Below are 144179 nucleotides of genomic sequence, written 5' to 3'. Positions count from 1 at the left end.
GGTCTCGCCGGCCGCCTTCATAATCTGCACCACCTTCATCTCTGGCGATGTGCTTGCTCTGGCGATCTCCAATTACTAGGTCGCCTGAGTCTACATCTGGCGACTTCATCTTTAACCCGGTGATCGCCAGAGTCTACACGCCAACTTAATAATTGGCGACTTCACGAGCCCCCCGACTTCCTTCCCTTCTGCCAACCTGGCGCCTTGTCAACACGCCTATACTGTAGCTTGATGCCACGTCATCACTTCCGACTACCAGGGCGGTACACAAGTCCCCCAGTCTTAAGCGAAGACTTGTCCAGCGAAAAGACTGAAAGAGTCACGCCAACACCGATCTACGTGGCACTGACGCAGAATTCCAAGCGGTTGTACCTTCTGCTGCTCTGACGCTCCACCAAACCCCTCGTCCATCGCTCGACACGTGGCTTCATCAACAGTTACCTTCAGTTACCGTTTGCGCTTCCCAAACCCATTTCGAAAAAACCCTTAAAACCATTTTCACTCCACACTGTTCCATCACTTTTCTTCGTATCTTCAAACGCTCTGACCTTCTCCTGCAAAAACTCTCTCAGCGCTCTTCAACATTCCAAATCATCATCAACCTTCATCGTCTTCCTGATCATCAAAAGGTACCTACTTTCCTTCTTCTGCTGGTTTTTCTTGCATTTTAACCGATTCACATCATCCTGTAACTGCCTGGTGCATACGCTGTGGGTTGCTTTTTCCATTTCTCCTTCTACGTAACTTAGGGCTTCGTCAAACATCGCAACGAACCTACGTTCGTTCGTTTTTCACCTTCCTTCCATGATCGAGTCAGCCTCTGTAACCCTGATCATTTTTCCTTTTCTTCTTCCTTTGCAGCTGCAACAATAACTCGCACAAAGATCACCCCGAATCCTCCTCCTTCATCACGAAACCCCCCTTCACAAGCACACGACCCACCACGAGTTCGTGGCGCTTCATCCTCCCAGGCTGAGAGGACCGCGTCTTCCTGCCCTAACCTGGCCCAGGCGACTCCACCTATCGCCGGCGGAGCCTCCGTTCCCTTGCCAGACTTCAAAACCCTGTATCCCTGGGCCAACTCGACCCTTCTGAGGGAGACATCGTCTGTGAACACTGCTGGAGCAGTTTTGCGGCTGACAAAGGGGGATGAGCCCAACCAAACGTTTCATAAGGAGCACGATGAGAAAATGATACTGCTGCCTTGCTCCCCCGATCTGCTCGTTTGCGCTGATGACAAGGTGAGTGCTGACGGGCCCTTCTGCTTCGTCTACACAACACTATTCAAGAAGGTGAAACTGAAGTTTCCCTTCACCCGATTCGAGAGGGAACTCCTTACCGAGCTCAACATTGCCGCCGCCCAGCTTCACCCCAACAGCTGGGCGTTTGTTCGAGCATTCCAAGTGACGTGCAACCACCTGGGGTTGCCCGCATCCGTAGACGTGTTTTTATTTCTCTTCGAAGCCAAGCACCCGGGAGACCGCCTGTGGGTTAGCTTGAACGCGATTGCTGGGAGGTCCATCTTTGCTATCTTCCAGCAATCCTATAAAGATTGGAAAGGGAAATTCGTCCAAGTGCGCCCTAACGACAAGGACGCCTCCCTACTCGACGGCTTCCCCTTGTACTGGGTGGACAAGGGGAAGAAAGAGTCCAAGAGCTGCTTCAGGAGACCTAGAAGTCCTGACAGCATGGGAGCGTTGGACCGAGATCTCTGCCTTTTCTGGAAAAGGGTCGCGGATGCCAACATTACTTTCCTTACCACCACCCTGATCTGCTTCGAATTCTACGAGGACCAACTCGAAATTCGAATAGGTTAGAACATTTAAACTGTTGTTTTAATACTGCTTCTGTTTAGCTATTCCTGGGCGTCTTGTGCGTTATGCGCAAGACTTTGGTTTTATTTTTCTGCATCACTCATCTGCTTTGCTGCATACTGCTTTATGCACTTTTTTCCTCTCTGAGTTAACCCATGCATTTTCATTCCATGCAGATAACATGTTGGGCAAAGGCATGCTCGCTGAACTGAGGGCGCTCGCCCGAAACCACGGGCTGGCGACGGGCTCTCAAACAGTGCCAAATTCGGTGGTGGAAATCGCCGTAGCCCAGGGTCGATCGCCGCCTAAGGGCCCAGCTCCTTCCAACATCCAGCCCACCGCCCACCGTAAGAAACTGGTTCTCAAAAGGCCTAAGAGGAAAGCTCCTCAAGTCATCCACGAGGAGGAAGAAGAAGATGACGAGGTCACCGAGGATGGCCTCGTTACAAAGAGGAAGAGGGTGGCACCTTCTTCTCCACCTGCACCACCCCCTCTCCCCACGTCGACGCCACCATCCACACCTGCTCCTCCTCCATCATCGCCACCCCCACAAGCTCCTGTTTCACCAGTCCAAGCGATCCCACTGGCCACTGCGCCACCTGCAGTGGAGACCCAAGAGCCAAACTTCATGGAGGACCCCCCGAGCGCCTCCACGCCATACGTATCAGCTGGAGGGGGTCCTCCTTCAAACGCCTCAGCTGCAGAGGTTACCCCAATCGGGAATGAGGTTGCCCCCACCTCTCCGATTCTAATCACTGAATCCCCGATGTCGTCACCACGCCGAGAAGTGCCCACTGAAGAACCAGCTAAGGAAGGTGGCAACGAAAACCCACAACAGGCCCCCACAGCGCCTCTAGTGCCTCTACAAGCAGCAAACCTCCCCCTTGAGGTCACGAGGATGTGGGAGCCTCTATCTGCTAAGCTAAAGACGATAGCAGAAGACATCCCTGCCATCATCACCAGAGCTGTGGAGAGCTCCACCAGGAGGCTCCAAGACGAAACCTCAAAACCGAAAATAGCACCATGAGGGTCGAGGTGGAGAAGTTGTCCTTCAACCTGACGCTCGCGGAAATTGAACACTCCCGAGTGGAGGATGCAATGAGCACCGAGCTCAGGCTGGCGCGCAAGGAGGCCACTGACCTTCGCCACAAGGTGCAACTACTTGCTCAAGAAAAGATTGAACTGGAGAGCAAGATTGTGCCCTATCGCGTCAAGGTGGCTGACCTGGAGGCTCTTATAAAAACTGACGCCGTCAAGGTGAAGAAACTAGAGCAAAGGTCAGCCGACCGGGAGAAACTCCTTGGGCAGGTGGAAAAGGCGAGGGACGACGCCATAGCTGATCTTGCCGAGGCCAACAAAGAGAAGGGAAAGGTAGCTGCTGAATTGGCCCAAGTGCAAGCGGAATCCAAGAAGGTTACTGAAGACCTTCTCCAGGCTCAAGAGACCAATGAACAACTCAAGAAGCAGGTTGAAGAGCTGGAGCAACAGAATAAGGAGCTGAAAGAGCAAACTGAAGATCTCAAGAAGCGGATTGAGGAACTTCAGAAGCATATTGACGAACTCAAGCTGAACTCTGCTCAAATTCTGGCTGCTGGATTCGAAGCTGCGCGGGAACAGTTCGCCTGCTTGTTCCCTGATTTGGATCTCAGCATGGTGTCTCTGGATAATGAGGTAGTGGATGGAAAAGTCGTTCCTGCTGAAGACTAATCAACTCTTCTTCATCTGCTACCTTCGTGCTTTCCCTTGTATACCATTTTGTAATAAACTCATGTATATGTACCTTTGACTGATACTTATCTTAATGACAAAGTCTGGGTATTCCCTCTCATGGCTTCTTTCACCGCTTTAACCTTCTTTGCGTGTTTAACTTCAACGGATTTAACTTAACGCTTTGTAAACACGACTTTTGACTTAACTGATCCGAACCACTTCAACCTTAAGCAACAATCACTTTATCAATTCGTGAACTTAAGGCAATTAACCTTATCGCAAAAGCATTCCTTAAGCAACAATCTTTGATTCAGCTACTGGTTTAAACACTGCTTCACCCGATCTGCTCCATCAAAACGGGTCCTTTAACTTTCTCGCCACTGTTTGAACCTTTCCTGGTCGCCAGAGACTCTTGGCGATCAGCTTCTTTCTGGCTTCACGCCTTGGCCATCGTTCTTTGATCTGGGGGTGGAGGCGCCTTTCGGATCCTACTCTACCTTCCTGAACTTCAGGACCACAGGCCGGGTGGCTAGGCGCTCTCTTCGAGCCTGCCTTAGCCACCTTCCAAACTTCGTCCACCCTTAACACCATACCTGAACTCATTCGAGACGAGAAGGATTTTATCTTGCCTGAACTCGCGCATAGGCGAGAAGGTCTTTAACTCGCCTGAACTCGCTCATAGGCGAGAAGGTCTTTAACTCGCCTGAACTCGCTCATAGGCGAGAAGGTCTTTGAATCATGCCTCTACATTGCCCCAGGGGTTACATCTTCTCGCCCCCAGAAACACGGAGGACTTTCACTTGCCTCTACATTGCCCAGGGGTTACATCTTCTCGCCCCCAGAAACACTGAGGACTTTCACTTGCCTCTACATTGCCCCAGGGGTTACATCTTCTCGCCCCCAGAAACACAGAGGACTTTCACTTGCCTCTACATTGCCCCAGGGGTTACATCTTCTCGCCCCCAGAAACACTGAGGACATTCACTCTTTCTCGCCTGCACTCGCTCGACGGCGAGGAGGTCTTTAACCTGCCTCAGGACGCGTGAGGGCGTTGAGGTCTTTTAACTGGTGCCTCCGATCGCCGAAAGACGATGAGGACTTAAAAACTTTAACTGATGCCTCCAATCGCCGAAAAACGATGAGGACTTAAAACTTTTTAGAAAGCATGCGATATATCTTTACTTGCCTTAAATCACGTACAAGTGACAAGGTCTTTCTTCAAAACTTTTGGAAAATAGCAAACATGCAATCTGAAAACGCCTTATACTTCGAAAACTCTTCTTTTATTGGGTGGCCTCATTAAAAACCCTCCTTAGGGAAAAAAGAGTGCCCCCTTCAAACTGTTTCATCAGAGACATTGTAATATGACTTTTGTGTTTGTCTTTACTTACAAAGCTCTTAACTATAGTATAACTTCAGGTGCGTGGCGTTCCAGGTGCGAGGAATCGCCCCTCCTTCCAGCGTCTCTAAGCGGTAGGCGCCGTTCCCGAGCGCCTCGGTTATTCTGAACGGTCCCGTCCACTTGGGCGACAGTTTATTCTCCATCTCGTACTGGTGGGCCTTCCTCATCACCAGGTCGCCTTCTCTAAACTGCCTTGGCATCACCTTCGAGTTATATCTTCGTTCAATCCTCCTCTTCACCGCCTCAGCCTTCAATCTCGCTTCCTCTCTGACCTCATCCAGTAGATCCAGGTTCAGCCTTCTCTCTTCATTCGAGTCTTCCTCTACGAAGTTCTGGAATCTCGGCGAGCTCTCCTGAATCTCTACTGGAATCATTGCGTCACACCCATAGACCAAGCTGAACGGGGTCTCATGGGTTCCTGACTGCTCGGTGGTATGGTATGCCCAGACTATACGGGGCACCTCCTCAGCCCAGCTTCCCTTGGCTTTTTCTAGCCTTCTCTTCAAACCTCTCAACAACACCCGATTGGCTGACTCCACCTGGCCATTCGTCTGAGGGTGCTCGACGGATGCGAACACTTGTTGAATTCCCACCCTTTCGCAAAGCTTCTTCAACAGGTGACTTGCAAACTGAGTCCCGTTGTCTGACACCAGGCGCTTGGGCACACCAAACCGGCACACAATATTCTTCCACACGAAACCTTCGATCTTGTGTGCGGTGATCTGGGCCACTGGTTCTGCTTCAATCCACTTGGTGAAATACTCAATCGCCACCACCAAGTACTTCACCTGCCTGATCGCCAGCGGGAAAGGTCCCAGGATGTCGATTCCCCAGGTATGGAACGGCCAAGGGCTATAGATCGACTTCAACTCCTCGGGAGGTGCCTTGTGCCAATCGGCGTGCTGTTGGCATTGTTTGCAACATTGGGCATACTTCTTGCAATCTTCTCTCATCGATGGCCAGTAGTATCCCGCACGGAGAGTCCTCGCGGCCAGAGCTCGACCCCCGACGTGGCTTCCGCATATACCTTCGTGGAGCTCCGCCATGATTCTCGTGCACTTCTCGCCGTGTATACATTCCAGGAGCGGGTGAGTGAACCCAAACCTGTACAGATCGCCATCAATCAGGGTGTACTTGCTAGAATTCTTCTTTACCTTCCTAGCCTCAGTCGGATCCAGCGGGAGAAGGCCATCCGCCAGGCACCGCTTGTACTGTGTTATCCAAGTGTCTGGCTCATGGGTAGCGCAGACCTGCATCACGTTCACCTTCTCTCCCCGACATGCTCTAATTCTCGGCGATCTCAGAGTTTCTTGCGTCAGGGACTTATGGCTTCTCGCTGCTTTCTCCGTCGACTTGCTTATCTGAAGGACCAGGTGATCTGCCACAAATGCTCTCGGCGTCTTCAGAGTTTCTTGAATCACCGTCCTCTGCCTACCCCCCTTGCCTGAACTGGCGAGCTTAGCTAGCAAGTCAGCTCGGGCATTCTGCTCTCTGGGCACATGCACCACTTCAAAGGAGGCAAAAGAACTCTTCAACTCCTGCACATATTCCAGATAGGCCGCCATTTGTGGATCTTTGGCCTGGAACTCGCCTGTTACTTGCCCTGTGACTAGCAGCGAGTCACTCTTAGCCATCAGCACCCTAGCTCTCATCTCCTTGGCCAGCAAAATTACGGCGATCAGCGCCTCATACTCTGCTTGATTGTTACTGGCTTTGAAGGCAAACCTCAGAGATTGTTCGATCAGCACGCCGTTGGGTCCTTCCAATATGACTCCAGCACCGCTGCCCTGCTGGTTCGACGATCCATCCACCGAAAGTACCCAACGGAAATCGTCCCCTTCAACTCGCGTCGCCTCTGATGAAAGCTCAACCACGAAATCTGCGAAGATTTGCCCCTTGATCGGGCCTCGGGGCTCATACTTGATATCAAACTCCGACAACTCTACTGCCCACTTCACCATCCTTCCCGCAACGTCGGGCTTCTTCAAAACCTTCTGGATGGGCAGGTCAGTCATCACCAGTATTGTGAAGCTATGGAAGTAGTGGCGCAACCTCCTCGGCGAAAATACCACAGCCAGCGCAGCCTTCTCCAGGGCCTGATATCTCGTTTCTGGGCCCTGCAACACCTTGCTCACAAAATAAATAGGCTTCTGTGCCTGATCTTGGTCTTGGGCGAGCACCGCACTCACTGCCCTCTCAGTTACAGCAAAATACAACCTGAGAGGGGCTCCCACCAGCGGTTTGCACAGAACTGGCGGGCTCGCCAGATACTCCTTCAGCTTGACGAAAGCTTCCTCGCACTCTTTCGTCCAAACAAACTTATTGTTGCGCCTCAGGCACTGAAAATAGGGATGTCCCTTCTCTCCGCTAGCTGACACGAAGCGAGACAGGGCTGCCATCCGACCTGTTAGCTGCTGGACTTCTTTCACCGTAGCTGGGCTCCTCATCGCCAAGATGGAGGCACACTTGTCTGGGTTGGCTTCTATTCCTCTTTCAGTCAAGAGGAAACCCAAAAACTTTCCAGCCTCCACGCCGAAAATGCATTTCTCTGGATTCAGCTTCAATCTGAACTTGGCGATCGTCGTGAACAATTCCTCCAAGTCGACAACGTGCTTGCTCTTTTCCGGCGAGGTCACGACCATGTCATCGACGTACGCTTGCACGTTCCTTCCCAGCATCGGTGCAAGTACTCGATCCATCAGCCTCTGGTACGTGGCCCTCGCGTTCTTCAACCCAAACGGCATCACCTTATAGCAATAGCATGATCTCTCTGTCATGAAGGCTGTCTTCTCTTCATCCATGGGATGCATCTTGATCTGATTATACCCCGAGAAGGCATCCAGGAAACTCAGCAACTTACACCCTGCAGCACTGTCCCCACTAGGGCGTCTATGCTTGGTAAAGGATATGAATCCTTCGGGCAAGCTTTGTTCAAGTCAGTGAAATCGACGCACATGCGCCATTTCCCATTGCTCTTCTTCACCAGCACGACATTCGCCAACCATTCAGGGTACTGGACTTCCCTGATGTGGCCTGCAGCGAGGAGTTTCTGTGTTTCGTCCCTGATCGCCTGCCTCCTCTCCTTGTTGAACTTTCTTCTTCTTTGTCACACCGGTCTCACCAAGTTGTCCATCGCCAGATGATGGCACAAGAAGTCGGGATCAAACCCGGGCATGTCCGAAGCGGACCATGCAAACGCGTCCAGATGCCGCTCAATCACCTTGGCGATCTGGTCCTGGAGCTCGACCTCCAGAGATCTTCCCAACTTGAAGATCTTTCCCCCAATCTCTTTCTCGAGCCACTGCTCGACAGGTTTTGGCCTGGATTCTCGGGCGATCACCGCCCTGGCGATTCCCTGCTCTCTCGCTTCCTCAGGGCGATTCCGTGCCTCCTCCTCCTCCAGGCCAACGTTCCCCTCCCCCAGCTCAGCGTCCACCATCTCCACGTCCCTTCCGACGGTCTCTTCCGCTACCGTCGATCTGGGCTTCACACCGGGAGGTGGGGTGGTTGTTACATAACTCACTGATCTCTTGTTTTTCAGGCTATTCTCATAGCACCTTTTCGCTTCTTTCTGATCAGACTTGATCGCGATCACCACCCCTTCCATAGACGGCAACTTTACCTTCATGTGCCGGGTCGACGGAATGGCGCCTATCCTGTTAAGCGTGGGCCTTCCCAACAGGATGTTGTAGGCTGAAGGAGCGTTTACGATGAGGTACTTGATTTTCTCCGTCCTCGAACCAGCCTCATCTGTAAACGTGGTTCTCAACTCAATATACCCCCTGACCTCCACCTGGTCACCAGCGAACCCATACAGGCACCCTCCATAGGGCCTTAGCTGGTCAAGGGGCAACTCCAGCTGCGTGAAAGTCAGCCAGAACATCACGTCTGCCGAGCTTCCCTGGTCCACCAGAACCCTGTGGACCTTCCTTCCCGCCGTAATCAACGAAATGACTATGGGATCGTTGTCATGGGGCACAACGTCCCGAAGATCCTGCTTGGTGAACGTAATGTCCACCTCCGGCGAGTGATCTTCGAACATATCCACCGTCATCACCGAGCGCGCGTACTTCTTCCTCTGCGATGCGGTGCATCCACCACCTGAGAAGCCTCCTGCAATGGTGTGGATTTCCCCGTGGATAGGCATCTCGTGTTGCTGGGCTTCTCCACCTGCCGGCTGGGAACTCGACGCTCCCCCCGTCCTCCTATCCAGTAGATAGTCGTTTAGGAACCCGCTCTTAACCAGATCATCGAGCTGATACCCTAAGGACAAACACGAGTCCAAAGTGTGGCCAAAGCCCTGGTGAAACTCGCACCAGGCGTCTGGCTTTGGTCCCAGCACCTTGTCGCCCACCTTCTCAGGCGCTTTCAACCTAGCAGATATATTGGGAATGGCGATCAGGTCCGCCAATCCCATAACAAACTTGTGCTTAGGCGGGCGATTGTATTCCCGGCGTGCTGGCTGCTGGCGTCCCTGGCCCCTCCCCTTGTTCCTCCTATCATAAGGATGGCGAGCCCTCTGGTCCTTCCTGGCCGCCGCAGCTGTCTCCAGCACCCTTTGCGGCTGGATCCTGGTCTGGGCGCGTGGCCTAGCGGGAGCCACGCTCCCTCTCTTCCTCTCTTCTCGGCGACCTCACTCTCGTCGGCGATGTGAGCCACCGCAAGTCGCCTGACCTCAGCAAACGTGGCAGGGTGAGCCCTGATCAAGGCCTCGCAGAATGGTCCTGGCAGCACGCCCTTCTTGAATGCATAGACCAGCATTTCTTCATCCTTGGCCGGCGATCTGACCATCTGCGCTCCAAAGCGATTCAGGTAATCTCTGAGGGACTCTCCCTGGTACTGCCTTATATCAAACAGATCATAAGACACCCTGGGCGGTGCCTTGTTCACGATGTACTGCTCGACGAAAACCTTCGAGAACTGCTGAAAATTGGTTATGTGACCGTTAGGTAGGCTCACAAACCACTCCAACGCCGTTCCCTGGAGCGTGCTCACAAACATCTTGCAATACACGGCGTCTGACCCTCCCGACAGCATCATCTGCGTATGGAACGTGGTTAGATGTGCCTCCGGATCCTCCACGCCGGTAAAGACAGCCTTAACCGGAACCACGCTCGTAGGAATAGGCGTGTCAGTAATCGCCTGAACAAAAGGCATAGGGAAAACACGAGGTGGCGATGACGGCGCCACCTCTTCAGCAGAAGAACGCCCTTGCTGCCCCTGAAGAGCTTGACGCAGCTCCTCAGTCACCTTGCTGAGCTCCTCATTCCTGGCGCGAGAAGCGACCAGGTCCTCATGCATTCTCGCCTGCTCTATGCGTGAGGCTTCCACAGTTGCCTGCAACGAACGCATCATCTCTGCCATTTGCGCCATGGTCATGGCAGCAGCGCCTTCAGCAGCGACGGGCGCAACTGGACTTGAGCGATTGCTTCTCATTTTTCTCATGAAACTCAGCGAATCACAGAATGCAGCGAACGACACTTCAACCACGATCGATTCAACGATCAATCGGAGAAAACTGTGCGAAACTGCGCAAGAAAACTCAAGAACACCGTAAACCTTCAAAGAAAACCACAACTTCACCAGAAACCACCGCTTCCCCACGGACAACCAGACGAGCGAAAGGACTCAAACTCCACCGAACAAATTACGCGTAAACAGCAGGAAAACCTCACTTCACCGATCGAAAACCCAGACGAACGGTGTAAAACGCGAATTCACCGAACGAATCTCAAGCAAACAGCGAGCGATGGTTGCACCAGCACACAACCACGCAGAAAACTTCGAAAACCTCCAAGAACTCACGCTGTGGATGGGAGCAAGTTTTACACGGCCCCACGGTGGGCGCCTGATGATCCTGCCTGTTGACCGGAACGCTGGAAACTGCCTCGTCAAAGGATCGACGTGCGCACCGCTTCGAACCTCCGTTCCTCTTCGAGATCCACCTCAAGAACCTGCAAAGAAACAGAGCGGCGCCGCTGCGGCTGATCGCACTCCAACGCCCAAGTCAGTGACTGAATCACCAAATACTAAGAGAACAAGAACCGTGCAAATCCTCTCTCACAGTAAGCTCTATAACTCGCAAGCGTAAAGAATGTACTCTGAACGTGCGTACCTCAGAAGGTTCGTTAAGAACTCTTATATACCTGGTTACTTTCTCTCTCCTGGCAGTTACAGACTTGGACACGTGGCTCGCATCCAACTGTACACGTGCATCATCTGGAGCCTCCTTGACTTGGGCGCTGCTTCTGACTCTCCTTTTGGCTAAGTTATTTATGCATGGTGCTGCCCAGTACATAGCTAACTTGGGAGTGCGATCTCTACTGGAATTGGCGAGTTAGGGTGCCTTCATACACCTTCCCTGTGGTCTCGCCGGCCGCTTTCATAATCTGCACCACCTTCATCTCTGGCGATGAGCTTGCTCTGGCGATCTCCAATTACTAGGTCGTCTGAGTCTACATCTGGCGACTTCATCTTTAACCCGGTGATCGCCAGAGTCTACACGCCAACTTAATAATTGGCGACTTCACGAGCCCCCCTACTTCCTTCCCTTCTGCCAACCTGGCGCCTTGTCAACACGCCTATACTGTAGCTTGATGCCACGTCATCACTTCCGACTACCAGGGCGGTACAATCCATGTGAAAAAGCTCAAGGGGTTTTAAAGAAAAAACAACATTTTTTATTTGAAAAGAACTTTTCACTTGTTTCCCTTTTTGACAAGCTTTGGTAGCCCAATCACAAGATCCCTTGAAATTAACTTGTTCAAGTGATTCATGTAAATATGAGCAATTCTTTTATGCCAAAGCCAAGACTCATCTTGCTTGGATAGAAGACAACCAATTGAACATGGTGAAGAGATATCTAGAAGATACACATTATTGACTCTCTTACCTACCAACATTACCTCTTTGGTGTTGGGTAGACAGATTTCACATGTGTTTGTCTTGAACATCACTTGATATCCCTTGTCACATAGTTGGCTAATGCTCAACAGATTGTGCTTTAGACCTTCTACATAGAGCACATCATGGATGACCAAGATGTCTTTGTCACCTATGGATCCTCTCCCAAGAATCCTTCCTTTGTTGTTGTCCCCATAGGTGACATGCCCTTCTTGCTTAAAGGAGATGCTCAGTAACTTTGATTTGTCCCCTGTCATGTGCTTGGAACATCCACTGTCCAAGTACCATTGTTGCTTGCTCTCCTCCAAGATTTCCTACAAAGAAGATTTTCAAGTACAAAGATTTGGTCCCCTTATGAATGTGGGTCCATTTGGTTTACGTTCATCAATTGAATCTTTATTGCACTTAGGAATCCACTTCATAAAGCCCTTAGGAACAACATATTTTCTGATTTTATAGAACCTCACAGAATGGCCTCTTTTCATCCAATAGAAGCATGTAACAATCAGTTGTTTCGATGGTCCAATCGGTTGTTTTTCTGGCATTTTCGAAAATGATTTTGAAAATCTATCTTGTTTGTTTTGTGGGTTAAAACCCAATCCGGCTTTTTCAAAAACACAGTTTTGAGATGCCAAGACATTCTCAAAGTTGGATTGACCTTTAGAAAGCTTATCCACAGTTTTAACAAGATAGTGGACCTTCTTTTCACGATTTTCACAATTTTCACAAACAAGAGTATCACACTTGCAAGAGGAGTTTTTGTAAACAATTTCAAGGTTTTCAAAATCTGTTTTTGAATTTTCTAATTCCTCTTCCAGTGATTTTACTCAGTTTTCAAGCCAGCTATTCATTCCCTTTAACCGATTATTCAAGAGGGCCAATCGGTTGGCTTCTTCATGCATTTCTTGAAAGGCTTGAAGTAATTGACTATAATTTTCAGAGTTTGAGGAGTTGGATGAACTTGCACTACTTGAGTCATCCTCATTTCTGGCCATGAAGCAGAGGTTGAGGCTTTTCATGTTTTGCCTTCTTTTCCTTCTTGCTTGACTCTTTGACCTTGCCTCCTTTGGATCATTGTTTCCATGAGCAACCTTGAGTGTGTCCAACATCTCTTTGGCAGTTTTGCATTTTGATACCATGAAAAACTCATTAGTATCTAGTGCAGAAGCTATTATGTTTTGAGCAGTACAATCAAGCTTGGCCATTTTACATTCATCATTGGTCCATTGAGACCAAGTTTTTGCAATGAAAGAACCATTCTTTTTAATTTTTGGAATGTAAGGACCATTCTCAAATGAATCCCAAATTCCTTGATCAATAAATTCCACAGAGATTTTCATTTTGGCTTCCCAATACTTGTAATTCAATCCACAGAATAAAGGTGGTTTCTAGATTGAAGCACCTTCCTCAAAAGATTGCTTTCCAGCCATAGAACTAAGCTCTTGATGCCAATTGTTAGAATGTATGGCTTTAAACTAGAGGGGGGGGGGGGGGTGAGTGGTTTAAAGATGTTTTTCGAAAACTTTTAAGCCTTGAATGAAATTTCTTCGAGAATATCTTGATAAAAATTTCAGTTTTTCAAAACATAAAGCAAAAAGCACAGCACCAGAAAAACAATCGGTTGTTTCGCAGAAACAATCAGTTGTTTATACCAGAAGCAAATAATAAAACTGAATTTAAAAAGTTAAGGAATAGAGAAAATGCACACAGAGATTTATACTGGTTCACTTTAAACCCAAAGCTACATCCAGTCTTCTCAGAAACCACTGAGGAATTCCACTAAGCAATCAACTCTAGATCACTTACAACACAACCAAGAAAGTGACCTTGATCCCCTCAAGACACACACTTCTCTTGGCCAACACACCAACACTAAGAATGCTGATCTTGATCCCCTTAAGAACACACAACACTTCTCAGCAAACACACAAAAGATTCTTTCAACAGATACAAGGATTACACTTGTTACATAAGCAAATCTTAAATCAATACAAGAGAAAATCCTGGCTCACACTCTTTGATCAATCTCAATCTCTAAACAATCTCAACTTTTTCAAAAACTCAAAATCAGTGAAAAACTCAAATCTGTTTTTCTGTATATATCAAAGTTTGTTGTTTGTTATCAAATCTTAACAAACCATTAATTGCCTTTAAAGATTGGTCAAAACATTAAAAACTGGAGCATAAACAGTTAGAAAATCATTTAATGCTTAGTCAAAGCACAAAACAGTTTTTCTGTTATGGTATCAAAACAAACAATCGGTTGTTTCCTCGAATCAATCGGTTGTTTTGGTTTTGACAGCCCAACCATTTGAAAAACAATTTTTCAACCTTTTCTAAAAACACCTAAGTATAAAACAATCGGTTGTTTCGACAAAACAATCGGTTGTTTTTCACTTAGTTTGAAAAACACTTTTCTTTTAAAAAGATTGAGAATGCCTTTGCTTGGATTCAATCAAGAGTGGATTACAAAATTCAATCTACCCCAGATCCTATCTAAGACAACTCAGCAACAACAAGCACAGCCTTCAACATCCTTCAAAGGGTTTGGATTCTTCAAAGCTTGAACACCACTTGGTTCAACACTTTGTTTAGAATCTGTTGAATCCTGCAAGCACTGAGCAATCACCGAATAATCTTGGCCAAATAGATATACACTTTATATCAGTTATCAAAATAAGCAGAACCATACAAGAACAATCGGTTATAACACAGAGATAACCTGTTGAAATTCTGCTAAAAACCAGAAAACACAGTTTAAACAATAAACCAGATACATCAGTTTATAAGGGCAAGTAATAAAGCAATGTTCAAAAGCAATAAAGCAATATTAAGAACATTACAAATCCCAATACTTCTCCCCCTATTTGTCTCATCAAATAGATAAAAAGGTAGGATTAAAAACACAATAAAAGAAAAACTTTTGAACTAATAAAAAGGCTATCCTCCCTTTGAAACTGTAGTTCCAGAATCTGCCTTTGGACTTCTTCAATCTCTTCATCCAGAGTAGAGAACCTGGTGTCCATGCTTGTAAACCTTGATTCGCACATCTCATAGAGATTCCTTTGGTTATTAGCAAAGGTGTCCATCCTATTCAGCATTTGACTTTCAAAGGATGACATGCTTGGCATCCTTTCCTCCATGTTGATATCATGATGAATTCCTTCTTGAGGTCCAACAGCAAGATCATCTTGTATGGCTGCCTCTTTAGCTTCATTTCCTTCATTGGTTCCACTTGGGCCAGCATAATCACCATCTTTGCTTACCCCTCTTCAACCAATCTTAGTAAACCCCATCTTGCTTAGGGATCCACTATTGATTTCACTAGAGGGCTTGATAACTTCTGCTAGCTCTCCTCTATATCCACTTCAAAATAGTGAAGGAACTTAGAAATCAAAATAGCATAAGAATAATGAAAATCAAATCACCTCATGGCTTTTTTCATATGCTCCTTGATAGTGTGAATCCAATTGATCTTCACTTTATTCATGAGGCAGTAGATCATGAGGAGATCTTCTTCAGAAAGAGTTGAGTGGTTGCTCCCCCTAGGTGTGAGAATCCATGAAACTATGAAGGCCACAAGCCTTTCATGAAGCTTCAATCCTCCAACAGAAAAAATTCCTCACTTTGGAGTGGGGATTTTTGAGACAACTCTTGTAAAACTGGATTTTGTTGAAATCTTCCACAATTCCAAGGTTTCCCCTATTGATTCTTATACCAGAAGACTTCAGCCCGGTCACAGCAGAACATACCTCATTTGTAACAACCATATCTACACCTTTGACATGAGAAACAAGTGAGTCACCATCAAAAGTAAGGTTAGTGTAGAACTCCTTTACAAGATCAAGATAAATGTTCCCTGTGATTTCCATAAATCTCTTCAACTTTTGTTCTTTGAGAACACTCCTTATAGAATCTAACTTTTGTTGCTTCATCCAAGAGAAGGAAACAACGTTTGGAGTGTTCACATTTTTTTCTACTAGTCTCTAGTAGGTATTTGTTGATGGGATTGGTATCCCCTGAAAACCAACCTTCAAGCTTTCCAGAACTTTTGACACCCCTGGACTTCATTCTCTTTGCAGATGGAGGAGTTCCAGTCATTGCTAGAATCAGAAAAAGTTTCTGCAAGGAAAACTGTTTTAGAAAGAAATAATAGTTCTAGTTTAACCAGTTATTTGTGAGTGAAAATTGCAGCTAGATGCATTGGGTTTTATAGCAAAGAACCCCTGATCAAAGCAGATAGTATTCAACACAAAAACGAATCAAATATGAACAATAAAGCTGACATGGTCAGTCAAATCAGAAAGTAAAGATTCACATGTGATATTTGACCAAGCATTTAACAGAAATTTGATTTTCAAGATAGGTAGAGATTTGATCTATTAAAAGCTAATGTACAAGAGTTAAATTGTATTCAAACATCAATTAAAGCAAGTTTGACCATACACGTCATTAGGTTTAACAGAATCATAAAACTCAAAATTAAAAATAAAAAATAGATTCATCCAAGGCTTGCCTGACAGAAATAATCGGTTGTTTCGAGGAAACAATCGGTTAAATTTCTGTTCTGAAAAAAAAAACATTGTTTTAAACCAGAAACACATGTTGCATCAGGTTTTCACATAATTGCAAGCTATAAAACATATGCAGAGAAGATGGAGCACATAGAAATCATTCATAGAAATACAAAGAAGTATATTGAATTGAACTTTGTACGTGAAAGTTCTTTAACAAAGAATAAGAGATTAAAATCCCTAGATTACTGATTTTCTAATTACAGAGGCTCAAGGAAATCAGCACAAGATCCTGATATGTTGACAAGTACAAAACATCCAGTCCTTGCTGAACCTTTCAAGAAATCAGAAATCTGCAAAATAGAACTTTGTTAAATCTTAAGATTTGATCCTTTGAAGAATTTGGGACCTTTAGCGTTAGATTTATCTTTTGTATTTACAATACATCTTGGAATCCACTTATAGATGCCTTTAGGTACAAGAGATTTACGAAACCTACAATACCTGACAGAATGGCCTTTCTTCATGCAACAGAAGCATGTAACAACCGGTTGAAACGATTTTTTAACTGATTGTTTTTTTGGAAAAATTGAAAAAGGTTTTCCAATTCTTTTCTCTTTGCTTTGGGGATAAAATCCCAAACCTACGTTTCCAAAGACACATCTTTGTGATGCTAAAACATTTTCAAAGTTGGACCTTCCAGTTGTAAATTTGTCCAAGGTTTTCAAAAGATAACAAATCTTCTTTTCAAGCATTTCACAATTTTCACAATTCATTTTTTCACAACTACAAGAAGAATTCTTGTAGATTAAATCCAGATGTTCTAAATCTTCTTTGGTGTTGTACAACTCTTTCTCAAGATCTTTAACCTTATTTCCTAACTAGTTGTTTAATCCTTTCAACCGGTTGAGAGAAAGGGCCAATCGGTTGGCTTCATCATGAGTTTCATAAAAAGGATTAAGCAATTGATCATAGGTGGTACCTTTACTTGTTGAAGTACAATCCACACTACTTGTTACTGATGCTAGAAGACACAGATTTGCTTCCTCATTATCTAAAGAGCTTGAGGATGAATAATCATTGTCATCCCATGCTATATAAGCTTTCTTTGCTTTTCCCTTCTTCTCCCTTTTGAATCTCGCTTTTCTTTGACTTCATTATTTGGGCATTCAGACTTAATATGTCCTTGCTCACCACAGTCATAACATGTATACTTGTTGGAATTGAGTTCACTGGGTTTCTTTGTGTCATACCTTTTAGAAGCTTGTTTCTTTCTCAAGAACTTGCTGAATTTTCTTGAAAGCAAGCTGATGTTTTCCTCTTCACTTTCACTGGAAACATGTTGCTGTTTGCTAGCTTTGAGTGTTATGCTTTTGTTATGCTTGTCTTCACTCTCTTGAACAGCAAGCCTTTGAATCTCCATCTCATGCTCTCTTAGTTTGCCAAAAAAAGATGCCATAGTTAATGAGGTGAGATCCTTTGATTCTGAAATGGCAGTCACCTTTGGTTGCCATGTTCTATCAAGACACTTTAGCACCTTGATGTTGAGTTCCTCTTCATCAAACTTCTTGCCAAGACTTATGAGGTGATTCACAGTATGAGAGAACCTCTTTTGCACATCACATATTGATTCTCCTTTTTGCATTCTGAAGAGTTCATACTCTTGGATTAGAGCATGCTTGCTAACTCTCTTTACATCATTTGTGCCTTCATGTGTGACCTCCAAGATGTCCCACATTTCTTTGGCCGAGCTACATTGCGAAACCCTAAAAAGTTCATCACTACTCAAAGCAGATGTTATAATGTTCTTAGCCATCCAATCAAATTTAGCTTTCTTAGATTCTGCCTCTGTCCAGTCAAATGAAGGTTTATCAATTAAAACATCATATTTCTTAACTTAAGGTACAAAATGACCATTTTCAATTGATTCCCAAATGCCTTTGTCAGTTGAAGGTATAAAAATCTTCATTCTAACTTTCCAGAATTGGTAATTAACTCCACAAAACAAGGGTGGCCTGTTTATTGAGGCTCCTTCCCCTAAGGGCATTTTATCAGCCATCAAAAAGATTTTCAAAAACCAAAAATCAGAAAACTTGTATAACTTTCAAGAACCAGCTCTGATACCAATTGTTAGGTTTGATGGCTACAACAAGAGGGGGGGTGAATTGTTTTCAAACTATTTTCGCAAATACTTTGCTTAGAATGAAGCTTTAACAAACAACACACAGAAGCAGTTCAGAAACCAATTCAAAAGCCAAACAAAATTTGTAATCAGAATTTTAATCGGTTAAAGTTACGATTTAACCGGTTGTTTATGACAGCGGAAAATACACACAGTTTAATGAGAGATGAGATAGAGAGAATTACACACAGAGATTATCCTGGTTCACTTGATCACAGAGCTACATCCAGTCCTTAGTCAAACCACTGAGTTTTTACTATGCAATCAATCACAGATTACACAAACACCACACACAAGAAGGTGACTTTGAATCCCACAAAGCCTACTCACCCTTCTTGCACACAACAACCACCTCAAGCCAAAATCCCACTGACTTTACAGGATTTTACACAGTTATACAGAAATGTTACATGAACAATTACAAGAACTTGAACAGGTTTAGAAAACACCTGGTCAGACACAATACACTAGCACCATATTGATCAGTTCTTTCAAAGACAGCAAAGCACAAGGCAATCTTGCTAAAAACTTGGTTGAAACCTTTTAACAAACAGTTTTGGTAATCACTCAAATCAGTCTCAACTCAGAGTATTAAAAGGTTTTTATTTCCTCAAACTTGATCACTCTCATCATATTTTAAATGTTTGAAACAAACACATATTTATAAAACTTGAAATGCTAACGTTGGAGCAAATAAGTTAAAAACAGCTTTTCAAAAAACTGTTACAAGCACACACATTTAATCGGTTAAAACCACGATTTAACCGGTTGAATGCTCTTGTCAGTTATAAAACAGTTTTAAAACTTTCTTTGCCAACTAAGTTACAAACAACCGATTATCTCGACATTTTAATCGGTTGTTTTTCCCTTTGCATGGAAAAACACTTTAATCTTTAAAACTGATTGAAATGAGCTTTGCCTAAGATTCAAAACTGATCTTTCAAAGATTCTAAACCCCAAACCAAAAACTAAACCTAAAGCAACACACAGCTTCAGGCTTCACTTGGATTTGGCACATAAAAGCTTCCCATCTTCAACATCAAGGTTAGGTATGAAGTGTGAGTGGTGATGCCATCTCACTTTGGTAGAATAAAAGTTTGAAGATCAATTGTCTATCCTAGAGGTAGGAGACAAGTAGTGAGATTGACACAAAATTGGCAACAATTCACTATTAGATTAATCTTGAAATTACATGAGTTAAGCTCTCTTTATTTATAGTGTTTAGAGGGCTGAAAATTTAAATGAAAGTGGAGGGAAATTCAAGTGAGAAGCATTTGAATTTGGAGCCAATTCCTAGTCACAAGGGAAGTGTGACTTGGTTTCTTTCTTTGACACCTCCTAAATCTACACATACACCTTCTTTTTATGTCACATGGAAGGTGTGACTTATCTTTATACAGTTGCACCTCTTATATATCTACAGCTCCCTTGATGTTCTACTAAAAAACTACTCAAAAGTAATTACAAAAAGAGATATCCAATGATGCTTAGTTGGCCCAGATCTTCTATTTGTTGGGCTTGAGCTTAAGCTTGAACTTGTATTTGGGGTTGGGCTTGGCTTCTTCTATCATGGGCTTGGGCCTCTTCCATCATCTCCTCCCTCTTGAAAATGATTTGTCCTCAAATCCAATGCTTCTCATTCTTCATCATTATGTGAATGTATGTGGCTGGATGGTTTCCATCATCTCCCCTCTCAAGCACGTTTTTTCCATCCACAAGACTTAAATCCATATCTAGCTCAAAAGGAACAAGTCACCAGCAACTCGTTGGTCCAACATATCTCAAATCTCAGATAGTACAAAAAATGAGACATTGACAAGTTATAAGAGAGGAGTCAGTCTATGCACAATTGAAATCTTTTCTTAAAAAAAGGGTTTCTACGAAAATAGCCATAAACCATCAAAGTCCTTCCAAATGGAGTCTATAATTGGTAAAATAGAGCCTGAGTGAGGATGATATGGTTATGTAACCATCCCAGCTGAGATTGGCAAAATAGAATGAATTATATAAATGAGGAAAATTGGAGGTGAAAGGAATTGGTACCAAGTCGTGTGCAGGCAAAGCCACCTTCAACCTGCACAAATTTGTCCTGGCCATGTGGCGGTCACCTTGAAAAGCAAGCACAATCTGGAGGCCATTGGACTTAATGGTGTGGAGAGCGTGGTTTATCTTCTCAACAGGCATGTTGGTGCAGGTGAGGTGCATAATGGTATCGACACAGACAATGTTCTGCCTCTTGTTGGCAATTTCCAAAGTTAGATCAGCGGTGGTTCCACCAACATCCCAAGTGATATCAGAAAACAAGGGATTGTGCACCACCATGCGGTCCATCCTCTCAAACAAATTGTCCACCCCATCCTCAGTCTTGGGCGGGAAGAACTCAAACGAGAACACCACCCTGTTTGGATCAGTTGTGGCTTCATGTATTTTTTCTATGATCTTCATTTTCTATAGTTTTTATCCTTAAGACCATGCCAACCAAAACACTAAGTAGATCAGATCAATTAGATCCAACAACGTTAGCGTAAAGCAAACAATCAGAGATTGGTATTCATAAAAATAACATTATACATCATTTCACATTTTATAGTGTTCCCACCGGTTGACCTGGGTTGTCTTTATGCGAGGCTTGTCCTCACGAGCTAGGGCACCTTCGTTCTGCTTCGTCTGTGAGTACCTGAAAAGAAGTGAACAAAGGGGCGCCCTCGCGGCCGTTTGCACTCCGACGATCAAGTCAGCTAGCGAGAAACATCAAAGGTGACGCACCTCCGTATCGGAACACCGTAAAAAATGCTCTGAAGGTGGTCCAAAAATAACTAAATGATTGAAACTGTGTTACCCTAATCATCTTGTGCACACAGTGGGTGCGCCACGAAAACAACTAGGGTTTGTGCTCTGTGTAAAGCTACGAGAATTAGGTCAAAACTCGGATCCCCTTTCAAATGTCCCAAGGCCCCTTTTTATACACCTTCTGCATTTAAAGCGCGTTAAAGCGCATTGAAAGCGTATAAAAATATTCCTTGGAACGTTCGAATCTTAACTGAATTAACGCGTACCTTAGCGAACTTTTAGGAAAGCCTTGATATTTTCAGTGCTTATTGCCACGTGTTCTTCTGACTTGATCGCGACTCTTCGTGGAGGGCCCTACAGCGCCGTAACCCAACTTAAGGTTAACCCATCGTGCAAACCCTCCTTTCTCGAAGTGCATTTGGCGCAAGGGGGTGACTTTCTGGGTGCCAACTCATGCGCCCCAACTTTTAGTCACTCACCTTGGGAGTGTATCTACCTTCCTCTCGTACCATGCACGTGGTTCTCCCCTGGGCGTGGCCCCCTCATGGGTCGTATCTGTCCCAGGGTCTCCTAGCGGTGGTGTGGGTATTTCACGAGTCAGGTTACCCCCTACTGGTACTAGAACTTATGGCCTTGAAGCCACCTTTCTCTTTTCTTCATTGCTGTTCTGAGCCATCGGGGCCCGAGACTTCCTCACAGTGTTGCTCCCTCCATGGTCTTTCCTACCCATGGGTATCGGGGGGGTAACACCGTCGATGTCTTAACTTGACTATTTCTTAACCTAGCGACGCCTTTCTTGGGCGACGCCTTTGCGAGGCGACGCCCTAACCTGGCGATGCCCCAAGCGGTCAACCTATTTACTTTCTTTCCCTTCTTTGGGGCCCTCGAGCTGTCCCAACATGTGTTGACTTTGACTTTGACTTTTGGTCAACGCCCCGGGACGGTACATATAGCATTAAGAAAGAAAAGTTGAAAGGAACAAGAACCATAGTCGTTCGTACCTTGTGGTGTAAGGTGAGGTAGGGAGAGATAGAGCAAGCGCACATTGTGAGCAATGTGAGGAGTGGAAGTGCAGTTATATATAGACTAAAACAACATCAGAAGCACTTAGAGCTATCCGAAAAGAAAATAGTAGAAAATAATAAAAAATAAATAAATAAACATTCTCGAAACTTGAAATTAGCTTATTTACAAGTTAAAATATGTGTTTTAGAAAAGTTAAAATCAGTTTCTACACAAATTAAAATCAGCTTGTAAGTTAATTGTAGAAACTTTACGAGTAAAAGATGATTTTTAAGTTATGCACAAACTTAATTCATTTTATCTTCTTACTTGTTGGTCTAGTGTTTCAAGAAAAATTTATTCAAACATGCAAAAGAGAAACAATAACTACCAAGCCATATTATAACAGATTATCATAGAAATTAACAGTAGTAATTCTAAATACATTGCTTGAAATGCTCCAATCATAGTCTCAGCCAAGAAACCAAATTAAAGGAAACCCAGCTCCAGAGGAAAGTCAGACCAGTTAAAATCCAATCATGCTTTTCTAATGTAGGCTCCATAATTATGCACATCTATTCATTTGGAAAATTATCTCCTTCAGATGCACATGAGAGTGCCAGCATCCATCCTTGCAAACCATGATGAGCATCCCTTTTCACCATTACTTCTAGCCTGCCAACAGCCCGCTTTGAAACTCCACAATTCAGCAAAATGTTAGCAAGAGCTCTAAATGTGAAATCGTCTGGTTGAATGCCAGATTTTATCATTTCGTTGAAAGTCTTTGTAGCTTCCCTTATCCTCCTATCCATAGAATACAAACCAAGCACTTTATTATAACTCAATACATCAGTCAAAAGAGCTAGTCTTCTCATTTGTGTTGCAATTTGAATGGCTTCATCCAATCTTCCAATTTTCTTATACATACATAGCATCATTGCATATGAAAACTCATTTGCAACTTCATTCTTCTTCAAGCTCTCAAATATCTCTTTTGCTTGTTCAACCATAAGTAGTTTAGTATAAAGATCAATCATACAATTAGAGGAAAATATAGAAGGACCCTCATCTGACGATTGAAGCAATTTGTATGTTTCTTCTGCTTCTTTCAGGTAGCCTACTTTAGTATACAACTTAATTAAAGAGTTATATATAGCTAAATTCCCTTGCAATCCTGCCTTTCGCATTTCATTAACATAATTGATGGCTTCTTTAACACTTCCTGCATCAGCACAAGCATTGATAAAAACACCATAAATAATGACATCAGGCTGAACGGCATATCTAAGCATCTCCTCGTATAATTCTTCAGCCATTTTTAATTGACCTAACTTCACGAAGCTTTTTATCACAACACAATATGGAACAGTCACTCACAAGTCCTACATCTTGCATTCTTAACAGGTAAGATTTTGCATCGTGCGGCTTGTCAGCACTGGCCAAAATATGTATGAGAGAACTGTAGCTGCATTTGTCTGCAACAACACCAAATTTCTTCATACAATCAAACAATTGACATGCTTTATCATAACATTTTCCTATCCCATAAGCTTTAATCATCACATTAAACTCGAGGACAGTGAGCTTTTTCTTTTCTTTGCAGCAAAAAAAATACTTTTTCTGCTTCTAAAGTGTACCCTCTCTTTCCATAAGCATCAATATTGGCATAATAACAGCCAGAACTAATATTCCCAACTATGTGAAACCTCGTGAACCACAACCATGACTGCTCAAGCATACCTGATTCTACATACATTCTAGTCAAAGCAGATTGGGTAAATTCATCAATTGTTAGATTCCTTGCATCCATCTCCCGTACAAGTTCTTCCGCTTCTTGGACCATTTTCCTTGTCGAGTATGCATGCAAGAGGATACGGTAACTCAACATTTGGCTCAAGGCATGCCTGTTTCATCCTTGCAAGATATTTAGCTGCAATGTTGACATTATTATTCTTAATATGAGCCGAAATGAGGATGTTATATGTCCAAGTGTCGGGTAGGCACCGAAACTCTCCCATTTTCTGGAACAACAAACAAGCTTGTTGTACCCTTCCACAGTTTCCATACAAGTGAATCATTAAATTGAGTGTCACTGTATTTAAGGTTATGCCTTGTCTGATCATCCTAGCAAAAGTTTCACATACTGCGCGAAATTGACCACCCTTCCCATATGTGTTAATCAAGGTATTATATGTATTGGAGCTTAAACAAACATTGGCATGTGATCCTTTATCATCCACACTAAAATTATGATTAACCTCTAATCTAAAAGATGCACCTCTTATCCATCTTCTAAAAAACTCTTCAGCTATTCGAAACTCTCCCGCCCTCTTGTACAGGAGAACAATAATGCCCATGGTGACCTCATCAGGCTCCATTCCTTGACTCTGCATCCTCTGAAACCAAGCAAGAGCTTCTTCTTTGAGTCCACCTTTGTTGTAGGCATCAATCAAGGTCCCATAAGTGGAATTCACAGGTGCAACTCCTTTTGCATTCATTTCGCCCCACAAACTCTCAACTAGCCCCCACTTGCACGCTCTGCCAAGGGTCCAGAGCATTATGTTGTAGTGAATGACGTTCAAGTCATAACAACCTTTTTTGTTGAACCACTCGAAAATTTGCAAAGCCCTCTGCCAAGAGACCTGAGCCTTCAGAATTGCACTGATTTCCCTGCTGGAGAGAGTCTTCTCCCACTGTTTGAGAGCGTTATCCAAATCGTGAATGGTGTTGAGAGCATGGAGAAGGGAAGGAATGCGTCCATCGTAAGAGACCCATTTGGTCGAACACGTGGAGTGCAGCTTCTTATTGAGTCTCTTCTTTGAGGGGCTGGAATCAGCATTTTTACCCAAACTCAGTTTCTTGCAAAGATATTGTACCGTCCCGTATCAGGGCGTTGACTAAGTCAAGGTCAAAGTCAACTCAAGGTGTCGCCCAGGTGTAGAGACGCCAAGAGGAAGCGTCGCCAAGGCAGGACAAGGCGTCGCCAAGGCAAGGCGTCGCCTGGGTGGAGGCGTCGCCAAGGCAAGGCGTCGCCCGGGTGGAGGCGTCGCCCAACCAGGGCGTAGCCAGATCAAACAGTGTAAAAACAAGGCAATCACGGTGTGGTTCCCCGATACCCATGGGTAGGAAAGACCATGGAGGGAGCGACGCCGTGGGAAAGCCTCAGGTCCCGATATCTCGGGAAAGTGATAAAGAGAAAGAAAAGGTGGCTTCAAGGCCATAGTGATAACATCAAGGTAGGGCAGCCTGACTCGTGAAGTACCCCTGCCACCCCAGAGACGCTTTCGGGACAGATACGACCCAAGAGGAAGGTCACGCCCCGGGGTAAGCGGGTGCAGGGTACGAAAGGAAGGCAGATACGCTCTCAAAGTAAGTGGCTAGATACTTGGGGGCATGAGTTCGCACCCAAAAAGTCACCCCTAGCGCAGTAGCACTCCCAAGCAGGAGGACTCACACGTAGAGACGTCCCCAGATGGGCAGAAACGCCCCCAGATGGGGTCATGGCGTCGTGAGGCCCTCCACGTGTACGACAGCCATGCCAGAATAGAAACACCCTCTAGTCAGGTGCCAGGTAATTAAAGATATTCAATACAGTTTCCCTTTCGAGCATTCAGGTACTATTATGGCTCCCGAGCGTTTCAACGTCTTAAATGTGCTACGTTTCGTAATTAAGCGCTTTAATGAGTGCGTTACGTTTGAGATTAAAAGCGCTTTAAGGCGCTTTAAATGCTGGGGCAGTTTAAATAGCGCTGAGAATGTCGGAGAAAGGGTTGGGACCTTTGGCAAATTTACGAGAAACTCTCTGGTTGCTTGCCCGTGCTTTAAGGTTACGTACAAGTGACTGGGGAATATTTTTGCCGGAAGGAGATGACACACACACATATACACAGTTCTTTTACCACCTTCAGAGTGCCACACGCGGTGCTCAGAGACGGGGGTGGACAGTTTTTTGGTGTTTCTTGCTGGCTGACTTGAGCGTCGGAGTGCACACGGCCGCTAGGGCGCCTCTTTGTCCTCTTTTTTGCAGGAATCCACGGGCAACCAGCGGGAAGGAGTCCCTAGCTGACGGTTGAGGTCGCGCATGAAGACGTCCCGGTCAACCGGACGGAACATTTGGCGCCCACCGTGGGGCCGATATAAAACATCAGTCCCATCACAAGTTCGAGAAAAATTTACCAAGTTACAGTAACGTTGAAGGAGGTTGGAGTGACAATGGCCCCCACCAGACGAAGAGCAGCGCGCGCGGCCCCAGCAGACCTATCCATGCAATAGGTCCTGGAGATAATGAGGGGGCTGCAGCAAGACATGGCGGATTCGAAACTGGAACAAGAGCGCATGCAGGCAGACCTCGATGCCTCGCACGAGCGGAACGAAGAGCTCCACCGTGTGAATGAGGAGTTGCGCCAGGGCCTGAGAAACGATCGGAGGCGGCCTGGACAGGACGAGACGGAGAACCATTCCCCACCAAGGGAGTTTTCCACTCCTTTCTCGCAGGAGATCCTAGACGCAGCGATCCCGAACACGTTCGCGGGACCCAAGGTAATCTTCACTGGGATGGAGGACCCAGAGACGCACCTTGCTGCATTTCACACACAGATGGTCCTGATAGGCGGTTCTGATGCTGCCAAGTGCAAGCTCTTCATGAGCACCCTGACCGGGATGGCTATGGACTGGTTCATTAGCCTCCCCGAGGGCCATATCACATCTTTCCGCCAATTGTCGCGGTTATTCAGAGAACAGTACTTAGCCAACAAGGCCCCGCCGCCGGTCTCGTACGATCTGTTTGATGTGAAGCAGTATCAGGGGGAGACCCTGAAGGTGTATATCAATCGCTTCGGGGCCCAGGTCGTGAAGGTTGGTACAACAGAGGAGCCTATGATCGTGTACGCATTTGTGAAAGGCGTATGCCCCGGCCCCTTTGGAGAATCCATTATCCGCAATCGCCCTAGGACCTTCGCTGAATTACGGCGTAGGGCGGTAGAGCACATTGCTTCGGAGGGGGAGGTATGTGTGAAGCGCACCAGTGCCGTACCCTCACGCCCGAGGGGACCAACGCGAGTTCAACCCGTCAGAGTCAATGAGACCACGACGGGAAGAAAGAAGCCAGAGGCGAGACGCCCCTACGAGGCCAGAAAGCCCCAGCCCCGGGGTCCAGCAGGAGGCGAACGCCCCGCCAGAGAAAGAGCGAGACCGGCGAGGTACAACTTCGTGGTTGAGTTAAAGGATTTGATCGCCGTGCCCAACATAGCTGAGAGGCTGAGGCGACCGGCGAAGACCGACAAGGTGTTAGGGCCCCGAAAAGACTCTTGGTGCGAATTCCACGAGGCTTTCGGGCACCAAATTGATAATTGCCTGTCGTTGGGCTACCAGCTAGATGAGCTGGTGAGGACTGGGTTTCTGAAAGATTATGTCACAGATTCCGCAACGACCGCCACTTTGCCGCCGCCGGCAGATGAACCGGCACACGAGATGCCAGTGCTTGGCGAGGTCCACACCATTGCTGGAGGTTTCTCTGGCGGAGGGCCCACCGCCTCCCAGCGGAAGAAATACGCGAGGGGGGTAAATTCAGTCGAAGAGAGGCTCTCGGGGGAGCCTTGGGAGTCAGATATTGTGTTCACAAGAAGAGACATCCGAGATGTGGTGCCCCATGACAACGATCCAGTTGTCATCTCAGTCGTCACAGCTGGAAGGAAGGTCCACAGAGTGCTTGTTGATCAAGGAAGTTTGGCCGACGTCATGTTTCTGTCGACCTTTAATAAGTTACGGTTGTCCCCCGATCTGCTGAGTCCCTATACGGGATGTTTGTATGGGTTCGGGGATAACCAGGTAGAAGTTCGTGGGTACCTGGAGTTGAGGACTACGTTCACAGACAGAGAGGCCTCCCGTACCGAGAGCATCCGGTACCTCGTCGTGAACGCTAATTCTGCCTACAATATTTTGCTGGGCAGACCGGCGTTAAATCGTCTGAGCGCGGTGTCCTCCACTCGTCACATGAAGATGAAGCTGCCAGACCTCAGTGGCCGGGTGATAGTCATCAGGTCAGATCAGGAGGAGGCAAGGAAATGCTATGAAAACAACCTGAAAACGAAGAGCGTATTCATGGTGTATGAACGTCCACCAAGCGCGGACGCGACGATGATTGAGGCGACGCCCGCTGGGCTGACGCCTGAAGCGGCAATAGCAGAGAGGGCGATGCCCGAAGCAGATGTGCCAATGGAGGAAGGCCCTGACGACGCGGCGCCCGTGGAAGAGGCGGCGCCGGTCGAAGAGGCGGCGCCCGTCGAAGAAGATAGCAAGGAGCAGCCTGCAACTAACGCCATAGAAAGGGAGATTGGCGGCAAAACTTTCAAGTTAGGAAGTTCGCTAAGCCCAGAAGAACAGGAAGGGGTAGCAGAAGTGATCTCACGCCACCTGGATGCCTTTGCATGGTCCGCTTCGGATATGCCAGGCATCGACCCTGATTTCCTGTGTCACCACCTCAGCATGGACACCACGGTCCGCCCTGTGCGTCAGAGAAGGAGAAAGTTCAATGAGGAACGACAACAGGTGGTGAAAGACGAAACGCAGAAGCTGCTGAGTGCTGGCCACATTAGGGAGATTCAGTACCCTGAGTGGCTCACCAACGTCGTCTTGGTGAAAAAGGCGAACGGAAAGTGGAGAATGTGCGTTGACTTCACGGACCTGAACAAGGCGTGCCCAAAGGATTCCTATCCGTTGCCCAGCATCGACGCCTTGGTAGACAGTGCGTCAGGCAGCAAGGTGTTAAGTTTCCTGGACGCCTTCTCAGGGTACAACCAAATCAAGATGCACCCAAGAGACGAGAGCAAGACTGCGTTCATGACTGAAACATGCAGTTATTGCTATAAGGTGATGCCCTTCGGGCTCAAAAATGCGGGCGCCACGTACCAGAGGTTAATGGACAAGGTCCTAGCGCCAATGCTTGGGAGGAACGTATACGCATATGTAGACGACATGGTGGTGGCGTCGCAGAACAGGGTGCAGCACATGGCAGACTTGGAGGAGTTGTTCAACACAATATCCAAATATCGCCTCAAGTTGAACCCCGAGAAGTGTGTTTTCGGGGTGGAGGCCGGTAAGTTCTTGGGTTTTTTGCTCACCGAGAGGGGGATAGAGGCGAACCCCGACAAATGCGCGGCTATTATCGCCATGCGGAGTCCGACATCGGTGAAAGAGGTGCAACAGTTGACAGGGCGGATGGCGGCGCTCTCGAGGTTTGTTTCCGCCGGAGGAGAAAAGGGGCACCCGTACTTCCAGTGCCTCAAGAGAAACAGTCGCTTTGCATGGACTGATGAATACGAAGCGGCTTTCGTTAAGCTGAAGGAGTACCTGGCGACGCCTCCGGTTCTCTGCAAGCCGGTAACGGGCGTGCCCCTCCGGTTGTATTTTACTGTAACGGAGCGGGCCATCAGTTCTGTGTTGGTCCAAGAGCAGGATCGGAGTCAGAAGCCCATCTACTTTGTAAGCAAGGCCTTACAGGGGGCTGAGACAAGGTACCAAGCACTGGAGAAGGCGGCGCTGGCGGTAGTGTTCTCGGCCAGGAGGCTCCTTACGGTGGTGGTGATGACCAACCTCCCTATACAGAAGGTGCTGCAGAAACCCGATGTGGCAGGAAGAATGGTACGCTGGGCAGTGGAACTGTCAGAATTCGACATACAGTACGAGCCTAGAGGATCCATCAAAGGGCAGGTGTACGCGGATTTTGTAGCAGAACTTTCGCCCGGAGGTGAGCAAGAGGTGGAAGCGAGTTCACAGTGGCTGCTCTCGGTTGATGGCTCCTCAAACCAACAAGGGAGTGGTGCGGGAATAGTGCTGGAAAGACCCGACGGCATACTGATCGAGCAGGCCTTGCGTTTTGCCTTCAAGGCAAGTAACAATCAAGCAGAATATGAAGCCCTGATAGCAGGAATGCTCTTGGCCAAGGAGATGGGCGCACAGAACCTCCTCGTGAAGAGCGACTCCCAGTTGATTACGGGGCAGGTGTCGGGTGAGTTCCAGGCGAAGGACCCACAGATGGCGGCGTATCTAAAATACGTCCAGTTGTTGAGAGGGGCGTTCAACGCTCTTGAGTTGATACACGTCCCGAGGGAGCAGAATGCCAGAGCTGACCTGCTCGCAAAGCTGGCCAGCTCAGGCAAGGGGGGTAGACAGAGGACAGTGATCCAGGAGACTCTCAAAGCTCCGCGTCGATTCGTGGAAGACAACAGGGTGGATGTCCTCCAGATTTATGCATTAAGGGGAAGGCCGAGGAGTCACTCCTCTTTGACCCAAGATACGCAGAGGGCGCCCCGCATCAGTATATACGCGGGTGGGTCTGAGGAAGAGCGGATGCAGGTCTGTGTCTTGTCCAAGGGAGACACCTGGATGACGCCCTATAAACGATACTTGGCGGATGGGGCTCTTCCAGTGGACCCTGAAGAGGGTAAGAAAATCAAAAGAAATGCCGCAAGATATACTTTGGTGGATGGGGTGCTGTTCAGGCACGGTTTCACTCACCCTATCCTAACATGCGTCAGTGGCGATGAGTGCACCAGGATAATGGCGGAGCTACACGAAGGCATCTGCGGAAGCCATGTAGGAGGAAGGTCCTTAGCCTCCAAGGTAATACGCGCAGGTTTCTTCTGGCCAACAGTGAAAGAGGATTGCGCACGGCACGCCCAGCGGTGTAAGCAATGCCAAAAGCACGCCGACTGGCACAAGGCGCCGCCAGAAGAGTTGCGGTCCATATACAGCCCGTGGCCTTTCCACACATGGGGAATTGACATCCTGGGCCCTTTCCCACTGGCAATCAGGCAAATGAAGTATCTGATCGTCGCCATCGAATACTTCACTAAGTGGATAGAGGCAGAGCCCGTGGCACAAATCACTGCGCATAAGGTACAACATTTTGTGTGGAGAAACATCGTGTGTCGTTTTGGCGTACCCAGGCGCCTGATATCTGACAACGGGACCCAGTTTGCCAGTCAGCAGTTGAGAAATCTGTGCGCTGAAGTGGGAATCAAGCAAGTGTTCGCGTCGGTTGAACACACCCAGACCAATGGACAAGTAGAGTCAGCAAACAGAGTTCTGCTGAGGGGGTTAAAAAGAAGGATAGAGAAGGCCAAAGGGGCGTGGGCGGAAGAGGTGCCAAGGATTGTATGGGCATACCACACCACGCCCCAATCCTCTACTATGGAGACGCCTTTCAGTTTGGTGTACGGGTCGGACGCGATGATTCCAGTAGAAATACACGAAAGCTCACCGCGTTTTCAAAACTTTGTGGTGGAGGAATCTAATGAGGAGAGGCGGGTAAACCTGGATCTGCTAGATGAGGCCAGGGAAGAAGCTAGAATAAAAGCTGAAGCGATGAAGAGAAGAGTGGAGCGGCAATATAGCTCTAAAGTAAAGCCGCGACAGTTTCAGGTGGGCGACCTAGTGATGAGGAAAGCTCACCCATACGAGTTGGAGAATAAGCTGTCTCCCAAGTGGACCGGGCCCTTCAGAGTTACTGAGGCTAAGGGCAACGGTTCGTACAACCTGGAGACTTTAGATGGAGGCCCTATCCCGCGCAGTTGGAATGCAGCCAACTTAAAATTTTATTTCAGTTGACTTATGTAAGCAGCATGTAACAATTTAGTTGATGGGGACGCTCTTTTTCCCTTTCGGGGGTTTTTTAATGAGGTCACCCTAATAAACGGAAAAACCAGTTGAGAAAAAGAAGTGCCTTGGTTTTCAGCCTTTATCTTTCCTTGTTAGAAGTAATCTGATGCGCCGCCTAGGCCATGGTGTCGCCAAGGAGGAAGGCGTCGCCTAGGTCTTGGCGTCGCCCAGAAAGAAGGCGTCGCCCAAGTGAAAGCATGCATCGTTGGCAGAACGAGACGAAAGGAAAGCGCGCGGTATATGAAGCATATGCAAAGTAAAGTGGCGTTGCAAAGAATTATGATATTGAAAAGTTGTTGTTACAAGCAATGTTCAGTACAAACGGAGCAAACGCTACAAAACATGCAAAAACACAAACAAGCCACTTCTCAGCGCTCATCAGAGTCATCACTGGAGGAAGGCGAAGCCCCTTTCCCAGCCCGCAGCGCTCGAGTAAGTCGTGTCCTCTTTTCTTGGCTTATTTTCGAACCTGTACGGAGGGAAAAGATGTATTAGAGACACCGTGAAGAAAGACAGGCACAGTTAGAAAGTAACGAAGGCCGAAGTCGCCTAAGGCAGTGGTTCTTACATATGTACTTCTCAAGAGTCCTAGCGTTGGACTCCAAGCTGATCACCGTAGCAGAGTCAAAACCTCCCGCCTCAGCAAGAATCCGGCAAGCTATTTGATCACTTGGAGCCAGATTCTTGAGGGGTTTGGCTTTGAGGACCTTTTCCTCTCTCACCCAGTACAACGGAAACCCATCAAGGGCGTCAGGAACAAAATCAGTACAGCAGATCTTGAAGAACCGGCCTTTCCACCCCGTGAACGAGCTTTGGAAGGGCGTGAAGAGAACTCTTCCGGGTACATTGCTGAGAGTTACCCAGAGGTTGTGTCTCTGTCTCTTCACCTCAAAAAAGTGAAGAAAGAGGTCAACCGAGGGTGCACAACCCAGAAACCCGAAGAGGACATCGAAGGCCTTGACAAAGGCCCAGCTGTTGGGGTATAACTGGGCCGGAGCCACGTTGATCTCCGTCAGCAGTTCCTTCTCGAACCAGGAGAAGGGTAAGCGCACCCCGATGGTCTTGAACACCACCTGGTAAAAGTAAAAGAAAGGGACCCCGTCGTTGGCCCGTTCGTCTCCACACACTGGCTCCCCCAGAGTGCAAGGGAGCACAGCGATGTCGTCATCGTGCCTCCTTGCGAAGGCCCGGTGGTCATAAGAACATAACTCCCCTTTGTGTTCCCGTACGGCCCTGGTGGAGAGCAAGCAGGAACACTCATCAAGAAGTTCACTCGAGGCCCAAGGGTACAAGTCTTTGGGACGGACCCTGGAGGAAGCATCGTGAGAAGACATTCTTTAACAAGATCAGGATGGCCAGAAATGCAAGAGTTGAGCGAGGGGAGCGAAGGTTAGAACAACCCTTCGACAGAGAAGAAAGGGTGCAAGAAGGAAGGGTGCAAGAAGAAAGAACGCAAGTAGGTTGTGGAGAGTGAGAAAATGATGAAGATAATTCCAGAGTTTGAAGAGTTAAATAAAGCGGTTAGAGCGCCAAACGACGCGAACGGATGCACCGCGCGATTGATACACATGGCAGAAGATGAAAGGATGACACTGGCATCACTGGTTTGAATCAGAAAATGTCCCATCAACAGAATATCCAGTGGTACGATCCGCCGTCGAAAATGAGTCAAGGGCATAGCAGGAGTCAGGACTTAATGAAATGACCGAATGTCCCATAAACCATACAAGCAGCGCCACGTGTATCAAGTTGAATGACAGAACGTCGCATCAGCCATACAGGAGGTGCTACGCGGATGGCGCAGACAAAACCTTGAGCTCTTCGCTGTTATCAGGCGTTGACTAAGGCAAGAATTAAAGTCAATGTCGAAGTAAAGGTAACGCCCGAGGCGTCGCCCGGAACGACGTAAAGGGCGACGACAGCACGAGATGTCGCGGGCGTCGCCAACCCAAATACCGACTGGCGTCGCCTCCCCGATACCCACAGGTAGGAAAGACTGTGGAGGGAGACGAAAGCAAAGAAAAGCAAAGTTAGTCACAGGCGTCGCCTCCCCGATACCCACAGGTAGGAAAGACTGTGGAGGGAGACGAGACCGCCAAGCGCCAGCGAGTCACTGGCAGGGTGTTCCCCGATACCTATGGGAAGGAAAGACCATGGAGGGAACAGACCCCCCACAACACTCAGCGTTTTAGACACCCGGGGACGATACGGTGCTGCTTTAGCAGGCCTCTCCTTAGGCGTGGGCGCCGAGCGTTAAAGATCAAAGAAAAGACCTTTCGGTATCAGAGACGTCTCGTGGACGATACGGCGTCACTAAGTGAGCCTCTCCATGGGCGTGAGGGTTGGCGCGCAACCTTTCCCGATCATACCAAACCGCCCAACGAAGTGAAAGAAATGGGCAGAACACAGATAAAATAATTGAAGCGTGTGGAGGGAAAGGAGAATGAGATCGCATAGGCAGAATCGTATGTGGCAAAGAAATAAAGGCAACCATACGGACATCCCAAATCAGTAACGAGAGTACGGATAGTTCAAAGAATTACAAGTTTTGACAGATAAAATCAAAAAACGAAGGTAAAGAATAAAGAGTTAAGCTCGAAGAGGAAGGTGGCGGATGAGAGGCAGCGGTTCAGTCATCCAAGTCCATGGGCACGACCTTCCCGTCAATAACGTGGTGTGTGGGGTCGCAGTTCGAAAGGTTGACGCCAGGATTCTCGCAGGACGCCTGGGTCAGGGCCTCTTGGAACCCCTCCTCGAAGGTACCCGCCATCTCCTGGATAAGGGACTTCTTCTCCTTCTCCAGTTCCTCAATGGCAGCGTCTCCAGAGGCCACTTGTTTCTCCAGAGCCTCCTTCTCCACGCGAAGCCGGCTAACCTCGACCCGTAGTTTGTCGTAGTCAACTCGGAGAAGGTCCATAGCTTTGGTCTGGGTGGCCATTTCCTCCTCCATCCGCTCCACCTTGGCAGCCTGTTTGCAGCAACGGTCCTTCAGGTCCTTTTGAGTTTCTGCATCCGCTTTTACCACTTCCTGAAGACCCGCTACCTGCACTTGAAGAGCAACTTCCCGAGAGTAGAAGCCTGCCTGGAGCCCCAATGCCTCCGCCAGTTGCCTCTCTGTTTCTGCCTTGGACTCTTGTACTTGTTTCAGAGAAGTTTGATAGGATTCGTTCTGGCGTTCCAGGGTCCTCATTTCCTCTTCCAGGGTAGTTGCCTTTGTTTCCAAGGCTTGGAGGGTTTGAGCTTGCAAGACCGCGTTTCTGGCCTGGGAGCGCCATTCGAGAGCCACCGCCAAGAAGGCCCCCAAATAGAAAGGCATACCTTCCCTCCTGTCGGTACCTTCTGGCATAGTCCCGCCACTGAAACCCCTCATCAGATGCATGATTGGAGGAGGGATGGCGATGAAGTCGGGGGCGACAGCGTTGGGAGCCGAGGAAGCAGTAGTTTCTGGCGGCGGCAGAGGAGAGGCAGATTCGGCGCCTTCGCCCCTTTCCTCTTGGAGAATCATAGGAGGGAGTGAGGTTGCGCTTGGAGGGTTGTCCATAAAGGGGTTCCCTCCCTGCGGCGACGTCTCTACCAGAAGAGGAACCCGCGCGGATTTTCTCCTTCTGAAGGGTGCCACGCCTTCTGATTCCTCATCATCTGACAAAATCTCCAAAACCCTTTTCCCTTTGTCAAGAGGGGTTGGAGCCGGTGACGAGGCCGCAGCTAGGGGAACGGCGGCGATAGGCGGAGGAGAATTGGGAATTGGAAGCACTTTGGAGCCAGGTGGAGATGTCGGAGATGGGCTAGAAGGAGCTTCAGCGGTGACTGGAGGTGGCGGTGACAGAGCCGGTGGGAGAACCGGATTGGCAGCAGGGCTGGAGGAGGCGCCTGCCTTGGCGGCACGAGCCTCCTTCAGTGCTTTCGCCAACATCATTCTTTTGGAAGCGCCCATCACCGATCCTACATCAAGACAGGCCAAACAGCAAGGATTAGTACTAGAGCAGTTATGCGAATTCACAATACATGAAGAGACGTGAAATGCAAGTAACATTGTACAGCGAAAAATGGTAGCATCAGTTTGATTCAGATGAATCAGAAGGAAGATTCTATAGCCAAACAACAACTAATGCATCATAAATCACCAAGGGCAGATACCGAAGTAGGTAGAAAGCCCATGGGCATTGAATTCGTTTGCGATGAGTTTGGCGGTATCGAAGACTATTCCCAGTCCCGCCAAGGCTTTGCATACATCCCGGTCAGGCGGGGCAAGCTCATCCAGAGCCAGGGGCTTCATGGTTATGGGTTTGTCTGTCCAGTACAGGGGAAAGCCCTCTAGGATGGTAGGATCGCGCTTGGTCGCGCGTACCTTGAAGAATTTCCCCTTCCATCCTTTGAACGAATTCTGGAAGAGCGTAAGGATGATGCGCCCGGCGATGCCAGAAGAGCTCATCCAAAGGCTCTTCCCTTGCTTCTTTACCTCGAAGAAGTGAAGAAAAACGTCCACAGAGGAGGGAACACCTAGATAGCCGCAGAGAATTTGGAACCCCCTCACGAAAGCCCAACTGTTGGGATGGAGTTGGGCGGGAGCAGTGTTTATCTCTGTCAGTAGCTCTTTTTCGAAGGGAGTGAGGGGCAGACGCAGGCCTACCCTCTTGAGCACCATTTGATAGAGGAAGAAGAAAGGGCATCCCCAGTGTCCCGTGAGTCCGCGCAAACGGGCATCCCAGGTCGCACCCGGCTTACCAGGACTTGGGAGTCATGATTTTTGTGGAAAGCATTGAAGTTATAGAGAGCAGGGTCCCCCCTGTGAGCCTCCACGTCCTCAACAAAGTTCAGGAGGGAACATTCGTCCAGAAGTTCGTCGGGGGCCCAGTCATATTCGCCCTTATAATAAGACTTAGGGAGCGGGGGAGGCGCGGTGGTCTTGGTTTTCGCCATCAATGCCAATGCTGAAGATCAAAAGAGAAAGAAAGGGTTCAGAGAAAAGGGGTTGGGGAGAAGAAAAGGGGAAAATGGAAGAACCCTAGGAGCGCCCTACCCACAAGAGAACGAAGGGAAGCGAGAGGAACAACGAAGCATACAAACAATATCCAGAGAAATACGAGAATAACAACAGTCCCAGGCAGTTTCCTATAATGCGACGAAAGTGAAGAGTTGTGAGTGCTCGAAACCATACCTTTGTTGTTGAAATGGAGGCAGTAGGAGAGCGCAGGAAGGGGAGAATCGCAATTGTAGAGAAAAAGGGTTTTGGAGGCGATGAACAGTGCGAAGTAGCAGAGTGAATGAATGTAACAGTAGGGTGAGCGCGGGGTTTGGAGTAACTTAAACGTTACATTTCGTAACCCAAGAGGCGCTAACTAAGGGCCGCAGGATCGGGCCACGCGTCAGAGGGTCGATTGCCCAGGGGAAACGCAAAGGTCTCTAAAGGAGAACCACACGATGGGCCACGTGGCGCGCGATCAAGGGTAGCCCAAAAGGTGTTATCATCCCCATTTCAGGGAATGTCCAATCGGTCATTAAGAATACCCCTGTGGTTCAGAAGATGTCGCGTCAGCAATTCGAAAAATTGCTGAGTCAGCAGAGAATGACACGTCATCAGGAAGGCACGTGGATGGCGGGGGCAAGGCTTTAGTCTTTGCACTGAAGACAAGTCTTCGGCTTAAGACTGGGGGGCTTGTGTACCGTCCCGTATCAGGGCGTTGACTAAGTCAAGGTCAAAGTCAACGACTGGAAAGTCAAAGTCAACTCAAGGTGTCGCCCAGGTGTAGAGACGCCAAGAGGAAGCGTCGCCAAGGCAGGACAAGGCGTCGCCAAGGCAAGGCGTCGCCTGGGTGGAGGCGTTGCCAAGGCAAGGCGTCGCCCGGGTGGAGGCGTCGCCCAACCAGGGCGTAGCCAGATCAAACAGTGTAAAAACAAGGCAATCACGGTGTGGTTCCCCGATACCCATGGGTAGGAAAGACCATGGAGGGAGCGACGCCGTGGGAAAGCCTCAGGTCCCGATATCTCGGGAAAGTGATAAAGAGAAAGAAAAGGTGGCTTCAAGGCCATAGTGATAACATCAAGGTAGGGCAGCCTGACTCGTGAAGTACCCCTGCCACCCCAGAGACGCTTTCGGGACAGATACGACCCAAGAGGAAGGTCACGCCCCGGGGTAAGCGGGTGCAGGGTACGAGAGGAAGGCAGATACGCTCTCAAAGTAAGTGGCTAGATACTTGGGGGCATGAGTTCGCACCCAAAAAGTCACCCCTAGCGCAGTAGCACTCCCAAGCAGGAGGACTCACACGTAGAGACATCCCCAGATGGGCAGAAACGCCCCCAGATGGGGTCATGGCGTCGTGAGGCCCTCCACGTGTACGACAGCCATGCCGAAATAGAAACACCCTCTAGTCAGGTGCCAGGTAATTAAAGATATTCAATACAGTTTCCCTTTCAAGCATTCAGGTACTATTATGGCTCCCGAGCGTTTCAACGTCTTAAATGCGCTACGTTTCGTAATTAAGCGCTTTAATGAGTGCGTTACGTTTGAGATTAAAAGCGCTTTAAGGCGCTTTAAATGCTGGGGCAGTTTAAATAGCGCTGAGAATGTCGGAAAAAGGGTTGGGACCTTTGGCAAATTTACGAGAAACTCTCTGGTTGCTTGCCCGTGCTTTAAGGTTACGTACAAGTGACTGGGGAATATTTTTGCCGGAAGGAGATGACACACACACATATACACAGTTCTTTTACCACCTTCAGAGTGCCACACGCGGTGCTCAGAGACGGGGGTGGACAGTTTTTTGGTGTTTCTTGCTGGCTGACTTGAGCGTCGGAGTGCAGACGGCCGCTAGGGCGCCTCTTTGTCCTCTTTTTTGCAGGAATCCACGGGCAACCAGCGGGAAGGAGTCCCTAGCTGACGGTTGAGGTCGTGCACGAAGACGTCCCGGTCAACTGGACGGAACAGATATTTATTGGGAGAGTGAATAGTTTTAGTGGGAATGTGATGGAGATCAAGCCCAAGAGAACATGGAGGCCACTCATCAAGCTCAAGAAGAGGTGGAGGCACAAATGGAGGACGCCCATGGAGGTCAAAGTCCACCTCAAAGGATTACAAGAAGCATGTTCAAAGCCTTGGGAGCTAGAGGACATTTATTTTCTCTTTTTGTAGTGTCTTTAGTTGAAGGTGCTTAGAGGGAAACCTTAGAAACCTCTTTTGTTATAGCATCTTTTAGGACCTTTAGGGGGGTGTATTAGTAGATAGGTGTAGGAGTAGAAAAGGGGGTGCCAAAGTGAAGGAAGGGATCACACCTTCCTTGCTTAGGCAATTAGCGCCGGTTCTAGTGGCTTTTGGAGGGAATTTTTGAATTGTTTAGCTTTCATTTTTCAGCACCTTAGGCTATAAATAGAGGTGCCTTCCTTGTAAATTTCAGATTTGAATTTTATCTAAAGAAACTATACTCAAAATTGGAGTGAGCATTTGGAGAGCTTTGAGCTTCTTCTCTAGTCTTATCTTGAAGGACCATGGTTTCCTCAAGTGGCGGCTTCCACACTCATCTAGGAGCATCCATTCTTCTAGTGGCGTGATCATCCAACCATTCCTCCATCTTCATGAGCATTCTCTTCTCCTTCCTTTCTTCTTCTTCAATTTGTTCTTGTTGCCTTGAGTTTTGAGTTGTTTTTGTTTCGGTTCCTTTAATTTTCCAGCACCTATTTTCTGTTTGCTTCACAATTCTGTTCGGTACTTTTATTTTTAATTCAATTCTGTTCGGTCTCTTCTTTTCATTCTCATTTGTTGATTCAATTTGACAATATTTGGTTCATCCAAATGAGTTTGGGATTTGGTACTTGTTATTGGTGAGTTCTTGAACTTAGAACCATGATCCAACTTCTAAGAAAGTGCCTCTACATTTTCCAGCTCAAGGTGATTCCTCAAAGTGTCAAGAATCTTGTTCTATGTGGTTATTGGAATCACATCATGTGGTATCATGAGTCTTAGGTTCATTCTTGTTAATTGTTGAGTTGTGTGCACTTTAATTTCAAGAGCTCTTTAATTTCTTGCAATTTAAGTTTCTGTTTTAGAATTTTAATTGAGTATTCTTGCTGTTTTTCTTTTGCTCCAAGTGTTTGTGGAAAGGTTTATGGCACTCATAATTCTTATGAGTATGGTTGCTCTTTTGGAATGGCATTATCCTTCCTAGAGTTTACCTTAAGCTTCCTTTCACTTGTTACAATTTGTGTTGTGTCTTTTAATTTTTGAATCATGTCAAGTTTTGTCTTAGTCATGTTATTCCATATATGTCATTACTTCTAGTAGTACTTTTATTGTTTTGATTGTTTCTTGCTTTGGTGTCATATAATTTTCTGAATTGATGTTGATCCTTTGTGCATTTTTTTTTTAGAATTGAGTTCATACTTGTATTCTAGACCTATACAAGTTCCAATACATCATTTTCTATTATGTCTTTGCTAGTTCATCATTCTGTTTTTTATTCCTATTAGGATTCCTCTGTTTCTGAAAAGAGTGCTTACTGTTTTTCCTTATTGCAACTGATTTACGTACTGTAAAATTCTGAAATTCTGGATTTGAGATATTCAAAGTTTTAGAAAAGAATAGAAAAAAGAATCATTCAAAAATATGAAGTACACAAAAAATGATAAATAAAATAAAAAAAAGTGTACATTCCTGCCGAAAAAAATACGGTAATCTGGCAGTGATTTTAAAAAATTTATTTCTCTCAATTGGCTTACTGTTTTTAATTGATTCCAGTGCCATTTTTGAGTTAACATCTTGAAGTTTCTGTGGTATAAATTTCATAATCCAGTTCGCTCTACAACGTTCCAGTTAAATCAGTGAATATCAAACACAGTTTGCATAAAAAAAAAAATTTTCCAGTAGCTAAATTTTTTTGTTTTCTTCATCTACTCTAGTGCTTTTCCTTAGTATTCTTTTGTGTGCCTACTTTTCTCATTGAGTTCTTTATTTTCTTGATTGTCTTTCATTCTTACTCTTTGAGTTTGTCTTACATATAGTATTCCTTTTGCAATTACCTTTCCTTGCTTATACCTTTTCTTGTTTGTCTTTATTGTTTCTTTGGTTTTGTGGTGGTTTGCTCTTAAGATTGGTGTGCTTGCTTTGACATATTTCATTTGAGGATTCCAAGGCCTCAAGATCAGATTGGTGCAAGAACATTATTTCTTTGAGAGTGATATCTTTTTCAGCCTTAAATTCACTTCGGCAGTTTCAATTGCAAAGCTCACTGTTTTTGCTAATTTTTAACTTGTTTGCTGTTTTGTGTGTTTGCTGTTTTTTAATTACAAATGGCTGGATCTTCAAGTGATGCATCCTACAAGCAGAATTCTCCTTCCAAAGCTTCAATTCTTGGTGAATTACATGAAGCTCAAAGAACAATTAGAAGGTTGGAGGAGAAATTGCAAAAGATGGAGGTCCAACAAACTAGACCATCTCCTTCTATCCATGATGGACATCATTCTCATAGACCATCTTCAAGAGCTTCTTCAAATGATGTTGGCCGTGAAGATGAGCATAGGAGAAGGAGACCTCCACCCCAAGTCCATGGACAAAGACATCATCACCAAGGGGAAAGAATTCACTACGGCAATGGCTTCTACCATGATGCAAAGTCCAAGCTTCCTTCGGTCAAACTACCTTGTTTTAATGGTTCTAGTGATCCAAATGTGTATTTAGATTGGGAGGCTAAGTGTGAACAAATTTTTGAGATCCATGAGATCCAAGATGAGCATAAGCTCAAGCTAGCCACCCTAGAGTTTAGTGATTATGCCATGAAATGGTGGCATGGGATTGTAAAGGACATTATCTATCACAAGGGTCCTCCCGTGGACTCTTGGAACTCTTTAAAGGATCATATGCGCGCTAGGTTTGTGCCCCCACATTTTAGGAAAGACCTCATGTTGAGACTCCAACGGTTTCAACAAGGCACGCTAAATGTGGATGAATATTATAAGGAGCTTGAGACGCTTGTGCTTAAAATTGAATTAGAAGAAAGTGAAGAAGCCATGGTTGCTAGGTTTGTGAGTGGTCTTAGGAAGGATATCCAAGACATTGTTGAGTTACAAGAGTATTCATCATTGGGCTCTTTAGTTCATCTTGCAATGAAGGTGGAAGCCCAACTTGCTAAGAAAAACTCTTTTAAAAATGCTTCCAATAATGGATACTACTCCAAGTCTTGGAGAAACAAAACTTCTTTTTCAAAACATCCTTCCAAAGATTCTTCTTTCAAACCCAAGGAATCTAAGCCATCAACATCTAGACCTAAGTCTCCCACTAGAACATCTAACACTAAATGCTTTAAATGTATGGGTTATGGTCATATTGCTGCAAATTGTCCTTCAAAACGAAGTATGTACATGCATGAGGGCATTGTAGTTAGTGAGCATGATTCGGATTCTTCAAAGCATTCATTGCATTCTCATGCATCTAGTGAGGAAGAGAGTGAATGTCCACTTGAAGGGGACTTGTTAGTTGTGAGAAGACTTCTTGGACAAGTTTCACAACCTTTTGATGAAAGTCAAAGGGAAAATATTTTCCATACAAGATGTCTTATTCAAAACAACATTTGTTCCTTGATAGTGGATGGGGGTAGTTGTGCAAATGTGGCTAGTACAAGAGTAGTAGATAAACTTGGATTGCCTACTATCTCTCATACAAAGCCCTACAAATTACAATGGCTTAGTGAAGTAGGAGAAATAATTGTTAATAAACAAGTCCTCATCCATTTCTCCATTGGAAAATACAAAGATGAGGTATTATGTGATGTTGTGCCCATGGAAGCCACTCATGTTCTTTTGGGAAGGCCTTGGCAATTTGATAGAAAAGTTTTACATGATGGCTTTACCAACAAATTATCTTTTGAATTCCATGGTCACAAGGTTACTTTAAAATCTCTCTCTCCAAGAGAAGTCCATGAGGACCAAGTTATCATGAAGAAAAAGAGGGAGAGTGAAAAAGATAAAAAAGATAAAAAAGATAAGAGTTCTAAGCCTACACTCCTTGTGTCTAGGCGTGACATTGAAAGGGAAATAGTGGCTCATCATCCTCTTTTTTTAGCCATCCCTAGAACTCTTAGCATAGAAACACTTGTTGATAGTCCTCATTGCTTGGAAAATTTGGTAGAAGAGTTCAAAGATGTGTTTCAAGATCCTCCAAATGGACTTCCACCTTTGAGAGGGATTGAGCACCAAATTGATTTGATACCGGGCTCTTCTTTACCAAATCGTCCCGCATATAAGACCAATCCAAGTGAAACCAAGGAAATTCGCCAACAAGTTGAGGCTTTGATTGAAAAAGGGTGGGTGCAAGATAGCATGAGTCCTTGTGCTATGCCTATCATCTTAGTGCCAAAAAAGGATGGCACATGGCGAATGTGTTCGGATTGTAGGGCCATAAATAACATAACTATTAAGTATAGGCATCCCATACCTAGACTAGATGATTTGTTGGATGAATTACATGGTTCTAAAATCTTTTCAAAGATTGATCTTAAAAGCGGCTACAATCAAATCCGTATCAAACCGGGTGATGAATGGAAGACGGCTTTTAAGACCAACTTTGGTTTATATGAGTGGTTAGTTATGCCTTTTGGTTTAACTAATGCACCAAGTACCTTCATGCGCCTCATGCATCATGTTCTTAGACCTTTCATTGGTAAGTTTGTTGTGGTTTACTTTGATGACATTCTCATTTATAGCTTATCTTTGAATGACCATAGGTTGCATGTTAGGCAAGTTTTGGAAACCCTTAGGAAGGAACATTTGTATGCTAACCTTGCTAAATGTATGTTTGCTCTTGATCATATAGAATTCCTAGGGTTTGTTGTGAGTTGTAAAGGGGTCCATGTGGACAAAACCAAGGTGGTGGCCATTCAAAATTGGCCTACACCGAAATCTTTGAATGAGGTCCGAAGTTTTCATGGGCTTGCTTCTTTCTATAGAAGATTTGTCCCAAACTTTGGTACCATTGCCGCACCACTCAATGACATAGTGAAAAAGGATGTGGTCTTTCATTGGGGAGAAGCACAACAAAATGCTTTTGATACTTTGAAAGAAAAATTGACTAATGCTCCCATCTTGGCCCTTCCTAATTTCACTAAGACATTTGAGATTGAGTGTGATGCTTCAAGCATAGGTATTGGGGCTGTTCTCCTTCAAGAGGGCCACCCCATAGCCTATTTTAGTGAGAAATTGAAGGGAAGTCATCTCAACTATTCCACCTATGATAAGGAATTATATGCACTTGTTAGGGCTTTGTTTACTTGGCAACACTATCTTTTTCCCAAAGAGTTTGTGATACATAGTGATCATGAATCTCTTAAATATTTGAAAAGCCAAAACAAACTTAACAAGAGGCATGCTAAGTGGGTGGAATTCATTGAGCAATTTCCTTATGTGATCAAACACAAGCAAGGCAAAATAAATATTGTGGCGGATGCTCTTTCTAGAAGATATACCTTGCTAAATCTTTTAACCTCTCAATATCTTGGTTTTGATCACATTAAGGAACTTTATCATGATGACCTTGATTTTTCTCTCCTCTATCAAGAGTGTCTTAAGGGAGGACACAAAGATTTTTTTATTCAAGATGGCTTTCTTTTTAAGGGAAAACGTCTTTGTGTTCCCCAATGCTCTATTAGATTATCTCTTGTTAGAGAAGCTCATGAGGGGGGCTTAATGGGACATTTTGGGGTTGCTAAAACTTTGGATGTGTTGCATGAACATTTCTTTTGGCCTCATATGCATAAACATGTTCATAGTTTGTGTGATAAATGCATAGCTTGCCGCAAAGCTAAATCTAAAATGCATCCCCATGGTCTTTATACTCCTCTTCCTATCCCTTCAATGCCTTGGGTAGATATATCTATGGATTTCATCTTAGGCTTACCCAAGACATCAAAGGGAAAGGACTCCATTTTTGTGGCAGTGGATCGTTTTTCAAAGATGGCTCACTTTATTCCTTGCCACAAAGTGGATGATGCATGCCACATTGCAAACCTCTTCTTCCAAGAAGTGGTTCGCTTGCATGGGATTCCTAGGTCTATAGTGTCCGATAGAGATCCTAAGTTCTTGAGTCACTTTTGGAAGACCTTGTGGGGCAAGCTTGGAACTAAGCTTTTATTTTCTACCACTTGCCACCCACAAACCGATGGTCAAACCGAGGTGGTAAATAGAACTTTGGGACAACTATTGAGATGCTTTATTTCGGGGAATCCTAGAGTGTGGGAGAATTTACTACCCCATGTTGAGTTTGCATATAACCGAGTAGTAAATTCTACCACCTCCCATTCTCCTTTTGAGGTGGTCTATGGGTTTAATCCCCTAACACCTCTTGATCTTCTTCCTATTCCCCTTCTTGACGATGTCTTGTGCAAAGATGGGGATGAAAAAGCTTCTTTTGTGAAAACTTTGCATAAAGACATCAAGAAGAGAATTGAGAAGAAGGTTGGCAAGTATGCTGAACTTGCCAATAAGAGGAGAAAAGCATTGTTGTTTGATTAGGGCGATTGGGTTTGGCTTCACTTGAGGAAGGATCGTTTTCCTACTCAAAGGAAGTCCAAACTAATGCCTCGAGGGGATGGACCTTTCCAAGTCCTCAAGAGGATTAATGACAATGCTTATGAGTTAGATATGCCTGATACATTCTTAGGTAGTCATACTTTTAATGTCAGCGATCTAACTCCTTTTTCTGTAGGTCTCCAGAATTCGTGGTCGAATTCTCTCCAACTCGGGGAGTATGATGGAGATCAAGCCCAAGAGAACATGGAGGCCACTCATCAAGCTCAAGAAGAGGTGGAGGCACAAATGGAGGACGCCCATGGAGGTCAAAGTCCACCTCAAAGGATTACAAGAAGCATGTTCAAAGCCTTGGGAGCTAGAGGACATTTATTTTCTCTTTTTGTAGTGTCTTTAGTTGAAGGTGCTTAGAGGGAAACCTTAGAAACCTCTTTTGTTATAGCATCTTTTAGGACCTTTAGGGGGGTGTATTAGTAGATAGGTGTAGGAGTAGAAAAGGGGGTGCCAAAGTGAAGGAAGGGATCACACCTTCCTTGCTTAGGCAATTAGCGCCGGTTCTAGTGGCTTTTGGAGGGAATTTTTGAATTGTTTAGCTTTCATTTTTCAGCACCTTAGGCTATAAATAGAGGTGCCTTCCTTGTAAATTTCAGATTTGAATTTTATCTAAAGAAACTATACTCAAAATTGGAGTGAGCATTTGGAGAGCTTTGAGCTTCTTCTCTAGTCTTATCTTGAAGGACCATGGTTTCCTCAAGTGGCGGCTTCCACACTCATCTAGGAGCATCCATTCTTCTAGTGGCGTGATCATCCAACCATTCCTCCATCTTCATGAGCATTCTCTTCTCCTTCCTTTCTTCTTCTTCAATTTGTTCTTGTTGCCTTGAGTTTTGAGTTGTTTTTGTTTCGGTTCCTTTAATTTTCCAGCACCTATTTTCTGTTTGCTTCACAATTCTGTTCGGTACTTTTATTTTTAATTCAATTCTGTTCGGTCTCTTCTTTTCATTCTCATTTGTTGATTCAATTTGACAATATTTGGTTTATCCAAATGAGTTTGGGATTTGGTACTTGTTATTGGTGAGTTCTTGAACTTAGAACCATGATCCAACTTCTAAGAAAGTGCCTCTACATTTTCCAGCTCAAGGTGATTCCTCAAAGTGTCAAGAATCTTGTTCTATGTGGTTATTGGAATCACATCAGAATGAATGCAGAGGTATGGGGTGGAGAAGGAAGTATGTTGCTGAAACCCAAAACATTGGTATCTAAGAATCCAAACTTGGCCAGCATTGGTGTCAAACCAACCAAAGGAGTTGGCTCTGCAGCTTCAAATTTGATTATGGTTTTGTTTTCAAGTAGTCCTCCAAATTGGGATTCTGTGAGGTCCAGTGGAAGGCTTCTTCAGAATTGAAACAACACGCAGAGGCAGCGGAGCAAAGATGATGGATGGAGAGGAAACTAGAAAGCACCTTGTAAGGACAATCCTTGCCTCCTTTCTTCCAACTAGAATGTTCTTATTTGAGGCGTTCTGGTCTCACTACAAAAAATATAATTATTAGGATGGGCCAAAAATGGGACACTTGTTAGAATGGATGGTTTTAAACAAGAGGGGGTGAATTGTTTAAATAGGGTTTTTGCAAACTTTTAAGTCAAGAATGAAATTACTTCGAAATAAAGAATTCAGTTTGCCAAAACACAAAGCAAAAACAACAGCACCAGAAAAACAATCGGTTCTTTATACCAGTTTGCAAATATCAAAACTGAATTTAAAGAGATTAAGGATAGAGAGAATGCACACAGAAGTTTATACTGGTTCAATCTAAACCCCCAGAGTTACATCCAGTCTTCTCAGAAACCACTGAGGAATTCCACTAAGCAATCAAACCTAGATCACTTACAACACAACCAAGAAAGTGACCTTGATCCCCTCAAGACACACTTCTCTTGGCCAACACACCAACACTAAGAATGCTGATCTTGATCCCCCCAAGAACACACAACACTTCTCAGCAAACACACAAAGGTTCTTTCAACAGATACAAGGATTACACTTGTTACAGAAAAAAATCTGAAATCAATACAAGAGAAAATCCTATCTCACACTCTTTGATCAAACACAATCTCTAAGCAATCTCAACTCTTTGAAAATCTCAAAACTTGTGTAAGTGTTAAAACTCAAATCTGTTTTTCTGTATATATTCAAAGATGTTGTTTGTTATCAAATCTTAACAAACTTTTCATTGCATTTAAAGATTGGTCAAAGCATTAAAAACTGGAGCGTAAACAGTTGGAAAATCATTTAATGCTCAGTCAAAGCACAAAACAGTTTTCTGTTATGGTACGAAAACAAACAATCGGTTGTTTCCACGAATCAATCGGTTCTTTTGGTTTTGACAGCAAGTCAACCATAAAAACAGTTTTCAACCTTTTCTAAAAGCACCTAAGTATAAAACAATCGGTTGTTTCGACAAAACAACAGGTTGTTTTTCACTTAGCTTAAAAAACACTTTTCTTTTAAAAAGATTGAGAATGCCTATGCTTTAGATTCAATCAAGAGTGGATTACATAAACAATCTACCCCAGATCCTATCTAAGACAGCTCAGCAACAGCAAGCACATCCTAACCTTCAACATCCTTCAAAGGTTTTGGATTCTTCAACGCTTGAACACCACTTGGTTCAACAATCTCCCCCTATTTGATGAAGACAAATCCCTGATGCTTGTGTTGTACCTAATTGAATCTGAAGCAGTTCCTGCAAAGCACAGTTTTAAGCAAAGCATAGAACTTCTGATATTTGGTTAGCACAAAAACAAATATAGAAATTCAGAACATAATATCAGAGCAAACAACAAACAAATATAGGAGTAAAAACGTATAAGGTTTCACTCATACAAACTGTTTTGCAGAAAAATAAAAACTGAAACCAAACACAGCATACATCTCCCCCTATTTGTCTTCACAAATAGACAAAAAGAAGAGATGAAAAAGATAATTGTTCTTAATACATCAGATTTAAAACAGTAAAAGCAGAAAAATAGAAAACTGATACAACCACCAAAAACAATTGGTTGTTTCGATACATCAACCGGTTGTTTTCTCTTCATTCATCATCATCAGCATATTGAAGATCAAAGATTTGGTTCTGTACTGCCTCAATCTGTTCATCTAGGGTCATGAAACATGCATCCATGCTGTCAAACCTGTTATCAATCCTCAGGAAATTGCTGACACATAGATCATGGAGATTCCTTTGATTCTCCGCAAAACTATCAAGCCTATTAACCATGAATCTCTCAAAAGGAGACATGGTTTGCATTCTTTCTTCTTGATTTCCAGCACCAGCACTAGGTCCAGCATCTTGATGTGCTTTAGGTAGATCTTCATGTTGAAAATCCATATCTGCAGCAGGTTCATCTTGTTCATGATCAGCAGAACTACTAGATGAGGCTCCAAAGTCACCATCTTTGCTAATCCATTTGCCACCTACTTTGGTAAAACCTATTTTGCTGAGAGATCCATTGTTCAACTCTTGAGTTGACTTGACGAACTCAGATGTTTCATCCTCTAGGTTCACTTCAAAATAGAGCAGAAATTTAGAAATCAAAACAGCATATGGATAATGATAGTCACTTAACCTCATTGCCTTTTGCATGTGCTCTTTGATGATGTGTATCCAATTAATTCTAATCTTCTTCATAATGCATAAGATGTACACCAGATCCTCCTCAGTAAGCAATGAATGATTGCTCCCCCTTGAAGTTAGAATCCAAGTCACAATGAGGGCTAGCAACCTTTCATCAAGCCTTAAGCCACCAACTGAACAAGTCCTAACTTGTGCATTTTGGTTCTTCAAGCAGCTCTTGTAGTATTGAACTTTGTTGAAGTCCTCCACAAATCTGGATAGATATTCCCTTTCATCTCCAAGAACTTTCTAAGGGACTGATCTTTGAGAAGCATTTTGACATTGTCCAGCTTTTGGCTTTCCAGCCAATCAAAGCAAACAACTTTAGGGTTGTTTATCACTTTGGTGCTAGTCTCAAATCTATATCTCTCAATAAGATCATTATCACTAGAAAACCATCCTTCTAGCCTTCCTCCAGACCTTACTGCTTTGGATTTCACTCTTCTTAAGGTGGGAGGAGTTGAGTCCATGATGGCAGAGAAGAAAACAGAGAAAAGCTCACTCACAGATTTTGCAAGAGATGTTGCAAGAGATGTTGCAATTGGTTGTTCTTGTGGAAGATATCAGCTGCAACAGATTTTATAGCACAAACAGAATCATAAGGCATTCAATGACATGAGTGGGTACCAGATTTTCAGAGAGAGAGAACTTGACCATGCCCTGCACATAAAACGTCAGAAAAAGCAGAAAATCACATGGTCTTCACATGTGATCTTTGACTAGTCATAAAAGCTCTTGAATTTCCAAGATTTTGGAATATATTCCTTTATGACTGTTGTAACTTCTTTCTGAGCGTGATCAACTTTCAACACAGGTTCATTGACCAAGGATTCTTTCTTTAATTTGATCTGCAACGGATAGAAATTCAAAATAGAAATTAAATTGGTTTCTTCACAGTGTTGTCAAACTCAAAACAATCGATTGTTTCGAGAAAACAATCGATTGTTTTTCTGCAGCAGTAAAACTCATTTTGAATTTTTAAGCATGAGCATAAATAAATCAAAGCAGATGAAATTGAACACTTTAAAGAGGTTATACAAGCATGTAAAAGAACTTAAAAACATAAATTAATAACAGAGATAAGGAATGTCTTATCCTTTGTGTTGTTCTTTCATGAGCCATGTGCTTTGAGATCAAGAAGCCTTAATTTGACTATTGAGGGCTTTTGGACAGATACATAACATTGGTTCAACTTCAATGTTGGTCTTTTCCTTCCAAGAACTTGATCAAATGACTCAGTCCTTCACACTTCTTTAGATTTCCTGCACAAACATGAGTTCAAGAAACAAGATTTGGTCCCTTCACAAATGTGGGTCCAATTGGTTTCTTTTTCTCATTTGGAACCTCACATCCTTTAGGAATCCATTTCATGTAGCCTCTAGGAATAGAAAAATTTCTTATTTTGCAGAATCTAACTGAATGACCCTTTTTCATGCAATAAAACCATGTAACAACCGGTTGTTTCGACTTAACAATCAGTTGTTTTACTGGCTTTCTTAAAAAAAATTGAAAACTTATCTTGTTTGTTCTGTGGATTAAAGCCTAAACCAGCCTTTCCAAAAACACAGCTTTGAGATGCCAGGACATTCTCAAAGTTGGATTTCACTTTCTTCTCAAGGTTTCACAATTTTCACAAAGGAGAGTATCACACTTGCAAGAAGAATTTTTGAAATGTGTTTCCAGATTTTTGAAATCCTTTTTAGATTTTTTCAATCTCATCTTCAACTGCTTTCACTCTCTTTTCCAGCCAGCTGTTAAGATCATTCAATCGGTTGTTTGAAAGCACCAATCGATTAGCTTCATCGTGAGTTTCTTGAAAAGCTTTAAGCAATTCACTATAATTTTGTTCATTTAAAGAAGCACATGAACTTACCTCACTTGAGCTACATGATTCATCATCATCTTCAGCAATCAAACAGATGTTTCTTTCTCATCTTCACTTGATGAAGAGTTTGATGATGATACCTCATTGTCATCCCAAGCTATGTAGGCTCTCTTTGTCTTGCCCTTCTTTTCCTTGTAGCTAGGCTTTTTCTCCTTGCTTTTGTTTGGGCAATCTGCCTTTATGTGACCTTGCTCACCACAGCCAAAACAGGTATAGTTATTGGAATTAAAATCATTGGATTTCTTGTTTCCATACCTATCTTTGTTGTTGTCCTTGTTGCGGTTCCTCTTCAAGAATTTGCTAAACTTTCTTGACAGCAAGCTAAGGTTTTTCTCATCACTATCATCGCTGGATTCTTGTTTGCCTTTATGCTTGGAAGCTTTTAAGGCTATACTCCTTACGTGCTTGTCTTCGCTTTCTTGAACATTGAGTCAATTCCATTTATGTGGTTGAAGTGAACATACTTTTTAAATTTGAAGTTAGTTTGGTTGAATATGAACCCAATTTTTTGTAATGCCATTGCCAATGTTGGACAAAGTCACTTAAAGTACTTCCTTGGATGCGATGAAGTTGTGACTTAAATCAAGTGTTTAGTGGCCAAAATGATACGGTGGTTAAGGGTTGTAGTTTAGCTTGCACTAAAAATATTGGATCAAGCCAAAATGGTCCAGTGGTGAAGGAGTGCAGTTTAGCTCGCACTAAAAATATTGGATTGAGCCAAAATAATCTAGTGATGAAGGGTTGCAATTTAGTTTGCACTAAAAATAATGGATCGAGCCAAAATGGTCCAGTGGTGAAGGGGTGCAGTTTAACTTGCACTAAAATTATTGGATTGAGCCAAAATGATCCAGTGGTGAAGCGATGCAGTTTAGCTTCAACTAAAAATATTGGATTGAGCTAAAATGATCCAGTGGTGAAGGGGTGCAGTTTAGCTTGCACTAAAAATATTGGATTGAGTCAAAATGATCCAGTGGTGAAGGGGTCCAGTTTAGCTTGCACTAAAAATATTAGATCGAGCCATAAAGGTCCACTGGTGAAGGGGTTCAATTTAGCTTGCACAAAAAATATTGGATCGAGCCAAAATGGTCCAGTGGTTAAGGGTTGCAGTTTAGCTTGCACTAAAAATATTGGATTGAGCCAAAATGATCCAATGGTGAAGGGTGCAGTTTAGCTTGCACTAAAAATATTGGATCGAGCTAAAATGGTCCAGTGGTGAAGGGGTGCACTTTAGCTTGCACCAAAAGATCAATTGGGTTTCCAAGGGAAGCTGCATACATGGCACGTGAATACTTAGGGCACCCGCAGAACAGATGGCGTTAGAGATTAGGTGCACAAGTTGGTAACCAGGCAGCCACTCTGTTAGTCATTGCACTCCAGTTAAGGGAAGTTCTATGTGCCAGATTACGCTAAGATTCTGTAATAGCGGCGCAAGGACATTACCCGAGGAACCCAAGACATGGGTAACAATACAGAGGTAAACCCTAGTTTCAACCTATATAAAAGGTGCTAAGAGCCCTAACAAGGTACACAATTTCTAAGACTGAAACTACTTTATACACTTGGTGTTTCTTTGCCCTAATATTGACTTGAGCGTCGGAGTGCAAACGGCCGTCAAGACGCCCTTTGTCTTTGCAGGTAAGAGATTCTTCAACTAAAGGAGTTCGATTCTTGGGCGGAGATAGGAGGGACAAAGATTGTCGTTCGAGTCAACGGCGAGCGAGTCAACCGATGAAAACATTTGGCGCCTACCGTGGTGCCCGATAAAACAAGGTCTCACTCGCAATCGTGTTAAGAATTTTCCAGTAATATGAGGAGTACGAGGCAAGGATCTACCTGGGGGGACAACGTCACCATGCAACAACTCATGGAGACCATGCATGCCCTCTAAGAGGCGATAGCGGCGTCTAGGGTTGAGATAGCCGCATCCTAGGCAGACAACAAAGAGTTGCGCAGAACCAACGACGAACTGAGTAGGAATTTGCAATAGACCGGGGAACGCGTAATATACGAGTGTGCCCCACGCAAACCACCTCGGGCACGCCCGATGCCGTTCTCCCAGGTGATTATGGATACCGTGTTTCCAACTACGTCTCTGGGCCCGAAAGTCACATTCACAGGTGTAGAAGACCCAAAGGCTCATCTCACGGCGTTCCACACCCAGATGATGCTTACAGGAGGATCTGACGATGTGTACTGCAAGATGCTAATGAGCACATTGGCAAGCACAGCGTTGGAGTGGTTCGTTAGTCTTCCTGATGGACACATCACTACTTTCGACCAGTTCGCAACGATGTTCAGAGAACAGTATCTCATCAACAAGGCTCCCCCTCGAATCTCCTACGATGTCTTTGACATAAAGCAATACCAGGGAGAGTCCTTGAAAGAGTTCTTGAACAGGTTTGGGGTCCAGGTGGTAAGGTTAAAACCCACAGATGAGGTCATGACGGTGCACGCCTTCACCAAGGGAATGCTACCAGGGCCTTTCAGTGAATCGTTGCTCAGGTATTACTCGAAGACGTTCTGTGAGATCAGGCGTCGGGCCATGGCACACATCGTTGCGGAAGATCGAGTCACGGAGAAACAAGGCTTCGTCGGTCCTGTCCCACCTCGAGCAGTAGGTCGACCTCAACCCATGAGGGTGCACGAGGCGACAATAGAGAAGAAAGGCTCAGGGAAGCAGCAGCCTTATGAGAGGCCTTAAACTAAAGCACGCGCACGGAGAGACTCGTCCCACAAGCACAATTTTCGTGTAGAGCTCAAGGAGCTGATCGTTATTCCTAACATAGCGGCAAGACTAAAGGTACCCCCGAAGTCTGACAGAAAGATGGGGCCCAACAAGAACGCCTGGTGCGAATTCCACCAAGCATATGGCCACCACATACGCAAGTGCTTGCCTCTGGGGTACCAACTGGATGAGCTAGTGAAAAGTGGCTTCTTGAAGGACTACCTCCAGGAGCCGCAGGAGGATCAGGTGTTGGTAACCGTAGAAGTAGATCAAGGGCACGAGGTGCCCATTCATGGTGAGATCAACACCATTTCTGGAGGATTTTCTGGAGGAGGATGCACTGCCTCCCAACGAAAGAAGTACGCACGAGAGGTGATGGCGATAGAGGTACAGGAGGCAGATCAGACTCCCGATGTCGACCTGTTCTTCACCAAGGTCGATCGCCAGGACGTCATACCACATGAAAATGGCCCGGTAGTAATTTTGGTAGTTACAGCAAAAAGAAGGGTGCATCGCGTCCTCACAGACCAAGGAAGTTCAACCGATGTGATGTTCTGGTCGACCTTCAACAAGTTGCAGTTGTCTCCAGACCAGTTGAGACCTTATACCGATTGCTTGTATGGTTTCGCTGGACAGGTAGAGGTGTGTGGGCATATAGATCCGAGGACAACCTTCACAGATGGCACAACTTCACGCACTGCAAACATCAGGTATCTCGTTGTTAACGCTCCATCATCCTACAATATACTATTAGGTAGACCTGCTTTGAATAGGATTGGAGCGATTGCCTCTACAAGGCATATGAAGATGAAGTTGCCTTCACTCGAGGGTACGGTGATCACCATCAAGTCCAATCAGAAAGAGGCTCAGAAGTGTTACGAAAATAGTCTCAAAACGAAGAAAGGAGTGTTCGTTGTTACCACTGAACCTCCAAGGGAAGAAGGGGTCACCCGCGCAGAGATCGCCGGGGAGAGGCGGCCCGAACCTGCCGAAGAGGTGTTGGAGAGGGAGATCGGTGGAAAGATGTTTAAGCTTGGCAAGTCTTTAGGCCAAGAGACTCGGGACCAGATCACCAAAGTCATAGCACGACACCTGGACGCATTTGCCTGGTCTTCCTTAGACATGCCTGACATAGACCCCGATTTCCTGTGTCATCATCTTACCATGGACCCACAAGTCCAACCTGTTCGCCAGAGAAGAAGAAAGTTCAATGATGAGAGGCAACAGGTTATCAGGGAGGAGACGCAGAAGTTACTGAGCGTTGGCCACATCAGGGAGATCCAGTACCCAGAGTGGTTGGCGAACGTGGTGTTGGTGAAGAAGGCTAACAGGAAGTGGAGGATGTGCGTAGACTTCACAGACCTCAACAAGGCCTATCCGAAGGACTCCTATCCGCTACCTAGCATTGACGCTTTGGTGGACAGTGCGTCCGGTTGCAGACTGCTCAGCTTTCTGGATGCCTTTTCTGGTTACAACCAGATCATGATGCACCCCAGGGATGAGTGCAAGACAGCGTTCATGACAGACCTGTCTTGTTATTGTTATAAGGTAATGCCCTTTGGGCTTAAGAATGCAGGGGCGACTTACCAAAGGTTGATGGACAGAGTGTTAGCGCCAATGTTAGGGCGAAACGTCCAAGCATACGTAGATGACATTGTCGTCACCTCCCAGCAAAGGGAGCAGCATGTGGCGGACCTAGAAGAGCTATTCACCACAATAGCTAAGTACAGGCTGAACCTGAACCTAGAGAAGTGTGTGTTAAGGGTAGAAGTAGGAAAGTTTTTGGGGTTCCTACTCACTGAGCATGGGATAGAGGCAAATCCTTAAAAATGCGCTGCGATAATAGCAATGAGGGGCCCGATCTCAGTTAATGAGGTGCAGCAGTTGATAGGGCGCATGGCCACTCTGTCCAGATTCGTATCGGTAGGAGGATATAAGGGGCATCCGTATTTCCAGTGCTTAAAGAGAAATAGCAGGTTCCTATGGACCAGAGAGTGCGAAGAGGCGTTCTTAAAGCTGAAGGAGTACCTGGCCAGTCCACTAGTGTTGTGCAAGCCACAGTTGGGTACTCCACTTCGTCTATACTTCGCGGTTACAAAAGAGGTGATAAGTTCGGTTCTGCTGCAAGAGCAGGACTAGATGCAAAGCCAATCTACTTTGTCAGCAAAGTGTTACAGGGGCCAGAGGTAAGATACCAAGCCATAGAGAAAGCAACCCTGGCAGTAGTGTTTTCAGCACGAAGACTTCGCCACTACTTCCAGAGCTTTACCAAAATAGTGATGACAGACCTTCCAATTCGCAAGGTCTTACAGAAGCCAGATGTGGCAAGCAGGATGGTACAATGGGTGGTAGAGTTATCAGAGTTTGATGTGCAGTATGAGCACAGAGGCTCCATTAAAGGTCAGGTTTATGCTGACTTCGTAGTAGAGCTCTCCTTGGCAACCACACACCAAGAAGGAGCAGGTTTCAAATGGGTACTCTCTGTAGATGGTTCCTCCAACCAACAAGGTAGTGGGTCTGGTGTCATATTGGAAGGGCCAAATGGGTTGCTAATTGAGCAAGCCCTGCAGTTCGCTTTCAAGGCCAGTAACAACCAGGCAGAGTATGAGGCCCTGATCGTTGGAATGTTGTTGGTTAAGGAGATGGGTGCGAAAGGTTTGCTGGCGAAGAGTGACTCCTTGTTGGTCACAGGTCAGGCCACGGGGGAATACCAAGCTAAAGATCCTCAAATGGTCGCATATCTAGAGTACGTCCAGGTTCTGAGGGAGACGTTTGAGGTGTTCGAGTTAGTCCACGTACCCAGAGAACAGAATGCCCGAGCATACTTGCTTGCAAAGCTCGCCAGTTCGGGATGGGGGGCAGACAGAGGACAGTCATTCAGGATACTCTGAGGACACCTCAAACTACCACAAACAATATGGTAGAAGTCCAGCATATCAACACATCGGAAGAGGTAAGGAGGAGTCATCGGTCGTTAACGCATGAGACGTTAAAAACGCCAAGAATAAGCGTGTACCCAGTTGTTGGGGAAAGGTCGTCGCAAGTTTACCAAGTCGAAACAGGAGAAACTTGGATGACACCCTACCGATGCTATTTGGTTGATGGGATACTCCCACTAGAGCCTACAGAGGCTAGAAAAATCAAGAAAAATTCGAGCAAGTACACCTTGATCGATGAAAAGTTATTCAGGCATGGGTTCACCCACCCTATCTTGGTGTGTGTAAGCGGTGAGCAATGCACGCACATTATGGCAAAACTACATGAAGGGAAATGCGGTAGCCATATCGGCGACCGATCTCTCTCGTCAAAGGCCCTTTGTGCAGGATATTATTGGCCAACCATGAGGGGAGACTGCACAGGGTATGCACAGTGGTGCAAGCAGTGCCAGCAACATACCGACTAGCACAAGGCGCCTCTAAAAGAGCTTAGCTCGATCTACAACCCATATTCATTTCATACGTGGGGGATCGACATTCTGGGGCCTTTCCCTTTAGCAATGCGACAGATGAAGTACCTCGTGGTTGCCATAGAATACTTCACAAAGTGGATAGAGGCTGAGCCAGTAGTGCAAATCACAGCCCACTAGATCCAACACTTTGTGTAGAAGAACATGTCGCTTTGGAATCCCAAAATGGTTGGTGTCCGATAACGGTACCCGGTTTGCGAGCCAACAGTTGGGTAAACTATGTACGGAGTTGGGAATCAAGTTGGTGTTCACATCGCTCGAACACCCCCAGACGAACGGGTGGGTCGAGTCTGCCAACCGAGTTCTGCTGAGAGGTATGAAGAGAAGGCTAGATAAAGCCAAAGGGACCTGGGCAGAAGAAGTTCATAGAATTGTGTGGGCTTACCACACTACTCCCTAGTCCACAACGAGAGAAACACCCTTTAGCTTGGTGTATGGTTCGGACGCTATGATTCCAGTAGAAATCCAGGGGAACTCGCCACTTTTCCATAACTTCGTGGTCGAAGAGTCCAATGAAGAGAGAAAGGTGAACCTGGACCTACTAGACAAAGTAAGGGAGGAAGCAAGGATCAAGGCTGAAGCCTTGAAGAGAAGGGTGGAGTACAAGTACAACTCCAAGTTGAGACCTCAGCAGTTTCGAGTCGCCGACCTGGTGATGCGAAAGGCCCACCCGTACCAGTTAGAGAACAAGTTGTTCCCCAAGTGGACTGGTCCCTTCAGAGTGACAGAGGCCCTTGGGAATGGAGCATACAGGCTCGAGACATTAGAAGGTGGGGCGATCCCTCGTACTTGGAACGCGACCAACCTTAAGTTTTATTTCAGTTAAGTTGTTTGCATTGTACACAGTTTTAGGGGACACTTTTTTTTCCCTTATAAGGGTTTCTTAACAAGGTCACCCAATAAAATTTCAGTTATTCAGTTAAGAAGTATATTGTGCAGTCCAGTTAATGAACCTCTCCCTGAGAATGATACACCAAGGTCAGGAATAGTATGGTTCCTCAGTGAGCCTCCCTCTTGTGTGAGTTCACCAAGGCTGAGAATAGTATGGTTCAACCGTTAAAAGTCTGTCCCTTGACTTCATACAGCAAGGTTGTGGTTAGTTATTAAGACCTGTCCCTCGACTTCGTACAACAAGGATGAGGTCAGTTACGAACCGTTCACTTGGGTTAGAAACACCAAGACTGAGAATAGTATGGTTCCTAAGTGAGCCTCCCTCTTGTGTGGGAACGTCAGGGTCGAACAGTATGATCCGCCAGTTAAATTCACCCTTGCCTTCATGATGCAAGGTCGAGATCGGAAGGACACACTTCTCCCTTGCTTGTAAGTCAAGGTCGAGAGCGGTGTGGTTCACCAGTGTTACCAACAAGGCATGTCCGTCGACCTAAAGAGGGCAGGGACGAGATCAGCAGGGAGACCTTCCCTTTACTTGGCAAAACAAAGGTCAGAAACAGCAAGTAAGGGTTGTCCCCCATCTTCGCACAGCGAAGGTAAGACCAACCAAGAATTGCGCACATGTCACCAGGACCTTGAAGACAATAAAGGCCGAGAGAAGTTAAGGCAGGTGGAGTGAAACGTGCTACCTAAGGGGTGAATCTATGTCGAAGACGCTGTTAGTTGAAGTTAATGCAAGAAAGCAGCTAAGACTAAAAGATTAAAGAAAGGGCAGATGTTCATGAATATATATACAAAGTACGAACAGTTCGTCAAGAGGTTAAGTTACATAAGGAAGCTACTCTTTGGGCACGAGTTGCCCATCAACGACCCACTTCGACTCCGCGAATGGGGAAAGATCCACCTTAGGATGCACGCAGGCAAAGTGAACCATGGCATCTTGAAACCCCTCGCCATAAGCATCGGCAACGTTGTTGGTGAGCTCTTCTTCTGTTTTCTTGAAAAGCTCGACCTTCTCAGCAAGCTGCCCCTCCACTTAGCCCAGTTGGACCTCACGCTGGGTGGCCCTCTCCTCCAGCTTGGCCATCTTGGCCTGCGCCTAATCTACCTTCTCCTCCAGTTCAATCACTTTGTTGCAGAGAGGTAGGATCTTCGACTTAGACTGAAGAGCCTCCTAGAACTTCTCGAGGAGAAGTCTCTTGACCTCCTTCTCGGATTGGCGAATGCTCATCAACTTTTTATTCGGGCGGCTTTGTGTGTTGAGCAAACCTTAGTCAGGAGAGCTAGCTCTTCCCTCAACTTTGCCATCCCAACCTGCAAGTCTTGCACCTTGGACAGGGAGAAGCTGGAAGCGATGAGATACTCCCCGAGGCCTTGAGCCACGTGACCCTGGGTGGGGTCCTCACTCAGGCTGTCCACCACCTCTTGGTTTTGAAAGCATTTAAGAGCTTGCTGGAGGATGGCTGGAAGCTCAGCGGAAGGGGGCACTTGGTGGCCTTCAGAAGCATTCTCCCCCCCCCCCCCCCCGCCTTCGAGCACGATGAGGTCACGAGGGGAGGAAGCGCTTGGAGGGTTGTCCCCGGATGCAGAGTGCGAAGGCGCCACGGTGTCATCCACCCTGTGTCTCTTGAAGACGAGACTCGAGTCGGTGTCCTCGTCCTCTGAGCCAGTCTCCACCACCACCCCCTTCCATTTATCAATAGGGGTTGGTTCAGATGAGTGTGGGGTGGAGGTAGTAGGGGAAGGAAGGATTGCAGGGGTTGAGGTACCCACACCGGCAGCAGCAGCCCTGCGTTTGGCCAACAACTCGGCCAATTTCTTCTTCTACCCTTGTTGAGAACCATCTCTGCACAAGAGGTATAACATCAGTAAACACACAAGTAAAGAGTACACACAGGATAAGTGAAGGCAAGGAAAATAGGGGGTACCAATACGCTTTTTGAGGGACGTAGGGTGGAACTCAAATTTGATTATCTCAGCGGTGTCAAACACCGCCCCCAGCTTCAAGAAAAAACTCACAAGTCCCCCGATCTTGTGGAGTTAGGTCCTCCAGACTCCTTGGCTTTTTAAGCCCAAGTTTCTCCATCCAGTAGAGGGGAAATCCGTCTAGAAGGGTGGGGTCGTGGACGCTGCAGCTCACCTTGAAGAACTTCATTTTGAAGCCCTTGTAGGATTGCTGGAAGAGAGTTAGGAGAACTCTCCCCGCCACTCCATTAAAGCTCAACCACAGCCTTTTGTCGGGATTCTTCACCTCGAAGAAGTATAAGAAGACATCCACGGAAGACGTGTGGCTAAAGTGATTGCACAAGATACTGAAGGCCCTCACGAAGGCCCAGCTGTTGGGATGCAACTGGGCAAGGGCCACGTTACCTTTGTAAGCAATGCGCGCTCGAACCCCGTAAGTGGCAAGCAAAGCTTGACCCGCTTGAAGATGGTGGAATACATGAAGAAGAAAAGACCTCCAACTGGGTTCGTGCGATCATTAGCACACACGGGTTCACCTTTTTCACAAGGCAGAACCGATACATACGCGTCGTGCTCCCTCCCGAAGACACGACACTTCTCATCAGCTTCACCCTCCCTATACGTTATGACGTCCTGGTTGGAGGTGTATTTGGAGGTTTCCGCTAAGACGTCATTAGAAGCCCAGTGGTAGAGGGTTTTGTAGTTAACGGAGGGAGGAGGGTTTGGTGTTGTTTTGGTTCTGGCCATTTCGAAGGAAGCTAAAAAGGAAAAAGAGAAAGGAAGAAAGTGAAGGTTCAGAAGAAGGCGATGGCAACCCAGAAAACCCAGAAAAACAGAGACTCAAAGCGAAGAATAGAGAAAACGTAAAATGCGGAAAACATAAACAGTCCCAGAACAGTTATAACATGTTATGGGCAGCGGAATCATAAAGCAAGAGCAACCAACGAGTAAAAATCATACCTTTGATCGAGTAGGGTTTGAAGGTCTAAGTTTTGAAGGAGGAAGAGAGAGCGTTTCGAACGAGAGAAATGCTTGGAAATGATTTGCTTAAGTGAAAGTAATGGAACAATGAAGAAAGCGTAAGGGTTTAAAGGTTTAAACAGTATACGAAGAAGCGCAAGCGCCAACGAGTGATAGTCATTGATCTTGCCACGTGTACGTTGATTTAAAAAGTATGGTGAGACGTCACTTCAGTGTTCACATCCCGTCACCCAGTGCCACGTAGGCCGCCTAGGGCGATCACTTAGTCTCTTCGTTGAAACAAGTTACAACTTGATACTGGGGGGCTTGTGTACCGACTAGTCCTATGTCATCGACTCCAGTGACTGACCTCAGACATCGCACACCGGTGCCTGATAGTAAAAATGGGCCACGTACGATGGGCCCTAGATACACATATCAGGGTGTTGGTCGGAAATCGGTACCATAGACGTCGACATCAGAAAGAGAGATCAGACCTCGCCAACAGAGGGAGAGATCAAACATCAGTGGTCTAAACAGTTATATTGGGCCACGTCAGGTGGGCCCTAGAATTATACTAAGTTATCAGTTAAAACATCATATATGAAAAAAGCCTAAGTCACGAGGGATCCATGCAGGTGGTGTGTATAGCGCATTCAGGCGCGACACGAGTGAGTAGTCCTTGGAGGCGTTAAGGCCCATTAGCGTTAGGGTTTCCAAGGGAAGTTGCATGCATGGCACGTGAATACTTAGGGCACCCGCAGAACAGATGACGCCAGAGATTAGGTGCACAAGTTGGTACCCAAGCGGCCACTCTGTTAGTCGTTGCACTCTAGTTAAGGGAAGTTCTATGTGCCAGATTACGCTAAGGAACCCTAGACATGGGTAACAACACAGAGGTAAACCCTAGTTTCAACCTATATAAAAGGTGCTAAGAGCCCTAGCAAGGTACACAGTTTCTAAGACTGAAACTACTTTATACACTTGGTGTTTCTTTGCCCTAATACCGACTTGAGCGTCGGAGTGCAAACGGCCGTCAAGGCGCCCTTTGTCTTTGCAGGTGAGAGATTCTTCAATTAAAGAAGTTAGATTCTTAGGCAGAGATAGGACGGACAGAGACTGTCGTTCGAGTCAATGGCGAGTGAGTCAACCGGCGAGAACAGTTCATAAGAGTTGTCCATAAAACACGGTAATGAATTCTTGATATGGATTGATATGATGCTTATGTAGAAGGTTGATCTCAATAGCAACAAGTCTTCAAATTTGTTTAATGGCTATATACAACTTAATGAAGAAAAAATAGGGAAAAGGAAAACAGGACACGAGCTGGTTGTAAACCAAGAACATAGAAGTTGAGGTATAAAGAAGTCTCAATTCGAGTAGAAGAGGGTTGGCAAGGATCACATGGAATCGTTTGAAAATGGTTAAAGTGTTTCCCCATAACCAGCAAACTCTGAGCTGCTTCACCACTTTTCAAGATCTAATAGATAGATAAAGACGTTTCAGAGAAATAAAGTTGAAAATATAGTTTAAAGAACTTATGATGGAAAAATAAAATCGTAAATAAAAACATCTTTAGACTATTTTTAAGCATATAAAAAATTAACCTAAAACACACAAGTTAAAATATAACACAGAACTTTTGTTTGCGAGCTTCTCACATTAACGTTGCGTATGCAAATTTTATACTAACAAATCATATATCCCACCAAAATCACATGTAATTTGACAGAATCACACGCAAGAAGATTGCCTACTAGCCGTAGTGAAAATTAATCTGGTTAGTGCATGCCTCGGTTATCCTATTGCAAAATGGCAAATAAGCAAAAATTGGTCGCTACACCATCATCAAACTAACTTCTACTATGTGGAAATATATCCAACCACAGATGAACTAAATTTTCTTTATCATCAAAATTGCCAGAGAAAAACGTTTTGCTTATGCTTCAACAGATATCACTACCACAAATAAAAGGAAACAAAAAATAGCATTTCTAATACTACAGTTGCCCCTAACTGCGTAACTTGCGAACCATGCAAGAAAAACTGTTTCACCTTACAGTGACATATAGCAGACCAAAAAAAGAGAAGAAAAAAATTGACAAACTGAATTTTCAACTATTCAACATAACGGTTTTGCAGGAACATTCACGATGCTTCCTTGGTGCGTTTAGAGTAGTACTTCCCTGTCATGAATCCAACTGAATCGAATTTTTTATGACTCCTTGACTCTTGCTTGAGCTCTCTCCTCTAACCTTCTGATTCTTGGTGGCAGCCCACAAACGTAATCCTGAGCCTTCCTTCCCTCACCTGATAGTCCTGTTAGATTCTCCACCTTCCACCTCCCCACCAGAAATTCAAGTATATCAGCATAGTCCTTGGCAGTGTAGACCCCAACGCACTGGGCCACAGCAGAGTAGTTATCAAAGAGGTTGTCGTCATGGCCATCATACATAAGGTGTGCTGGCATGGCAATTTTCTTCCTCATCATGTCTGCAAACGCCATAACAGTTCCATCAGGATCAACCTCAAACAGCTTTTCTACTATCTTTGTGTATGCAGTCTCATGGCGTTTTTCATCCGAGGTAATCATGCCGCAGATCTGGGCCAACTTTATATCACCATGCTCCTTAGCAAGCCTGGCTGTGTTTCCATCGGATATGAAGATTGCCCGCTCTTGAAATGAAGTGTAAATGAAACCAAGGTAGGGACTGTTCTCAGTCCGAGGATCCTATTCATCAATATCAATCAGTCAAGGAAGGACAATACTAGAAAAGTGAGAAGCGCAGCGATTAAAAGTCAATTAGTTTTATGACCTCAAAGCAACATAATGGGCCCAAAATGATGTATTTTTTTTTCATATTTACAGAAATGGGCAAAAGCAGAAAAAATTATAGAAATAGATAATTTTTGTCAAAGTTGTCAATGAGTAGACAATATCAATTAAATTTGTTAATCTTCCCACTTTTTATTTTTTAATTAAAGTTTCTAACTGGGTTGGCAACTTCAGTGTAAATAAAAATGAATATTGGATTGACAATTTCACTATATTGAAACTGTCAATTCGGTTGACAAGTTCAATTGATTTTTTTAAAATAATTATTTTTTTTAAAAAAATTATATAATAATAATTTTTAAAATTAAAACTATTAAAACTAAAAAAATGCAAAACTAAAAAATATAGGAAATGAGCTTGGGTGATTCATTGTGAATTGGATATGAGATAGGACTCTATTAAATAGATTTCCTGAAACTTTAAATTCACCCAACCAATGAATATAAGTGTCAATTGCCAAGGGAATCTTTGTGACATTGTACCCAAAAGAATCTCTATGTAGCCATGTGAGTAGAGTGTAGCTTAACATGTGTTTTGTGGAAGAAAAACATTGCTTGTGAAAAAATCAAGTTGTGCTGCTCGTCCTTGCAATTAAAGTTGCAATAGTGTGAGTAACTTTTTCATTTTATGCCTATGCAAAGTTGTCAACCATGAATGAAACTTTGAATAGAAGTTGCCAATGGTGAATACAAATTTTTCCCAAGTTGCCAATGGTGAAGGCAACTTCTTTGTTATGAAATTGGAAATAAATAAATGAAACAAAGTGTAGCTTAGCGTGATGGTTTTCTATACACGCGTGATGGTTTTCTATACACAAATGTCACAGATATTGATTGCTCACTACAAAAAAAAGTGTATATTGTGGCGTTATTTCCGTATAAACTGGCGTTTATAACCGCCGCAATATACGCTTGTGGCGGTTTCCCAAACCGCCATAGAACTGGCCGCCAGAAAGTTTTATGTGGCGGTTTTACACTACCCGCCGCAACACCCGTCACTTTAAACATATTGTAAGTAGTGACAGTTTTTATATGTAAGTACTGTCAGTTATAACCGTCGTAATTTACATTCATTGAAGAAGATTTTGACACCATAATATACATAAGTAGTGACGGTTTTAACTGACGTAATTCTAATTTTGAATAAATAAAATTTAACCACAACTTTTTTATAATCTCTTTTATAATCTATTTTATACAATTATAAAATTTAACCACCACTTTCTTATAATCTTTTTTATAATCTGTTTTATACAATTATAAAATTTAACCACCACTTTTTCATAATAAAATAAAATAATGTATGAAGTTATAATCATCCATTCATTTCATTGAGAATTAAAGCACACATAATAATGTTCAAAATTTATATGTAATTGAAAATTAAAACACATAAACCCAAATTTAACCACCACTATTTTATAATTTGTTTTATACAATTATAAAATTTAACCACCACTTTTTCATAATAAAATAAAATAATGTATAAAGTTATAATCATCCATTCATTTCATTGAAAATTAAAACACAAAAAGTTCATGCATCCCTAATAAAGTTTAAAATAACACATAATTGTTCAAAAGTACAAGGCAGTCCAGTATATCATCGTGATCAATACATCATCATCAATTAAGCACCACTTCCAACATCCGGTACCTGAAATAAGTTAAAATATGTTCACAATTAATCGACAATTTTTAAAAAATAAATGAAAACAGTATTAGAATAAAATTTTACAACCATGGGATAGATTCATCATTCAAATACCTGAAATTGTACTTAAGCTCAAGAAGAAATGCGGCACAACAACTAGTACAAGCTTGGCACAACTTAATAACATTGTAGCATAGTAAGAATCCTAATAATTCAACTACAGAAATCTAGGACAACAGACCTGATTTGCTAGCATAATAGGCTTACAAATTAGACATTATTTGGACATCTCCTTTCACTAAAAAAATAATGTAATTTCTGTAGCATGTTGAAGCATTCTTGAAGATTCTAAAGATTCTAAACTACAGCAAAATGAATATATGTTTTAATTTATTTCAAGAATGCCAATTATATTTCAAAACTGAAAAGAAAAACTTAATATTTGCACCTCTAAAACAAATTTCTGTGAAATAAAACTTAAAACTTATATTACATCCATAAATCATTATAATTTATTTCAGTCCCTTGTATATTACAACCTCAAATAGTGCTAAAGATAGGTCCCAATTGAAAGAGAAGTGTAGAATGCACGTGGCATAGACAATAAATTAACACTTTTGAAAATGAAAATGTTTCAATTATTGAAACTTTTGAATAATACATAACTAAAATTACACCATAAACAGAGGAATTTACCAACATTAGAGAGCCTACGAGCTTCTGACTTTGCCCATGCAGTAAATTCTTCTTCTTGACCAACAACAGACAGTTGAAGTCGATCTTTCAGAATTGCTGAAAGCTTCTGCTCCCTTTCCTTCTGCCATGCCTACGGTTACAACAAAGAAACAGTTTCAGCTACTAAAATATGAGGGGCAGCAGTACAAAGGATTTGGGAAAACCATCATAAAGAACTAGAAAAAAAATACCTTCATCTTTTCTTGAATTTTTTGCCTCTGAACTTCAGGATCCTGTATGTCTTCATCAATCTCTATAATGTTAAAGAAGCTAGTGCAAGTTGTCCAATATATTCTTCAAAAACTTCACTTCCGAAAATCATTCCAAATACAGTTGTAGGGTCCATCATGGAATCTCTGAAAAAATATCAGTGTATTTAGCAGGTTTCTCAATCCATGAAAACATTCTGTTACATTAGATTCATCTTGAAACATCTAAAATAATTATTTTAGTGGATTCCTCATAAATAAAAAAGCCTTAATTGGTTGATATAGATTAATACTAATTTTGGGAGTTACGTTATAAACTAATTTTTGGACTTTATTTTACTGTTTGGTATTATTGCAAATTAGCTAGAATTGTTTGTCTTTCCTTTTAGATAATATAGAATCGATCTAGATTTTATGGTATCACATTTCAGTCTTGAAACAGGATCATCCATCTCTTGTTCTGAGGGATGGTAAACAGGTAATCGGATCACGTCCATATAATTCACAAACTGACACAGGAGAAATATCACATGCCGCACCTGCCAATGTAAATGTACACTTAAATAAAAGAATAAAAACAAATGTTACTAAGAAAGATGACAATTTATACAATAGAAATTACCAAATGATTTCAAAGAATTAAATTTTATTAGAGTTTCTTATAGAAAATGAGCAGATAAAACTAAAATAAGAATAGTAATAGCATAAACAAATCGTTTCTCCTAGATGGTTAACACAGCATCCTTTGAAGGACAAAAGCTGGTCTCTGTTCTAAAACGTACTACAACTTTTTACGCTTTACACATGCAGAAAGAATGTTTTTGAGCTACTCACGCAAAAGAAAAAATAAAAAGAAATTGCACTATCAACTAGCAAGTATGAAGCCAAGTGAGAATAAAGAGTTCCACTACCTTTCTCACAATTTCAGACATGGCATCATACTTTCAGAAGAACATTCAAGAAAAAGTAACTATATAGAATTCAAACCTTAGGTACACCTCTAGATTCAAAATATAACAGTTATCGAAATAGAACAGTTTATATATTGGGTATAAGATTGGCTTTTATAATCAGAATCCAGCAAAAAACGTGACATTTCATTACTATTTAAGTATTTACCCCAGATATGGTATCCCAGGCAGGGCTAAATCTCTGGTAATGATATCTTAAAATCACAGGAAGTACTGGTGCCTTTGCTAAAAAACCACCAGTCTTGAATGGAAGGAGGAACTCTCCATTTGTGGTTGTACCTTCTGTAGAATACCCATATCATTAAATTAAGTGATTGTAAATGATAAATATAAATGAGTGAAAGAAACTGATAAACTTCGACTACTGTAACCATATGCAACAATTAATAGCAGCAGAATAAATTAATAAACATGAAGAACTTAAAGCTACAGAATTATATTTTAAGATACATAAATGAGAGGTGTGGCCACTAAGAAGTGAACATAACTAATGAATCTTTAGGTTGAAAATGGATTTTATAGAGAAAAGAGTGAACTAAAAACATAAACTTCTGCCTGTGGATGAGAACATGGATTTAGTATTAACAAATAGGATAAAAGGTCAAGAAATACAGCAACTATAATCATCAAAAATTAATTTTATTATAAATACAAGTTGAAATAAAAGTAGAAAAATCCACATCAATAATTTTATACGCCAGTATATACAAAATCAATACCTTCCTCTTAATATAATTGTATCGACCAGGTAGTCGGAAGTGGTGACGTGGCAGCAAGCGATAATATAGGCGTGTTGAGCGGAACACCTGGCTGACAGAAGGGAAGTACATCGGGAAGTCTGTGTAGTCGCCAATCGTTAAGTTGGCGTTCTCCGATCTTTAGCATGTATAGTCGCCGTATGTGAGCTTCGGCGACCAAGTGGTCAGAGACCGCCGAGAGGGGCACATCGCCGAAGGATCAGGAAGGCCTGCTTAAGGCTTTCAAAGGGCACGAATACGATGGACGAAGTTATCAGATGATCATTCCCTGGCCAGAGGTCGAGGCAAGGGAACAGTTTACCAGAACATGCACGATGTGCAAGTAAAGCAGATCGTGATAGCAGCAGGCGAGACCACAGAGAAGGTGTACATAGTGACACCCCGTACTCGCCGCTTAAGGGGTCGCGCTCCAAGGAAGCTGAAGTTACTCCTCGCATGGGTGACTTAGTCAAAAAGCTTGAAGAGTAGAGGTGACGCTCAAGTAGAAGGTGGCTCCAGATGGTGACACGTGTACAGCTAGATGTGAGCCACGTGTCCAGAGGTGTAACCGTCAGGAGAGAGAAAGTGCTCAGGTATATAAGGAACTCTAACGAACTTCTGAGGTACGCGCGTTTAGAACACTTCTTTACGCTTTTGAGAACACTTGAGTACGCTGAGAGAGCATTTGCACGGTTCCTTGAGTTTAGCTTTTCTCTCTTAGTATTTGGTGATTCCGTCACTGACTTGAGCGTCGGAGCGCGATCGGCCGCAACGGCGCCACTCTGTCTTTTTCAGGTTCTTGCGGAGAATCGAGGTGTGAAGGACGGAAGCTAACATGGTGCGAAGCTGATCGAGAGAAGATACCTTTGACGTGGCAAGACTCTTGCACTCGAGTCAACCGGCAGGGGGTACATCGAGTTGAGAACTACGTTCACAAACGAGGCGGCCTCGAGGACGGAGAAAATCAAGTACCTCGTTGTGAACGCCCCCTCCGCATATAACATTCTGTTGGGGAGACCAACCCTCAACAGAATAGGAGCTGTGCCCTCAACCAGGCACATGAAGGTTAAGTTGCCGTCAATGGAGGGGGTGGTGATCACCATCAGGTCTGACCAGAAGGAGGCGAAGAAGTGCTATGAAAATAGCCTCAAGAATAGAAGGTCAGTAAGTTACATCACCACGACGCCGCCTCCCGGTGTGAAGCCCAGGCCAACAGAATGGCGGGTTGTTGATGCGGCGATGGAAGTGGCCGCCGGAGGCGATGTCACCATGATAGATGCTGAGGCTGAGGGAAAGAGCGCCGAACGGGAAGAAGAAGCGAGAAACCGCCCAGAGGAAGCGAGGGAGTCGGGAATCGCCAGGGCGGTGATCGCCAGGGAAACCAGGCCCAAACCCGTCGAGGAGTGGCTCGAGAGGGAGATCGGGGGCAAGGTCTTCAAGCTGGGAAGATCTTTGGAGGGTGAGCTCGAAGACCAGATCGCCAAGGTGATAGAACGGCATCTGGATGCTTTTGCATGGTCTGCTTCAGACATGCCGGGAATTGACCCCGACTTCTTGTGTCACCATTTGGCAATGGACACACAGGTCAGACCAGTGCGACAGAGAAGAAGGAAGTTTAATTAGGAGAGGAGACAGGCGATTAGGGATGAAACGCAGAAGCTCCTCGCCGCAGGCCATATCAGGGAGGTCCAGTACCCTGAATGGTTAGCTAATGTCGTACTGGTAAAGAAGAGCAACGGGAAGTGGCGCATGTGCGTCGACTTCACAGACCTGAACAAAGCTTGCCCAAAGGATTCATACCCTTTGCCAAGCATAGATGCCCTGGTCGACAATGCAGCAGGGTGCAAGTTGCTGAGTTTGCTGGACGCCTTCTCGGGGTATAATCAGATAAAGATGCATCCTATGGATGAAGAGAAAACTGCCTTCATGACTGAGAGATCGTGCTACTGTTACAAGGTGATGCCCTTCGGGCTGAAGAACGCGGGGGCCACGTACCAAAGGCTGATGGACAAGGTACTTGCACCGATGCTGGGAAGGAATGTGCAAGCGTACGTAGATGATATGGTTATGACCTCGTTAGAGAAAAGCAAGCACGTCTCGGATCTGGAGGAGTTGTTCACCACGATCGCCAAGTTCAGATTAAAGCTAAACCCCGAGAAGTGCATTTTTGGCGTGGAGGTGCAGCAACTTACAGGTCGGATGGCCGCCCTGTCTCGTTTCGTATCAACTAGTGGAGAGAAGGGCCATCCGTATTTCCAATGTTTGAGGCGAAACAACAAGTTTTTCTGGTTGAAGGAGTGTGAAGAAGCCTTCGTGAAGCTTAAAGAGTATCTGGCGAGCCCGCCGGTTTTGTGCAAACCCTTAGTAGGAACCCCTCTCAGGTTGTATTTTGCTGTGACTGAAAGGGCGGTGAGTGCGGTGCTCGCCCAATATCAAGACCAGGCTCAGAAGCCTATTTATTTCGTCAACAAGGTGTTGCAAGGCCCAGAAGTCAGGTAGCAAGCCTTGGAGAAACCTGCACTGGCGGTAGTATTTTCGGCGAGGAGGTTGCGCCACTATTTTCACAGCTTTCAGTACTGGTGATGACCAACTTGCCCATCCAGAAGGTCCTGAAGAAGCCTGATGTAGCTGGGAGAATGGTGAAGTGGGCGGTGGAGCTGTCGGAGTTCGACATCAAGTATGAGCCCCGAGGACCGATCAAGGGGCAGATTTTCGCTGATTTTGTGGTCGAGTTCTCGTCAGAAGCAGCACGAGTTGAAGGGGACGTTTTTTGTTGGGTACTTTCGGTGGACGGATCGTCTAACCAGCAGGGTAGCGGTGCTGGAGTCATTCTGGAAGGGCCCAACGGCATGCTGATAGAACAGTCCCTGAGGTTTTCCTTCAAAGCCAGCAACAATCAAGCAGAGTATGAAGCGTTGATCGCCGGAATCTTGTTGGCTAAGGAAATGGGGGCTAGGGTGTTGATGGCCAATAGTGACTCGTTATTGGTCACGGGACAAGTAACAGGCGAGTTCCAGGCCAAGGATCCACAAATGGCGGCTTACTTGGAGTATGTGCAGGAGTTGAAGAGTTCCTTTGTCTCATTTGAAGTAGTGCATGTGCCCAGAGAGCAAAATGCCCGAGCAGACTTGCTAGCCAAGCTCGCCAGTTCGGGCAAGGGGGTAGGCAGAGGACAGTGATCCAAGAAACTCTGAAGACGCCTAGAGCATTTGTGGCAGACCACCTGGTTCTTCAGATAAGCAAGTTGACGGAGAAAGCGGCGAGGAGTCACAGGTCCTTGACCCAGGAGACCTTGAGATCGCCGAGAATAAGAGCATGTCGGGGGGAGAGGGTGAACATGACGCAGGTCTGCGCTACGCATGAGCCAGACACATGGATAACACAGTACCAGCGCTGCCTGGCAGATGGCCTTCTCCTGCTGGATCCGACGGAGGCTAGGAAGATAAAGAAGAACTCCAGCAAGTTCACCATGATCGATGGCGAGCTGTACAGGTTTGGGTTTACACACCCACTCCTAGAATGTGTGCACGGAGAAAAATGCGCTAGAATTATGGCCGAGCTCCATGAAGGCATATGTGGGAGTCACGTCGGGGGTCGAGCTCTGGCTGCAAGAACTCTCCGTGCAGGTTATTACTGGCCAACGATGAGGGAGGACTGCAAGAAGTATGCACAGTGTTGCAAGCAATGTCAGCAGCACGCCGATTGGCACAAGGCACCTCCAGAAGAGCTGAAGTCAATTCACAGCCCTTGGCCATTTCATACTTGGGGAATTGACATTCTGGGACCTTTCCCATTGGCGGTCAGGCAGATGAAGTACTTGGTGGTGGCGATTGAATACTTCACCAAGTGGATTGAAGCGGAACCAGTAGCCCAGATCACCGTACACAAGATCGAGAGTTTTGTATGGAAGAACATCGTGTGCCGGTTTGGTGTGCCTAAGCGCCTGGTGTCAGACAATGGGACTCAGTTTGCAAGTCACCTACTGAAGAAGTTGTGCGAAGAGGTGGGAATACAGCAGGTGTTTGCATCCGTCGAGCACCCACAGACAAATGGCCAAGTAGAGTCTGCCAATCGGGTGTTGCTGAGAGGTTTGAAGAGAAGGCTAGAGAAAGCTAAGGGATCGTGGGCTAAAGAGGTACCCCGCATAGTTTGGGCGTACCATACCACCGAGCAGTCAGGAACCCACGAAACCCCGTTTAGCTTGGTCTATGGATGTGATGCAATGATTCCAGTTGAAATCCAGGAGAGCTCGCCGAGATTCCAGAACTTTGTGGCGGAAGACTCGAACGAAGAAAGAAGGTTGAATCTGGACTTACTGGATGAGGTCAGGGAGGAGGCAAGAGTGAAGGTCAAGGCAGTAAAAAGGAGGATTGAGCGAAGGTATAACTCCAAGGTGATGCCAAGGCAGTTTAGAGAGGGCGACCTGGTGATGAGGAAGGCCCATCAGTACGAGATGGAGAACAAGTTATCGCCTAAGTGGACGGGACCGTTCAGAATAACCGAGGTGCTCGGGAACGGCGCCTACCGCTTAGAGACGTTAGAAGGAGGGGCGATTCCTCGCACCTGGAACGCCACACACCTCAAGTTATATTACAGTTAAAGTTTTGTAAGTAAAAATGAACATGAAGAGATTTACAAGCTTTCTTTTAAAACAGTTTGAAGGGGGCACTCTTTTTTCCCTAAGGAGGGTTTTTAATGAGGCCACCCAATAAAGAAGAGTTTTCAAAGTTTAAAGCTTCTAAGATTGCATGCTTATTATTTCGAAAGTTTTAGAAAAAAGACCTTATCACTCGTACGTGATTCAAGGCAAGTTCAAAGTTATGCTGCATGCTTTCTAAATAAAAGTTTTAAAGTCCCCATCGTTTTTCGGCGATTGGCGGCATCAGTGAAAAGTTTAAAGTCCCCATCGCCTTTCGGCGATTGGCGGCACCAGTTAAAAGTTTTAAGGTCCCCATCGTGTTTCGGCAATTGGCGGCACCAGTTAAAGTTTTAAAGTCCTCATCGTCTTTCGGCGATCGGAGGCACCAGTAATGAGTAAAGACCTCAACGATCTCGTGCGTCTTGAGGCAAGTAAAAGTCCTCCTCGCCCTCGAGCGAGTGCAGGCGAGAAAGAGTAAAAGACCTCCTCGCCTATGAGCGAGCGAAGGCGAGAAAGAGAAAAAGTCCTCAGTGCATCCAGGGGGGAGGAGATGTACACCCTGGGCAAGTTTAGGCACCAGAAAAAGTCCTTCTCGCCTTTGAGCGAGTTCAGGCAAGAAAAAGTCCTTCTCGCCTTTGAGCGAGTTCAGGCAAGAGAAAGTCCTTCTCACCTCAGAGTAAGTTCAGGCCAGATAAAGTCCTTCTCACCTCAGAGTGAGTTCAGGCCAGATAAAGTCCTTCTCGCCTTTGAGCGAGTTCAGGCAAGATAAAGTCCTTCTCACCTCAGAGTGAGTTCAGGCCAGATAAAGTCCTCCTCGACTTTGAGCGAGTGCAGGCAAGATAAAGTCCTCATCGACTTTGAGCGAGTGCAGGCAAGAGAAAGTCCTTCTCACCTCAAAGTGAGTTCAGGCAAGAAAAAGTCCTTCTCGCCTTTGAGCGAGTTCAGGCGAGATGAAGTCCTCCTCGCCCTTGAGCGAGCGCAGGCGAGAATGAAAGAAGTCCTCCTCGCCTTGAGCGAGCGCATGCGAGAACAGATTGAAAGACCTCTCTGCACAAGCAGATAGAGGCAAGGTTAAAAGTCCTCAGTGCATCCAGGGGGGAGGAGATGTACGCCCTGGGCAAGTTGAGGCACCAGAAAAAGTCAGGGGTGTTCGTGACCTTAAACGGCGGGAAGGGAAAGAAAGCGCCTTTCCCCCTTTGAGTGAAACATCAATATTGACTTAGTAAGACCAGAGAAAGCTTCCACGCTTGTAGGCGGTGTGAAGACAGATAAAATCCTTCTCGTCTTGAACGAGTTCAGGTATGGCGTGAAGGGTGAAAGAAGTTAAAAAGATAGGTAAGGTAGGTTCAAAGAGAACACCTCACTATCCAGCTCGTTGTTCTGAAACTCAGGGAGGTAGAGAAGGATCCGAAAGGCGCCTCTACCCCCCAGATGAAGGAACGATAGTCAAGTTATGAAGGCGAAGAAAGTTCACATCGCCAGAACCCTACGGCGATCAGAAGAATTCTAGGCGATGACGGGAGTAAAGGCTAACCTTGTCGGGCAGATCAGGTGAACTGTATTGTGATACTAGTTTAAGTTAAAAGCTACTGCCTAGTAAGTAGCTTATGTTGAGGTTTATTGCCTTAAGTTTGCAAGTTGTATTAAATGTCATCGTTTGAGAGTTAATAGTTGCTCAAGTTTTACTTTGAGTTAATAGTTTGATAAGTTGTTATGAAGTTAACTGTTTATTCAAGTTTGAAGCAGTGTGAGAAAGCAAGTAAAAGTAAGAAGCATTTAAAGAGAAGCATTAGAAAACAACTTTTCAGCGTTGAAAGTTATACAAAGTGGCTATTCAAGTTTGAACACGAATGTGATCAAGTACATAAGCAGAAGAATTACATATAAAGTTTTTACAAACAAAAATGAGCGCCAAGTTTCAAAAAACAAGATGATGGAGGGAGGCAGTTAGTCTTCAGAGGGCACGATCTTCCCATCCACTACCTCGTTGCAGATTGATACCATGGAGAGGTCGAGCTCGGGATATTGGCATGAGACTTGCTCCAAAGCGGCGTCGAACCCGGCGGCAAGGACTTGGGCGGAGCTTTGCTCGAACTCTTGTGCTTGTTTCTTCAGCTCGTCGGTTTGTTTCTTCAGTTCTTCGGTTTCTTCACGAGCCCGAGCAAGTTCTTCAGCAGCCTTTTTGCCTTCATCCCGAGCCTGAGCCAACTCTGCAGCAATCTTCGTGGCTTCCTCTCGAGCTGCAGCGAGCTCAGCAATGGCATCATCCCTCTCCTTTTCAACCTTCCCAAGGAGCACCTCCCGATCTGCTGACCTTTTTTCAAGGTTTTCCACCTTGGTCGCATCTGCTTTCATTGCAGCCTCCAAGTTGGCCACCTTGAGCCTGTAAGGTACAAGCTTGCTCTCCAACTCGATTTTCTCTTGGGCTTGGAGGTGCAGTTTTTGGCGCAGATCGGAGGCCTCCTTGCGTGCGCCTCTTAGTTCAGCATCCATGGCGTCCTCCAGCCTTGAGTGCTCCAACTCAGTCATTAGCAGGTTGCACGAGAGCTTCTCAGCCTCAGCCCTCGTGATCAGATTTGACTCCTTAAGCGCTGAATTCTCATCTTGGAGCTTCTTGTTGGAGTCCTTCACAGCCTTCGATACAATCAAGAGGAGATCCTCCGCCATCATTTTCAGTTTAGCGGTGAAGGGCCCCAAGATCTCTTCGATGGAGGGTGGGAGGCTTGAAGTTGTTGCTGGTGGAGGTGCTGGAGGAGCTTGGTGCTGACTTTCACCACCACCCTCTTGAGTTTGAAGGGCAAGGGGGGCTCCTTGGCGTGGTGGTGAGGTCGGAGATTCCGTTATGAGTATTGGCGAGTTGTGAACACCTTCATCTCCTCCTGGTGCGGCCCCAGCAATAGAGGTGGTTGAAGGAGGACCCTCTCCAGCAGATACGAACGGTGTGGAGGCACTTGGAGGGTTCTCTATAAAGTTGGGGTCGCTGCTTTCAACCACGGGGGGTGCGACAGCCAAGGGTGTTGCTTGGACTGGTTGTGTTGGAGCTAGAGGTGAGGGCGGTGTTGGAGTTGGGAGTGCAGGTGGTGAAGAGGGAGCCACCCTTGTTCTCTTGGTGACGAGGCCATCCTCAGTCGCCTCACGTCCTCTTCTTCCACCTGCACCACCTGAGGAGCCTTCCTCTTGGGTTTCCTCAGGACTAGCTTCTTTCTTTGAGGGGCGGGTAGTACCCCGGAAGAGGTTGCACCTCGGGGCGGGGTTTTGTCTTGAGTGGCGGCGATCGCCACCACCGGGTTAGGCATGGCTTGGGAGCCCGCCGCTAGCTTATGGGATCGGGCGATCGCCTTCAATTCTGCTAATTTCCCTTTTCCCAACATGTTATCTGCATGAGGTAAAGAACGGATGAGCAATCAAAACAGAAGCAGATAATACAAGCGTATTTATGCAGAGACAACATAGGAAATACATAGATGGAAAGATCAGAGTCAACACAGAGTAATAGAATGCCAGAGTAGAGTGGGGAAGACGCTAAGTTAAGTATTAACTCGAAGTGAAGGACTTGGTGTGGAGGTAGGAGCTAACCTATGTGTATTTCGAGTTGGCTTTCGAAGAACTCGTAGGGAATGATTGAAGCAGTGGGGAAGGTGATGTTGGCGGCAGCTACACTCTTCTAGAAGAGGCAAAGGTCCTTGTCCAACTCCCCCATGTTGTCAGGGCTCCTTGGTCTTCTGAAGCTGTCCTTAGCGTCCTTGTCCCCCTTGTGTACCCAATATAAGGGGAAGCCGTCGAGCAGTGAAGGATCTTGGTCGTTTTGGCACACCTTCACGAACTTCCCTTTCCAGTCTTTGTAAGACTGCTGGAAGATGGAAAAGATGGATCTCCCAGCAATCCCGTTCAGACTGACCCAGAGGCGATCTCCAGGGTTCTTTGCCTCGAGTAAGAAGAGAAAGACGTCGACTGAGGCCGGTAACAACAAATGTGCACAAAGAATTTGGAATGCCCTTATAAACGCCCAGGTGTTGGGATGAAGCTGGGCGGGGGCGATATTGAGCTCGGTTAGCAGCTCTCTCTCGAAGCGGGTAAAAGGAAGCCTAAGCTTCACTTTCTTGAACACGGTGGTGTAGATGAAATAGAACAACTCGTCGTTGCTCCCCTTATCATCCGCACAGACCGGTTCACCCGGGAAGTAGGGCAGCACGGCCACTTTGCTATCATGCTCTTTATGGAAGGAAAGGTCGGGCTGGTCTCCTTTCCTTAGTCGGTGCACGCCCAACTCAGTGTTTATTGAAGAAGTCTCTTTTAGCAAAGTTGGGGTGGCCCAAGGGTAGAGCTCCTTGTAGTCTTGTGGGGGAAGGGAGGCTCCTCCGGCGACTGGTGGAGTTGCCTGAGTGGGATTGGCGTGAGAAGAAGTAGGCCTCTTAGCCTGGTTAGAAGGAGCACCAGATGCTCGTGGTGGGTTGCGCGCTGGTGGAGGATTTGCCCCAGGAGCAACCCTACGCGTTTGGGGTGGAGGGTTCGCGGTGGACTTTGTGTGAGCCATCGCAGGAACTGCAAAGGAAAAAGAAAAGGGATGAAACGAAGCCAACAGAGAACGACTCGATTGAGGATGAAGAAGACAGGACGAGCGAACAAGGGTTCGCTGGGATAAACGTTACGAAGAACGAAGCCTTAGGTTACGAGAAAAGGAGAAAAGGAAAAAACAGCCCACAACGTATGCTCCAGATAGATAATGGATGATGCGAATCAGTTAAAATGCAGCAAATATCAACAGAAGAAGTAAAAGGGGTACCTTTTTGTGATCGGATGAGCGGTGAAGAGAGTTGGAGATTGAGAGAGTTGAGAAGCTTCGTGGGTTGCAGAGGAAACGCTTAGAACGCTTAAGAGTGAAGAAAGATGATGGAACAGTGGAAGAGCAAAGGGTTTAAGGGTTTTTCGAACGTTTTCGGAAGCGCAAACGACAGCTGAAGACGACCGTTGATGAAGCCACGTGTCGAGTGATGGAAAAAGAGGTTGGTGGAGCGTCGGAAAAGCAGAGGGTACGGACGTACGGAAATCCGTACCAGCAACACGTAGATCGACGATGACGTGACCTTTTAGTCTTTTCGCTGGCCAAGTCTCAGCTTAAGACTGGGGGGCTTGTGTACCGACCAGGTAGTCGGAAGTGGTGACGTGGCAACAAGCGATAATATAGGCGTGTTGAGCGGAACACCTGGCTGACAGAAGGGAAGTACATCGGGAAGTCTGTGTAGTCGCCAATGGTTAAGTTGGCGTTCTCCGATCTTTAGCATGTATAGTCGCCGTATGTGAGCTTCGGCGACCAAGTGGTCAGAGACCGCCGAGAGGGGCACATCACCGAAGGATCAGGAAGGCCTGCTTAAGGCTTTCAAAGGGCACGAGTACGAAGGACGAAGTTATCAGATGATCATTCCCTGGCCAGAGGTCGAGGCAAGGGAACAGTTTACCAGAACATGCACGATGTGCAAGTAAAGCAGATCGTGATAGCAGCAGGTGAGACCACAGAGAAGGTGTACATAGTGACACCCCGTACTCGCCACTTAAGGGGTCGCGCTCCAAGGAAGCTGAAGTTACTCCTCGCATGGGTGACTTAGTCAAAAAGCTTGAAGAGTAAAGGTGACGCTCAAGTAGAAGGTGGCTCCAGATGGTGACACGTGTACAGCTGGATGTGAGCCACGTGTCCAGAGGTGTAACCGTCAGGAGAGAGAAAGTGCTCAGGTATATAAGGAACTCTAACGAACTTCTGAGGTACGCGCGTTTAGAACACTTCTTTACGCTTTTGAGAACACTTGAGTACGCTAAGAGAGCATTTGCACGGTTCCTTGAGTTTAGCTTTTCTCTCTTAGTATTTGGTGATTCCGTCACTGACTTGAGCGTCGGAGCGCGATCGCCCGCAGCGGCGCCACTCTCTCTTTTTCAGGTTCTTGCGGAGAATCGAGGTGTGAAGGATGGAAGCTAACGTGGTGCGAAGCTGATCGAGAGAAGATACCTTTGACGTGGCAAGACTCTTGCACTCGAGTCAACCGGCAGGATCAATAATAGAGAACAAAGAGGTGGGTAGGGGTAAAAAAAAAATTAATAACTTATAAAAACTGCCAACTACTGTGGCTTCATCTTCTTAAGATTATATAAATTTTTTATATATTGGACACAACAGGATACCAAACACTACCAAATATTGAAAGAATAAATTTGATCAATCCCTCTCCAAAAAAAGAGCAAAGAGGATGATAACCTGGAAATAACATCATTAATGGAGCAGACTCATTTCGATGAGCTTCTCGAATTCTATCAGTGACAACAGCTGCAGAATGAAAATTCACATGTTAGCTTCATTAGAGATGTTATCGATGATTATGTCCCAAAAAAAGATTGCACGAGATTAAATTTAGCCACCAGTTATAACACTCAATATAACTAATATTCATAACAGGACAACTGCCCTACAGACATTGATAAATAGCTTGAGTGCATTTAGATGCCAAAAAGGAAATTCAAATTCAACAAATAAAATTAATTCAGACAAAGGAAAACGAAGATTAATTGTTGTTAGTTCATATTTATGTAAAGACTTTGGAATTCTAATCAGACGAGTGATGCCTCCAAATACACTGAATGAGAACTTCTAAGATAAGTCAACTTCCTCAACTACCAACAATGATTAGGCAGTCTTCTAACAAATGGTACATAAAGGTTTATATCGGATCTTCCAATGTATGCCTTACAATTAAACGATTGGGAGGTATGCATATTGTGTAGAAAAATTAAAAAATCAAGACACAAAAAAACTAATGCAGTGCCATCAAAAATATGAAAAGAAAAAACATAAAGCACAAAATAAGGAATACAACAAGGGATTTTACATTCTTTTACTTTGTTCAAATTGTACAGTGTTATAATTATTATAAAGTGCATGCTCATACAAAGATACATATGCGCACCTGAAACACCCTTGAAGTCTGATGACTTTGATTCCCGCTGAACATAGACACAACCAAGGCACTTACTGTCACAAGAAGTCTGAGGAAACTCTTTCTCCCCTGCCGCCTCTGTTATAACTTGCTTCAATTGCTTTTTAGCTACCTAGTAAAAAGATGAAACACATAATGAAATACAAAATAGAATCACATGACAAATCCTAAACATCAAACAAAACCGATGGTCGGCATTGATAAGAGAACGCGCGAGCATTTAATTACCTTCAAATCGGTTCCGTGTAGAGGCAGAGAGAGTAGGGTTTTGTGAGGCAGAGAGCGGTAGGGTTCATATGGAGGTAGAGAGCGCAAGGGTTCGTGTGAGGCAGATAACGCTAGGTTCGTGTGAGGCAGCAAGCGCTAGGGTTTGTGTGAGGCATACATCGCTAGGGTTCGTGTGAGGCAGAGAGCGCTAGGTTCGTGTGGAAGCAGTGAGCGCTAGGGTTCGTGTGAGGCAGACATCGCTAGGGTTTGTGTGAGGCAGAGAGCGCTCGATTCGTGTGGAAGCAGCAAGCACTAGGGTTCGTGTGATGTGAGGCAGAGAGAAGGACGAGAGTGAAAGCGTTAAAGTTAGGGTTCACTCTGGTTTTCAAAATGAAATTAAAAAAAAAAAAAATTCTTAAGTTTTCAAAAAAAATTCATTTTTCAAGTGAAAAACTGAAGGATTTTTAAATCAAGTTAAAAATGTGAATATAGGAATAAAGGAATAAAGCAAGTTTTCAATTCTGAAGGAAAATTATGACAGTTAAAAATGACATAATTTGAAAGATAATTATGGCGGTTAATGAAATGACGTATTATACTGAAATTTGTGGCGGTTATCAATAACCGTCATATTAAAACCGCCACTTTTTACACATTTTTTTGTAGTGGCTGAGGATTGGACTTCTCAATACAAATTTTAATAATTATGTTAAAATTATATTTAATTCAGACACAACATTTGCTATATAATGGAACAACAATGGAGTCTTTTACACAAATGCATTCATCCTCTGTTTTACACATGTTCTTGTCTTAATTCCTGTATCCAAGTAAAAAAAATTGAAGAGAAAGTTTGTGGGACACATTATTTTCTCCTTCTAGTGTAAAGTTCAAACAACATTGTCAAGGTAATACATTCTTGTTTATCATCTTATTTCCTCCTATTTACGCAACACACATATAATATATATATATATATGTATATATATATATATATATATATATGTATATATATGTATATGTATATATATATATATGTATATATATATATGTATATATATGTATATGTATATATATATGTATATATATGTATATGTATATATATATGTGTATGTATATATATATATGTGTGTATATATATATATATGTGTATATATATATATATATATTTATTTGTATAAGGTAACTTTATTTCTTTTAAAATGCAGATGGACACGTGGAATGTCGGTGAAAGTCAATAAGCGAACATGAAGAACCAATAATTAGAGACATCGTGGACGACATAAGTGAAGATGGAGAGAACTACGACTTTGATTTTGTTATGAAGTGGACTTTGAGCCTGACTCAATCCCATAAAATCGGCTCATGGGGTGAGGTTTGCACCCACTTATATACTATGAAAGGCTTTAATCTCTAGTCGATGTGGGATCTCCAACACACCCCCTCACGCTGAGACTGCCAACTCGTGCGTGGGACTATATATTATGGGTGGTCCGATAGCGGCCCGATAGCGGGTGGCACGATAGACCCAACACAAACACTCGTTAGGATAGGCTCGAAATGGCTATGATACCATGTTATGAAGTGGACTTTAAGCCTAACTCAATCCCATAAAACCGGCTCATGGGGTGAGGTTTGCACCCACTTATATACTATGAAAGGCTCTAATCTCTAGTCGATGTGGGATCTCCAACAAAATGATTGCTTGAACTCAGATCGCGTAACTATTAAAGGATACAGATACCAGAGTTATAGAAGGATCCTAATATTAATTGGGTGTCTTTTCTAATTATCAGTTGTTTCTCTTTATAGAGGAGAATAATTGGGTGTCTTTTCTAATTATCAGTTGTTTCTCTTTATAGAGGTGAATAACCTTTATTTTGTCTTTGTGTCTTATGATTCTAGTATTTAATTATTGATTATTTTCCTTTTTAGTTAAACCTAGAATGAGTGTACTACTTGTATATATTCAGACCATTTGTTTTGATTTCAATAACAAGAAAAGAGAGATATTCATTCTCATATCTTTTACCTTCCTTTTACTCTTTTGTTCATCTTTTGTTCTCTTTTATTCATCTCTGTTCTATTTTGTAATAGATTTGGATGATGAAGATCAGTTCAACAGATCTTCTTCACAGTATATTCCGTCTAGCAATCAATCCGAACATAACATTGACCGCAACCTCAATGAACACATGTGTTTCATGTCAAAGGAGGCGACATTGAATGCCATAAAACAATACCACATAGACAACGATTACAAATTTGTTGTCGTGGAATCAAAGCCAGACATATATGTCGCTCGGTGCATACATCATGAGGGAGGGTGCCAATGGAGATTACGTGCATCTTTTAGTAAAATCCGAAGTCAATGGGAGATAAAGAAAATTGATGCACAACATAGTTGTTTGTCAACAAATCTTTTGGCAGACCATGTTAATTTGGACTCAACCCATATTGCGTCCATGGTGCTGACTTCGGTAAAAGCAAACCCTTCCGTTCGAATTAAAAGCTTGATTGCAGAAATAAAAAATTTGTATGGCTATACTATCACATATAGAAAAGCTTGGTTGGGAAAACAGAAAGCTCTTGCTTTGGCATTTGGCGATTGGGAACAATCCTACAATGATCTTCCTAGATGGTTGGAAGCAGTAAAAGAGAGCAATTTGGGGACAATTGTGCAGTATATTGCTTCTCCTTGTATGGTTGATGGTGTTCAAGACAATTCGTGTTACACGTTGGATCGCGTGTTTTGGTCTTTCAAGCCTTGTATCGATGGTTTCAATTTTTGCAAGCCCATTGTACAAGTTGATGGGACATTTCTAACCGGAAGATACCATGGAACATTGTTGACCGCAATCGCTCAAGATGGGAATCGAAACATATTTCCATTGCCATTTGCGATTGTTGAAGGCGAGACTCGAGAGGCTTTAATTTGCTTCTTCCAATTATTGCGACAATATGTGACACCTCAGCCAAATTTGTGCATGATTACTGATAGAGGAACCGGTATAATTTCAGCATTACAATCCGAAAAAGTTGGATAGGAAGGAGACGACCTCGTTTCTGTGTATTGCATATGTCATATCGCATCGAATTTCAACAAAAAATTCAAAAATGTCCAGCTCAAACAACAATTGATTAACATGGGTAATAACATTGCTTACCTTCTCTCACAGATAATTACGACTTTTTACCATTTAACTAAATTCATTTACTTCTTTATGACAGCTTATGAGATGAAACAACCCATAGTACAGGCAAAGCTATTAGTTATGCGATCTGAGTTCAAGCAAGCATTTTCCTGGATAGATTGCATACCGTTAAAGAAATGGACTCAAGCATACGATGGGGGAAAGAGGTATGGTCATATGACCACAAATCTAGCGGAATGCATTAACTTCGTGCTTAAGGGAGCTCGTTCCTTACCGATTTCCGCTTTGGTTAAGGCAACTTTCGAAAAAAACAAAAACATGGTTTCTTGAGCGAACCTTCAAAATAGACACTATGTTACGTGCAGGTCATCATTATCCAGAAGATATCACAATCTTATTTAGAAAAAATCAACAAGATTCGACTATGTGTTTTGTGGAAAAGTTTAATGTAGAAAATTCTGAATTTGATGTCCAAGAATTGACCACCCCGCAACATGGTCGACGACCTCAGTCATATACAGTTAGATTAAATGATAGGTGGTGTGATGGTGGCCACTTCCAAGATCTTCGACTTCCCTGTCGTCATGTTATTGTCGTTTGTTCCTCTTGTCATTTACAAATGACGACATTCATTGATCCGGTTTACAACCTCCACACGATTAGAAAGGCATATTAAGTTGAATTCCATCCCGTTCCAAACGAGGATTATTGGTCTACTTATACCAGACAAAATTTCATATCTGACTCCCACATGCAACGTAAAAACTCGGGACGACCAATTACAACTCGTTTGCATAATGAAATGGATCAACCAATTCAAAACAAGCCAAAAAAATGTTTTTACTGTCGCAATGAAGGTCATAACAGAGAAAATTGTCCATTTAGACAGTAGAATCATCCTTTGTAATGTTGTTCTTATCAAATATTTTAATATCATCTTCTTTTAATAACTTCTATTCAATATTTTCATTTATTTTTTAATACATCTATTTTACATAAATACATGTATATTATTACTTTTTACATATTGTATAATTTATTCTTTCATATATTATATAATCTAATTTTTTTTACATAAATCATATCACATTTTTATAAGTGTATTTTTAACTTTAACAATATTTAAAAAATAGTAAATGTTTTAATTTATCACACAACTCATTTTTAACCTAATTTATTTAAAATTATTGTAAAAAAAGTAATTTTATTCTTCAACTTTATATACCATTTTCTTAAATAAAATTATATTAAATTTTGATATTATAATTAAAATAAAAAATTTTAACTATATATTTTAATTTCCAAAAATATTAATTATCATTTCTTTTTAAAAAAAAAAATCAACTGAACTTGCCAACCAAATTGGCAACTTCAATTGAGTGAAATTGTCAATCCAGTATCCAATTTTATTTACATTGAAGTTGTCAACCCAGTTAGAAACTTTAAGTAAAAAATAAAAAGTGAGGAGATTAACAAATTTAATTGATGTTGCCTACACCATTGACAACTTAGACCAAGAATTGACCATTTCTGTAATTTTTTCTACTTTTACCCATTTACGTAAATATGAAAAAAAAAATAAACTATTTTGGTGGAAAAACCAACATAATGCTGTATGTCATATACGATCCGCTTGCATAAACTTCTTTCACAAACATTTCTATAAGAAAAATAAAATAAAATGCGTTTCTTCATAGCTAAAAATTAGCTTATGCATTAGTTATTATGTAGTAGCTCTCTCCTATCAGCTTCTCTAAAAGATGATTTTTTTAACTTATGCATAAGCTAATTTTGGCTTATAGAGAAACTTATTCATTTTTTCTACTCCTAAAAGTACTAGTAGAAAAATTTATCCGAACAAGCTCATAAGGAATTTCAAGAAAGTTGAATCCTACTCTATTAATCTAAACATTGATTTTGACAAGGTAGATCATATGATAGTTCAAAGGCATTCGTGTTATGATTTTTGCAGACAGAAAGACATTAATACATCTGGATGCATTAGGTAATAAATTTATATTTCAGGCACTTATTCAACCCGCACCCGCCCGCCCAACAGTAGTATCTGTTAAACAGAAAGTATGAGTATGTTTCATTATGAGAAGAACTACAATCGCTGAAGGCATGATACGGAAGATGAATAAGATTTTACCATTCCAGATCCAATCAGGTACTGAATTGTCTTCTCAATTTGTCTCATGTCAACTCGTCCACATAAGTAAAGATACTAGTTAAGAAGATCACCATGTCGATTTTCTTCAGCAGTCCATGCCCTTGTCCAAACAGCCCAGGAAGTAAGGCTAGAGCCTGTTTCATCACGAACTGCATCCAATGTATTTAAGAAGAGTCAAGATGTTCTGCTCAGCCCAATCCTCCAACGATTTGAAAATCTCAATCTTCTGGGGAGGCATAGAATGGGTTACTTGAACTTGCACTTCTCTCGGAGGCGTGAAACCTCTCTACAAAAATTCAAATGACTTTTAGAGAAATAATACAGCAACTTCTGAAATGATCATGCTGGTAAATTTGATCTATGCAACAAAATGGAGACACTACACTCACAGCTAACAGGTCTAGAGTAAGGATGAATAGTGGGGATCGTAACGTAACTTCAATTTGGGCAAATAGGTTCAATTTTGGCAAATAAAGTAGGACCAGTTGATACCCGAGTCAAATCTAGTCACATGATCACATCACTGCAGTGGCCGCATTGGACACCCATTTTTTTGTTTAAAAACATTATTATGCATCACCTATTATGTACTTCAGCCTACCCAATTAGTACCCACACCTAGCATGTGCATGGCTCACAATATGAAGCGCACATGCATCATGAATGGACAGTTTCACCGAACATGCCTACATCATACCAAGGCTATTCAAATTTTCGTCCAAAAAACCCAACCAACCAGCAACACACAGTTTTGGAGCAGCCATTAACAATTTCGAACTATCACACTTTTCAATTCACCCCCAACAAGAGAATCATATTGGCAACAATCATCAATCAAACTAACATACGCATAAAGTAAAGGCTAAAAATCAGAGACCACATATCAAATCAAGCAGAAGATAACAAAGACACAACAAGCTCCAATGTCCGTGGTTGAGTTTACACATACTCAAGTCGAAACTGAAGGAAAAAAAAAAAACCAACAATTAACGAACCCAAAACTTTAGTAATTCCGATAGGGAAGGCAAAAAAATAAGTGTAAAATGGTTTAACAGAAGAACCATGCAATTTTTTTCTTAAACCAAAAAATATCAGGAACGGGTAACAACAGAATCATATCACGAGACACAAATAGATCAAAAGTCGTGGGTATTGTGGTTGTTAGGTTTGGTTTGAGGCATTATAGAGATAGGAAAAAGCAGAGAAATGAGAAAACAGAGTAAGACAAGATCACATACTCAATTTTTTGAGGTAAGAATGGCATTTAGCAAGTGGAGAGCTTCGAATTTCAAGGACATCATATCCAGTATCAATTGCAGAAGTTTAAAAGATAATTCCATCAGATATGAACCTGCACAGTGTTTGAGAATAATGATGCGTAGACAACAATTAGGAGCAGACGTTTATAATTCCAATGTCAATAAAGGAAGGGTTAAGGGAAAAAAAAAACTAAAAAGGAAGGAAAAGTTTAGAAAGATAAAAATAAAAATTAATTACATAGAATTTTTTTGGAAGTCAATCGTGTTTACTCTACTAACAGAAAGATATAACTATAAGACTTTTTCTTAGATATGACAAAATTGTTGGAAAAATCGGATAATTTCTCCACTAAAACAACACAACTAGTAAAATGAACTAGTACAGAATAAATGAACCAGACAAAACACTAACAGAGCTACTCCACAAATAATATTTGTCCCGACCAGTGACTGGCCTCAGACATCGCACATCGCTGCCTGATAGTGGAAGGGGGCCACGTAAGGTGGGCCCCAGACGCACCTATCAGAGGATTGGTCAGTCTTCGGACATCGGTACCATAGACCCCGGTGTTGGAGATCGACATCGGCCCTCGCTAACAAAATGAGAGATCGGACATCAACGGTCTGAACGTTATGTTGGGCCATGAAAGGTGGGTCCTAGAATGATCCTAAAAACATCAGTTAGAACATCAGATATGCGGGAAGCCAAAGTCACGAGGGATCAATGCACGTGGTGTGTATAGCGCATACAGGCACAACACGTGAGAATAATCCTTGGAGGCGCTAAGAACCATTAGGGTTAGGGTTTCCAGGGAAAGCTGAATGCATGGCACGTGAACGCTTAGGGCACCCACAAAGCAGATGGCGCTAGAGATTAGGTGCACAAGTTGGTACCCAAGCGACCACTTTGTTATTCGTTGCACTTCAGTTAAGAGAAGTTCATGTGCTAGATACGCTAAGATTATGTAAATAGCGGCGCAAGGACGTCCCTCAGGAAACCCTAGATAAGGGTAACAACACAAAGGTAAACCCTAGTTTCAACCTATATAAAGGGTGCCAAGAATCCTAACAAGGTACACAGCTTCTAAGACTGAAGCTAATATACACTCTTGGTGTTTCTTTGCCCTTATACTGACTTGAGCGTTAGAGTGCAAACAGGCGTCAAGGCGCCCCTTTGTCTTCGCAGGTGAGAGTTTCTTTGATCGAGGAAGTACGATTCTCAGGCTGAGATAGAAGGGCCAAAGGTTGTCGTTCGAGTTAACCGGCGAAGCAAGTCAACCGGCAAAGCGCTTTGATTTACAAGTGCGGCTATACAAATAGCCGCATTTGTAAATCACATTATTTTTAAAAATGTCACCGCGTTTTTTACGAATGCGTTTGAGCGCCAAGCTGCACTTAATAAAGAGTATTCTTTTCATCATTTTATACTAGTGATATCAAGACCTTGCCGAAAAAGAGAGTCCAAGACCCCTCCTTGCCACATGCCAAAATGGCCAGTGCCATCAAATATTTCCACCGCCAATTTCAAAGTGGACATCGGGAACTTGACCATGATGACACGGAGCCCGACACCCTGGATACATCCTTCGCTTCTTGATATTGATTTGCCATTACAAACTCGAAATATAGTATTCAATATTACAAACAATTTCAGACAACCCAAGGTCGAACCTTCGGCTCTTGATACCACTTGTTGGGAAAATCGGATAATTTCTCCACTAAAACAAAACAACTCGTGAAATGAACTAGTACAAAACAAATGAACCAGAAAAAACAATAACAGAGCTACCCGACAAATAATATTGAATATTATACTACTACTGAAAATAAAACAACACAATAAATAGAGCGGAAAAATAAAAGAGATAAAGAGGAAAGAACACACCCGAGAATTATTAATATGGAGTTCAACCAGTTTAGCCTAATCTTCAAGCACAGCTGAAACAACCCGCTTTATTAATATGGGGAAGATATTACAAATTGAGATATTTTACCGAAGGAGGAGAGGTTAATTTATAACCCTCAAACCTTCTCCCAAACAATGAACCCACTGAGGTGGGACTTGAGATTAAGCAAAAAAAAGTCAACAAGAATATGACGGCTAATGCTGCTAGATGTACTCTTTATATAAGCATGATTACACTTGCATTTTGCGAATTTCTCATTTTATTTTTTTCTTTAAAAAGGATGTAGCACGCAAAAAAAAATTGTCAACTTCATCCAACTTAGGTAAGTGTAGGTCTTTTCCCATATACTTTGAGTTCAGAGGCATTTGTCGTAGATGCTCCTCAAAATCATTCGTTTCTCCATCATTTGCTTTGGAAACTTATCAAACTCGTCCAAATAAATAGGTTTTTCCTCTCTGGGGAATTTCTCTACATTCGAATTTGTCTCAAATATATCTAATAACTTATCAGAATCAAAATCAAAATCAAAGTCCTTATCTGTCTCATCTTTTGTGCACCCAACTTTATCATTCATCGACTCTTCATGTTTATCTGAATTCTCTGACTGAAAATTTAAAATTCTCTCTCTATCTATTTTCTGGATTGCATCAAAAGCATATATATAACTCTCAGCTGCACTTTTAAATTACGCTTGAAGAATTTTGAGCTCTTGTTCTAGTCTTGGAATATGTCTCCTCAGAACACGGAGAGCATCCCTGTATTTGGATTTATCTAATGCCTGCAGTGTAAGGATAAGAGAATGAGTGCTCATACAGAGAAGATTGAAGAAGATTATTATTGAATGAAAAAGTATATACAAAGAGGAGATAAAACCTAATATATACAAGAGAGAAAGACCCACTAAAACAAACTAACAGCTCTATTAACAAACTAACAACTCTATTGCTTAATATCCCCCCTTAAACTTATGGTGGAAATAGGTTCAACCATGAGTTTATTTCTGAATTTCAGAAACATAGCACCAGATACTGGTTTTGTCAGCAAATCAGCAATCTGATATTGAGAAGGAAGATGAACAACAGAGAGGCGTTGTTGTTGAACACGATCACGCACAAAAAAGAGATCAAGCTCAAAGTGCTTCGTTTTAGAATGGAGAACTGGATTAGAGGCAAGGAGAACAGCTCCAGCATTGTCACAATATATCTGTGGTGTGGAATCTGGAAGGCGAAGCTCAGTGAATAAGGACTGAAGCCAAGTGATATCAGCAAGAGCAGCTGCAACACTTCTGTATTCTGCTTCAGTGCTACTTCTAGAGACAACCTTTTGTTTTCGAGACAACCACGAAACCAGATTGTGACCAATATAAATACAGTAACCTGATGTTGACTTCCTGTCATCAAGATCAGAGCCCCAATCAGAGTCACTAAAGGCGATGATGGAGAAGTCAGTGATGGGACGAAGAAGAAGACCATGATGTAAGGTGCCCGCAAGATAGCGAAGAATCCTCTTGACAGCTTTTCAATGGTGGAGGCGAGGAGAGTGCATAAATTGACAGACTTTGTTAACTGAAAAAGAAAGTTCAGGATGAGTTAGAGTGATATACTGAAGAGCTCCGACAATGGAACGATACAGAGTTGGATTTTCAACCGCTACAGAGCCATCAATGGTTAACCGTGAAGTGGACACCATTGGTGTAGGTTGTGGGTTGGCGTCCAGCATTGCAGCACGTTGGAGAAGATCTCGTATGTATTTTGTTTGAGACAAATGGAGAGATCCATCAGCAAGCCAAGCTACCTCAATACCCAGAAAATAGTGAAGTTTGCCTAGATCTTTCAAAGCAAAGTTGTCACTTAACTGTGCAATGAAACAGTCAATTAAATTAGATGAGGTGCCAGTAACTATGATATCATCAACATAAATAAGAATAATGAGAGTTCCATTAGGTGTAAAACGAAGAAAAAGAGAAGAATCACTTTTAGAGGAATGAAAACCCAAACTAATAAGAGTGTGTGAGAGTTTAAGAAACCAAGACCTTGGGGCTTGTTTTAAGCCATAAATCGCCTTATGAAGCTTGCAAACAAGAGTGGAGTCAGGGGAGGAGAAACCGGGAGGTTGTTGCATGTAGACATCTTCAGCAAGATCTCCATTCAAGAAAGCATTATTTATATCAAGTTGGTGTATAGGCCAGCGTGCAGACAAAGCCATAGTGAGAACAACTCTTATAGTAGTTGGCTTGACAACAGGACTGAATGTTTCAGTGAAATCAAACCCTTCAGTTTGATGAAAACCCTTGGCAACCAGTCTTGCTTTATGCCTTTGTAGAGTACCATCAGCATTAAACTTACGTTTAAAAACCCACTTACAACCAATAAGATTTGCTCCAGCAGGTAAGGGAGTAAGCGTCCAGGTTTTGTTGTCAAGAAGGGCTGCATACTCTACTTTCATGGCATGTAACCATGGAGGTTGTTGCATTGCTTGTTTGTATGTGGTTGGTTCTAGATCCGATTGAGTAGTTGAGGTGGAAAGAACTTTGGGTTTGTAGATGCCAGCCTTAGCACGAGTTGTCATCGGATGCATATTAGTACTAGTAGGAGGTGGTGCAGATGAAGAAGGGACAGTGCCTGCAGAAAAAGGTGAAGAACTAGCAGAAACAGGTGAAGTACTAGCAGAAACAGGTGAAGTACTAGCAGAAAGATTATCAAGAGTAGTACTAGTAACATTATCATGAGCAACAGATGAAATGTCAGTTACAGAAGGAGAAAGGGAAACAACAGTTAAAGGATTAGTGAAGGAAACATGAGGAGAAGAAGCAGGAGGAGAAATAGGAGGAAGAAACGGATTATCAGATAAAGAATAAGGAAACAAGTACTCATTAAAAAGCACATGACGAGATAAAATAAGTTTTCCAGAAGGTTGTAAACAAATATAGCCTTTGTTAAGAGTACTATAACCTAAGAACAAACACAAAGAAGAGCGAAAATCAAACTTATGCTGATTATATGGTCTTAAAAGCGGATAGCAAGCACAACCAAAAACCTTTAAAAAAGTGTAATCTGGTTTCTGTAAAAACAGCGTTTCATAAGGGCTTTTATTGAGTAAAACAGGTGTAGGTAAATTGTTAATAATGTGAACAGCAGAAGAGAAAGATTCTCCCCAAAATTTGAGTGGCAAAGATGAACCAGCAAGTAAAGAAAGACCCATGTCAACAACATGTCTGTGTTTGCGCTCAATTGAGCCATTCTGTTCATGTGTGTGTGGACAAATGAGACGATGATGAATACCATGAGATGCAAGGTAAGTTTTAAGAGCTAAGAATTCTTTTGCATTATCAGTCTGAATTGATTTTAAAATGTGACCAGTTTGAGTTTCAACATACAACTTAAATTGAATAAAGACATTCATAACTTGGGATTTTGAGTGCAAAAGATAAAGCCATGTATAACGTGAAAAAGCATCAAGAAAGGCAATATAATATTTGGATCCATTAGAAGAGGAAACAGGAGAAGGTCCCCAAATGTCAATAAAAACCAATTGAAGCGGTATAGTGTAAACAGTAAGAGAATCAGTAAAAGGAAGCTGATGAGATTTAGCTATAGCACATGTTTGACAAAAGAAATCACGTTTGTGGCCAGTAACATTACATAGTTTCATCACATTATGAACAATTCTAGAGGAAGCATGTCCTAGCCTAGAGTGCCACAACTGAAAAGTAGAAGATGCAGGATTGAAAGTGGTACTGGAAACAGAGGGTTTGAGAGAACATTGCATTGTGGGAAACACATATAAGCCATCTTTAACTTTTCCTTGGAGGATTATTTCCTTGGTGTCCTGATTTTTAACAAAACAGTGGTTAGGATAAAACTCAAAATAGACATTATTATCTTTTGCAAATTGAGAGACACTCATGAGATTCTTATTTATAGAAGGTACATGCAGCAAATTATGTAAGCGTAATGTGGTCATAGTGGTAGGATTAGTAAATTTTGCAGAGCCAATGTGATTTATATGCATACCTGTGCCATTACCCAGTTGAACCATTTCAGATCCAGTGTAAGGAGTTTTGGAAGAGAAAATATTACTGTCATGGGTTATATGATGTGTAGCACCACTGTCCGGGTACCAAAGAGGGTCACTAAGGGTAGAGGGAGTACCCAACAAAGATGGCTCACCAGAGTCATTATCTAAAGAATAAAATTGAGAAGAATTAGCACTAATATGGGAAGAAAGATTAGTGTCAAACCGATGCCAACACTCCAGAGCCGTATGGCCAAACTTCTGACATAGTTGGCACTGAACGCGAGCAGAGGAAGACGAATTGGGCACGGAAGTAGCAGTCCAAGAATTCTTGAGAGGAGGACGAGGACCATTAAAACGTTTATTGTTGTTGTGTCTGAACGGTGGACGTGAACCACGATTCTGAGAAAAATGGAACCCATTCATGGGTCTAGAAATAGGGTTGGATGAAGACCGAGTAGTCACAAGATGAGCTTGAGGCAAAATGTGATCTTGAGTTTTATACCGTTCAAGGCGTTCTTCATGAGCCATCAACAAAGCTTCAATATCTTCCACCGTGTAGGGATCAAGACGAGAAGTGACCGCGGTGATGAAGCAACCAGAAGATGGTCTTGTTGTTGATGAACCAGAAACGCGGGATTAACCTTTTTGGCGGTAGCATCGTCGGTGGTGAGAAAACGCGGTGGAGGAGGAGCAGATCCGTCAAGAAAATGAAAAAGCTGAAGACCACTTACATGAGCAAGAATTTGTTGTTTCCATATGAGATAGTTATCATCATCGAGTTTTAAGAAGAGAGGAACCGGAAAGGTATGCAATTGTGTGGAGGAAGAAGAAGAAGGAGACATGGTGGTTTGAGAAGAGGCAGCGGAAGGAGATGTTACGGACATGGTGATGAGGACAAAAACAGAGGAAGAAAAAGAGAGGTAGAGGAAAAAAAAATCAATGCTCTTGATACCATGTAAGGATAAGAGAATGAGTGCTCATACAGAGAAGATTGAAGAAGATTATTATTCAATGAAAAAGTATATACAAAGAGGAGATAAAACCTAATATATACAAGAGAGAAAGACCCACTAAAACAAACTAACAGCTCTATTAACAAACTAACAGCTCTATTGCTTAATATGCAGAAGATAAGAATTAACACATCAAGGAACAGAAGAATTTTTAAAATAAAAAGAAACATAAAATTCTCTGAAACAGACTAGTAGCATGACCAGGAGTGATGTATACATCCAAGGTCCGCAAATGCAAAATTTCAAACATAGCAGTGGTTGTGCAACTGAAGCGTTATGTCATAGAAATTTCACCATAAAATTATGGACAATGAAGACCAAGAACAGTTGGAGAATTTTGAAACCCCCACTGAGTTAAACTCAATTTCTATTCTCTCTTAAAAGTGACTAAAAATTGAAAACACAACACAATACCTTCTTTCTCGAAAGAGAGACTCGTGGAGACATAATCTCCGTTGGTGGTTGAGTGTAGTTTTTCCCTCTATACATTATTATTGTGTTATCTTGATGAACGTCAAGCACTGTACCTTCGTTCAATCTTGCCATCTCAACAACAATCCTTAACCTCCTTTGCTGAAAATGTCTTCACCACCACTTTCAAAGTCTGATGTTTTTTCCAATGCAAATGCATGTTTAAAATTACACCTTGGTAAATTCCTCGCCTTCTAACTGGTACATAATTTTTCATTTAAGTCCCATCTTTAAGAAGAAAAAAATGCTCTTCTAGTGTCAATATCTCAGGATCATGGGTTGTTGCTGAAGATTCAGTAGGCTCAATCTTTTTTAGGGCTTCACAAAGTCTCTTTTCATTCTTTCGAGCCTAGAATGATGGAGAAAGCATTGTATGTTCAATAACTGAGACAACAAAATCAAATTGAGTTCTTCCGTGACACTTTTATTTGTAATGGTGTATTCAATTACAGAACGAATAGTTTGTACATAGAAATTGTACCGGTATGACCGACCGACATGTTCCAGTCTACCCAGCCGAGACACCACGCACGGCCAGGCCGACCGACACGTATAACCATTAATGCTCAAACCAAGGTTAGTGAAGCTAAACTATCATTGAGGATTAGGTAATGCAACCCTAAGTTTGATCCATTCCACTAATTAGGCCCAATACGGTTAGCCCATTAAAATAATATAAATATCACACTTTCCAAGGAGAAAGATATGTCATTTATTACTGTGCACCTACCCGAGTGTTGATCACCCGCTTTACTGACTTGAGCTTCGGAGTGCCTTCTGCAGGTACCCCCTATTTGGTATTCACCCGAGACCGAAAGCCAAAGAAGAGACACGAAGGCGAGAAGGATCTCAGCCAAGCACCTAGCAACCTGCCCGACCGAAGGAGGAAGACGAAGACTTCAATAGTTCTCTAGGTCCCATCTCCCTAGCAGGAACAATTGGCGCCCACCGTGGGGCCGAGAGAAACTAGCTGAAGGAAGAAAGTAGATGGTCTCAACCAGAAGCATGGAAAGGATGACTGATGCCGACCAGGAAATGCTGCTGAAATCTCTCCAGGGAGAGATGGACGAGATGAAGGGGAGGACAGAGGAAGTTGTCCAGAAGAATGAACAAGAGATGCAAGCTCTCTGAAAGGAGAATGACGAGATGAAGAAAAAGTTGATGGAGGGAGGACCATCCACTGGACCGACCAATGTGGTTGGCAGGTCCTTCGCCTCTCCTTCCCGACCGAGACCGGTGGAGGAGACAAGAGACAAGATTCTCACCCATGAGATGGAGGGAGAATCCTTCTTAAACAGATCGGCTAGGACGACCATCACCACGGACTCGGCCTGATGGAAACCGTCCAGCCTCAAAACTTTCGGCCAAGAAGATAGACGAAGATCGAGCTTTAATGAAGAGTTTGTAAAGTCTTTTTCTTCTTCTTAGCCTTGTAAAAATTGTATAGAGTAGTTAGGAAGTTTTGGGCCTTGTATTTTGGGCCAAAGTAGAGAAAGATGTAAATAGAAAACAAAGTAATGTGTAAAATAGTAAAAGAGGGGTCCAAATAGAAATGTAGGCAAGGAAGACATGAGTCTCCACATGTCTTCTTCTTAATGGAGAGGATTTGCACCAATAAGGTGGTGACACTTGTCACACTCTCATTTGAGAGTTTTTGAGAGACTTTATCCTATAAATAGGAGTCTCTTATACATGTATTTCTTTAACTTGGAATTAGTAATGAAATGTTGCCTAATTTTGGCCATTCTACTTGTTCTTAAGTTCTCCCTAGGTTAGTCTCCTTCAAGACTTAGCCTAGACTCTTTCCTAGTGAGTTGGCCTCACCTCTCACTCTTACAAATTCCTACTCCACTTCAATCCATGGAAACTCCTCTTGAGTTTCTTTAATGCTTCCGCTCATCATATCTCCTTCATCATTCATCCAAAGAAGAAATTACAAAGATCATTACTAGAAGAAGATCGTTTTTCCATCACGGCCCGTCAACACCCGTTCACAAACACTATCATTGAAGTCCCACTACCAGACAAGTGGAAGGGTTTCAACCGAGACCGATATGACGGGTCCACTGACCCGGACGAGCATATTGATGCATATACCACCCATATGAGTCTCTATACCTCGGACGATGCAGTTTTGTGCCGAGTGTTTCCCACATCACTGAAGGGGGCAACCCTCAGCTGGTTCACCAAGCTCTCACCCAACTCCATTGATAGCTTTGCCACGCTCATGACAAAGTTCAAGACTCAGTTTGCCACCAGCAGACCACATCACCTGACCTCCATCGCCCTGGTAGTGATGTGAACCAAAAATACATGAAGATGACCAAGGATGATATATTTGAAGGGTCATTTCAACAAGCAAATAAAGAATTCATCAATAGAAGAAAAGGACAAGGCCCAAACCATTTAAAGTTCTTCTTATTAGTCTTCTCAAAAGATGAGGCCCAAGTCCAATTAATATGTCTTTTTGTAAAAATTCATGTATAAAGTTTGTAGATAATATAGGAGTAGCTTTAGGAAAGATCCAAAGAGGAAAACCAAAAGACAACTCTCATGTAAGGCTCTTAGGCGCTACTTTAGAGAAGGAACTAGAAGAGTGACTCTTCCAACTCCCTTGCCTTGTATAAATAGAGGTACATGGTGCCTTGTATCATAAGTTGAAATTGAATATTTGAGTAAAGAAACTATACCAAATTGGTGAGAGAGTTGTGTGAGACTTGTTCTCTATTCTTCTTCCTAGTCTTATCTTGGAAGATTCTTGGGACTCTCAAGTGGCAGCATCCACTCATCTTGAAGCTTCTCCACCCTTCAAGTGGTGTGAAACACTCCAAGGATCATCAACCACAAAAGTCCATTTCCTTTCATCTTCCATAATTACCCATTTGTTGTTTTCTTGTAGTTTTTCAATTCCAATCGGTTCAATTGTTTCCTTTCATTTGCTGCACTTGTTATGCACTTTGTTCGGTTATTTTCCATTGTTCATACTGTTCTTGTTTCGGTTTTCATAGAAACCCATTGCTATATTGAATTATTGAGTTTCAATTGGTGGGTTTTGTTCTTTGTTGTGTTTCAATCGGTAGTTTTAATTCTTGTTCTGATCTTGTTTCTAATCTTGTGTTCTTGATGAGTTCTTGAATGGTTTAGAATCTTGATCAAATTCTTGAAAGTGTCTTTTCATATACCAACTCACATCAGGTAGGCATCGGCCAGGAAAAGGGAGAGTCACTGAGAACCTTTGTTGATAGGTTCAGCAAAGTGGCAATGAGCATCCGGAACCTCAACCCGGACGTTGTCATGCATCACATGCTGACGGCCCTGTGCCCAGGACCTTTTGTTGATAACTTGTGAATGCAACCGGACGATAGCCTAGACGAGCTGAGAAAGAGAGTTGTTAAGTATATGCAGCTGGAGGAACTCAAGGAGTTCTGTAACCAAGCCCGAGCTGAGGCTAGTGGGGAGAAGAACAAGGAAGAGAAGAATCGCCAAGGCCGGTCAGGCCAGCGGGGCGACAGGCGCAGAGATAACAGAGACCGACCAATCTGGTTCTCAAGGTACACACCCCTAACGACTGAGAGGGGAAGAATTTTGGACGAGGCACTCAACGCCGAGTTGATCCCTCCTCCCACAAAAGTGGCCAGCCCGAACAATGCCAACCGAAGGAAATAGTGTTGGTACCACCAGAACAGTGGACACTCCACTGAGGAATGCCAGGACTTGAAAGACAAGATCGAGGAGCTCATCCAGGTCGGGCACTTGCGTCGATTCGTCAGGAATGGCCAAGACACAAGTCGCTCACCTCGCAGAGAGGAGCCCTCCAAGAGAACGAGATCACCTCCACGAGGCTGAGTCAATTGAGACCGCAGGGACGACCGCCGGTCTCGGAGAGACAACCCTCCCCGCAGGGACGACCATCCAGGGAGGCCGATAGAGGAGGTAACCGAGAGGTTATCAACACCATAGCCGGCGGCTTCACCGGAGGAGGGAGCACCAACAACGCCCGAAAGAAACACCTGCGGGCGGTGCATCAGGTGAATGTGGTGACATTTCGACCGAGGATGCCACCCATCACCTTCACAGATGAAGACTTCAAGGGCGTGGATTACCGCCAGGATGACCCCATGGTGATATCGGTCGATATAGACCGATTCACCATCAAGAAGACCCTTGTGGACTAAGGGAGTTCGGTAGACATCCTCTATTGGAAAACGTTCAAAGCCATGAGGATACCCGAGTTCAAGATGGTGCCTTACGACGACCATGTTGTCGGGTTCTCGGGTGAGAGGATGGGTACCAAGGGCTACATTGAGCTCTATTCCACTTTCGGCCAGGAGAAGAATACCAAGACCATAAGGATTCGATATCTGGTCATCGATACCAATACCTCCTAAAACATCCTCCTCGGTCGACCGTCCATCAACCGGCTGATGGCCATCATATCGACTCCCCACCTGGCAATGAAGTTCCCTTCGAAGACGGGGGACATTCTTACGGTCCACGTGGACCAGAAGGAGGCACGAGAGTGCTATGCCGAAAGCCTCTGAGTGGAGCCCTTAAGGAACGACCTCTCTCCCAAGAGAAAGTCCTCCCGAAAGGATCGCTCACCCAGGGAGGCCTGACCGATGTCAGTTGAGCCAACTGTCGCGTTGGTAGACCTAGACCCTCGGGCGACCGAGAACAAACTAGAAGCGCGGGAGGAGCTGAAAAATACGGTGAAGTGGCAATGATTTTGAAAATTTTATCACAATTCATTGGCACATTGTTTTTGTATGATTACAGTGCCTAATTTGAGATAAGATCTTGAACTTTCAGTGGTTTAAATTTCAACTTCCAGTTTGCATTATCTAGTTCAACTTAAATTGTTAAAGTCACGCACATTTTTTACACAAATTCCAATAGTACTGTTTTTGGTTTTCTTCATCTTATTCAAGTGTTACAAATTAATGAATCTCCTAATCAACTCACGTCACTAGAAAACATAAAAATTCAACAATGAATACGTTATTCAAAACCAAACAACAATGAAAGAACATCAATCTTTAAAAAATCAAACAATTCACAGTTAATGTATTATGTAAATGTGCTTTTGCAATAAACTAACTTTGAGTCAACACAAGGAACATAACAAGGACAAAAAAACTTACATTATTCCTCACCCCACCCTAACTAATAACAGAACAAACCTAACATTTTAAGAAAAAGTTACTCTACCTCTGTGATACAACTATAATGTGGGTCACCGGATATTCCCTCTAGGGTCACCACATTCTACAACTGTCTAAGTTGAGTGAATTTTGTGGTTAGTTCGCACTTTCCTACTCTCATGGGTTCTAAAGAACCCATTTAACCCACTTTCTTCCCACCTCATGGCCTACCCTTCACCAACACGAATACTCACTTCACATATCCAGAAAAAAAAAAAATCACTAATTTGTGCACAAAGTGTAATATGAGTCACCACATATTGCCTATAGGGTCACCATTTGATGATATTCTCTTAGTTGAGTGAATTTTCTGCGCACTTCACACTGCTCTAAACTCATGGTCTTTAAAGACCTCAATTAAACCACTTTGTCCCCAGCTCATGCCCCACTACAACTAAGACAAACACTCACTTCCCATTTCTAGAAAAAGTTTCCCTGAATATATGCAAGAAGTGTAATGTGGATCACCACATATTCCCTATAGGGTCACCATTTGATGATATTCTCTTAGTTTACTGAATTTTGTGCCCACTTCACAGTGCTCTACACTCATGGACTCTAAACACCTCAATTGAATTACTTTGTCCCCAGCTCATGCCCCACTACAACCAACATGAACACTCACTTCCCATTTCCAGAAAAAGTTTCCATAGGTCTGTGCAGAAAGTGTAATGTGAGTCACCACATACTCCTACTAGGGTCACCACATACTGCAGCCCTCTAAGTTGACTGAATTATTGCTCACTTGACACTGCCTTACACTCATGCCCTCTAAAGACCTGATCTAACACATTTTCTCCCCACATCATGTCCATCACAACAAACATGAACACTCACTTCATATTTCCATAAAAAGTTTCACTGGGTTTGTGCAGGAAGTATAAAGTGGGTCATTGCACATTCCCTGAAGGGTCACCACATACTATTACTCTCTAATTTGACTGAATTTTGTAGTTACTTCACACGATCCTACTCTCACAGCCTTTAAATAACTCATTTAACACATTTTCTCTCCACCTCTATAGCAGAAAGGATAACTTGTAAAAGGGCAACACGTGATAAGTGAAAACTTATGGACCATTGCATTCCACACCTGCGTATATAGAAATTGAATTTCCAATTTTATAAATTAAATTAAAAATATGTATATTCATAGCTTAGTTTAGTTTTATCATTATACCTGAACATACGATGAACTTGAGTCTGAGAAAATATTGGTATTTAAATGAGATTTAATAAAATAAAATCTCCACCTAATTATTTGTATTGCAATGAGTCCCAAAGACGGAGCATTTTGGAAGGCTCAACCAAGTCTCTTGATACTTTTGAAGCAGTGTTTCAGCATGAAGCGGTTGAAGGAGATGCAGGGTCGTGTTGTGCAAATGGTTTCCATAATACCCCGCTTGTGGTGGGAAAGATCATTGAGTTTTAAGCGGTTTCAGGTCACGGAATTACGTTGTCAGGGTTTTTCACAGAATCGATAAACCCGATGTGTTTATATGGAACACCATGATCAGGGAATTTGGGATGACTCGCCAACCAACCAGAGAAGGCCATTGACTTGTTCAGGAGAATGATGCAGGCAAAATGCGATGTGGCAGCAATTGACACTTTCACATTCTCTTTCATATTCTTAAAATCATTGCTGGATTCAGATCTGTTATAAAGAAATATTTAATGTTTCATTGATGATAGTTGAAAGAAGTCGATGTAATGTAGGCCGAGAACTTTTCATCATAAAGCAACTGAAAAAGAATAAAGAGGCAAGCCTTCCAAAATTGGTTTCATTGTTAGATCTTCAAAGGATGACAAATCCCAAATGCACAAAATTAGTCCATGAATCTTAAAGGTTTCTTGCGGCATTTTCTATAATTGGGGTGTTTTCATATCCTTGATTTACCAATAAATAACACCCATCACTCAACTAGAACATATGAATAACAGTATAACAGGATCTCCAAAATATGGATTTTTTTAAGATTTGAAGATAATACAATAGTTGTAGGCAGTGCACCAAACTATGTGAATTTTTGAAAAATAAAACATCTATTTTTATGTAGAGTATTTTGTAGATCCTGATTTAGTATTACACACGTAGCAATAAACATATTTACTACATAACCAGTGTTTCTGTTACACAAACCCTGCAGTGCAACCAAAACCAACCACATCGAACATCAGACACTGTTCCTTCTACGGGCCATCTCCCGAGCCATCTCCCTAATTTCCTCCGGTGATGGTGGCCTTTCTGCCTCTGGTGGATATTCAATGTATGACCTCTGTAACATGATAAGAATGAAATATGATTTGGAGTACAGATACTGGTTTAGTTAAAAACAATTTCAAAATTGCATTCATGCTCATGAATGAATTCAAAGCCATCAAGACAAGACAATTGATCTGGAAAACATTTATTCAATTTCAAAGTGATTATACTTGCTTACTGTACATCTAAACTTATGGGATAGTTGCATCTGAAATTATATAATCTGATTTCAGGATCATTGAATATGCAAAATTGATAGATATGACAAATGAAACTCTACTTGGTGACACTTCATTGTATAACAATATTTAATATCAATAAAAAGAAACTGGTGAGCATAGAAGTACATAAGCCTCCAAAATGATTATATATAAGATATGAGAAGATGATTACATTTCCCATGAACTTGCGGAGGTTGCCGGGATTGTTGGCAAAAGTGTACATAAGAATGATTGGTACCGTCACATACACACCGAACTTGGCAATTTCTAGAATCCCTTTGGATGTGCCCAGAGACGACATTGTATCTTTGCTATCACCAACAAATACCAATACCAACAGCAACAGAACCAAGCACTGTGTTTGAAACCAATTAATCAATAAATAAAGAGGAAAATTGATCTGAATCAATCATCATAACATAACCAAACACGAATAGAGATATGAAATAATTAATTTTTACCCGAGAGAACCATGATAACACAGCACAACAATACTGATGCGAAAGAATGGAAGATACTCCAATTAATACCTGGGTGTTTCTCCCTGCACCCAACAAATGGCTTCCTACTCCCCATCATTTTTTAAAAAGACTATTTTACCACTTTCAAAATGATTTCTTAATTATTTTTTCCAAAATATTTTCGAAACACATATTATGAATTCTGGATTTAACATTTCAGATATTCTAAAAATGTGTTATTCTGGAATGGATTTTTGCTTCTGATTTTCTATTCCAAAAATACTTTTTGCTTACGGAATCCTTATTCTGAATCACCCAAAATTATCAAGGATAATTCTAGTATTTCAAAGAATGTAGGAGTGCAAGAAGAAAAATTAAAGGGTGCAGGAAGAAATACTCTTAATACCTTCTTTTCTTAACCCGATCTACTTTCTTGAGCAGCCCACTGTTACTTGCACCTCCTACATTTACTAATAGAGACCTCTATTTTATATTTTTCTTAAATTACTTTTTGAAACTGTCAAAACAAATTTATTCAAGAAAGTGTTTAATAAAATTGTAAAAATAAACATTTTTCCAATGTAGTTTTCAAGTGTTAAAAAGCATTTAAAATTATTAAGATGATATATCTTTGTTATTGTTTCAAAATTCTAAATTTTAACCTTTCAATTATATATTCTAATTTGTTAGTTTCAGCAAGACTTGCAACAAGAGCTTGCAAAATCTTTTCTTCCTCTTGTTCTTATAAGAGTGAGTCGGAAGTTTCAGGAGAAAAAAAGTGTGATGGTACATCTTCAATGCCAACAAATGTTCTTTAGCCACGATGCATTGCACAACACAGCTAATTGTGGCATAAAAACACTAAAACTTGCTTTCGATTTTGAGGTTTTAGTTTTGCATTGATATCCATCAAAAGACTCTATTCAATGAAAACAAACGACAAGATAAATTTATCACATACCCAACCAAACCAAGACAAATTCTCTCAAAAAAATTGTTTCAATAATTAAATATGTAAAAATTGTGTTTGATCTCTATATTTGTTTTCAACAAGAGGTAGTGACAAAATTTCAATTTCCTTGTATTGAATATTGGTTAGTTGTTTCTTAGTAATTGTTCCATAATGAAAGTGTGTTAAGAAAATTCATTTTCCACAGTTTTCTATTTTAGATAACATAAACAGATCAGAATACGTATATGTATGCTTAATCTATATCTTTATATATATATATATATATATATATATATATATATATATATATATATATATTTTATGTATTATATAATTTAAAATACATTTTTACACATCTAAACATACATTTTTAATTATATTATATAAAACTTTAAAATATATTTTTGGATTCGAAAATATATTTAAGACTAAAATATGTTTTCTGATGAGAAATATATTCTGAACTGAAATTCAAGACATGTTTCTAAAATATAAAGATTTAAATTTTTCAACACTCTTATAAAGTGAACTAAGAACGTAGGAATGGTAGAATCTTCATACTTGTTATTAACTTTTAGTTAAATTTTTAAGAATCAAGTGACTAAAATATTAATAATTGAAGAATAATTTAAAATTTAATTATTTTTTTTATTTAAAATTATGAAATTATAGTTATTTTTAAATGATTAATTTTGTTTAATTTATATTCTGCTGCCTAATTTATTTAAATTTATCTTTTTGACATCTGATCTTATTTGTACTACAATTAATAATACAAATTTATTTAGATTTTTATTTAAATTTATATTTTAAATAATATATATTTTAAATAATATTTTTTATATAATTTTATTTAAAAGTTACAAAAGAAAAAAAAGTATATATCCACAAATATAAAATAATCTTCAAGATCTTTTATTACACCATAAATAACAAAATTAGAATCAAACAATTTTTTTACGAAACTAGATGCTTGAGATCATCTTATCAACTATAATCAATCATGTTCTTTAGTTTAAATTGGTTTACAACTTACATAAATTTATTACTGTATAAATAATTTTAATTTTATGTTATAAAAATTACACAATATTTTTAATTTAGTTAAAAATTACATAAATATCTTATAATATATGAATAATCGACATAAAGATTATAGTTTTGTAAAATTAAAAATATTATTAGAAACTCACACCAAATTTTTGTTTGATTAAAACTGAGAATCTAAGAATTGTTTTTATAAAAATTAAAAACATAAAATAAATGTACTATATAAGATTTGAAAGATATTGTAGTCTTGAAATAGACAATAGCTGAATAAAAGGTGTCAATGACTGTTTACTCTTGTTGGAAAATGTTAGCAGCATGATTGTGAAACTAGCGAGTCAACTCGAGTTGATTCATCCGAGTTCAGGTTTTTGCATAGCCTTATCAGATTTTCGCATAGTCTTATCGAGTTAACTCGGTAGTAAACTCGATTATTGAGTAAACTCAGCAGACTCGGACTAGACTCGGACTGAACTCGGTTAACTCGCTCAAACTCGCGAGTCCCGTGGGTTTTCGTTTTAACCTAAAACGCTATACTTCTGAATGGGAAAATTAATGAAATAAACTGACCTTTAGCGTTTCGCCTTTCGTTTTCGTTTCACTTTGCGTCTTCTGTGGAGTGCGCGGAGGTGATGCGTCTTCTCTGAACAAGTGCGGCGGTGGTGGCAATCGAGCGCAGCGGTCGCGCGGTGGTGGCGGTTAGATCGCTTGGAGGTAGCGGTTTGTACGTTCGTGCGGCGATTGCGGTGGTCAAGGGTTGTAGATCGACGATGATGCCGGAGGTGTCGATCAAAGGTTAGAGATGGATGGTGTAAAATTAGGGTTTGTTAAGTAGTGTGATTTAGGGAATTAGGTTCTGTTTTTTTTTTTATTGGACTGCAGAACACAATATGGGTTTCAAATTGAATTTTTTAATTTAATTGAAGTGCAGATTTTTTTTATTTTTTATTAATGCTCTCTTTTATTTTTAATTGGGAAAAACGGAGGCTTTGCCCGACACCTTTTATTGGGCTATGCTCTATTTCAAAGCTACAATATCTTTCTAAGTCTTATATAGTATGTTTATTTTATGTTTTAAATTTTTATAAAAACAATTCTTAAATTCTCATTTTTAATCAAACAAAAATTTGGTGTGAGTTTCTAATAATGTTTTTAATTTTACAAAACTATAATTTTTATATCCATTATTCATATATTATAAGATATTTATGTAATTTTTAACTAAATTAAAAATATTGTGTAATTTTTATAGCATAAAATTAAAATTATTTATTCAGTAATAAATTTATGCAAGTTGTAAACCAATCTATCTATCTATAATACAAATAGAAGGCATTTTCGGAGTAAATTCTAAAAAAAATTCAAAAAGAAAAAAATTCAAATTTTAACTAAAAATAGCAAGCTGAAACTCATTCTAGGAGTGACAAGTGGCACTCTATATGACTTACACGTGTGCAAAACCCCGTTTCTTTAAATACTCTCCTTCTTTATATACTTTCACTGTTTCTTTCTCTCCTATTTTTCAACTTCCCCGGTTTCTCTTCTCTGGTGCCCTGCGTTGTTCTTCTTTGGGTTTCCTGTGGTTTTCTCCTATTTCTCCAAGTTATTATTTCTTCTTTTTGGGTTTTTCTTATCAAAGTTTCGTTCTTTTCATGTTTCTTATGATTTTTTTCTTCTTTGGGTTTCCTACACGGTTCTTCTATGGGTTTCCTGCGTTGTTCTTCTTTGGGTTTCCTGTGGTTCTCTCTCTTCTATTTCTTCAGGTTATTATTTCTTCTTTTTGGGTTTTTTTTATCAAAGTTTCGTTCTTTTCATGTTTCTGATGATTTTTTTCTTCTTTGGGTTTCCTGCACGATTCTTTTCTAGGTTTCCTGCGGTTCTCTCCTATTTCTCCAGGTTATTATTTCTTCTTTTTGGGTTTTTCTTATCAAAGTTTCGTTCTTTTCATTTTTATGATGATTTTTTTCTTCTCTGGGTTTCCTGCACGGTTCTTCTCGGGGTTTCCGGTGGTTCTCTCCTATTTCTCCAGGTTATTATTTCTTCTTTTTGGGTTTTTCTTATCAAAGTTTCGTTCTTTTTTTGTGTTCTGATGATTTTTTTCTTCTTTGGGTTTCCTGCACGGTTCTTCTATGGGTTTCCTACGTGGGTTTCCTACGGTTCTCTCCTATTTTTCCAGGTTATTATTTCTTCTTTTTGGGTTTTTCTTATCATAGTTTCGTTCTTTTCATGTTTCTGATGATTTTTTTCTTCTACATTTCATTTCAGTTTCTTCTACAACCAGTAGTGGGAGTGGAATGGATTTTCGTTCATATCCATCTTATGTTTAAGCACCAAGGTGAGATTTTTTCCTTCTTTTGTTCTCATTGTTGTTTACATTGTTCATTTTTTTGGTGATTAATCGTTAATGAATTTTTTTGGGGCTACTTAGGGTTTGGACTTCCATTCAAAGAGATCTCTTTTTTGTTGTTAAACTTTCTTTGGAAAATTTTGAACACCTTTTTTCCATCTACATTTCAACTTCTGCAGCAACCTAGTGCAAGGGGAATGGGATTTTCGTTCATATCCATCTTTTGTTTCAGCATCAAGGTGAAATCTTTTCCTTCCTTTGTTCTCATTGTTGTTTTCATTGTTCATTTTTTTGTTTATAAAATCGTTAATGGAGTTTTTTTATGTTCTTGATTTTCTGTTTTTTAGGGTTCCTGATCAAAGTTGCGAACTTTTATCTTTTTTGAAGAAAAGGTGACTCTTTTATCATTTCTTTTCATTTTTTGGTGTATCCATAACATACATGTTCAGATTGTTTGCCAAAATGTTTTTTGGTTTTCTCCCATTTTTTTTTATCTTTTTGGTTATTTATTTCTTACTTTTTCTGTAGTTTTTTCTTACTTTTTCTATGCAACTTTATTTATGTTTTGAGTTCTTTGTTTCTTACTCTTTTTTTTGTTGTTCTTAGGGTTTCTGATCAAAGTTACTAACTGTACCGATCAGGTCATCGGGTGTGATGGCGTGGACAGTGAGTGACTATGTGGGCCCTGCCTGGAGGGACACGTGGTCGAGAGAAAGACGAGTAGTTAAGAGGTTAACATAGTCGCCATTCGACAAAGCGGCGTTCTCTAGTGTACATAGTCGGTTGTCGCCGGAGTTTCATATCATCGCCGTGTTTGAATAGAAGATCAAGTGGTCAAGGATCGCCATAAGAAGCACATCGCCGGATGTTTCAGTAAATTTGATTAAAGCTGTTAGGAGGTACAGGCGTGTAAACATCAGCACGGAACATAGAAGTTAAGATACGAGGTGATCATGTCCCAGCATGAGTAGTAAGTTAGAGAAAGCAGCTTGCTCATCGGTGATAGGGCTTCCCAGAATAGGACATTCATTGATAACGAGGTTTCCTTAGCTAGAACATGCGTGGCTTGTCAGGGAAAAAGGTGGCACTTGCAACAGGTGATACCCCAGAGGTGATGTACTCTGTTGCATTCTGGTATTAACCTTGTCAGGTGTGCGTTCCGGAGTGCGTTACGTGCTAGGTTACTCCTTGTGTGAGTAACTTAGTCGCGTAACGAGATACAGAGAAATAAAGATTGAGTTACTTTAGCCTCAGATGATGACACGTGTAAAGTTGGAGACGAGCCACGTGTCCAAAAGTGTAACTGTCTGGAGAGAGAAAATGTATAGGTATAAAAACCGCACTTAACAGAATTTGGAGGGGGGGAATTCATTTTGCGAGGAGAGAGCACTTGAGCACGGTTCCGCAGAATCCAGTATCTCTGAGTTTTTGGTGTTTTTGTTGTTGACTTGATCGTAGGAGTACACCGGCTGCAATGGCGCTACTCTGTAACTTTAGTTGACATCTGATAAAATTGGAACGAAGACTTGAAGTACAGGTGGCGTTGAAGCTGGTGAGAGTAGTTTGTGACGAGGCAACGTTCTTGCATTTGGTCAACCGGCTGGATCATCAGGCGCCCACCGTGGGGCCGTGTAAAAGGTGATTCCCAACCACAACTCGAGTTTATTGAAGTTTTGGTGATTTTTATTCGATTGCTTGTTGTCGCAATCGGTTTTCTGAAGTTTCCACCGTTCGTTTGGAGTTTTAATCGGTGAATTGGAGTTTCCTTGAGTTTGCTGAAGTTTCTACCGATTGATTGCCAGATCAATCGCTTAGCGGAAATTCTTTTCAAAGATTTTAGGAGCTCACGCTGAGATAGTGAGTAATTGCGAAGGTTTTTGGACGTTTGAATCGATTGTTTGCTGGTTTGGTCGGTTTCTTGGAGTTTCATTAAGTTTGATGGAAGATTGACCGAATGATTGCTGGATCAATCGACTTTCTGGAGTTTGTTTGAAGAGTTTGGAGTTTCATACTGATTTCTTGAAGGTTTTATCGAGCCGAAAAGCATTTTCAGAATTTCGGTTTAGAATGTTTGCGATTGTACGATCCTGTGAACATATTGTGTTTTTCTGAAGTCTATTGAGAAAGGATGAGGACAACACGATCCAGTTCAGTCGCACCATCGACCGGGGAGGGCGCTGTGACTATGGCGTAGGTAATGGAGATGATGCGGGCATTGGAAGAGAACGTGGTTGCATCGCGTGCTGAACAAGAGAAAATGCATGAGGATCTAGTGGCCTCTCAGGCTAGGAACGAAGAGCTTAACAGAGTCAATGAAGAGTTGCATAAAGCTTTTCAGGAACAGAAGGAGCGTGCAGAGGTGGAGAGAGTTGCACCGCCATCTCCGCCGCGTGTTTTTCCAATGCCGTTTTCTCAAGAGATCATGGAAACGGCGGTTCCTACGAATATGGTGGCGGTGAAAGCGTCCTTCACCGGCGTAGAAGATCCTAAAGCTCACCTCACTGCGTTTCACACGCAGATGATGCTCTCAGGTGGTTCAGATGCAGTTTATTGTAAAGTGTTCATGAGTACTCTCAGTGGTACAACGCTGGAGTGGTTTGTTAGTTTGCCTACTGGTCATATTACCACCTTCCAGCAGTTTTCCAAAATGTTTGTTGAGCAATACATAGTGAATAAGGCGCCGCCATTAGTGTCTTACTACTTGTTTGATGTAAGACAGGATCAAGGGGAGTCTTTGAAGGATTACTTGAACATATTTGGAGCTCGGATTGTTCGTTTGCCAGGTAAAGACGAAGACATGTTTGTTATGCCTTCAAAAAGGGCGTGCTACCTGGACCGTTTAGCGAATCGTTGATTAGGAGTCACCCCGCCACATTTGCTGAAATCCGGCGACGTGCTGTGGCCCATATCGCTGCTGAGAGCGAAGTTTTTGAGAAACGGGGAAATGCGACTCTAGCTAAGCCACGGGTTCAGACGAGGTTTCAGCCGCAGAGGGTGATGGAGGCGGCAACTGGGAAGAAGGATCAGAGAATGCACCATCCTTATGATCCAGAGAAGAACAAAGGGAAGGGGCTAGGGCGGCCTAGGGAGTTTAATCGCCCTCCGAGGTACGAGTTTGTGAAGGGATTGGCTGACTTGATCGCCATTCCGAATATTGCTGCCAGGATTAAAGTGTCTGAGAAGGCGACAGATAAGGTGTTGGGGCCAAAACTGGATGTGTGGTGTGAGTTCCATAAGGGTTTTGGCCATTCCATTAATTCATGTTTGGCTTTGGGTCACCAACTCGCTGAGTTGGTGAAGTGTGGGTTCTTGAAAGATTACTTGCTGGAGAAACAAACAGGACAATCGTCAAACTCGCAACCGGTGAGCGATGAGGGACAACAACATGAAGTACCCCTTCACGGCGAGATTCACACTATAGCTGGAGGTTTCTCGGGTGGTGGGTGTACTACATCACAGCGGAAGAAATATGCGAGGTCGGTGATGTCAGTAGAAGTTTTTGAGGATCATTCACCCGTTGTGGACATTACGTTCACCAAGGAAGATCTTAGGGATGTTGTGCCCCATGACAACAATCCCATTGTAATCTCCCTCGTTACGGCGGGAAGGAAGGTTCACCGGGTGTTGGTTGATCAAGGAAGTTCGGAAGATGTTATGTTTTGGCCGACTTTCAACAAATTACAGCTATCTCCTGACCAGTTAAGGCCATATGTGGGCTGTTTGTATGGTTTTGTTGGTGATCAAGTGGAGGTCAGGGGGTATATTGACTTAAGAACCACATTCACGGATAGGGTAGCCTCGCGTACAGAGAAGATCAGGTACCTTGTCGTGAATGCTCCTTCAGCATATAATGTTCTGTTGGGAAGGCCGACTCTTAACAGGATAGGAGCTGTGCCGTCAACAAGGCACATGAAGGTTAAATTACCTTCAATGGAAGGGATGGTTATCACCATCCACTCTGATCAAAAGGAGGCGAAGAAATGCTACGAAAACAGCCTCAAGAATAAGCGATCGGTGTGCCACGTAACCACAACGCCGCTCCCTGGTGTGAAGCCTAGAAGAGCAAGTCGGCGGGTTGTGGACACAGTTTCTGAGGCGACCGTTGAAAGGGAAGTAGTGATGGCAGATGTCGAGGTGAGGTGTGAAAACGCTGCTTAGGTAGAAGAAGAGAAGGACTGCCCGGAAGTTACGAGGGAGTCAGGAATAGCAAGAGCGGCAACCGCCAATGAGAAGAGGCCTCAACCGACTGAGGATTGGTTGGAGAGGAAAATCGGTGGCAGAATGTTTAAGCTTGGGAAGTCTTTGGGTGGCGAGATACAAGACCAGATCGCCAAAGTGATAGAAAGGGATTTGGACGCGTTTGCATGGTCTGCTTCAGACATGCCGGGAATCGACCCTGACTTTTTGTGCCATTTCCTAGCAATGGACTCTTGAGTCAAACCAGTTCGACAAAGAAGGAGAAAGTTTAACGAAGAGAAGAGGCAAGTGATCAGGGACGAAACGCGGAAACTCCTCGCTGCGGGTCATACCAGGGAGATTCAATATCCAGAATGGCTCACCAATGTTGTGTTGGTGAAGAAAAGTAATGGAAAATGGCGAATGTGTGTTGATTTTACAGATCTAAACAAAGCCTGTCCAAAGGATTCTTATCCTTTGCCAAGTATAGATGCCCTGCTAGATAGTGCATCAGGGTGTAAATTGTTTAGTTTCTTGGACGCCTTGATGAGAATCAAATAAAGGAGGCTTTTATTAATGGAGGAAGAGGACATCCACCCTCACATTTGAAGTTCTTCCTTCTAGTCTTCTCAAAATTAAAAGAAGACATAAAATAAAGATGAGGCCCAAGCCCAAAGCCCAAGCCCAAGAAGGCCAAAGCCCAAAGAGCCCAAGTCCATCCCATGAGGAGCAAGGCCAAGCTTTGAAATACTCTTGTATAGTTTTAGGAGGTGTGGTTATTAAATAAAGGAGTGTGAAAATGTAAAATAAAGTCACATTACTCATGTGACTTAGGAGAGTGGTGTAGGTGTAGTTTTTGGGAGGTGTCATAGTAGAAAAAGGTCACACCTCCCATGTGACTTGTTTTTGGTGGGAATTTCAAATGAGTTTATTTGAAATTTCCCACCTATTTTTCAGCACCTTAGGCTATAAATAGAGGTGCTTCCTTTGTAAAATTCAGATTGGAATTAATCTAAGAAAACTCTACTCAAATTTTGAGTGATCATTGGAGAGCTTTTGAGCCTTCTTCTCTAGTCTTATCTTGATGGATCCATGGAGTCCTCAAGTGGCGGCAACACTCTCATCTAGGAGCATTCCACACTTCTAGTGGCGAGATCATCCATCATCCTTCCATCTTCATGAGCAATTTTTCTCTCCTTCCTTTCTCCTCTTTCATTTGTTTTTGTTAGCTTGTGTTCTTGAGTTTGGTTTGGTGTTCTTGCTGTTTTTTTGAGTATTTTGGTTCGGCAGTTTTATATTTCTGTCCATTCATCTTGTTCCTTTGCTTTTCTAGCTCATTTGTTCGGTTCAATTCTTTCTTTAAGTAATATGTTCGGTGCAATTGCATTTTGTTTCACTTTAATCAGTTCAATTTGACTATAATTGGAGCATCCTAATGAGTTTGGGATTTGGTACTAGTTTTTGGTGAGTTCTTGTCTTAGAACAATGATCCAACTCTAAGAAAAGTGCCTCTACAATGTCCAACTCAAGGTGATTCCTAAGAAGGTCAAGAACCTTTCTCTATATGGCTATTGGAATCACATCACGCCTTCTCAGGATATAACCATATTAAGATGCATCCAATGGATGAAGAAAAGACCGCTTTCATGACGGAGAGGTCGTGTTATTGTTACAAGGTAATGCCCTTTGGGCTGAAGAATGCGGGAGCCACATACCAGAGGCTGATGGATAAGGTGCTTGCGCCCATGTTAGGGAGGAATGTACAGGCATATGTTGATGACATGGTCGTGACATCCCTGGAGAAAAGCAAGCACATTGCTGATCTAGAAAAGTTGTTCAGTACAATAGCCAAGTACAAGTTGAAGTTAAATCCCAAGAAGTGCATTTTCGGCGTTGAGGCAGGGAAGTTTCTAGGATTTCTCTTGATTGAGAGAGGAATTGAGGCAAATCCTGATAAGTGCGCCGCTATTTTTGCGATGAGGAGCCCTGCTACTGTAAAGGAGGTGCAACAACTTACAGGTCGGGTGGCCGCCTTGTCTCGATTTGTATCTACTGGTGGAGAGAAAGGCCATCCGTATTTTCAATGTCTAAAGAGGAATAGTAGGTTTGTGTGGACAAGGGAATGTGAAGAGGCTTTTGTGAAGCTTAAGGAGTATTTGGCCAGCCCGCCGGTTTTGTGCAAACCTCAATTGGGAACGCCACTCAGGTTGTACTTTGCTGTAACTGAGAAGGTGGTGAGCGCGGTACTCGCCCAAGAGCAAGATCGAATCCAGAAGCCTATTTACTTTGTCAGTAAGGTGTTGCAAGTTCCAGAAGTGAGGTATCAAGCCTAGGAGAAGGCGGCTTTGGCGGTTGTGTTTTCGGCAAAGAGGTTGCGCCATTACTTCCAGAGTTTTACAGTGCTGGTAATGACTGATTTACCTATCCAGAAGGTTTTGAAGAAGCCGGATATAGCTGGAAGGATGGTAAAATGGGCAGTGGAGTTATCGGAATTTGATATTAAGTATGAGCCCCAAGGACCGATTAAGGGGCAAATCTTCGCTGAATTTGTGGTCGAGCTCTCTTCTGAAGCAGCGCAGAGTGAGGGGAATGATTTTCGTTGGGTGCTCTCAGTGGATGGATCGTCTAACCAGCAAGGTAGCGGTGTCGGAGTTATTTTGGAGGGGCCCGACGGTGTGTTGATAGAACAATCCCTAAGGTTTGCCTTCAAAGCCAGCAATAATCAAGCAGAGTATGAGTCATTGATCGCCGGAATTTTGATGGCAAAAGAAATGGGAGCAAAGGTGCTGGTGGTCGAGTGATTCGTTGTTGGTCACTGGGCAGGTAACTGGCGAGTTTCAGGCCAAGGATCCGCAAATGGCGGCGTACCTGGAGTACATACAAGAGTTAAAGGGGTCCTTCGCCTTGTTTGAAGTGGTACATGTACCAAGAGAGCAGAATGTCCGAGCTGACTTGCTAGCCAAGCTCGCCAGTTCGGGCAAGGGGGGCAGGCAGAGGACCGTCATACAAGAAACTTTGAAGAGACCTCGGGCGTTTGTGGCAGATCATCAGGTTCTTCAGGTGAGCAAGTTGGCGAAGGGAATGGCAATGAGTCATAAATCTTTGACTCAGGAGACTTTGAAGACGCTGAGAATTAGAGCACATCCAGTGGGAGAAGTAAAGATGAGGCAAGTTTGTACTATCCATGAGCTAGATACATGGATAACGCCGTACCGGCGCTACATGGCGGATGGCGTGCTCCCACTGGACCCGACAGAAGCTAGAAGAATAAAGAAGAATTCCAGCAAGTTTACCCTTATCGATGGTGAGTTATACAGGTTTGGGTTTACGCATCCTCTCCTAGTATGTGTACATGGATTGAAGTGCATGAGAATTATGGCTGAGCTCCATGAGGGGATTTGTGGAAGTCACATCGGGGGTCGAGCCTTGGCAATGAGAACTCTCCGTGCAGGTTACTATTGGCCCGCAATGAGGGAAGATTGCAAAAGATATGCCCAGTGTTGCAAACAGTGTCAGCAGCACGCTGATTAGCATAGGGCGCCTCCGGAAGAACTGAGGTCGATTTACACCCCTTGGCCGTTTTACACATGGGGAATTGATATTCTAGGACCCTTTCTGTTGGCGATTAGGAAAATGAAGTATTTGGTTGTGGCAATCGAGTACTTCACGAAGTGGATTGAAGCAGAGCCGGTGGCCCAGATCACCGCGCACAAGATTCAGAGTTTCGTGTGGAAAAATATTGTGTGTCGATTTGGCGTGCCTAAACGTTTAGTGTCGGATAATGGAACTCAATTTGCAAGTTTCCGATTAAAGAAGTTGTGCGAGGACGTTGGAATACAGCAGGTGTTTGCTTCTGTGGAGCACCCACAAACGAATGGGCAAGTTGAGTCTGCCAATCGGGTTTTGTTGAGAGGTTTGAAAAGGAGGCTAGAGAAGGCTAAGGGGTCTTGGACTGAGGAAGTTCCCCGTATAGTATGGGCGTATCATACCACCGAGCAGTCAGGAACCCATGAAACCCCGTTTAGTTTGGTATATGAGTGTGATGCAATGATTCTAGTTGAAATCCAGGAAAGTTTGCCGAGATTTCAGAATTTTGTGGCTGAAGATTCGAATGAAGAAAGGAGAATGAATTTGGATTTACTGGACGAAATCAGGGAAGAGGCTCGGGTGAAGGCTGAAGCGGTGAAGAGAAGAGTGGAACGCAGGCATAACTCTAGGATAAAGACAAGGCAGTTCAGAGATGGCGATCTGGTGATGAGGACGGCCCACCAGCACGAGATGGAGAACAAATTGTCGCCCAAGTGGACAAGACCGTTCAGAATAACCGAAGCGCTCGGAAACGGCGCCTACCGCTTGGAAACGTTGGAGGGAGGGGCGATTCCTCGTACTTGGAACGCCACCCATCTCAAGTTTTATTACAGTTAAAATATGGTGAATAGTGATTAATTTGAACAATTTTAAACAGTTGGTATTCAGTTGAAACAGTTTCAAGGGGGCACTCTTTTTTCCCTAAGGAGGGTTTTTAATGAGGCCACCCAATAAAGAAGGTTTCAAAGTTTATTAAGTTTGCATGTTTATCATTCCAAAGTTTTCAAAAAAATACCTTATCACTCTTGTGTGATTTAAGGTAACAGCTTAAAGATTATTGCATGCATTCAGTATAAAGTTTAAAAGTCCTCATCGCCCTCGTGCGATCGGAGGCATTAGTATAAAGTTTAAAAGTCCTCAACGCCCTTATGCGTTTTGAGATGATAGAAAGAAGATTGAAAGGTCCTCCTCGCCTTGAGCGGGTGCGGGCAAGAATAGATTGCAAGACCTCTTGGTTGTAAGCCAGTTGAGGCAAGTTTGGAAGTCCTCAGTGCATCCAGGAGGGATGAGGTATCACCCCTGGGCAAGTTGAGGCACTAGAGAAAGTCCTTCTCACCCGCGAGTGAGTTCAGGCAAGTTGAAATTGAAAAGTCAGGGGTGCTAATGATCTTAAATGTGGAGGAGGAAGGTTGATGAAAAACGCCTCCTCTCTTTAAGTGAAACATCAATATTGGCCTAGTAAGATCAGTTAAAGCTTCCGCGTCTGTGGGCGTTGTGAAGATATATAAAATCCTTCTCGTCTTGAACGAGTTCAGGTGCGGTGTGAAGGGTGGCTGAGGTGGGTACGCAGAGAACACCTCACTATCCGGAGCATTGTTTTAAAGCTCAGTGAGAAAGAGATCTGCAAGGCAACTCTCCTCCAGATGAGTAAAGATCAGCGGAGTTTTGGGTGATGACCTAGAAATACCCATTTCACTTGACAGATCGAACAACGGTATTTAAAATACTAGATTGACTTGCACATGCTGCCCAGCAAGAGATTTTACGTTAAATATTATTGTTGTAAGATAACAGTTTGTCCAGGATGAGTTGATTTTCAGAGAATTAAGTGTCAGTTTGTGCTAAGTTATATTGGTTAAGCAAATTCAGCTAGTTGCATCGAATAATTGCACAACAGACAAAGGTAAAGATATATAAAGCTAAGACAGATTGAATTGCCATGAACAGGTGACACCGCGTATACAAAAGTAGTTTATACAAGATGAGAGCTATTACAGATAAATCAAAAAGTTCAAAATGAGAGTTTTCGAGGTAATAAAGTTGAAATGGCGGATTAAAGCAGTTAAGTCGAAGGAGTGATCTTGCCATCCACCACTTCATTGTACACAGAGAATTTGGAGAGGTCGAGATTGGGAAATTCACAAGCAAACTGCTCCAGAGCGGCCCCAAAGCCTGAGGTGAGAACATGGGCGACATTGAGTTCAAGTTCGTCGATCTTCTTCTTAAGCTCATTGTTCTCTTCATGCACTTGGGCAAGCTCCAGGGTCGTTTTGCTCAGTTCTTCAGACTTTTGATCTCGTTCTGTTTTGACTTATCCTAGAAGGTTTTCTCTCTCAGCTGATTTCTCCTTTAGTATAACCATCTCAGCCTTGTCGGTTTCATGGGCCTTCTCCAGCTCAGATGTTTTGACCTTCAAAGAAGCAAGCCCATTCTCTAACTCAACGGCTTCTTGGAGTTTAGCATCCAACTTTTGGCGCAAATCAGCATTATCATCGCGCAAACTTCGAAGTTTGGCGTTGAGGGCATTTTCTACTCGTGAGAACTCTAACCCTTGCATCGTCATGTCTCGTCTAAGTTTTTCGGCTTGAGCTCTCGCGGTGTTTGCCTCTTCCTGATAAAGGTGGTTATCGATTTCATACTTGCTCAAGGAGTCCTTCAGAGCCTCACCAACAACTTGGGGAAGGCGTTTCTCCAAATTTTCAACAGCTATGGCACTGAAGTGTAAAGTAAAGGACTTCAGAGCTTCTTGGAGAGGAGCTGGAAGCGTTCGAACTGGAGGAGGTGTTGTTGATTGATTCTCACCACCATCACCCTCATCAGGTTGAATGGTAAGAGCAGTTTCAGGGTGTGGTGGTGAGGAAGGTTGCTCAACTACAGGTTGAGGAGATGTTTGGGTATCAGCAATTTGCTCTTGATAATTCCCAGCAGTGGAGGCATTGGAAGGAAAGGCATCGTCAGCAGATCCAAATGGTGTGGAGGCGCTTGGGGGGTTTTCTGTGTAATCAAGGGTAACGCCTTCATTCGCAGATGGTTCAACAGCAGTTGCTCTTTTCCTTTTAAAGGTCGATTCTTCTTGAAGGCTTTCATCTTCTTCGTCATCAGAGATTACCCTAGCAGCTTTTCTTTTGGTCTTCTTTGATTGCAGCTCTCTCTGTACAAGGTCAGGAGGAACTGGGCCGACTATCGGAGATTTGCCACATGCTGCAGCAGTTTCTGCAACGGAGTTGGGAACAGTTTGGGAGCCTGCCGCCAAGTTGTGTAGTTTGGCAATGGAGCGCAGTCTGGCCATCTGTTCTTTTCCCAACATCATATCTGCATAAAAGGAACAAGATTTACGAACTAGCACAGGGAATTTTGACAGTTGATAGTATGCAGAAAAGCAAGTAAGAACAAACGCATGAGTTAGCTAGTGAAGATTGAGTGCAAATCGAAATAACACAAACAATGGCGATAAAAGATAAAATGATTTGGGACACAGGGAAAAAGGGAATTTGGAGAAGAGGGGAAAACGAACCAATATGGAAGTCTAGTTGATCTTCGTGGAATTCAAAGGTAATTATGGAGGAGGTGGGCAGAGTGATGTTGGAAGAAGCGACTCCTTTCCAGAAGTTGCACAAGTCTCTATCGAGGTCCCCCATCTTCTCTGGACTCCTTACCCTTCTGAAGTTGTCTTTGGATTCTTTCTTTCCCTTATTCACCCAATATAAGGGAAATTCGTCGAGGAGGGTGGGGTCTTGATCGTTATGGCAAACACGAACGAATTTCCCTTTCCAATCTTTGTAGGACTGCTGGAAGATGGAGAGGATGGACCTCCCTGCAATCCCACTGAGGCTAACCCATAGTCGATCACCTGGGTTTTTAGCCTCGAACAGAAATAGGAAGATATCAACGGAAGCTGGATGCCCCAAATGTGCACACATGATTTGATAGGCCCTAACGAATGCCCAGCTGTTGAGGTGTAATTGGGCAGGGGCTATGTCCAGTTCAGTTAAGAGTTTTCTTTCAAAGCAGGTGAGGGGAAGACAAAGTTTGACCTTCTTAAAGACGGTAGTATAGACAAAAAAAAATGGTCCATCGTTGCTCCCTTGGCCGTCAGTGCATACGGGTTCTCCAGGAAAGCAGGGGTGAACGGTGACCTTGTCGTCATGTTCTTTGCTAAACGAAATGTGAGCCTTATCGCCTCTCTTGAGACGCAGAACGACGGTTTCTGTGTTAATGGAGGAAGTTTCACTCAGCAAAGCTGAGGTGGCCCAAGGATATAGTTTTTTGTAGTCATAAAGGGGTCTCACAGGTTCTTCAGTTTGTGATGGAGTTGGTTGTGGTTGGCTGGGTCGAGAAGGTGCGGGTCTCTCAGTTTGGGTTAAGGGAATAGTGGAATCCCTCGGTGGATTGCGAGAGGAGGAAGGGTTTTGTGAAGGATTGACTCTGCGAGTCTTTGGTGGAAGGTTTCGGGAAGACAAAGGTGGGTTTGGGATGTTTCTTGTACGAGCCATTGGAAGAGCTGCAAAGAAGGTAAAAAGGGAAGAGATGAAGGTTTATAAACAAAATGATTTGATTGAAAAGAAGAAAACAGCATGAACAAGGGGGGCTCACAGAAGAGAAATGTAATAAAGAACCTAAATGTAGAAAAACATAGCAACCCACAACGTATACTTCAGAACAGTTAATGGATGATGCAAATCGATTAAAATGCAGTAAATGTCGGTGGGAGAAATAAAAACGTTACCTTTTTATGATTGGAAGTGCTTTGAGAAAGGCGATGATTGAGAGAGATGAAAGATTTGCAAGAGTGTTTTGAACGCAATAAGTAAAGAAGAGGGTAATGAAACAGTGAAGTAGCGCGAGGGTTTTAAGAGTTTTGAACAATGCCAGAAGCGCAAACGACAACAAATAATGGTCATTGATGAGTCCACGTGTGGGACGATTGAAAGGGGTTGAGGAAATGTCAAAACAATGAATAGTATAAGTCTTAGTGCGCAGAGCCACGTAGGTCGCCGAGCATTCGACTTCCTAGTCTTTTCGCTGGATAAGTCACAGCTTAAGACTGGGGGGCTTGTGTACCGATCAGGTCATCGGGTGTGATGGCGTGGACAGTGAGTGACTGTGTGGGGCCTGCCTGGAGGGACACGTGGTCGAGAGAAAGACGAGTAGTCAAGATGTTAACATAGTCACCATTCGACGAAGCGGCGTTCTCTAGTGTACATAGTCGGTTGTCGCCGGAGTTTCATATCATCGCCGTGTTTGAATAGAAGATCAAGTGGTCAAGGATCGCCGTAAGAAGCACATCATCGGATGTTTCAGTAAACTTAATTAAAGCTGTTAGGAGGTACAGGCGTGTAAACATCAGCACGGAACATAGAAGTTAAGATACAAGGTGATCATGTCCCAGCATGAGTAGTAAGTTAGAGAAAGCAGCTTGCTCATCAGTGATAGGGCTTCCCAGAATAGGACATTCATTGATAGCGAGGTTTCCTTAGCTAGAACATGCGTGGCTTGTCAGGGAAGAAGGTGGCACTTGCAACAGGTGATACCCCAGAGGTGATGTACTCTGTTGCATTCTGGTATTAACCTTGTCAGATGTGCGTTCCAGAGTGCGTTACGTGCTGGGTTACTCCTTGTGTGAGTAACTTAGTCGCGAAACGAGATACATAGAAATAACGATTGAGTTACTTTAGCCTCAGATGATGACACGTGTAAAGTTGGATACGAGCCACGTGTCCAAAAGTGTAACTGTCTGGAGAGAGAAAATGTATAGGTATAAAAACCGCACTTAACAGAATTTGGACGGGGGGAATTCATTTTGCGAGGAGAGAGCACTTGAGCACGGTTCCGCAGAATCCAGTATCTCTGAGTTTTTGGTGTTCTTGTTGTTGACTTGATCGTAGGAGTACACCGGCTGCAATGGCGCTACTCTGTAACTTTAGTTGACATCCAATAAAATTGGAACGAAGACTTGAAGTACACGTGGCGTTGAAGCTGGTGAGAGTAGTTTGTGACGAGGCAACGTTCTTGCGTTTGGTCAACCGGCTGGATCACTAACTTTCTTCTTTTTCGAATAAAAGGTGATTCTTTAATCTTTTCTTTTCATTTTTTGGTGCATCCATAACATACCTATTTGAATTATTTGTCAAAATGTTTTTTGGTTTGTTTTCTCCAATTCTTTTTTATGTTCTTGGTTCTCTAATATCACGCTTTCTTCAGACCATGTCAGATTCAGATTGGGATGAAATACTAAGGTTGCAAACCAATGGGAGATTTAACTTCAGGAACATGTGTAGTGAGGTATGTTGCTTATAGGGTTTAAGTTAACTACCATTACTATTGTACTCACGAAGATGGGTTTTCACCACGCGGAATCCCAACTAAAAGGATCAAAGGACTATTCTTGGACAATGCATTCAGAGCATGAAAAATAACAAAGACAATAAATATTCAAAAAAAAAAACAAATATTGAAGCAACAAATCTGAAATAATTTTCAAAAATAATAACAACTGATAAAAAAAATTTAAATATTAATAATAATATAAATAATAAAACTAATAATTACAACAGGTAAATAAATTATAATTTAATTAAAATTCATTGTGTGACATCAACATAATAAATAATTTATTAAACAGCTCTTGAAGTATTAAAACAACAAAGTGGAAAATCATGGAAAAGTTGAAACTTCATTTAGAAGAACAAAATTCTACTTAAATAAAAAAATCCGATCAGAACAAAAAAAACTTGCCAAAAAAAAATATATAACCTACTTAAATAAAAATATGAAATTTATAAGATTTTCAAAATCCTAAATAAAGAAAAATCCAAAAAATTATAGTATTATTTTTAAATAAAAATTAAAAATCAATAAAATTCTTAAATTACTCAAGAATCTAAATATATTCATATCTTAAATTCTTTAATTTCTCTGGATAAAAATCTAAAATTAATAAGATTTCTAAGTTTTCCAAAAATACTAAACAAATACAAATCCTAAATTATTTTATTTTCTACTTAAATAATAATCTAAAAAAATAAATTTCTAAAATTTTTAAAACCCTAAATAAATACAAAATCTAAATTATTTAATGTTCTACTTAAATAAAATAAAAAATAAACTAAATTCCAAAATTATTGAAAATCCTAAATAAAATTTCAAAATTATTGAAATTCCTAAATAAAAATTTAGAATAAATAAAATTCATAAATTATTCAAAATATTAAAATAAATACAGATCTAAATTATTTAATCTCCTACTTAAATAAAACTTTACAATAAATAAATTTTTTAAATTGTTCAAGCTATTGAATAAATACAAATCATAAATTATTAAATGTTCTACATAAATAAAAATGTGATATAAATAAATTTCTAAATTATTCAAAATCTTAAATAAATGTAAATTCTAACTTATTTTATGTCATATTTAAATAAATTTTTAAATTTTTAAAATTCTTAAATTATTTTATGTCATACTTAAATAAAAATCTAAAATAAATAAAATCAAAAAAAGTTTCTGTCATTTATAAAAAAAAAAGTTGGTTTAAAATAATGCGTTCATTTCCGTGCGTTCTAAATTATTATTAAAAAATTCCTAAATTATTTTATTTAATTCTTAAACAAAAATTTAAAATTAATAAAGATTTTATGTTTTCTAAAATCTTAAATTATTATATTTCCTAATTAAATAATAATATAAAATAAATAAAATTTCTAAAACTTTCAAAATCCTAAATAAATACAAAATCTAAATATTTAATAAAAACCCAAAAATAAATTAAATTCTTAAATTATTCAAAATTGATAAAAAAAACCCTCAATATTTAATGTCATAAGTAAATAAAATGGTTAAATTATTCAAAATATTAAATAAATACAAATTTAAAATATTTAATGTCACTATAAATCTTGAAGATGAATTTAAAGAGAAAAAATTGTAATTTTATTGATTTGAGTGAGGAACTTTCTGGAAAAAGCAAATAGACCATTAGGTATGCTACACATAGTGTCAATTCATTGTCCTTTTTTCACATCCTTCAGCAGTCCATTAAAGACAATTCATACTTTTTCTAGTAGATAAAAAACTTCGGTTCAAAAATGTCTTTTTTTTATAAAAGTTTTCATGTTAGCGGTTTAAAAATGCCTTTACTTTCATGCATTCTTACAGATTTCTTATTGTGTTGTCTCCATTGTTGCAGAGTTCTTACTCGGTTAGGGATTTTTTTATACAGTGCTTTTTTCATCAAAGGCGAATTTTTGTTTTATATTTCTACTTTGATGTAAAGTAAAGTTTTCATCTTTGATCATTGTGCACAGAAAAGGTTAATAAAGTTTGCATTTTTACATGTACTAGAGTCACACAGTTTCAGGATTTTGTTCAAAATATATTCTTACATTTCTTTTATTTAAAATTTTATTTATGTTTGATTTATTATTTTGTTGGTTTCGTCATCTTAGGAAATACAGACCCATGAATGCCCATTTATGGAATCAGACACTGTAATTAAAATGGAACTTTTGGTCCATCGTATACAAATTTTAAGTAAACTTTGTATTCTTACAATCTCTCTATTATGTCTAAGAACTTTGAAAATATTTTATGAAATGACAAATTAATGTGTTTATATTGTTCATCAAAAAAGTTAAATGAAATAATAAAAATTCGAACAAATGATTCATTCTCAAATTCATTGTGCATCTGACATGTGCCATTTTCTACTCTCACTAAACTTACACATAATTTGTTTCCTTCACCGCCTGTCTTGCATTTGCTTTTTTTCTTTTATCACATGATTACCTTTTTTTTTTCTTTTATCATATTTGCTCTGTCACAACCTACTTTCATAGGTTTTTCTTCATTTCCATGTTTATCAAACTGAATCCACAGTATATCAACCAACAAGGAGATTTTTTTTCCTTCTTTTGTACACACGGAAAAACAAAACTGCATCATTCATGAAAAGTGGTAAGAACTTTGCAATTTTCGATTCTCTTATTTTATACGTTTTCAGAGTCATTATGGATTGTGACTATTTTAACATTTCGAAACACCCAATTTCGTTCTATTGTATGTTTTTCTCACAATGTTGTGCTTAGCATATTGATTTTTCTCAAACTGTGATAAACCTTTTTTATGTAAATTTATCATATTTTTCCTTTTTCATGATCCTTAGATTCTGCACTTTTTGGTTGCATTCACATTTTTTTCACTAAATTAAACTTATGTTTATTCTTATTTCTATTTGTATTTTTGGTATGGGTAATGTCTGTTTTTATACATTTTTGTAGTCATTAGGTTTGTCATTGATTCTAAATTTGAAAAGTCAATCTTATAAGGTAAAGTTTGTATTCTTACAATCTGTGTATTATTTCATAAATTTTAAATGCAAGGGTTCCTTTTTTTTTGTTAAACAGAAAGGCTCTTTTGCAATTCTGCAAAACAAACCTATGTAAAGTTCTCATTTTTTGGCATACAAAGGTTGATCATTCTATCAATTTTTAAAATGCTTTATTTCATCTTTTTGACACATTGTTTGGACCTTCAAATGTTTAAGGTGATTGTTTATAGAGAGATGTTTGTTCAAATCTTTTATGTATACAAATTGACAACTATATATTCCTCTAGGTTTCTCTTTCTAAAGTCAGGTTTCTCTTTTTAAAGTCAAACAAAAATTGTATTAATGGTAATGCTTAAAGTAGAACATGTTCTTTGGAATAGAAAATCAATTTTGTTTCCACTGTTTAAAAGTTAAGATTTTTTTACATTGTTAATGTTTGCTTTTATATGTTGTTGAACTCAATGTGGTTTCTCAAAAATTGCAAAACTCAGTATTGGTTATGTTTTATATTTTTTTTTTTACACTCTTACACTTAATGTATTTTCCCAAAACTGTATTAGACCCTTTTAGGTTTTGATTATTTAAAAAATGTTTTCTTTTTCAGGAACCTTAAGTGATAGATCTTTTGTTTTTATGTATATTTTGTATAATACATGTATATTTTGTGTAAATATCTTAAATAAATAAAAATTTTAAAATTACTTTTTCGTATATGTTCATGTTTATTTCTTATATATTAATATTTGTATTATAATTTTATTTTTATTTTATTTTTTTCTTATTTACAAATATATAATTATATGAATTATATTTTTATACAAAAAAGTGAAAAAAAAATGCGTCAAATAAATCAACAAAACTTGGAGCGGGATGAAATAATTTTATGTTAAATGACTTCGAAGAAGACAATAGTATGGTTTTCGAACCAGAGGTTAACATACCCAATAATAAAATTGGGTTATTCAAATTTTAGGATGAGTCCTGTTTTACATAACTATTTATTGTTACTTACTTTTTTAAAAAATTTGTCAGTTTGTTATACTTAAATTAATTATTTATGTGTATTATTTTTGTTCATATATTGTATGTTTATTTATTTTTATTTACATATCTAATGATTATTTCTTATATATTTGTAATTTTTTTAATTTATTTTATCATTTACATTTACATATATATAGTCATAAATTATTCAATGTCATACTTAAATAAAAATTTACAATAAATATATTTTCTAAATTATTTAAAATTTTAAATAAATAAAAATCTTAAATTATTTAATGTCTTACTTAAATAAAATATATGAAATAAATAAAATTATGAAATTATTCAAAATATTAATAAATAATAATTTTAAATTATTTAATGCCTATTTAAATGAAAATTTTAAATAAATAAAATCTCTTAAATATCTAAAATCCTAAATAAATACAAATCACAAGTTATTTTATGTCATAAATAAAATTTCAAAAAGTTTTTAAAAATCCTAAATAAATACAATATCAGAAATTATTTTATTTCCTACTTAAAAAAATATAAAATAAATAAAATTTTAAAGTTTTCAAAATTCTAAATAAAAAAATTATAAAAATATAAAATAAACAAAATTTTAAAGTTTTCAAAATCCTAAATAAATAAAAATCCAAAAATTTGTAATGTTATTCTTAAGATAAAAATCGAAAATGAATAAAATTTCTAAATAAATCCACATCCTACATTATTTAACGTCATTCTTTCATAAAAATCTAAAATCAATAAATTTTTACGTTTTCTAAAATCTTAAATAAATATAAATCCTAAATTATTTTATTCCCTACTTAAATAATAATCTCAAATAAATAAAATTTCTAAAATTACTTAGCTCTTGTTTGTTTCTTATATATTAATATTAATATTTACATTAATTTTATTTTTATATTCTTATTTTCTTATTATATATATATATATGTATATATAAATTATATTTTTATAAAAAAAATCGAAAGAAAATGCATTGAATAAATCAACAAAACTTTGAGCGAGGTGAAATAATTTTATGTTAAATGACTTCGATGAAGACAATAAGATTGTTTTTAGGCAAAGGTTAACATACAAAATAATGAAATTTGGGTTATTCGGCTTTTAGGATGACTCATTTTTTACATAATTGTTTATTGTTAGTTACTTTCCTAAAAAGTTTTGTCAGTTTGTTATACTTAAATTATTTATTTATGTGTATTATTTATTTTCATGGATTGTTTATATTAATTTTAGTATGTTTAGTTTTTTTTTATTTGCTAATGGTTATTTCTTATATATTTGTAATTTTTTTTTATTTTTTCATTTACAATTAGGCACATATATATATATAATATTTATAATATATATATATATATATAAATTATATTTTTATATATAATAGTAAAGGAAAACGTGTCAATTAAATCAAAAAAATTTGAAGCCGAATGGAACAATTTTTGTAGGTTAAATGATTTCAAAGGAAGCGATAAGATTGTTTTTGAAGCACAAGTTAATATGCCAAATAATTAAATTCAAGTTGTTTGCCTTTTAGGATGAATCCTCTTATAACATATCTTTATTCATTGTTTATATTAATTTTAGTATGTTTAGTTTTTTTTATTTATTCATACATACTATTGTTTATTTCTTATATATTAATATTTGATTTGTATTTTTTTATTTTCTTATTCACATATACATTTATATATATATATATATATATATATTTAATTATATAATTATATTTTTATAAAAAATCGCGCTAAATAAGTCAACAAAACTTAAAGTGTGATGAAAGAATTTATATATGTTAAATGACTTAAAAGAATGTGATAACTATTTTTGAAGTAGGTGTTAACATACCAAATTATTACATTCGAGTTATACACCTTTTAGGATGAATCATTTTTTTACACAAGTGTTTATTGTTACTTACCAAATTTTATGGTATTTTTTATTAAACTTATTTTATGATATTATAATTATAATTTAAATATGATACATAAAATTAGTTTATTTGTTGGACACGGGGACACGAATCAATATATTATATAATTATGAATTATATAAATTGACAATAAAGATTTATGTGCACAAATATTAATTTATATGACAAAATGTGACTTCATAATTTAATATGATTTTCGCCTACAATATGTTTCTGGAAGAAACACACATTTTTTATTACTTTTACTATAACTGTACTTGGTATAATATAATGAATTAATCTTTTCATTACAATAAATATTCTGAGAGATTTTTGCATATTAACTTAGCATGAAGTTGGTGAACAGTACTTCATTTTCTTCGTAAATATCTTATGGGAACATAATATTAGATAAATATTTATATAATGTAAATTTGTTCAAATTATTTTTCCTATTGTAATGTATTTGTTATGGCAAAAATTTATTCATTCCTTTTTATTTATAATTAATTTGTGGACTACTAATCTATGTAGCATATACACTGACACGGGGACATAGGGACACGGATCTATATATTATATAATTATGAATTGACAATAAAGATTTAAGTGCACAAGTATTAATTTATATGACAAAATGTGACTTCATAATTTCATATGATTTTCGTCAAAAATATGTTTATGGAAGAAGCACACATTTTTTATTACTTTTACTATAACTATACTTGGTATAATATAATGAATTAATTTTTTAATTGCAATAATTATTCTGAGAGATTTTTGCATATTAACGTCGCATGAAGTTGTTGAACAGTACTTCATTTTCTTCGTAAATATCTTATGGGAACATAATATTAGATAATTATTTATATAATGTAAATTTCATCAAATTATTTGTTTCTATTGTAATGTATTTGTTATGACAAAAATTTATTCATTCCTTTTTATTTATAATTAATTTGTGAACTACTAATCGATGTAGCATAGACACTGACACGGGGACACAGATCTATATACTATATAATTATGAATTATATAAATAGACAATAAAGATTTATGTGCACAAGTATTAATTTATATCACAAAATGTAACTTCATAATTTAATATGATTTTCGCCTACAATATGTTTATGGAAGAAACACACATTTTTTATTACTTTTAATATAATTGTACTTGGTATAATATAATGAATTAATTTTATAATTGCAATAATTATTCCGAGAGATTTTTGCATATTAACGTAGAACGAAGTTAGTGAACAGTACTTCATTTTCTTCGTAAATATCTTATGGGAACATAATATTAGATAATTATTTATATAATGTAAATTTGTTCATATTATTTTTTTTCTATTGTAATGTATTTGTTATGGCAAAAATTTATTCTTTCCTTTTTATTTAAAATTAATTTGTAGACTACTAATCTATGTAGCATAGTCACTAACACGGAGACACGGGGACATAGGGACACGGGGACACAAATCGATATATTATATAATTATGAATTATATAAATTGACAATAAAGATTTATGTGCACAAATATTAATTTATATGACAAAATGTGACTTCATAATTTAATATGATTTTCGCCTACAATATGTTTATGGAAGAAACACACATTTTTTTTTATTACTTTTACTATAACTGTACTTTGTATTATATAATGAATTAATTTTTTAATTACAATAATTATTCCGAGAGATTTTTGCATATTAACAAAATATGAAGTTGGTGAACAGTACTTCATTTTCTTCGTAAATTTCTTAGGAGAACATAATATTAGATAATTATTTATATATGTAAATTTGTTCAAATTATTTTTTTCTATTGTAATGTATTTTTTATGACAAAAATTTATTCATTTCTTTTTATTTATAATTAATTTGTGGACTACTAATCTATGTAGCATAGACACTGTCACGGGGACACGGGGACACAGGGACACGGGGACACAAATCTATATATTATATAATTATGAATTATATAAATTAACATAAAGATTTATGTGCACAAGTATTAATTTATATGACAAAATGTGACTTCATAATTTAATATGATTTATGCCTACAATATGACTCTGGAAGAAACACATTTTTTATTACTTTTACTATAACTGTACTTGGTATAATATACTGAATTAATATTTTAATTGCAATAATTATTCTGAGATATTTTTGCATATTAACTTAACATGAAGTTGGTGAACAATACATTCATTTTCTTCGTAAATATCTTATGGGAACATAATATTAGATAATTATTTATATAATGTAAATATGTTCAAATTATTTTTTTCTATTGTAATGTATTTGTTATGACAAAAATTTATTCATTCTTTTTTATTTATAATTAATTTGTGGACTACTAATCTATGTAGCATAGACACTGACACGGGGACACAGATCTATATTATATATAGTTATGAATTATATAAATTGATAATAAAAATTTATGTGCACAAGTATTAATTTATATGACAAAATATGACTTCATAATTTAATATGATTTTCGCCTACAATATGTTTCTAGAAGAAACACACATTTTTTATTACTTTTAATATAATGTACTTGGTATAATATAATGAATTAATTTTTTAATTGCAATAATTATTTTGATAGATTTTTGCATATTAACTTAGCATGAAGTTGGTGAACAGTACATCATTTTCTTCGTAAATATCTTATGGGAACATAATATTAGATAATTATTTATATAATGTAAATTTGTTCATATTATTTTTTTTTCTATTGTAATGTATTTGTTATGGCAAAAATTTATTCATTCCTTTTTATTTATAATTAATTTGTGGACTACTAATCTGTGTAGCATAGACACTGAAACGGAGACACGGGGACACGGGACACGCGGACACGGATCTATATATTATATAATTATGAATTATATAAATTGACAATAAATATTTATGTGCACAAGTATTAATTTATATGACAAAATAGGACTTCATAATTTAATATGATTTTCGCCTACAATATGTTTTTAGAAGAAACACACATTTTTTATTACTTTTACTATAATGTACTTGGTATAATATAATGAATTAATTTTTTAATTGCAATAATTATTCTGATAGATTTTTGCATATTAACTTAGCATGAAGTTGGTGAACAGTACATCATTTTCTTCGTAAATATCTTATGGGAACATAATATTAGATAATTATTTATATAATGTAAATTTGTTCAAATTATTTTTTTCTATTGTAATGTATTTGTTATGGCAAAATTTATTCATTCCTTTTTATTTATAATTAATTTGTGGACTACTAATCTGTGTAGCATAGACACTGAAACGGGGACACGGGACACGCGGACACGAATCTATATATTATATAATTATGAATTATATAAATTGACAATAAATATTTATGTGCACAAGTATTAATTTATATGACAAAATGTGACTTCATAATTTAATATGATTTTCGTCTACAATATGTTTCTGGAAGAAACACACATTTTTTTATTACTTTTACTATAACTGTAATTGCAATAATTATTCTGAGAGATTTTTGCATATTAGCTTAGTATGAAGTAGGTGAACAGTACATCATTTTCTTTGTAAATATCTTATGGTAGCATAATATTAGATAATTATTTATGTAATGTAAATTTGTTCAAATTATTTTTTTCTATTGTAATGTATTTGTTATGACAAAAATTTATTCATTCCTTTTTATTTATTATTAATTTGTGGACTACTAATCTATGTAGCATAGACACTGACTCGGGGACACGGGGACACAGGGACATAGGGACACAAATATATATATATATATATATATATATATATATATTATATAATTATAAATTATATAAATTGACAATAAAGATTTATGTACACAAGTATGTTCTAGATTATTTTTTGGAGCAGAAAGATGTTTTTCATGACTGGTTCTCAAGGATTTGTTTTTTATTTTTATAATCATAATAACAATTTATACAATAAAGTTTGTATTTTTAGAAAATTAATGTATTTTTCCTTTTTAAAATTGTGTTAAAATTGTACTAGAATTGTCAGAAATCTAACAAATAGTTTTTGAATTGGACACTTCACAGATACATGACTTACAGGTGTCATACGAGTGTCAGTGTTCGATACGAATATCGGACACCGACACGCCATTTAAAAGAAGTGTATGAGCTTCATAGCTACTAATATATATTACAAATTTGTAATAAGTTAAGTTAAATTTTTTAACATTTTAATTTCATTTGCTTAATTTTACAATTTTCTTATGTAAAGGAATAATATTTTTTAATTATAATATTAATATTTATATATAATAAAATGTTGTAAAAAATTTCGTGCGTTGCTCGGGTCAACAGTTAGGTACTCTTTATGTTTATATTATATTCACTATATGTTTCTGTTTAGTAGTATTCATATTCTATTTGTTCATGCATTTCTTGCAATGTGAATACATAAATTATTACAATTTTGTTTCATTATCTGGTTTATTTATAATAGGTTTGCATTATTACATACGCTTAACGCGGTAACAATTGCCAGTATATTAAAGTCATAAAAATCTTTGATCATATTTTTTATTTAATATATTTTGTGTTAATACTAGAGAATGCTTATATTCGTTTTATTCTTTGTATATTGTTTATTGTTAATTAGTCATTCAAGTATTAATTGTTGCTTTTTTTTTTTATCTAGAAACCTGATGATGTATATATGTTTATTATCGTTGTATGGTTTTTAAGATCTTTAGTTATTTATATAATAGTATTTCATTATGTTTTATTTGTATTATATTACATTACATTTTAATTTAATTTATATCATAAAAGGTGAATTCATAATTTAATATGATTTTGCCTACAATCTGTTTCTAGAAGAAACACACATTTACTGATAGTTTTTTGTAATAATTGTACTTGGTATAATCTACGAAATTCTATTTTTTAATTGCAATAATTTTTTGGAGAGTTTTTTTTTGCAGATTAAATTACAGCATGAAGATAGCACGAGGTTGGTGAAGAGGACTTCATTTTCACCATAAATACATAATGAATACATAATATTAGATAATTGTTTATATAATAATGTATTCGTTCAAATTATTGTATTGTAATATATTTATTATGGCAAAAATATATTCATGAACTTTTAATTATTTATGTTATGTTATATTAAATTCATTAATATACTAAAAGTATGTAAACTTATACTATTGTTATATATTTAATTTCATTTCATCAACTTAATAATTTATATATATTTAAATAAAATTATTATTTTTAATATTAATATTTAAATATAAAATATTAGAAAAATTACCATGTGTTGCACGGATCAACGTGCTAGTTTAAACTAAAGAAGGGGATTGATTATAGTTGATGAGATGATCTCAAGTATCTAGTTTAGTCTAAAAAGATTGTTTGTTTCTAATCTTGTTATTTATGGTGTAATAACTTGAAAGATCTTGAAGATTATTTTATATTTGTGGAGATATATATTTTTTTCTTTTGTAACTTTTAAATAAAATTATATAAAAATTATTCTTTAAAATATAAATTTAAATAAAAATATAAATAAATTTGTATTGATCAGTCCTCGGACGTCGTGGACTGCTAGTAGACATGGGGCCACGTAAGCTGGGTTCCACGAGCGGTATAGGTCAATGCCTTACAGACGGCACGTCCAGGGTATCGAGAGTGGTCAGGCATCGGTCACATAAGTTGGGTCCCACAAGCGGTACGCCTAGAATGTCTCACAGACAGTACGCCCAGAGGGTCGGGGAGTGGTCAGGCATCGATCATCAAGATATGCTGACGTGTTCTCGAACCTCGGCACGTCAAACAGTAGAGCTGGGCCACGAGAGGTGGATCCTAGACAACACACCAGTTACCTGTTAGGGAGAAGCCTAGATCATGAGGGATCCATGTGTGTGGTGTGGATGACGCGTTCAGGCGTAACACAAGCAAAGAGCCACCGGAAGAGATACGACCCGTGAGGGTCACGTTCCAGGGGTAAACTGCATGCTTGGCCCGTGAACAACTAGGGCACTTCCAGGACGGATGGCCCTATTAGGTGCACAAGTTGGTACCCAGGTGGTCATCCCGTCAGAGGTTGCACTCTAGTAAGGGAGCCTTACGCGTTAGATTGCCCTAAGAGTGGGTGATAGCGGCACTAAGGCACACCCTAATTGCGGTTAGCGAAAACCCTAGAGTATATAAGGGGTAGCATCAAACCTAATAAGGTACGCAAGTTTTTACGCAGCACTGACACAAATTACACACAGAACATTTTACAGCTAAGTTTCGGTGTTTCCTAGCCCAGTACTGACTTGAGCGTCGGAGTGTAAACGACCTCTAGGACGCCTTTTGTCTTTGCATTTTCAGGTGTTTTGTCGAAGAAAGGCACGAAAGAAGACAGAGATAATTGGGCGTGTGATCATCGTAGGCATACGAAAGCAATCGAAGTCAACCGACAGGAATAAAATTTGTATTATTAATTTTAGTACAAATAAGATCCGTATGTCAAAAAGATAAATTAAATAAATTACGCTGCAGAATATAAATTTAAACAAAATTATTCATTTAAAAATAACTATAATTTCATAATTTTAAATAAAGAAAAAAGATATAATTAAATTTTAAATTATTCTTCAATTATTAATATTTTAGTCATTTGATTCTTAAAAATTTAAATAAAAATTAATAACAAGTATGAAGATTCTTCCACCATTCCTATGTTCTCTTAGTTCACTTTATAAGTGTGTTGAAAATTTTAAATCTTTATACTTTAGAAACATGTCTTAAATTTCAGTTCAGAATATATTTCTGATCAGAAAATATATTTTAGTCTTAAATATATTTTTGAATCCAAAAATATATTTTAAAGTTTTATATAATATAATTAAAAATGTATGTTTAAATGTGTAAAAATGTATTTTAAATTATACAATACATAATATATATATATATAGATAGATTAAGCATACATATATTCTAATCTGTTTATGTCATCTAAAATAGAAAACCGTGGAAAATAAATTTTCTTAACACACTTTCATTGTGGAACAATTATTAAGAAACAATTAACCAATATTCAATGTAAGGAAATTGAAATTATGTCACTACCTCTTGTTGAAAACAAATATAGAGATAAAACACAATTTTTACATATTTAATTATTGAAACAAAAAATTTGAGAGAATTTGTCTTGGTTTGGTTGTGTATGTGATAAATTTATCTTGTCGTTTGTTTTCATTGAATTGAGTCTTTTGATGAATATCAATGCAAAACTAAAACCTCAAAATCGAAAGCAAGTTTTAGTGTTTTTATACCACAACTAGCTGATTTGTGGGATGTGAAATATCGTGGCTAAAGAACATTTGCTGCCATTGAAGATGCTGCTACCATCACACCTTTTTTCTCTTGAAACTTCCACACACTCTCTTATAAGAACAAGAGGAAGAAAAGATTTTGCAAGCTCTTGTTGCAAGTCTGGCTGAAACTAACAAATTAGAATATATAATTGAAAGGCTAAAAAATAAATTTTTGAAACAATAACAAAGATATACCATCTTAATAATTTTAAATACTTTTTAACACTTGAAAAATACATTGGAAGAATGTTTATTTTTACAATTTTATTAAACACTTTCTTGAATAAATTTGTTTTGACAGTTTCAAAAAGTAATTTAAGAAAAATATAAAATAGAGGTCTATTAGTAAATGTAGGAGGTGCAAACAGTGGGCTGCTCAAGAAAGTAGGTTGGGTTAAGAAAATAAGGTATTAAGAGTACTTCGTCCTGCACCCCTTCATTTTTCTTCTTGCACTCCTACATTCTTTGAAATACCAGAATTGTCCTTGATAATTTTGGGTGATTAAGAATAAGGATTTCGTAAGGAAAAAGTATTTATGGAATAGTAAATTTGGAAAGCAAAAATCCAGAATATCCTTTCTAAAACACATTTTTTTTTTTAATTTCTGAAATGGTAAATCCAAAATTCATAAAATGTGTTTCGGAAATATTCCAGAAAAATAATCCAGAAATCATTTCGAAAGGGGTAAAATGGTGTTTTAAAAAATGATGTGGTGTAGAAATCCATTTGTTGGAGAAACACCCAGATATTCATTGGAGTATCTTCCATTCTTCCCCTTCAATTTTGTTCTGTTGTGTTATCTTGGTTCTCTCGGGTAAAAATGAATTATTTCATATCTCTGTTTGTGTTTGGTTATGTTATGATGATTGATTCTGTAGGGATATCATGTGTGGAAGCGCGGTAATTTCAACCAAAGATTATGAGAAATTAAAGTAACAAGGAAAATGAGAATGATACCAGAAATTTTTAGGTGGAAAACCCCTTTAAATAGAGGTAAAAAACCTTCGGCGAGAGAGCCAAAACTTCCACTATAATGGTACTGGGAGTACAATGAATTCCTCTCAGGCTAATAGATAAATAGCCCCAAAAAAAATTCTCTCTATACGGGTTAAACACTTACACCCAAGAGAAGAAATAGAGAGTATATGAAAAAAGAGACGAAGTAAGTGTATGTTGTTGTTTGTTGTGTTACATTTGCTTGAAGGAAGCCACTATATATAGTGGTTATAGGAGACAACATTAATAAAAATAATTAATGGTAAGTAACCTCCCTTTGATTACAATTAATTGTGGTAAGTAACCTCTCAATTATGCCAAGATAACGGAAAAGGTGAGTCATAACCTACAAATCTCCACCTTGACTTGCCTTTGACTGGAACACTCTCTCGCCATGAAGCCTTGATTAAGTATGGATAATACCAGCTAAGTTAAGGCAATTATCGAACTTAGCTGGTGGAAGTGGCTCGGTCAACATTTCTGCAGGATTTTTGGCCGTATGAATTTTTTAAACAATTATATCTCTCGTATAAACAATGTCTCGGATAAAATGGTGCTTAATTTCAATGTGCTTGGTCCTTAATCGATACTTGTTGTTCCTGGTTAAGTGGACAACACTCTGACTATCACAAAATATAACAAGAACATCTTGTTAAAGACCAAGTTCACTTACCAAGCCTCGAAGCCATATAGTCTCTTTCATACCTTCTGTAGCAGCGATATATTCTGCTTCAGTGGTGGACAAAGCCGCAATGGCTTGAAGTGAAGAATACCAACTGATAGCAAACCCACATAGGGTAAAAATGTAGGCTAAAAGTGACCTTCTCCGATCTAAATCACCACCATAGTCAGCATCAACATAACCAACTGCTCCTCCAGGATCGACTCTATGTTGATCAAATACGAAACCAAGATTTGGAGAACCTTTCAGATAAGGAAGTATCCATTTAACTCCCAGTGTGTCTTGCCTGAATTATGCATGAACCTACTAACAACATAAGCTAAATCAGGTGTAGTACATACCATAACATACATGAGACTTCCAATTGCATTTAAATACGGGACATGTGACATGCGCCTTTTGTCCTCGTTTGATTTTGGACATTGATCTGATGACAACTTGAAGTGGGCGGCAATTGGAGTATTAACAACTTTGCAATCTCGCATTCCAAATTTATCAAGCATCTTAAGAACATAATTCTTTTGTGATAGAAAAAGTTTTCCAGCTTGACGATCTCTGTTAATCTCCATTCCTAAAATTTTCTTGGCAGGACCTAAGTCCTTCATATCAAATTCACTACTAAGATGAGCCTTTAACTTGCTAACTAAAAATTTATCTCTTGCGGCAATCAACATATTATCAACATATAACAATAAGTATATAAATGACCCATCAAATGTCTTTTGAAAATAGACACAATTATCATAGCTACTTCTGGAGTAGCCATGTCCAACCATGAAAGAATCAAACCTCTTATACCATTGTCTTGGTGATTGCTTCAAGCCGTAAGATATTTCTTCAAACGACATACATTTTCCTCATTTCCAGGAACAACGAACCCCTCAGGCTACTGGATGTAAATCTCTTCCTCAAGATTACCATGAAGAAAAGCAGTTTTCACATTTAACTGTTCCAACTCCAAATCATACAAGGCAACTAAAGCAAGTAATATACGTATTGAAGTATGACAAACAACAGGAGAAAATACTTCATTAAAGTCAATACCTTTCTCTTGATTAAAACCTCTAACAACAAATCTTTCTTTATTCCTTGTACTCTCAACACCAGGGATCCCTTCGTTCCTCTTAAAGATTCACTTTCAACTAATGACTCGTTTTCCTTCTAGTAACTTCACCAATTCCCATGTTTCGTTTTTGAGAAGACTCTCAACTTCTTCTTGCATAGCATCAATCCACTTTGTTGAGTCGCCACTAGAGATAGCTTCAGAGTAATTTTGGGTTAACCTTATTCACCCATCTCTTGTGCAATAGTTAAAGCATAAGCAATGTTGACAGATTCTACAATTAATCTTAGAGTCAGTTTTCTTGGTCTCTGTTGTGGAAGTTCTTGAGCCATAGACCACGGTTATGGTAACCCTCGTCGTTGAGGTGGACATTGCTCATGTGGACTCAAATGTTCATTTGTACCATCAATAGCAGTGGCTTAATCATCTTGAGTACAGGAGAATTGGGAACGTTTTCCTCATGAGCGGGTGTTTTAATCTCAACCCTGTGTTGATGCATCAAGAGTGATTTTGGTAAGACTAGTTTGACCACCATATGATTGTATTCAGAATCTAAACCATTCATGGTTTGAATGATTAGATCTAAGTTGGAAATGGGACTCCCTGCAAGTTTAAGTCTGTGAACGAGATTCTTCATCTTGACCAAATATTCATCCATCTTCATTTCTCCTTTCATGATGTTGTGAAACTCAGATTTAAGGTAGGTGATTCAAGATCTTGTATGTGCACCAGATAGGCTTTGGGCTTCATTCCAAAGTTTTTTTGAGGTTTCACAGTGCAAGAATTGTGTTGATATTTCAACAGCCATTGAATTCATCAACCATCCAAGGAGTTTGTGAATCATGAGCCTGCCAATCTCTAAATGAGAAATTTGGTTTCTTGCTTGAATCTGCAAAAAATATGAATTCTTCAAGACACTCCTTTGTCCCTAGCATGTGCCCATCGAGCCTGCAACCTTTGACTATATAAATCACCAAGGATTTCCATAAGGGATAGTGATGACTTTCTACGATAAGTGCACCGTGTTTGTCATAAGTAATAATTATCCCTAATGATGAATATCGATCCCACAAGGAACAATGAATTATCAAATATAATAATCGCTAAATATCAAACAAAACAATAAAAAGAGTGTTGATATTGGTTGTGTTGGCAATGATTAATAAGAAAACAGACAAAGAATTGATTGCTTCAAGTGGAAAAATAGGGATTAGGTTTCATCTCTCTCACTCTCATGTATTTTGATTAACATGTAAATATTAAGTTCTTTGATTGAAATTGATACCCATAGAAAATTCATTTATATCGATGTCTCGCATATAAAATTCTTAAGAATGTTTCCTAAATATCAATTTCTCTCGCATATTTATAAAAACAACTTAGAATCACACCCGAACGTTAATGACAATTAACATTTTAAGTCTATTTCTAACACTCAAATATGTTAAGTATTGTTGTTTAGGTCAGAACCTTAAAAATACCTTTTAGTCAGATTTAAGATTCTCAAGCTGTCACGACTATTTAAAAATAAAACAAAAATACCAATAATCAATCAAGAACTGAATATTATATTATGTAAATATCACCTCAATACATAAGAGTTTGAGTAGATTACTCCCAATCCCCAAGGGTGGAATTAGCCACGCATGCTTCTAGCACCTTCCATTCTCCCAATTAGGTTGCAATTCACTCAATGGTGTTTTCCTCTCAATCTCGCACACTAGGGTTGAGCCTCTAGCCCCCTATTTAATCTAATTTTCTAAGGTTAGGTCACTTCCTGTGTCGCGTTGATGGGCTTAAGTGATAAAACACAAAAAAAGTCTCAATTTGTCTGACGCATTCTCGTTTGAGTGAGGAATTCTCGCTTGAGCGAGAAAAATGTCGATTTCCAAAAACTATCCTGGAGCATTCTCACTTAAGCGAGATACTCCTGTTGTGAAATTGGTTTTTTCTGCGCTTTTCTCCATTTTGGGACCTTCCAGCTTTCTCTTTTTAGCTTAAATCATTTTTCTTTACTCCAAATCTTCAATCTTCCCTAGAAACATGCAATTAACACCAAATTTAAGAATAAAGTGCTTTTATTTTCATAAAAAATGTAAAAAAGGTATAAATTCATAAATTAAGGATTATTTTATATGCAAATTAACAATAAATCCTCGTAAGTACGTATATTTTAATATGAAATATTACTGAAATGAGAAACTTATCAGATAGTTGTCTTTGTCAAACTTGACAGGTGAATGGAAGACAATTTTGGGATTTTAAATCTGCAAAGATGCCATGATTTGAATTAGATAAAAAAACCTTGAGACCTTTATAACTCAGATACCAAGTAAGAAAAGTGAGAAAAAGGTAATGAAAGGTGAAAGAATATATTATTAAAATTGTTGATTACAATATATATGTATATATATAGTAAAAACCTGATAGTATATAATCTATAATTAATGGCTAGTATCACGACACTACAGTAAATAAGAAAACATATGGTGGTTTTCTTAGGCTCGTAAAACGGAGAAATTGGGATCTCCTTAACGACTCACTATTTTTTGGCGAAATCCAACAGTGCTGCTGACGAGGGGGCTGCAAATAGAGCTCTTTGACTTTTTCTTTGGCTGGTATGTATTTCTTATAAGAAAATAAAAGAGAAAAAAATCTATGCAAATTGAACTCTGATCCTATATAAAGAAATATTATTCAGAAACATATTGTAAATGTGTGCAAATTAAATTTCTTAGGTATGCTCATCCACTCATCTATGGTGACTATCCGGAGAGTATGAAATATTCAGTGGGTGCAAGACTTGCCAAACTCACAAAAGCTCAATCTCAAGGCCTAAGAAAATCGATTGATTTTCTTGGTGTGAATTACTACACCACATATTATGCAAAAAATGCTTCACCTGTCAGCACCAACAGGACCTTCTACACAGATATACTAGCTACTCAGACGTATATATTTGCAAACTAATTTTAAATATTAAAATAATTAGTTGTTACAAATTTTTTGATATCTTAACTAAAGCTAAGCTAATAGTTATTATATTGATTATATTAAAAATATTATAAACTGTTGATTATATTAGAGATATTTTTATAAACTGAAAATATTATTAGTATTTAAATATATATATATATATATATATATATTTTATCAGCAAAGAATTAAGTAAATTAAAGGGGATATTTCAGGGATATCCCAACCCTTATACAAAACCATCACAATTTAGCCTAAAAAGCTTTAGAAAAACAAGGTAGAGAAAGTACACATAAGATCCTATAAAACAACTAACCAAGCGTAAGCTTTTATGTGAAAATAGGGGACAAAACACATATAATAGAGTAGAAACCTATGCCCACTTTCTCAACACAGCAGCATGGAATACAACTCCACTTCTCCACAACAACCATACGGGGTCAACTCTTCACACACCTTGGCACCTTGAACCATCCCATATGTCGCCCGGTTCTACTTTATATTACATGAGGTAGTCTCATCCTACCCCGGACATCACACCAAACCACCACCTTGAAACCATCAAGGTCCAACGGCTGAATTGCTGGTGTCAAGTTTGGTGTAGCTCCACACTTCAAATACAATTTTCTCCTTTCCAATTCACTCCTCCAAGACTTCCCTGCTTCAACACTTACCTCTTAAAGCTTCACAACTTTAAATAGCACTCAAGTATTGAAATCAGCTCCACGGACAAGTTGGCTTCCACCATTAAGATAATTGAAAACATGTTAGTTTTCGGCCTCAACCATTCTACTTTCCACTCCAAAGGCAATTGGAGCACACAACAGCACCACTTAAGCTAGAGAGCACTAAAGCATTCTTGCACCTTAATTCCCCAAAGCAATACACCACCGAAAACCAGCATATTGCTTCTAAAAAACAGTGTCCAAAATTTCAAAAACTCCATACCATTCACATGGTTACCCTTTGCCTCACTTTTCACGACAAAACCAAGGTTCAAACCAGAAATTACTGAACCCAGCTTTGGCACCTCAACAGCTGCATCACACATCAGTAGGTTCAATATAAATACCTACTACAAATAGTGGCCCCTTCCTAACAGGCAGCCCCTGCAACCCACAACAATACCCATTCTAGTTGCCTTCACATATACTTTCATTAGCGCATAACTGCTATACCATCAAAATTGGGCAAATCTCTCCTTTAGCTTAATGATCCATGCTGCACATAAAAACAATTCCTACTAAGCCATTGTCTTCCCCTGCAACCAACAAACATTACCCGCTCCTTCAACCATCTCATTCACTTCAACAACTTTTCAGATTTGAGAAGTAACCAAATATACAGTTGAGCTCAATTTCTAAAACAATCCACTACAGATTCCATATTTTCCATCACCAAGAAAAAAAGAAAAGAACTCCCCTGCTTCCATATAAAATATATCCTTAACTCCAGCCAGAACATTACATTCCCAATTAAAATACCACCTACACCCCACCTTTTCCATTAACTGCAACTCCTTTTAGCTGGTCTGCATAGCAGCACCATATTACTGACTACACCTTTCACCCCTTAGAAGTACATCAGCATTAACCTCACCCTCATATTGGTAATGTATCCTTCCAGTTCTGAATTCGCAATTAATCACCCACCAACATCATATTACTTAAAGCTTCTACAACAAATCAGTGGATTTAGAATCCAGTCTGTAAAGGAATAATTAAAGGATTGACTCCTGTGTTTTAACCATTGCCACATCTTGAGTTGAACCATCTGGAATATCTCTTCCACATCTACAACTCCTTGTTTGAACACATTGGAATTTCTATGTTCCCAAATACACCTCACTATAGTTGCCCATACTCCTTTCCACAGAAGATTTTGTTTACAGTTCAACTGTGGCAGAGAGAAATTCTCAAAGTGAATCAGCAGGTCATTGTGTTGTACAAACTGTATGCCTATTCATTTAAAACACAAGGTCCACACCTTCTGGGCAAATTCACATTCAAGGAAGATATGCTGACAAGATTCCTCCTTAGTATGACAGAAGAAACATATTTTTTTTTTGATAAGCAAAGAATTAATTTAAATTAAGGGGATACAAGAGGGGTATCCCAACCCTTTACACAACCCAAACCCTATTTTCTACTCACGCTCAGAGATCACCACTACATTTCTAAGACGACAATGATGCACAACTTCGGCGATCCCCGACTACACACGCACAAATACCGCCTATTCACCGACCGACGATCATGTTGGTCACGATGATGATGCATACCTTCGGCGACCACCGACTACGCAATGCTTTATCGACTGGCGATCATATTGGCCTTCCACATGTCCTCATCCACATCGCCCCTCACTTCCAAAGACCTTCTGTTCTACAAGGACGGCGATGATTCACAACTTCGGCGATCACCGACTACGTACGAGCGGAGATCGCCGCTTCATCGTTCGGCGACAACCGACTACATACACACAGAGATCGCCGCTTTACCGACTAGCGATTATATTGGCCTTCCGCTTGTCCTCATCCACATCGCCCCTCACTTCCAATGACCTTCTGTTCTTCAAGGATGGCGATGATACACAACTTTGGCGATCACCGACTACGTACGAACGGAGATCGCCGCTTTATCGACTAGCGATGTGTCCTCATCCACATCGCCCCTCAGTTCCAATGACCTTCTGTTCATCAAGGATGGCGATGGTGCACAACTTTGGCGACCACCGACTACGTACTCACAAGTTCAACATTTTATCTAAAACGATTCTTAGGTGATTGGCACGTGGAGTGGTACATTGTCTCTCTCACTCCTACTTCTTTCTTAGGTGGCTTTGAAGAAGTAAATCATCTCCAGCTTATCAAAATACCCACAGATCCTTCCTCATAGCATTAAAGCATACTAAATTCAATTCCTTCCCCCACCCAAGAGATCCTCACTTTCTGAAAGTCCACATTAAGCTCAAATGGCCCTTCTTCCACTCCTGCACTTTACTTATAACTACATATGCAGGACCAAGGATTTAACATCCAATCAGAGAACGAATAGGAGAACTTATGACCCTTGTGCTTCAACCACAACCACGATTTAAGTTGGGCCTTCTGCAACACTTCTTCAGCGTCACGTACGTCTTCTCTAAACACCACTGCATTTCTATGCTCCCACAGGCTCCAAATAATAGCTGTCCATACCCCTTTCCAGACCAAATTCTGTACTTGACTACCACTTACCAGATGGAAGCTCTCAAAGTGTACCGTAATGTCATTGTGTTGAGCAGTCAGAATACCTAACCATTTATGGCACATGGACCACACCCGCCATGCATGTTCACATTCCACGAAAAGATGTTGGTTGGACTCCTCCGCGGATAGACATAGCGCACACATGGTTGAGTTCATAACTACCCCCCGACTTCTCAGACTCAGTCTTGTAGGGATTCTCCCCAACAGTACCCTCCAAACCAAGAGCATCACATTAGGAAAAGTTTTCACCTTCCAGAGGAGGGTATACACCACTTTCTTTGCAATCCTTTCAGGCTTTGACAAGCACTCATATGCTGCTCTTACCGAAAAAGCACCATCTTTGCTACTCCTCCACAGCAGGGTATCCTCCACCTCCTTCCTAACTCTGACCCTGGAGATGTGGTTTTCAAGTTCATATTCCAAATCCGATTCCCATTCAAATCTTCTTCTCCTCCAATTCAGGGTCCACCTCCACTCCAAATCATCCCATGCTCCTACCTCTTCCACCTTCTGACCTTGATTTAGAGAAAGAGAATATAACCTTGGATACAAAGTCTTCAACGTCGAATTGCCAACCCACACATCCTCCCAAAATCTAACTTTATCACCACTTCCTAGATTCCATCCAACTTGTTCTAGGAACCACCCTTCACCTCCTCCTTCTTTGCACACCTTCACCAGATCTCTCCACCACCATGACTGCAATTTGACTGGTACATGACCAAAGTTTGTATCCAATCCATACTTTGAGTTTATTACTTCATTCCACCTCCCTTCATGACCAGAGATAGTCCTCCACTTCCACTTTGCCAACAACGCATAATTAAACTTTCTAATGTCCCTGATGCCCAACCCTCCATCCCCTTTTGGTTTGCAAATATCTTTCCAACTAATCCAAGAGATAGATTTATTTCCTTTCCCCCAACCCCACAAGAATCTCCTTTGTATGCTAGTAATACTCTTGCATACCACCTCAGGTGCTTTAAACAGGGACAGGTAGTATAGTGGGACCGCCGATAGGACTGACTTGACCAGGCACAATCTTCCTGCTATTGACAGAAACCTCCCTTTCCATACACTAAGCCTGGATTTAAGCTTGCTCAGCACAGGCTCCCAGAATTTCTTCTTTCTCGGGTTACCCCCCACTTCTATACCCAAGTAGATAAAGGGTACCACCATCTGGGTTCAATTTAGGGTCTTCGTATAACAATCCATATTGTTTTTCCTAACATTTACACCTGCCAGCTTTGACTTATGGAAGTTGATCTTCAGCCCAGACGCTAGCTCAAAACCCCTGAGAATGGCCTTCAGTGTAAACACATTAGAGTAAG

The 144179-nt window shown here is 41.0% G+C and overlaps 5 protein-coding genes and 3 pseudogenes across 5 annotated transcripts; 3 read left to right on the top strand and 5 right to left on the bottom strand.

The window, feature by feature from the left end:
* Window positions 1-22892: 22892 nt before the first annotated feature.
* Window positions 22893-25187, bottom strand: LOC150026296 (pentatricopeptide repeat-containing protein At3g23020 pseudogene; annotated as a pseudogene).
* A 28676-nt stretch (window positions 25188-53863) lies between these two features.
* Window positions 53864-55591, top strand: LOC150026295 (uncharacterized). The gene has a single exon (XM_090303802.1). It carries the CDS (start codon window positions 53864-53866, stop codon window positions 55589-55591), a length of 1728 nt encoding a protein of 575 aa, XP_090159928.1.
* A 155-nt stretch (window positions 55592-55746) lies between these two features.
* On the top strand, window positions 55747-56655 carry LOC150026294 (uncharacterized). The gene has a single exon (XM_090303801.1). It carries the CDS (start codon window positions 55747-55749, stop codon window positions 56653-56655), a length of 909 nt encoding a protein of 302 aa, XP_090159927.1.
* A 6267-nt stretch (window positions 56656-62922) lies between these two features.
* LOC150026293 (stearoyl-[acyl-carrier-protein] 9-desaturase, chloroplastic-like) lies at window positions 62923-64818 on the bottom strand (annotated as a pseudogene).
* Window positions 64819-66837: 2019 nt separating this feature from the next.
* LOC137826150 (lysophospholipid acyltransferase LPEAT1-like) lies at window positions 66838-80643 on the bottom strand. The gene is made up of 5 exons (XM_090303800.1): window positions 80638-80643; window positions 79776-79917; window positions 79070-79138; window positions 67598-67731; window positions 66838-67017 (listed from the first exon to the last, which is right to left on the bottom strand). The coding sequence occupies exons 1-5, from the start codon at window positions 80641-80643 to the stop codon at window positions 66838-66840; spliced, it is 531 nt and encodes a 176-aa protein (XP_090159926.1).
* Window positions 80644-81690: 1047 nt separating this feature from the next.
* LOC137832996 (uncharacterized) lies at window positions 81691-85176 on the top strand. The gene is made up of 4 exons (XM_090303799.1): window positions 81691-81760; window positions 82110-83021; window positions 83244-83373; window positions 85140-85176. The coding sequence occupies exons 1-4, from the start codon at window positions 81691-81693 to the stop codon at window positions 85174-85176; spliced, it is 1149 nt and encodes a 382-aa protein (XP_090159925.1).
* A 3584-nt stretch (window positions 85177-88760) lies between these two features.
* LOC150026292 (putative CRM domain-containing protein At3g25440, chloroplastic) lies at window positions 88761-94239 on the bottom strand (annotated as a pseudogene).
* A 6925-nt stretch (window positions 94240-101164) lies between these two features.
* On the bottom strand, window positions 101165-105047 carry LOC137830924 (uncharacterized). Its single transcript, XM_068638337.2, has 3 exons — window positions 104726-105047; window positions 101868-102050; window positions 101165-101487 (listed from the first exon to the last, which is right to left on the bottom strand). The coding sequence occupies exons 2-3, from the start codon at window positions 101994-101996 to the stop codon at window positions 101386-101388; spliced, it is 231 nt and encodes a 76-aa protein (XP_068494438.1). The 5' UTR covers window positions 101997-102050; window positions 104726-105047; the 3' UTR covers window positions 101165-101385.
* Window positions 105048-144179: the final 39132 nt, after the last annotated feature.

This window comes from Phaseolus vulgaris, chromosome 6, assembly GCF_051622355.1.
Source record: "Phaseolus vulgaris cultivar YP4 chromosome 6, ASM5162235v1, whole genome shotgun sequence".
In the NCBI taxonomy this organism is placed as follows: domain Eukaryota; kingdom Viridiplantae; phylum Streptophyta; class Magnoliopsida; order Fabales; family Fabaceae; genus Phaseolus; species Phaseolus vulgaris.
The sequence above is the reverse complement of the archived record's forward strand: the minus strand, read 5'-3'. Positions and strand labels throughout refer to the sequence as shown.

Coding starts and splice junctions, on each gene's coding strand:
- LOC137830924 (XM_068638337.2), bottom strand. CDS start 101,996: ATGTCGTCTCTGGGCACATCCAAAGGGATTCTAGAAATTGCCAAGTTC. Junction 101,488..101,867: donor TCCGCAAGTTCATGGGAAAT/GTAATCATCTTC, acceptor ATCATGTTACAG/AGGTCATACATTGAATATCC.
- LOC137832996 (XM_090303799.1), top strand. CDS start 81,691: ATGTGGGATCTCCAACAAAATGATTGCTTGAACTCAGATCGCGTAACT. Junction 83,022..83,243: donor GATTACTGATAGAGGAACCG/GTATAATTTCAG, acceptor TCTTTATGACAG/CTTATGAGATGAAACAACCC. Junction 83,374..85,139: donor GCATACGATGGGGGAAAGAG/GTATGGTCATAT, acceptor TGATTTTTGCAG/ACAGAAAGACATTAATACAT.
- LOC137826150 (XM_090303800.1), bottom strand. Junction 79,139..79,775: donor AGACTTCAAGGGTGTTTCAG/GTGCGCATATGT, acceptor TTCATTCTGCAG/CTGTTGTCACTGATAGAATT. Junction 67,018..67,597: donor CCTGGGATACCATATCTGGG/GTAAATACTTAA, acceptor TTACATTGGCAG/GTGCGGCATGTGATATTTCT.
- LOC150026294 (XM_090303801.1), top strand. CDS start 55,747: ATGGACCAGAGAGTGCGAAGAGGCGTTCTTAAAGCTGAAGGAGTACCT.
- LOC150026295 (XM_090303802.1), top strand. CDS start 53,864: ATGGGGCCCAACAAGAACGCCTGGTGCGAATTCCACCAAGCATATGGC.